At 44.5% G+C, this 125,250-nt stretch overlaps 1 protein-coding gene and 1 pseudogene across 1 annotated transcript; both read left to right on the top strand.

Annotated features, from left to right (window-relative positions):
• Positions 1–6,146: 6,146 nt before the first annotated feature.
• On the top strand, positions 6,147–81,102 carry Kif14 (kinesin family member 14). Its single transcript, XM_037211370.1, has 30 exons — positions 6,147–6,191; positions 7,701–8,887; positions 10,967–11,221; positions 13,241–13,328; positions 20,201–20,299; positions 22,276–22,328; positions 23,569–23,599; positions 24,033–24,140; positions 27,799–27,915; positions 28,367–28,482; positions 33,283–33,455; positions 34,113–34,260; positions 34,662–34,725; positions 36,170–36,354; positions 41,992–42,094; positions 43,618–43,778; positions 44,620–44,767; positions 45,401–45,553; positions 48,420–48,546; positions 50,519–50,612; positions 51,370–51,499; positions 58,661–58,761; positions 65,004–65,098; positions 68,116–68,340; positions 68,499–68,683; positions 72,870–73,025; positions 74,345–74,464; positions 77,375–77,449; positions 78,463–78,595; positions 79,062–81,102. The coding sequence occupies exons 2-30, from the start codon at positions 7,935–7,937 to the stop codon at positions 79,427–79,429; spliced, it is 4,764 nt and encodes a 1,587-aa protein (XP_037067265.1). The 5' UTR covers positions 6,147–6,191; positions 7,701–7,934; the 3' UTR covers positions 79,430–81,102.
• Positions 34,884–35,317, top strand: LOC114683305 (annotated as a pseudogene).
• Positions 81,103–125,250: the final 44,148 nt, after the last annotated feature.

Below are 125,250 nucleotides of genomic sequence, written 5' to 3'. Positions count from 1 at the left end.
GCCTCGGACTTTAAAGCAACCTCCTCCATCTGTTTCTGGAGTGCTAGGGTTACAGGCGTGCTCAACCATGCCTGCCTTTGGATAGGTTTGGCTCAAGTGAAGAGCTCATCTGTAGTCAGCCCAGCTCCTGCAGCAGAATTTCTAAAACCTGTTTGTGAAATTGCTTGAGTGGGAGTCTCGGCAGGGAGGGCGGAAGTGGGGCAAGTATATCTGCTTCCTGACAGCTACCTGGGCGCCAAGAAGCACATGCAGATGGCGCACTCAGAACAAACAGCTGAAAACAGAGCTGAGTGGTGGGGGCAGCTGCAGGGGAGTGAGTGGAGGGGGAAATCGCGGACCTGTCAAGTTATGTTTATTTTACAAATAATGGAATTTGCATTAGTTAGACTGGGAAGCACACAGACATGTGTGCATGTAAAGAAGATGTACATAAAAGGCTTCTAAAATCAGACGCTTGCTTTATGTCTTTAAAAGGTCAGGGAATAGTTTGTGGAGGAATTGATAGATTTTCCTGTCATGAAAGATCCAGGTTCCTTCACTGCCCTTTCATCCGTAGGGTGTGGCCTTTCTCCAGCCATTGCGTTCCCTATCCAAATGGACAGCTACACAGCTTCAGCTTAATTCTTCATGAAAATAAAGGAACCCACTTCAGAGCTGTCTTCCTCGTTGGTCTCTGAGACCTCCACTTCATTTGAGGAGAGCAATGCCATGAGCGTACTTCAGAGAGCAACAGACGAAAGCGTTAGGGGTCACAGAGGTCAAGTCACAGACTTGTGACTTGGGGACACTGAAGAAGGTGCATCTTCGGTTTTGTAGAGCAGACCCCTGATAATGTAGAATTCTTCTTTCCTCTCATGACAGGATCATGGCAGGGTAGACCGGGCAGAAATTAGCTGGCACTGAACAGATGGGATGTGGATAGAGAGAGAGCTTTCCAGAAACTTGAAGAGAGAAGTGTCTTGTGCTTGTTCCTATCATGTCCTTGACCCAAATACATAACTCAAGGTCAGCATCCAGGATGACAGCCGTGGACAGCATCTCGGTGGTCCTGGAAAATGTCCCAGATGTGTACCCATTTGCACCTCAGATCTTCTCTGTTAGCTCTGTGCTTTTGTTTGCTGGGGTCCTAATTGCCTGGGGCCCAGGGTCCTCTGCTTGCTTCTTGGTCCTAACGACAGGCTTCACTTCTCAGTGTTCTCTTTAGAACCTTGGCTTGTGTTCTCTCGTCTGGATTGAACCCCTTTCACTTGCCTAGTTTAAGAGCCCTGGCCAAGCCTCTCCCACATGCACCCAAAGTGCCCCCAAACCTCTAGACCTGGGTACCCCTCCCTGAGGAAGGCCTGGTCATGAGGTGATAAAGTAAGACACAGCTGGAGCAGCTGGAAAGCGTCTTAGATTTTTCAGATGAGAAAGATGTCAGAGATGGAGGAAAGATGGGGAGAACTGATGTGGGAGGTCCCTGGGGAGGTGGAGAAGACACGGTACAGGTGCAGGGTGGCCCTAAGTAGCAGGGTACCTGTTGCTCTGAGGGGAGAACCGGATAAGGACTTAAATGAAGACTGCTTTGCCGCTGGGATAGGAAGCTAAGGAAAACACATTAGTAGAGTTGTCTTGGTTCCTGGAGATGTGAGTGGTGTATTCGGTTGTCGTGGATACGGTTCTGAGTGCTCCGTGCACTCAGAGTGTTAGAGTGTACGTACATCACCCACTCTCATATATTCTGATTGAATTCTCAGGAGTATCTGAGAATTAACTGCATACAGCCAAAACATGTCACTGCTCATGTTTATATTCACGAAAGCGTCATATTTAAAAAAATATTTCATGCATGTTTTGTAATTTGATTTTTTCTAGCAATAATTGACTTCCACTGATGTATTAGCTACACATTTGAGATATGATGATGCATACTTAGAAGCCAGAACTCAAGAGGCTGAGGCAGAAGTATGAGTTCGAAGGACTGTCATATATATTATTTCATACATCTACTATTTGAGATACACACATATGTCCATATATATAAAGACTACGAACATAGAAAGAATTGGCTTTCTCTGTGCCACTGCTGCCTGAAGGTGCCTGCTGCCTACTGTTTGCACACCAGCCCACGTAGATCTTAGACACTGACTGTTGACAGCAACTCTTGAGCCGTGTGCTGACAAAGGACCAAAAAGAACAGACACTCCCCTGATGAGTGCTGTTGAGAAAGAACTAGATTATAAATATTCCATTTTCACAGGATCATTCCAGGCTTTATGTGCGAGGGTGGGGGCTCTGTGAGCCGCAGTAGCTCTGCATCCACAGAGAGAGATCCCGGAGCAGACGGATCCTTGCATCTTGTCCAGCACAAATGCTCAGTTCCCAGCTTTTGGATGGCAAGCATGCATGTGGTCAAGCGGAAGGGGAAAACGGCGAGAACATGTGGCCATGTGGCAATTTAGGGCCGAGAAGAAGACCACCGCTGGCAGTGGTGGACAGCTCTAACACACCTACTTTGTGTTCTCCTCGGCTACCAGACCATTCCTTGCAGAAGTACCTCAGGGCAACACCCTCAGCACCTGCTCACCGTACCCTAACCTTTGTGTTCTTCCCGCGGCCCTTGGGGTTCCCTACTTTCCTTATTCCCCTCCCAGTCTAGCTGGACTTCTGAATTATGAAATAAGCACTGAGCAGCAACAGAGGCAGCAGCTGGTGCCGCCCCTGCCACCACCAAGATTTCAAGAAGCGAAATAATGGCAGCGGGCCATCGCTCTTCTGTCCCTAACCTCCCAAAGCTGAATGAGTCCAACTTGAAAACAGAGCTGTGTAAACAGCTGCCCTGCTGGTAACAACAAAGTCTTCGCTCTAACCTGCCAGGGGCTTTCAAATGTTGGAGAAGGCGCCATATCCCCAAGCAGGAGGAGGCTGACCACTGCTCCGAGAACTGAGGCTTGAAATGAGTTGGGCGGTTTCAACTGGTTTACCCTCCTTCTTGTCCCTCTTCAAAGAAAAGTGCACACGGCCTGTGCTTCTTAACAATTTAATTACATATGAGCAAAATAGATGGAGTGCCTGGTCCCAACAGTATTTTCTTGTTCTCTTTTAACAGACTACAATGAGTCCATTATAAAAGCACTGACATTTTCTCATTGTTTATTTCTAAGGCTTAAATATCATAATCCTCATCTTCCATTTAATGTGTCATTATTGTTAGAAAGCCCCAAAATGCACCACTGGCCTTGAATGTGGCTGTTCAGCACTTTAGAGAGTTACTTTAAGGCCACAGAGTTTAAGAGCTGACATTGGGTGAGCATTAATCCTGCACTGGGCTCTATGCTAAGCAGACATTAACTTAATCCTCATTCTGACTCTTCAGGGTGGGTAGCTTTCTCATCTGCAATTTTCAGATGAAGAGCCTGAGTCACTCAGAGGCTGAGTGGCTTCCCCGGCTAGTCCGCTTTGGACAGGATTTGCACCGAAAAGTGCTGTCTCTGTAAAATGACCGAGAGATCCGAATCTGTCCTGTCTGACCTAGAGGTGACACCAATTGGCCCTGGATTCTGTGGGATACCGTCCCGTGGAATTAAATCATGAATTTCGAAAAGAAAGAGAGTACAGTGGAACTGTGATCTGTGTTCTGTGACAGTCTCCCCCCTCCCCTTTGGTTTTTCAAGACAGGGTTTCTCTATGTAGTTTTGGAGCCTGTCCTGGATCTCGCTCTGTAGACCAGGCTGGCCTCGAACTCACAGAGATCTGCCTGGCTCTGCCTCCGGAGTGCTGGGATTAAAGGCGTGCGCCGCCGCCCAGACTGTGACAGCCAGAAGGCCCTTCTTCAAGCTTGCAGTCTGGCTGCATTCACATTATGGCTCCGTCTAATTATTGCCCACCCCCATTTAATTTTTAATTACTGTGTACCTTTTTAGTATTTTTTTTTTCTTTTTTGAGACAATGTCTTATTCTAGCCCAGACGGCCCTGGAATTCGCTATGTAGCCCATGCTAGCCTCAAAATTTCACCTGCCTCAGTCTCCCAGATCCTGGGATTATAGGTGGGGGCCACCACACCCAGCTCAGTTACTAACTGGTATCTTTTTTTTTTTTTTTTTTTTTTTTTTTTTCGAGACAGGTTTCTCTGTGTAGCTTTGCGCCTTTCCTGGAGCTCACTTGTAGCCCAGCTGGCCTCGAACTCACAGAGATCCGCCTGGCTCTGCCTCCCGAGTGCTGGGATTAAAGGCGTGCGCCACCAACGCCCGGCACTAACTGGTATCTTAAATGGACACAATAACTATAATTCAGTTTATTATTTTTTCCCTCATTTTTCAAGTGTTCGAAGTGTTCTACTGTGATTGGCATTTAGACTTGCTCAAGTTGGGACCTAATAAAAATAGGAAATATTCTTGCGAACTTTTGTTCAGAATAAATTTCTTTCATACCATTACTAGGTCTGGATGGTGGATATCTTTGCTGTTTTTATAGGTTTAGAAGTATTTGCTATTTGACAAATATGTACTGAGCACTTATGATATATCAGGCCCCGGAGAAACACTGAATAGACATGGCCTATGACCTCAAGAAACACGCCAATGTATATGACTAGAAATTTAGACTTTGAATTTTTGTGCAAAGCTACGAGCCCCAAAATTTAAGAAGAGTTTTTTTTTTAATATATACCTATTTTTTTAATGTCTGGAATGCTTGCATTTTGTTTGTATATGAATTATTTTTGTATATATGTTAATTCTTTTTTGAATGAAGCATCTTTACCCAGGTTATAGTCTATTATAAAGTTATTATCATCATAAGTTGAAAGAGATTTTTACTTATCTGTCATCTTTCCCTAGTTATCTTTCAGTCACTTTTATGTTTTGAGTTACACTTGATTATTAAATTCTTGCGTATTGACTTTATTAGTCTTCTCCCTTGTCACATCCTCTTGTTACTAGTTAAATGAACATTTTCTCAGTAGATCTGATAAACACTCTACTTTGTTTGGCAAGTTTCCCCGATAAGTAGATTTTAAGATTTTTAGGAATTTAAGGATGAGGGCTGGAGAGATGACTCGGCGGGGAAGAGCTCTTGTTACTCGTTCTTCTAAAGGACTTGGGTTGATTCCCAGCACCCACATGGCAGCTCCCAACCATCTGTAACTCCAGTTCCAGGGGATCCAAAGCCCTCTTCTGGTTTCTGTGGGCACCAGGAACACATAAGGTGCACAGTCGTACATACAGGCAGAACAACTATATACTTAAATCAGAAAGAAATTGTCAAGGAACAAATAAAAAAATTAGAAAAAAAATTATTACTTTATAGTGTAACTTCTCATACAGTTGAAGCTACTCCTGGCTTCCTTTTCTGTCTTGTAAATAAACACATTTTCATTATCTCCATGCTGCTAATTTGAAATACATATTTAGCTAGAATCATTCTATTGAGCTGGCTATTTTAGGAATCACCTTTTTTTCAGGTTTAAAAATGTTACCTTTATACGATCTGAAGAGAAACCAGAGCCCAGCCCTCGGGAGGTAGAGGCAGGCGGATCTCTGTGAGTTCGAGGCCAGCCTGGTCTACAAAGCGAGTTCCAGGAAGGCGCAAAGCTACACAGAGAAACCCTGTCTCGAAAAACAACAACAACAAAAAAAACAAAACAAAACAAAAAATGTTACCTTTACTGTATGTAACAGCTTTGGACTTTCAGCCACACCACTAGCTAGTGGTCAGATCATTCACAAGTTTATAAACACCAAACCTCGTTTCTGTGTCTACAGATGAGGATAACTTTAATACTGCATGATTTTAGGGTTTTCAGGATTCAATATTTTTAACTCATCTAAGACACTTAGTCCATGTCATCGCACAACGACTTGCGTATGAAATACCAGAAGTGTTATTATAATTAACGTGGGGGCACATGGTTCATTCATGGTAAGTCTTTGAGGTAGGACTGTGGCTTCTTTAAACGCTTCAGGTGAGTGCTGGTCCCTCCGGTGGTACCTCCCTGCTCCAAGCTTCAAGCTCCACTGTCAGGTTGAGCCTAGAGGAGGCAGGGGTCCGTCGCCTAGGAGACGAGGGCGGGGCGAGTCGTGCGGTGGAAGCTGCGCTTCCGGGCAGGAGGAGGAGGAGCGAAGGCGCGGCGCTTGACGCGCGTCCAGCAACCAATCAGGAGGCGAGGCGCGCATTCAAATTGCTGCAGCCGCGGGAGCCTGCTGCGGGAATTGTGAGTGCGGAGGGTCTAGGGAGAGGAAGGAGGCTCCGGCTGGGCTGAGAGCGCTGCGGTTGCTCGCCCAGCAGGCGAGGGGTACGCGGGTGGGCGCGGCTCGGTCCCCTTCTGTCCGAGGGTCCCGGGCGCGGGGCGCGGGGCACTCCTCTGTCCATCCGGAAGCCGAGGGCAGCGCCGCGGAACGTGCAGCGGCGGGCTCGGTGGGGTCCAGGTACACTGTCACAGCCCGGCGTGACTGCCACAGTCGCCGGGAGCCTCGGCCCGGGGTCGTGACTGACTTTCCTTGTCTTCCTTCCAATCCTCTTGGAAATCTGATGGCGAAACTCTGCAAACAAAAACCGTGTTGATTTGTGCAAGGAGCAAATGGCTTTTACTTGGAATGGGATTTTTTTAAGACCCGGGGATCTATTGTCCTTAATTTCTCCTCTTAATGGGCGGGTTCTCTATTTTCCGTTGAAAGTTTAGCAGTAGATGCTTATAACTGGACGCTTTCTTTTTGTTGTTGTTGTTGTTGTTGTTGTTGTTGTAATGATGCCTCTTACATTATGTCAAACCTTAAAAGGCTCTTTTAAAATGAGCTTCTGGTAGTTTGTTCCTTGACTTGTAATAATGCCTGAAATAGTTTGAAACAAAGTCATTTTGTAAACTAGACTCAGGAAGTCAATTTTAAAGACTTGCTTACATCCATTTAAGGAGAAGGATGAAGAGCCAGCTACCGGCCAGGAATGTGCTTTCCCACTGTTCTCTTTTAAATAATGCCTGATAGATATTGTTGGCCTATACTTACTATATTTACCAACATACCTGTCTAGTTGGTTGTATAATGAATAAAAGACAGTAATTTGAGGGGGGAGTGGGCATCTATAACAGAGTCTTGCTTACATACACATGGTCAGGCTGGCCTTGAAAGTTCTGTTCTCTCAACTCAGCCTCCCTGATGTTGGAATTACAGGTCCAGACCATCACACCTGGCTACACACGCAATTTATAGTGTATAATGTCTGTGGTACTTATTTGAGAAGCCTGCCTTGTGACGTCATGTGATTCTCCTTTGTGGGCATTCCTGTATTTAACATACATTAACACGTATCCAGAACCTTTTTTTGCTGCAGACTCTGATGAGATGCTATGAGTCCAAGCTGGGGCTACTTAAAGCTTGTTGACATACACATCCGATGTTTCTTAAATCACTTGGCTCATTTGTCTTGAGATAAGTCACCTGTGAGCTCCTTCTAGTTGTTGGAAATACGGATGGAAGGTCTTGTCTTTGAAGCCTGCAGCGTCTGTGGATGCCTGGCACATAATGGAACCGTCAGTAAATATTTGTTGAGTGATGAGTGACAGTCCTGTGAGGGCAGAGATAGTCTGAAGCTGTGTGGAGGTGAAATGGGAGCTAGAGGTTGTAATTTAGCCTAATGCATGCCTCTGAGGATTTACTTCTATTGTGGGAGAACCTCTCATTTGTAAAGTTTGTAGTAACCGTTTTTCTTTTTTCTTTTTATGTAGTTGATCAGATATCTTTGGAAACTAAAAAGTACAAAATGCCCAGCCATCAAACAAGTGTCTAAAGTGCTTAGACTCTTCACATCCTTTTTGAAATAACTTGCTGCCAAGATATCAGTACCCACTCCGAACAATAGACACAGCAGTGACAGCCTGGAAGTTTCTTCCTCCCCGACGACCTCATCATCCAGTGGCCTCCCCCACAGCAGCCAACTTCAGCCACACTTGAAGTCAAATATGTCAGCGTGTGAAAATCATGATCCATTAGTGAGTGCTGGAAGTAAAACCAGAGACATAAATAGCACTTACGTTATCTCTGCCTGTAAAAAAACAAGGGAGACTCCTGTTACCCCCGACCCCAGTAGACTGACCCTTCAGAGAAGGGCTACTTGGAACAAAGAGTCATCTTTACTTGGTAGTGAACTGGGAGACACGACTAGAAAAACAGCAGATACTAGTCTTAGGTTACAACGTCGTCATGCCAAAACAGATTCCGTGGGGAAGTTGGAAACAACATACACCGTGGGAGGGAACACAGAAAATAAGTGTGCTTCACAGGACGCGAGGACAAAAGCAAAGCTTGTAAAGAATGACCCTTGTGTCGGGTCGCCTGTAGTTTCCAAGGAGGACTCAAATGACGTTGGAGTGATGGTTGGTGAGAAACACAGAGAGGCATTTCCTGCCCCCCGTATAGCAGATGAAAGGGGAACGGTTAAGAACTCATACCGTAGAGCGCCCATCGGTTCCCAGTGTCAAACGGGCATCGTGAGATCCGGTCACCTCGCGGTGAAAACGACTGAGAGCAAGCTGGATACCCCAGTGTCAGGAGCAGGAAACCCACACCATGGAAACACCGGGAAGGACATTGCAAAAAATGTCAGTAAATCTGGAAGCTTAGAAACAAGGACCCCTGTGCAGGGTGTTCCAGAACACAGATTGGCACCAAGGCGCGACCTGCCTCCACCTAAAAGCCCGGCACTAACAACCTTGAAGAACAGGATGGTAAGCCCTCAAGTGAAACACAGGCCGAAAAGTTCTCTGCTTGCAAATAAAAGGGAACGATCACAAGAAAGGACACTCCCTCCAGAAGAGAGAACTGCAGTTCAGAACACCTTTACAGAAGCAGACTCTTTAAAAGTAGAAAATAGTCAGGTGACGGTGGCTGTGCGCGTAAGACCTTTCAGCAAACGGTACGTATGTATGTTATGTATGGATGTATGGTCAGTTTCTGGCTCTCAGGCCAAGTGGGTTCTGTGTCATGATGTGGCTTTAGTTCCTCTCCGCTTTTAGAAAGCCAGTGTAGTAGTCCTGTGTCTTTAAAGTGGTTGGCATTTTCCCATGGTGCTGGGAGGTGCGCCCAAGGCCTCGTGCACACGAGGTAGGTACTCTACCATTGAGTCACATCTCCAGCCCGCCAGTGTTTAGGCTTAATTGTAGTATATTGATGATGTTTATGACAGACTACAAAAATTAAAATCTCTATTTGGTATCTGTGCTCCTAGATATATTGGTTTTAGAAACTGAGCTGGGCATAATTGTACACACCTTAAATCCCAGCATTTGGAAGGTGGAGGCAGGTGGATCTCTGAGTTCAAAGCCAGCCTGGTTTACGTGGCAAGTTCCAGGCTAGCCAAGGCTACAGAGTGAGGCCTGATCCTTAAGGGTTGTTGCTGAGTGAGTCATTGAATTCTCTAATGCAATCTCTTTTCAAATTCATGACTTGTGGTGGTTGGGAATGCCTGCCTTTCCTTTAAAAAGGGCCACAGCAGCTCATAGCTTCCCAAAGAAGGTTCCAGAATGGTGATTGTCAACAGCCTCACCTGCCTTTGATACGTAGTGGTGATAAACGCAGAGGCTTTTGGCACTTGGGTTTGATGGCATGGCATATATCTCTAAAGGTGACTGTGGTGGGAACAGTCACAGGTTAACAAGATTTTAAAAAAGTCAGCTAGGTCTGGTGGCCATGCCTTTAATCCCAGCACTCAGAGGTGGATCCCTAGATTCATGACCAGCCTGGTCTACAGAGTGAGTTCCAGGACAGCCAGGGCTACACAGAGAAATCTTGTCTCAGAAAAAGAAAGAAAGAGAGAGAGAGAGAGAGAGAGAGAGAGAGAGAGAGAAAGAGAGAAAGAGAGAAAGAAAAGAAAGAAAGAGAAAGAAAGAAAGAAAGAAAGAAAGAAAGAAAGAAAAAGTAGATCTGAAATGGGACTGTGGAATAGAATTCCTTTTAAATATTTTAAGGGAAGACAATAAACTTGTCACTGGATCAGTATTCAGTATGACATGTATCTAAGTGATTTAGAAGTAGACATGGTGACCGCTGTTTGGACTCAGCAGTTATCGGTAAGGTGATCTGTTCTATAGAGGTCTTTTTAGCAAAAATGGGGTGACGATAAGGGGAGAGGAATGCTGGTGAGCTGGTCTGAGAAAGGCAAGAGGCCAACAAGATCATCAAAGCCATGAAAGGAAGGGAGGCAGAGAGAGAGAGAGGCGGAGAGAGAGAGCTTGCGAGCTGGGGTGGGGGCAGGGGACGAACCCACCACCGAAAGAATCTGGGAAGTCTTGGGCCAAGAGCTCCTCAGAGAAGCTCTGAGAACTGGGGGTGGGACCGGGCGGGGCTTGTCAGATTGATGGGACAGATGGTTTGGGGGAGAAGTCCGATTTGAAAGCAGATTCTTGGGGAAGGAGTGGGAAGGGAAACGAGGCTGACATTTGGGCCAGCGATAGTGTTTTCCTACTGAGTAAGTGAAGATTTTGTGAGTCTGGGAGAGGAGGGTGGACATGAAGACTGGAGATTTTAATGAGGGGATCTCATGCAGGAGGGACCGTTGTATCAACAGTGACACGTAGGAACCAGAAGACACTCCAGATTTAAAATTTCTGTCACTCCGGGTTCATTAAAATGGTATTCATGTTTTATGCCAGCTCTATATAGCTTTCTATCCCCATCCTTTATTGTAATATAAAAAGACATTTCATGATTTGAATTGAAACATATATACGGAATGGGGACTTTTTAAAATGTTCCATTCAAAACTTTAAAACTTGATTTTCTGAACAAGGCGTTTGAAATTCCGTTTCCCCTTAGTAGCTGCTCTGGAGAGAAAGGGCAGACATTTTGGAGACCCACCGACCTCGAATTCCTAATTTTCTGCATCAAGCTAAACCCAAAGGGATGATGGCCTTAAGCTTCGAGGGGCCTTTCTTGCGTTCTGCGGAGATGGTGCTCACAATCATGAGAGGTGTGCTCTGTGTGCTTCTTTTCAAAGAGAGAAGATGGAGAAAGCGTCCCAGGTTGTCTTCAGGAGCGGGGAAGAAATAACGGTGGAGCATCCCGAGATGAAACAAACTTACACTTTTGTCTACGACGTCTCGTTTTGGTCCTTCGACGATTCTCACCCTGGCTATGCCAGCCAGACAACCGTGTATGAGACGCTGGCAGCGCCACTCCTACAGAGAGCCTTCGAGGGCTACAACACCTGCCTCTTCGCTTACGGCCAGACCGGCTCTGGAAAGTCCTATACGTAAGTCATAGCCACCATGCAACCATCCAGAAAGGTTCACAGTTCCTTTTGTCAGAAGCATCGTGGTTGTAGAAAGAATAGTTTTTTTAATTAATTTTTTTTAATTTATTGTGTGTGTGGATATCATGTTTGTACATGGGTGCATGTGTCCTGGCATTATCTGTGGAGGTCAGAGGAAGCTTTGTGCAGTTGACTCTTTCCTTCTGCCTTTAGGGAATTGGCCTCAGGTCCCCCGGCTTGCCCGCCAAGTGCCTTTTTACCTGCGGAGCCACGTTGCCTGCCGAAGATTATAGTTTTGAAATCATATAGATTTGGGCTCAGGTCTCATCCGTTATTGTAGACAAGATCTGTATACTTAGGCAGACGCTTGAATCTCTAGGCTTTACTTTATATATGAGGTAATTTACTTTATAAATATAGTTGTCTCTGTTTTACTATAACTTATATAATCTATTTTATTTTTTTATGTGTATGGGTATTTTGCCCACATGGATGTCTGCATACCACATGACTACTGGGTGCCTGAGGAGGCCAGAAGAGGGTGTTGGATCCCCTGGAACTGGAGTTACAGACAGTTGTGAGCCACCATATGAGTCCTGGGAATTGGACTCAGGTCCTCTGGAAGAGCAGCCAGTGCTCTTAACCACTGCGCTGTCTCTCCAGCCCTAACTTATATTTCTCTTATAAACAGAAGTTCAAAGAGGATAGAGTGTGTGTGTGTGTGTGTGTGTGTGTGTGTGTGTTTACTATGAGAACTGATAGTAAGGCACCTTAGTCTCTCGTGTTTGGTAGATCAAAAAACTTTAATCTTTCTTGTATTAACTTGTATGAGCAACTGTGAAGTTACTAGATTAAAACCTGACTAGCGGGCTGGAGAGATGGCTTAGCGGTTAAGAGCACTGGCTGTTCTTCCAGAGGTTCTGAGTTCAAGTCCCAGCAACCACATGGTGGCTCACAACCATCCATATGAGATCTGGTGCCCTCTTCTGGCCTGCAGGCATACATGTAGGCAGAACACTGTAGACATAATAAGTAAATCTTTTAAAAAAAAAAACCTGACTAGTAATTTTGGCCATACACAAGTACCTGGTTTTATTAAAGATATTTTAATATCAACTTTAAGTGGGAGGCTTACAGGAAAGACGCTCAGAAGACACCCCAGGTACATAGGTATGGACATAAGACATAATGCAGTAGGGTTAACTATGGTAATTGTGGTTGATGACAATAAATTGTATATTTCAAAATAGCTCAGAATTTTGAATATTTTCAGTATAATAAAATGATAAATACTGAAGTTGTATGTATGTCTACCAACTACTCTGCCCTGCCATTCTACATTGTATTTAGGTATTAAAACATACCACTGTATCCCATTAATGTGTACAATTACTCTGTGAACTCCAAATCTTAAGACAGTATTAAAAGTGCAGCATCCTGTGAATGGTAGCTATGGGAGTATTTCCTGTCCTGAAGGGGACAGTCAGGATTTTACTCGATGTCAATGACAGTCTTTGCTTGTACTTTCTTTCTCACAGTAACCCTTTCCACTCTGACATTCCCATTTTAAAGCCTGAATTGAGGTTTGATGGGGTTAAGTATCTTAGGTGAGGTCACAGGGCTAACTCAGCGGGATATAACCTGGTGTCTCACACATGTAACCTCAGAACGTGGGGGCGGAGGCAGGACAGTCAGAAGTTCAAGACCTGCCTGGAGCTGGATCTTAGGTAGAGCCTTTGCCTGGAATATGTGAGAGTAGTCTAGGTTCAATTCCAGGTCTGCCCCCACCCCCAACAAAAGAAATTCAAGGTTACATATAGTGAGTTTGAGGCCAGTTGGGGTACAGGAGACCCCAACTTGAGAAGAATAAGATTTAGATGGGCACATTTAGCTCCAGAGCCTAGGTTCTTAGGTATTAGCATGTTCTCTGTTCCCTTCTCAGACCATTTCTTCTAAAAGAATTTAAGATTTCCAAAACTAATCAATGTCGCTTCCTTCTTGTTCATTATATATTTCTAGGATGATGGGACTTAATGAAGAACCAGGAATAATTCCGAGATTTTGTGAAGATCTTTTTGCTCAAGTCGCCAAAAGACAAACCTCAGAGGTATGTTTAAATCCAAATCACGATCGTGCCCGCCCACCGAGATCCGTGACCAGGTCTGAAAGATGGCGTTCTCTCCAGATCATTCTCCTTTGGTGTAGTATGGGGGGGAGGGGGAGGAGGTTCCAAATGCAGAAGCAGCTCTTGCCGGTGGGCGTGGTGGAGGTGTGACCTCTGACCCCTCTCCTCTCTGCCTTTTGCTGTTGTGCTTTGTACTGTAGCTCTTGCTGCCCTTGAACTCTGAGTTCTTCTGCCCCCGCCTCCTGAGTGCCGGGACTCCAGGTGTGCGCCCCATGCCTGGCTCCTTTCCTTGCGTCTCTCCTACAGGGTGGCGGTCATGTGTCCATCTGTGTATCTCTGTGGTCAGGTAAGGTGCACAGACTTAGCTGAACACAGCAGGCAACTCTTGAACAGAAAGCGTAGTGAAGCCAGAGTAGGAACCCAGACTCAGCTTTAAAAGCCAGGCCTTTCTAGCCACACAGCAGCTGAACGGGTCTGCTGGCTTCCTGTTTCCACGGCCATTGCTTGCCAATCTAGCGGACCAGCTTTTTGTCAAAGTCAATTGACTGTGAGCGTCATCAGGGATCTGATGGCAGCAGGCCTATGTGCCTTACTAAACCTCTCCTGGAGATCCCATGTCAGTTGCTCTGGAGTTTATAGTTTCTACACTTGCACAAGGGAAACTGTTATGCTAGATTCGGGGGCAAGAGAGAGAAACAGAAGAGATGGACCAGTGAACAGCCAAGTATAATCAATTACATGCTAAATATAGTCAAGCAAATACTGTGTTGTTTGTTACATTGTATTAGTCCTTTTTCTGTTGTAACACCATAGCAAAGGTAAATTTGTAAAAATAAAGTTTCTCCCAGTACTGGAATCTGGAGCCCAGTATCAAGACGCTGTCATGGTGTAGACCTTCTTACATCATAACGTGACAGAGGGTGGCTCAAAGCCATCAGTCCTGTCCTAGGGTCTTACCCTGAGGAACTCACCCCTCTCACTGCCTCCTAACGGTCTCGCCTCCAGATAGCATGCACATGAGAATCCGGGTTGTTTGGTTACCCCACAGAGTGGGAACTTCTGGGGGACACGGCCAAAGCCCAGCAAACAGGACAGTGAGTGAATTGGAGACAAGTTTTCCTAGGAGGAGGACAACTGTACTTGCTTTTGAAGGACAGACATTGGTTGTTGGCTGGGGAAAGAAAAGCAGGGAAGCCATTCCTAGCAGAGGAAGAGCTGGCACAAGATGAGAATAGGAAAGTGGGGGGTCTGGGGTTTGTAAGTTGTTAACGGTGGTTGAGGAAGTTGGGGGTAGAGGGTGGCTGTAGTTGAAACTAGAGGGGCAGGCAGAAGTTGGTTCTTGAAGACTTTGTTTTTGTTTTTGTTTTTTGTTTTTTTTAAGATTTATTTATTTAGTATACAGTCTTCTGCCTGCATGTATGTTGCAGCAGAAGAGGCAAGATCAACAGATGGTGTGAGACACATTGGTTGCTAGGACTCTGGAAGAGCCAGGGCTCTTAACCTCTGAACACTCTCAGCTTGGAGCTTTGTTTTCTTTGTGTAGTTTTGGTGTCTGTCCTGGATCTTCCTCTGTAGACCAGGCTGGCGTTGAACTCACAGAGATCCACCTGGCTCTGTCTCCTGAGTGCTGGGATTAAAGGAAAAAGTAACAGATTTCTTTATGGCATTTCATATATATTTAGTTTGATTGATCCTCATATATATATATGTGTGTGTGTGTGTGTGTGTGTGTGTGTGTGTGTATATATACACACACACACACACACACGCACACATATACATATAAATATATATATATTCCTGTCTGCAACATGGAGAATAGATTGAAGTGAAATAAATCTAGATATAAAAGACTGGCTAGGGACTTGGCACTTGTGCTGGACAAAGCATGACAAGGAGCTAAAGTGAGGTAGTGACAGTAGCTATTGGCAACAAAGCACACATCCGAGAGACACCATAATAGACCGGCAAGCTCGGCGAACATAGGGAATGGAGGGTGCGGAGAGAGCAATCAGTTTCTGGCTGGATAGCCCGATAGATGTTGATGGCATTTGTTGAGAACAGCAAAAGGAAAGAATTAAGTAGGTGATGAGTTCTTTCTTCCCGCTGAATGCATGGCTCTCCTGCTTCCTCTCTCCTTCATGCCATCCTTCATAAGTGGAAAGTATGACGAAGGGCTACACAGGAACTTAGACTTGAATATTTCATCTTTCAGATTCAAGTCCAAGTTGAGCAGGCTTCAGAGAATGTGGAAGCTGTGAGCTCGTGGGCAGAGTTCTCTATTGGCTGCTTAGGATTTAGGGGGCATCATTTGAAAGTCATAGAAGCCAGGGAAAGAAGGATGGAGTGAAGGAGGTTTTGTTTTCTCTTTTATGAGGCAGGGTTTCTCTGTGAAGCCCTGACTGTCCTGGAACTAGCTCTGTAGACCTGGAGGGCCTCAAACTCGCAGAGATCCACCTGCTTCTGCCTCTGCCTCTGCCTGCTGGGGTTAAAAGTGCGCAGCACCAGTGCTGGGCAGTGCAAGAGTTTTCATCCAGAATCCCTCACTTGAACACTTCACCTGATCCTTTCCTTAGAAGTTTGCCATGAGATTAAAGGAGTTGGTCCATAGTGTGCCTGGCACACAGTGAGCCCCACTGAGTGACTGTGGATGTGTCAGCATGGAATGAACAGTTCATGATGGCCGAGGGGAAAGTGTATGGCTCTTAGGAATAGAAGATGGTCCAGCCTGCATGATGACAGACTGCAGGAGCCTGAAAGGAAAAGGAGGGTGGGGTGAGCGTCTTCATAATGTGCCCCAGCTCCTTCCCACCGCATCCTCATCTCTGAGTCCTCTGGGACTACCCTAAGAATACTCTGTTTCATATAGAATTGACATTAGTGTGTGTTTTCTGGATCCCCATGCCTGTGCTACAGCATTTGTAAATGACCTTTGACCCTGTGGTATTTCCCACATACCTGTTCTGTGTCTGAACATGCTTGGCTCTTCTCCTATGACACCGCGTGCATGCGCGCGCTCTGCTTTGGGTCACTCAGGTGCTGTATTCCATCTTTACCCTGAAAAAAACTCACGTCTAATTAGAGATGCAGTCCAGCACACGGGCCTCGTCTTGTGTAGGTCCCACGCAGGTAACCGCAGCTGCAGTGAATTCATATTCACTACACTGACGTAGCAATAGCTTTATCAAGTTGGGCAGACCACCTTTTCTTCCCGCGTGTTTTCCATCCTCTGGCTCTCACATTCTTTCCGTGCACCCTTACACTGTGTTCCGTATATTCCCCGAGCCTTGGAAGGGATGGTGATGGACCTGTCACATTCAGGACCAAGCCCTCCACCGCGGCGTATTCTCAGTGCTTTGGTTAGTTATGCATTTCTGTGTTGATTGCTGTCCACTGCGGTAAGAAGTTTCTTTGGTGAAGTGTGGGCACAGCACTAACCCATGGGTGTAACCATGAGTATTTAGGAGGCAGTTTGACAGCATGACTGTTTAGGAAAGCAAGCAACAGTAGTTGGTTCACCTCTAGACCTATGACCTCCCCAGGCATAGGCCCCTTGACTAAGTCTGTAGAACCAGGCATGAGTTCCCTGCTGTGGAGCAGGCCTGACTCAAGTCCAACCGTGAAGCGGTTGATTACCGCCATACCGGTCATGCCAGTGTTGTCCTAGAGGGTGCGGCTTGTCTGGCCCGTCTTTACCGTAGCTCACCAGATTCACACTGAGAACGACTTGATGAGTTTTCTTCGCCCGCAGCCTACCTAGCACCTTCTGATAGAGTGCTTGCTCGGAGGGGGAAGCTTCCAACTAGTTCTTGTTGGATTTCTCTAGAGCCGTGTGGTAGTATCCTCAACAACGAGGCGTTCCCGTCTAGTTCTGGTGGGCAGCTAAGAGCAATGGCAAGAGCCTGTACGGCGTGGGGGCCTTTAATGCTTCCCCATCCAGTAACTTGTAGGGAGGGCTCTCACACCTGGCACCAAGACTTTTGTTTAATAACCCAAGGCTTCTGGGAGGAACATTATTCATCCAGGGAATATACTTCCATTCACTTTTTTTCATTATAATTTTAATAAGCTCATAAAACAGTGAATTTCCGTATGGCCTTCTCATATCTCCTTCGTTTAATTACTCCTCCTCCTTCTCCTCCTCCTTCCTTTCCTCTTATGCCCCTTGCTGCTTAGACCCGTTCATGTTCATAACTGTTTTCTCTACTCCCCATTTTTCACGTCCAGTGTCCTACCACTCCCCCCTCTTTTCATGGGTCATCTCATTCATTATAATCTTTTTCAGATCACCCATTGTCCTGCAAGTTCCTATTTCGTGTTTATGGCTGAATTAAAGTCTACCGTGCATATGCACCACGTTTCCATTGTCCATTCACGCACGGATGGACGCAGGTTCTATTTCCTTGTATTGTAAGTAGGACCACAGCGAACACAGAAGCGCAACTCTGTACAGTCTCTAGGACATGCGCCCAAGAGTGCTCCAGCTGGGGCACGTGGCATTTCCGTTTTCAGCTTCTTTTTTGAGGCAGGTTCTCACTATGCAGCCTTTTGTTATCCTGAGCTTTCTCTGTAGTCCGGCTGCCTCAGAGTCATTGAGACCCGCCTGCCTCTGCTCCTGGGTGTTGTCTTTAAAGACACGTTGCACCACACCCAGATGCATGTTTAGCTTTTTATTTTGGTTTGGTTTTTTTGAAACAGGGTTTCTCTGTGTTGGCCTGGCAGTCCTGGAACTCACTCTGTAGACCAGGCTGACCTCAAACTCAGAGATCCACCTGCCTCTGCCTCCCGAGTGCTGGGATTAAAGGTGTGCGCCACCACCGCCCGCCTGGCCGAATTTTCAGCTTTTTGAGAAACCTCCACCCTGATTTCTATAGTGACTCTAATCCCTCTAATCCCTCACCAACAGTAACGGGTCCTGTTTCTCCACATCCTTGCCAGCATTTGCTGTTTTTGTTTTTTGAGAAATAGCCTTTCTGACTAGAGTAAGATGGAATCCCAGGTTAGTTTTTTCAATTTCCTTGAAAGTTAATGATATGGAACACCTAAGAGAAAGAGCATTTGTGTTCTTTCCCTTGAGAACTGTCTGTTCAGTTCCATAGACTTTTTTTTTTTTTTTTAAATCAGGTTGTTTACTTTCTTGGTTTAGTTTTTAAAGCTCCACATATATTTTATACATGAATCTTCTGACAGATGTATGGCTGGCCAAGATCTTCTCCTATTACTTTGAATACTCATTTTCTATTGAAGAATATCTTGATTGCTCTGCAGTGAGACCCTTATGGGGAAGGCCTTGTATTTCATTTCTTTATATCCTCAGCAACAAGCTAAAAGCATACACATGATAGGTGGGTGCTTAAATGCTTATAGGCTTGAATTGAACTTTAACTAGACATTAACCGGAAGAAATGCAGAAACTTGTTTTCGAGAGATAAAATTCACAGAACAGTAACCATTTTGTGTACAGTTTAGTGGTGTTTTTTTTTTTTTTTGGTTTTTCGAGACAGGGTTTCTCTGTGTAGCTTTGCGCCTTTCCTGGAATTCACTTGGTAGCCCAGGCTGGCCTCGAACTCACAGAGATCCGCCTGCCTCTGCCTCCCGAGTGCTGGGATTAAAGGCGTGTGCCACCACCGCCGCAGCCGCCACCGCCACCGCCACCACCACCACCCGGCTAGTGGTGTGTTTTTTAAAGAAAACTTTATTGTGAGAACAGACGTGTCACAGTGTGCTTGTGGAAATCAGAAGACAGCTTGTGGGAATCGGTTCTCTCTTCCACCATGTGGGTCCCAAATTTCAAACTGGGGTCATCAGGCTAGGCAGCAAGTATCCCTTCCCGATGACCCAACTCACAGGTCCCAGCAGCAAATTCTTAACGCAGTCTGTCTGTAGTTTCAAAAAATTTCCATTGCTCCCAAGGAAGACTTTGAACATATTAAATTGTCATGTCTCTTTATTACTTCTTCCAAACTCTGGCAGTTACTAATCTGTTATGTCTCTCTGAATTTGCCTGCTTTGAAAATTTCATAACGTGCAACTTTTCCGTCTGGTTTCTTCCACTTAGCAGTATTTGTTGGAGATACATCCATGTTATCGCAAGTAGTAGCCAGTGCTTCACTGAATAATACAAAAGCCTGTTTATATCTGCTGGAGTGTTGCTATAAACACTGGATTACAAGTTTTTATTTCAGTACTCTATTCTTTCGAATGTGTAAGAGTAGAAATGTGAGCCGTGTGCTCAATTTGTGCTCAACCTTTGAGGAACTGTTTTTCCACAGTAGCTGGGCCATTTTATAGTCCGCTCAGCAATGGAAGAGATTCAGTCTCTCTGCATCGTCATCAATACTGATTGTTTTCCTTTATTTACATTTTGTGTCTATAAGTGTTTGCCTACATGTACTGGTACCCTTAGAGGCATTGGGTCCACCATACCTGGAGTGCTGGATGGTTGTAAGATCCCGAGTTGGCACTGGGAACAGAATCCAGGTTCTCTGCAAGAGCAGCAAGTGCTTTTCCCTGCTGAGCCAATTTATTGTTTACTTATTTATTGTTCACTCCAGCCCAATTTATTGTTGTTTTTCATGCCATTCCTTATGGGTAGGAAGTGCTTTCTCGATGTGGTTTTGGTTGGCTTTTCCATGCTGATGTGATGATGATCATCTTGTGTACTCGTTCGCCATTTGTGGATGGTTTTTAGAGCAATGTTTGTTCAAGGTCTTTGCCTGATTTTTAATTATATTTTTTATGTTGGTGGTATAAGTCCTTCACATATTCTGGATCTATATCCATATTAGGCATATGATTTGCAACAATGCAGGAAATTTTCAAGTAAATCGGATGCTTTGTCCCTGCCCGTCTAGGTCAGCTTCCATCTTGAAATGAGCTTCTTTGAAGTTTATAACGAGAAGATTCACGACCTTCTGGTTTGCAAAGGAGAAAACGGGCAGAGAAAACAACCAGTAAGAGTCCAGTAATTCTCACTGCATTTACGTGCTTGTTTGTGGGGCAGAGTGGCACACGTGCATGCCACCGCATGCAGGAGGATCTGCATGCCACCGCATGCAGGAGGATCTGCATGCCACCGCATGCAGGAGGAAGTCTGGATAACCTGCTGGAATCCATCCTCCCCTCCTGGCGTGTGGACCCCAGGGATTGAACTCAGGTCATCGGGCTTGGTGGCAGCTGCCCTTACCTGCTGAGCCGCCTCGCCTGACCTAACTAACTTATTTATCATTTGTTTTTATTTCTGTCTGTATAACTACATATATTTGTGAGTTTATTACTTTCATGTGATAATGAATGCTTGGGATCTCCAGTTTAACTGCATCTAGAAGTATCTGAACATTAGCACAAATAGAAATTAAATTAGTTGAGATTTAACTTATTTTAAAATTTTAATCAAGTAGCCAGGCATGATGGAGCACGACAGATCTCTGAATTCAAGGCTAGCCTGGTCTACAGAGTTGAGTTCTAGGACAGCCAGGGCTACACAGAGAAACCCTGTCTCAAAAAAACAAGTAAATTAATTAATTAAATTTAATAAATTATTATCTAAAAATTAAAAATAAAATATTTGTCCCAGGATTTCATAAGACTTGTGTGAGTCAAAATATGAAATTTCTAATAGTTTGTAAGCCAAAAAAAAAATCTAAAAGTTTTAAAAATTGTATTCTAGAACAGTGGTTCTCAACTCATAGGTCACAACCCCTTTGGGGGGGCAAATAAATCCTTTCCCAGGGTCACATATCAGATATCCTGCATATCAGATATTTATTTATTTTAAAGATTTATGTATTTATTATGTATACATTGTTCTGTCTATACATATCCCCACAGGCCAGAAGAGGTCACCAGATCTCATTACAGATGGTTGTGAGCCACCATGTGGTTGCTGGGAATTGAACTCAGGACCTTTGGAAGAGCAAGCAGTGCTCTTAACCTCTGAGCCATCTCTCCAGCCCCTATCAGATATTTATATTATGATTTATAACAGTAGCAAAATTACAGTTATGAAGTACCAGTGAAAATAATTTTATGGTTTGGGGGTTCTTCACCAACATGAAGAACTGTATTAAAGGTCACAGCATTAGTAAGGTTGAGAATCAGTGTTTTAGAATATTCATTTAAATGGATTATTTGGCTTTTTAAAGTGTGTGTGTGTGTGTGTGTGTGTGTGTACACGTGTACATGTATGTGTGTACACATGCATATGTGTCTGCCTTCATGTGGAGGCCAGAGAACAGCCTCAAATATCCTCAGAATATTGTCTACTACTTTGAGACAGGCCACTCATTGGCCTAGAGCTCACCAGTTAGACCAGATTGGCTGCCCAGTGAGCCTCCTGCCTCTAATTCCCCAGTATTGGGATTACAAGCATGTGTAGACTGTAGACTGTGCCAGACATTTTCATCTGGGGCCCAGGGATTGAATCTGGTCTTCTTGATTGTGAGGCAAACACTTCACTGAGTTAGTGCCCTAGCCTCTATTTATTTGATCTTTTTGTTTTTTGAGACACGGTTTCTCTTTGTAGCTTTGGAGTCTGTCCTGGAACTCTCTATAGACCAGGCTAGCCTCGAACTCACAGAGATCTGCTTGCCTCTGCCTCCTGAGTGCCTGTATTAAAGGGCCTGTGCCACCACCGCCCAACTTATTTGATGTTTTGTAGATTATCTGTGATTTATAATAGCTACTGCAGGATTTAACTTAGGAACTAAAAGTAAGACTTGTACAGACTATATATTATTGTGACTATAAGTATTTCTGGTGATGATGTTTCTTAGTGTCTTACAGATTTTGTGAGACCCTTTGTATTTCTTTCTGGATAGAGTAAAGATAAATCTCTACCGCAAACTTAAATATTAAAAAAAAGATTTAGAATTGTATTTTCTACTAAATATTTGTCCCATTCTTAAAGATGTAACGTTTCTTTCTCCAGCTGAGAGTGAGGGAGCATCCTGTTTCTGGACCGTACGTTGAGGCACTGTCAATGTAAGTGTCTGCTCAGTCAGCGTGAGGGGAAGAGAGCGGATGGATAGAGAGAGCATGCTCACCTATGGTCCTTACCAGAGTGAGGGGGAGAGAGCAGACGGCTAGAGAGAGCATGCTCGCCCACGGTCCTTACCAGAGTGAGGGGGAGAGAGCAGATGGATAGAGAGAGCATGCTCGCCCATGGTCCTTACCAGAGTGAGGGGGAGAGAGCGGACGGCTAGAGAGAGCATGCTCGCCCATGGTCCTTAACAGAGAGAGCATGCTCGCCCACGGTCCTTACCAGAGTGAGGGGGAGAGAGCAGACGGCTAGAGAGAGCATGCTCGCCCACGGTCCTTACCAGAGTGAGGGGGAGAGAGCGGACAGCTAGAGAGAGCATGCTTGCCCATGGTCCTTACCAGAGTGAGGGGGAGAGAGCAGACGGCTAGAGAGAGCATGCTCGCCCATGGTCCTTAACAGAGAGAGCATGCTCGCTCGCCCATGGTCCTTACCAGAGTGAGGGGGAGAGAGCGAATCGATAGAGAGAGCTCGCTCGTTCATGGTCCTTACCAGAGTGAGGGGGAGAGAGCGGACGGCTAGAGAGAGCATGCTCGCCCATGGTCCTTACCGCACCGCGTTTACCATCCCAGCTTTGAAAGCTGTTTCCCGGTTGCTTTCCCCTGTCTGTCAAGCAGGCCATCAGCTCTTTGTCAGTGTCTTTCGAAATAGCCGTGTGGTGCCCGATACCAGGTATTGATATAATCTGAGTATTAAATGTAGATTCCCTCCTTGTTCTCATCTGTCTACTTAGATCTTTGCATTTACTTTTTTCTCCAATTGCTTTAAGGCTGCGTGAAGGGTTTTACACCTGCCCACTTCCAGCGTGCTAGTTCTTTTCATTAAGGAACAGTGGTTCAGTACACATTCAGCTCTGTTCCGTAACCAGGTTCTGCTGGACGTGTGTGTGCCCACACCCACATATGTGTATTGTGTGTGTGCATATGAGTTAAAGTATATATTATGGTGTTATGCAGTGGGATATTATAATGTTAAGATTTCAGGGTGCTTTAGTAGGGAAAAAATCATAATTCTTGGTAAAATTTAAGGTATTATCATATTTCCTGTCTTTTAAGAAATGACTTAGAGAAAAATCAGTGTATAATGTTTGTAAATTAGTTCATTATGATTGTTAGAGAGTAATTATTGAAAGATTATTAATTTATCAGTAAAATTGTTTTTGTCTTCTTATTTTTTAAAAAATAGGAATGTTGTCAGTTCTTACTCCGATATTCAGGTAAGATTGGTTCTGTTTTATCTTATTTTAACTAGACAGAGCACAATGACAAACATTTATGAGACTGTTCTCCTAAACTGTCATGAGTAAAGGAAAATTCTGTGAACTGAATCTGCATGTTAAGCTTTAGCCAAACTAGTTGATTTTTCTCAATTAAAATACTGAACATTGTGTTACTTTAGAAGATTAGAAAAAGCTTCTTAAGGGCGTTATTTCCTGGTGCAGGTTTCTGTGAAAGAAATAAGAAAAAAAACAAAGAGGCAATGGTCTTATAAATTGTTAAGAGATGAACAGTCATTTCTATTTATAAATTAATGAAGCATGTGTGGGAGTTACAAATGTATGTAAGAATCGATTGTACTTTCTTTTCTTGTTACTTAATTTTTTCGAATAAATCACAGTAGGCTCGCCTGGCCTACGTCTCTCTTACCAGAGCTGGCTGGCACTGGGCAATAAGCAGAGAGCGACTGCGGCTACCGGCATGAACGATAAAAGCTCCCGATCCCACTCAGTTTTCACCCTGGTGATGACCCAGACCAAGGTACTTTTGTCCTAATTTAATTTAATTTTTTAATTAAAAGATAATTACATTATTTATTCCCTTCCCTTTCCTTCTTTCAGTCTCTCCCATGTCATCCCCACCTTGCTCTTTCTCAAATTCATGGCCTTTGTCTTTAATTGTGATTACACATGCACACACACACACAATACTCTGTAAGTGTATGATCTCAGGGCTGACCACTTGGTATTGGAGAACCATTTACAGTCTCATCCCTGAAGAAGACTAATTCTAATTCTCCGCTTCCCGGCATTCCTTGGTTGCCCTGAAGTTCTTTGTCTAGGGATGGAGTCTCAGGAGGTTTTTCCTTTGCACATTAGCATGTCTCTGATATTGTCCCTGCTCGGGTCTTGTTTAGGCAGCTGTATTATTGAGATATCGTGGGTGAAGAGTTCCTGTCATTGTTAGGAGACAAAAATCTCACAACAGGTTCCCTGGTCCTCCGACTTAGTCTTCCTGTGCCTCTTCCCCAGTGTCCCCGCAGCCTGGAGTGCAGGAGTGTGTTGTACCTGTACCTGTTGTGGTAGGCACCCTGTGATCGGTGGTTCTCTGCATTTCTGTAAGCATCTCTCAGCAGAGAGAAGCTTCTTTGATGAAGAGTGAAAGCTACACTTACATATAAGGATAAATATTTAGAATGCAATTAAGAATTACACTGGTTTAGTAAGTGGAAGTAGTGTATTCTGCTCTAAGATCCATGACCTCATGAGCCCTGGGTAATTGCCTGGGTTTCCAGGCATGATTTCTCTCCTGTTGAGTGGCCTCATTAGACAGCTATTGCTTACCAACAAAACATGAGTGCCACCATTGCACCTTCAGGGACGTCTTGCATGCTGGTCGTGGTCCTGGTTTTTAGGTGTCATAGCTGGGAAGGACTGTTTGTCGCTTCCCTCCCTTGGCAGCCTGCTTAGCACCTTTCAAGACTATGAAAATTAGTTAGTCCTCTGGGAGGAGGCCTTCAGGTCATTTCTGGTTGAGATCCTGATTCCGGTGTCTGAAGTGCATAGTCAGAGCAAAGTATTTTGCTGGTAGTGGTGATTTTTTTTTTTTCCTTTCGAGACAGGGTTTCTCTGTGTAGTTTTGTGCCTTTCCTGGAACTCGCTTTGGAGACCAGGCTGGCCTTGAACTCACAGAGATCCGCCTGCCTCTGCCTCCTGAGTGCTGCCTCCTGAGTGTGCGCAGCCGCCGTCACCACCCGGCTTGTTTTTTTGTTTATTGTTTTTAATTTTCCGGAGCTGAGGACCAAACCCAGGGCCTTGTGCTTGCTAGGCAAGTGCTCTACCACTGAGCTAAATCCCCAACCCGGTAGTGGTGATTTTTATAGATAAGATAGTGAATGCATTTGTTTTGTGTTTTTCTTATTTATTTCTGTAAATCTAAAAGTAGGTATAGTCATATCACTATAAGTGTAAATAGATCTTAGGAAATTTCACAAAAACTTTTAATAACTTGTTATATATAGCAATATAGTATTGACCATTTTTAATCAAAAGCACATGATTAGTAATTTATGATTATCAGTAATCTATATCAATACTAGATGACTAACAATTTATGATATCATTGATAAAAGCTTAGCAATGTGTGACAATATATAGTAATTTTAGAATAGTTGGGAGAACATGAGAAAATAAAAGGCTGTAAGACTAGGGAGATAAGTCAGTGAGTAATGAGCACAAGCGTGAGGGTCTGAGTTCCTGCTCCAGAGCCATGTTAAAACGCTGGCACAATAGCACGGACTACAGCCCCAGCCCTGCGAGCACAGACAGGCAGACCCCTAGCTCGTGGCCCAGCCAGCCTGGACTGTGTGGTAGGCTTCAGGGCGAGGAGAGACGGACAGTTCTGAGGAGAAACAGCTGAGGTTAATCTCCAGCTCCATATGCATGTGTACATACATACATGAACATACACACACACACACACACACACACACACACACACACACACACGCGCGCGCGCACATATACATGTATATGCACAAACACAGAGTAACAGATTAAAAAAAATAACCCATAGGTTCCACTCCTCAGGTCTCTGTAAACATCTTGTTATGTAATCTTTCAGTTAGTTATAATCAAATTTCAGAAAACTTAACAATCACATGCCATAGAAATTCTTTGTAGAGGTAATTTTTAAAGTTTTTTAATATTTTGCTAGCTATTATGATTGTTTATTTTCTCTGCTGTTAGATATTTATATTGATTTAAAATGTTTTGTTATTATACTGCTGAGATAAGCAACATTTTTATTTTTATATTTATTTGTTTTTTCTTTTTTCTTTTTTTTTTTTAAGATTTATTTATTTATTATGTATACAGTGTTCTGTCTACATGCCAGAAGAAGGCGCCAGATCTCATTACAGATGGTGTGAGCCACTATGTAGTTGCTGGGAATTGAACTCAAGACCTCTGGAAGAACAGCTAGTGCCCTTAACCGCTAAGCCATCTCTCCAGCCTTATTTTTGGTTTTTCAAGACAGGGTTTCTCTGTGTAGTTTTGGATCCTGTCCTGGATCTCTCTGTAGACCAGACTGGCCTCAAACTCACAGAGATCCACCTGTCTCTGCCTCCTGAGTGCTGGGATTAAAGGCACATGCCACCACTGCCTGGCTAAGTAGCATTTTTCAATCCTTAGTCGTTTGCATAAGATAACTAAGTAATGGGCTGGAGAGATGGCTCAGAGGTTAAGAGCACTGACTGTTCTTCCAGAGGTCCTGAGTTGTGGGAGCCCGTTCTGGGGTTCCTCGTGACTTTACCCAGCAGGTCCGAATAGAGGATGATCAGGACCACGGGCCTGAGTGCAGGTGTCTGAGATGGTCTGCACTTGGCTGTGCTGGGGGAGGAGGTCTTTTGCTCCACCCCTTGGCGTCTCTATAAAAACCCTGGACCAGAGACAGTCGGGGCCCGTTGGAATAGGTTCCAGGCCCTCTCGAGGCTATCCTTTATTTTCTATCTGCTTATCTCCGTGATATTCTCTGCAATAAATCCTTCTATCTAATATTTCCTGCTGATCGCACTCAAGAAAACTCTGGGAAGCTGTGGGGGTGGTGGGTAAACGCCCCACACTGAGTTCAATTCCCAGCAACCACATGGTGGCTCACAACCATGAGACCTGGTGCCCTCTTCTGGTTTGCAGGAACACATGCAGGCAAAACACTGTAGACATAATAAATAAATAGATAAATAAAAAAAAAAAATAACTAAGTAAAGACTTTTGCTCTCTTTTAATTAAGTTCTTTTATATATTTGTCACAATCTAAGCCATACTTAATGTGCTCTTTTTAGTAGACTTCATGGATATATATGCATTATTACATAGTAAGAGATAAGTTTGCTTTTTAATTCTGCTTATTTATATTTTATATATGAGTGCTCTACATGTATACCTGCATGCCAGCAGAGGGCATCAAATCCTGTAATAGATGATTGTGAGCCACCATATGGTTGCTGGGAATTAAACTCTGGACCTCTGGAAGAACAGCCAGTGTTCTTAATCGCTGAGCCATCTCTCCAGCCCAGAGATGGCTTTAAAAATGAAAAAAAAATATATATATATAACTTGAATAACTTTGCCTTTTAAAGGCTTATGTTGATGACAAGTCATTTAAAAACTCCATTATTTTTCCTGTGATGATGTTGTAGACAGAATTGGTGGAAGGAGAAGAGCATGACCACCGAATCACAAGCCGCATCAACCTCATCGATCTGGCTGGCAGTGAGCGCTGCTCTACAGCCCACACGAGTGGGGAGCAACTGAAGGTAAGAAGAAGGGCGCTGGTCACTCGTTCTTTCTGCCTCTCTCGGTTGTGAGGTGGGTCTGTGTTGCCGAGGCTTGCCCATGCAAGTGCCCCTCGTGCCTCAGGCTCCAGAGTCGCTGGACCCCAGGTGGGCCCCAGCGTGTCCCTCACTCTTGATGATCATGATGGGGAGACTTATTTTGAGGACATTATTTTTGGGAGAGTGCAATTTGAATATACTTAACAACAAAAAGCGAAGTGTCTTCGTCTCTAGTTTATAGATTGCTGTGGTTTGCATCCTTCATTGTGATTACTTTTCAAAGAAAATTAATAAATTTTGGGTCATAAAAATGTTGATAGTTTATGGAAGAAAGTATTGGCTCAGTCATTATATGAGGAGAGAGGTATATTTTATGGAGTAAATTTGTTGCTGAGACATTAAGAAAAATGACCGTCTTTCACCTTACATACAGGAAGGTGTGAGCATTAACAAGTCCTTGCTTACCCTGGGGAAGGTCATATCTGCGCTCTCCGAGCAAGCAGGAGGAAGGAGGGTTTTTATTCCATACCGGGAATCCGTTCTTACGTGGTAAGTACCTTTCAAAGCATAAGTAATGGGATTTGTTTTGTTTTGGGTGTATGTCTATGGTGTGTGCATGTTTGTGCACATATATGCACAGGTGTGCTTGCCCGTGTGTGCGCATATGAAGGCCCGAGGTTGAAATCGGGAGTCTTCCTCTGTCCTCTCTCCACCTGATTTCTTGAGACAAGATCTCTCACTGAATCTGGAACTCGATGTTCTGGTTTGAATGGCTGGCTAGCCTCTGGGGTCTACTGCTTCCCTAGCACTGGGGGTCTAGGTCTTAGTCACTGTTCTGTTGCTGTGACAAAACACTCTGACCAAGGCAACTTCTAAAAAGGCGTTTAATTGCAGGCTTGCTTATAGTTTCAGAGAGTGAGTCCGTGGCCATCATGGTGGGCAGAAAGGAGGCAGGCATGGAGCTGCAGTGGTAGCTGAGAGCTTGCATCTGATCCACAACCATGAGGCAGAAGGAGAGGGAGAAGGATGGAGAGGAGAGGGGAGGGGCAGAGAGAGCGAGAGCTAACTGGAATGGCTCAAACCACCATGCCCAACATTTTCTTTTCTTTTTGGATTTTTTGAAGATAGGGTTTGTCTGTGTAACAGCCTTGGCTGTCCTAGAACTTGCTCTGTTGACCAGGCTGACCTTAAACAGAGATCCCCCTGCCTTTGTCTCCCAGGTGCTGGGATTAAAGGATGTGCCACCACACCCAGCCATACCCAACTTTTATGTGGGTTCTGGGGACCTGAATTCGGGTCCTTATGCTTACACAGCAAGTATTTACCTACTGACCCATCTCTTCAGCCCCTGAAAAAGAAATAATTGTATAAGATAGAGTGGGCCGGGATGGTAGAATGCTTGCCTGGTATGTGCGCGCGCGCGCGCGCACGAACACACACACACACACACACACACACACACACACACACACACAAACACACACAGAGTGTAAATAGACTTTTCTTTTGGGCTGCCAGCTCACAAAAAAACGACACCCAAACTTATTAATTATGAAAGCTCGGCCTTAGCTTAGGCTTGTTTCTAATCAGCTCTTATAACTTAAATTAACCTGTATTTTTAAATCTACATTCTTCCACACACTCGTTACCTCATCTCCATTTTGCCTATCCTGCTTCTTTGGTGTCTGGCTGGCGACTCTGTCTTTCTTCTTCCCTGACCCCTCTGCCAGAAGTCCCTGCTGTACCTCCTGCCGAGCTATTGGCCATTTCACGTTTTGTTAAACCAATTACACTGACATCTTCACACAGTGTAAAGGAATATTCCACAACATTTCCCCCTTTTTGTCTAAATAGTAAGGAAAGCTTTTAACTCTAACAATGCAAAAGAGAGAGGGAGAGAAAAGGATGGTGGACTGATTTCATGTCATTTTGGAACAGAGGAGAATTATGAATTCTGGAAACAATCTACCTGGAATGTCTTAAGAGATGAATGTAAAGCACTCTGCTTATGCTTGTTAGTACTTTACATGTATTACAAAACATTCACTCTGTATGTAAGTGAAATTGAATAATTTTGTCTGCCTAGCACTTAACAGCCAACACATAGCTCTTCCATGATTTTATAATGAGTGTACATTTTATATCATTGTCCCATATGCACTTTATGTTCAACTTCTAATAAACATTAAATAGATAGGTAGCCTGCAGCTTATAATGGTTTTCCTTAAAATTTTTCTACTTTATGGTGGTGTGAAAAATGATAAATAGTCAGAAGAAATGAATTCTTGTTTGGGGAGGATTCTTTTTTTTTTTTTTTTTTTTTTGGTTTTTCGATACAGGGTTTCTCTGTGTAGCTTTGCACCTTTCCTGGATCTCGCTCTGTAGACCAGGCCAGCCTTGAACTCACAGAGATCCACTTGCCTCTGCCTCCCTAGTACTGGGATTAAAGGCGTGCACCACCACCGCCTGGCCTTTTTTTTTTTAAATATTGGTTTGTGTGTGTGCATGTTACAGTATACATGCAGAGGTCTTACATAGAAGGTTACCTCACTCAGAATGATTGATTTCCTCTAGCTCCATCCATTTACAGGCCTATTTCATAATTTCATTTTTCTCATCAGCTGACTAATACTCCATTGTGTAAATGCACCACATTTTCATTATCCATTCATCTGTTGATGGACATCTAGGTTGTTTCCAATTTCTGACTACTGCGAATAAATTAGCAATGATAACGGGTGTGCAAGCACTTCTGTGGTGGGATGTAGAGTCCTTTGGGTGTATGTCCTAGAATGATGTATATAGCTGGATCTTGAGGTCAATCTGTTCCAGCTGCCTGAGGAACCACCACACTGGTTCCCACAGTGACTGTACAAGTTTGCCCTCCCACCAGCAGTGAATAAATGTTTCCCTTTCCTTGCCTCCTCGACAGCTTTGCTTTCATCTGTTTTATTGATCCTGGCCACTCTGACTGAAGTAATATGAAATCTCAAAGTAGCTTCCATTTGCCTCGCCCTGATGGCTAAGGGTGTTGAGCATTTCTTAGTGTTTCTCAGTCTCAGTGCTTCATCTTGTGAGGACTCTGCTTCGTTCTGTACCCCTTTTCTAAATTGGTTATTTGTCGTCTTGAGTTTTTTGAGTTCTTTATATATTTTGGATATTAGCCCTCTATAGGGTATAGGCTGCCACTTTGTCCGGATGAGTGTCCTTGGCAGAACAGAAGCTTCTCACCTTTGTGAGGTCCCATTTACATGTTGTTCTTAATGCCTGTGCTAATGGTGTCCTGTCCAGAAAGTCCTTTCCTGTGCTGACGAGTCTGAGCCTGTTTATCTTCTCACATTCAGGGTGTCTGGTTTTGTATTGAGGTCCTTGAACCCTTTGGAGTTGAGTTTTGTGCAGAGTGATAAATAAGGATCTGTTTGCATTCTCCTACACACGCACATCCATTTGACCGGCATCATCTGTTGGAGATGCTGTCTTTTCTCCAGTGTGAATATTTGTATTCTTTGTCTGCAATGTATAGAATTATGTCTGGATCTTCATTCTTCTCTGGTGATCAGTGTGTTTCTTTTTATGCTAATACCATGTTGTTTTTATTACTATGGCTCTGTAGTACAACTTGAGATCTGGGATGGTAATACCTCCAGAAAATCTTCTATTATTCAGGGTTGTTGTAGCTATTCTGGATTTTTGTATTTGTTTTTGTATTTTTTGTTGTTGTTGTTTTGGAGCTCTGTGTGTGTGTGTGTTTCCATATGAAGTAGAAGATTGTTTTCTTAATTTCTGTGAAAAAGTGTGTTGGAATTTTGATGGGGATTACATTGGATTTATAGGTTGCTCTTGGTAGGATGGCCATTTTCACAATTTATCCTACCAGTCCATGTACATTAGAGATATTTCTGTCTTTTGTCTTCTTCTATTTATTTATTTATTTAATGTCTTAAAGTTTTTATTATACAAGTCTTTTACTTGCTTTGTTAAATATGCAATATTTTCAATTTACTAATGATTTTATTGGCATGTAATCTTAAGTGAAGGAGCATTGGTGTACAACTGGGTAAAAACCACATCTACAGCAGTAGTATATATTTATAATTGGTGTATTGTTGTTTGTTTATATAGGTTTTTCTTTTTATTAGACAGGCTCTCACTTGGTTCTAGAATATACTGTGTAGCCCAGGATGGCCTTGAACCCACTCAGTCTTCTGCTTCAGCCTTCCAAGTGGCTAACACTATGCCCAGCTTTTAACTGCTTAATTATAATGTTGTTTCTATCTTCAAACTTAAAATGGAGAATATGATTTTTTAAAAGATTTATTTATTTATTATGTATACAATGTTCTGCCTGCATATATGCATGCAGGCCAGAAGAGGGCACCAGATCTCATTAGAGATGGTTGTGAGCCACCATGTGGTTGCTGGGAACTGAACTCAGGACCTCTGGAAGAGCAGCACGAGCTCTTACCCTCTGGGCCATCTGTCCAGCCCGAGAATATGATTGTTTTAATGACTTGAGAAGCTAGGAATAGTGAAATTCATTCTGTGCTAATAAAGATATATTTGAGTATTATATTCTCTTTTGTACACAGTACAGTACAGAATGTTTATATGTTAATTCATCATTTCAACATGTATTGGGAACTAACTCCTGCAGGTTATGGTAGCACTGGGAATACAAAGATGATCAAGACATACAGTTTCTTTGCTGTAGTAGCTCACACTCTAAAGGGAAACATCTTACTAAATATTTGATGGTTAATCATGTTTAAAAGCCTATAAACAGTTTATTGCTTTATAAAGCAGTATAGAAAAAATAAGAGAAGCCAGGAGCATGGGCCAGGTGTAGTAGGGTCCATGCCTTTAATCCCAGCATTTATGAGGCAGAGGCAGGCAGATCTGTGTGTTTGAGGCCAGTCTGGTCCATGTAGTAAGTTCCAGGCCGGCCAAGGCTATATAGTGAGACCCTGTCTCAAAAAAAAAAAAAAAAAAAAATTAATTAAAAAAAGAAATGAAAAGAAAAAAGAAGAAAAAACAAATAAAACTTTCTTTAATCCCAGCACTTGGAGGCAGAGCTAGGCGTATCTCTGTGAGTTCGAGGCCAGCCTGGGCTACCAAGTGAGTTCTAGGAAAGGCACAAAGCTACACAGAGAAACACTGTCTCAAAAAAAAAAATATATAAGAGAAAACAAAGTATTTATGAGATGTAAATGGCTTTAATAGTGTCTGGGCGGAGAGTCAGTATTATGTTGCATGCTCTTATTCATTGGTTTGGATTTTCTAGACAATTACTGCTACTAGGTGGTTATAGAAGAAAAGTCTAATTGTGACTGTCTTCCCTTCTCCTTAAAGGCTATTGAAAGAAAGCCTGGGTGGAAATTCAAAAACAGCAATGATTGCTACCGTCAGTCCTGCGGCCAGCAACATAGAGGAGACGCTGAGCACACTTAGATACGCCACCCAAGCCCGTTTGATAGTCAATATCGCCAAAGTCAATGAAGATATGAATGCAAAGTTAATTAGAGGTGAATATTGTCTCAACTATTACTAGTCATGTTTTGCAAGTATATGTTTGTGCACACTCTACATGAGTTTGTGTGTATGCACATGTGTTTGCATGCTGTGTTGTGGAAGCCCCAGGCTAATATTGGGAGTCTCCCTAGATTGCTCTCCATCTTTTTCATTGAGATAATATCTTCCAATTGATCCCAAGCTCCCCACTATGTCTAGGCTAGCTAGGCCACTTGCTTTGGGGAGTTTCCTGTCTCTGCCTTGCAAGTAATAGAACTACAGGCAGGCCGCTACGCCCACCCAGCATGTACATGAATGCTACTCCCGTTCTTAAGAATGCACAACAAGCATTTTACTAAATGAGTCATCTCCTCAGCCCCTTTTTTATCTCAATTACAAAAAATATCGTTCTACAGTTTAGACTTATTAATTTATTAATTCCAATCTTAACATATATGATTCTAAGAAAACTGTTGCTTCCATTGCCTATTGCTAACACATCCTAGCTATAAACCTGACAGTGATGGAGAGGGCGGGTGTTCAGTGAGAAAGAGAGGTAGTGAGAGGGGAATCCGAAAACGGTTAGAGAAGAGTGTGGGTAGAGGGGCAGCGAGTGGAAACGTCTTTCTCCAGACTTAGCCACTAGTCATGTGTCTTTTATAAATCTTTAGAACTGAAAGCAGAAATTGAAAAGCTAAAAGCTGCTCAGAGAAACAACCGGAATATTGATCCTGAACGGTACAGACTCTGTCGACAAGAGATAACATCCCTAAGGATGAAGCTGCACCAGCAGGAGAGAGACATGGCCGAAATGCAAAGGTGACCACACGCAGGACCGTAACCCTGACATGTGTCCCCGCAGAACTGTGGGGCTGGGAGGGTGGGGGAGAACGCTGACCCTTCCTCGCTCCTCCAGAACAGAACAGCTTGCTTTCATTTCAGTTGTCCCTTTTGTGTTCTGTTTTGTTTATCAAGACAGGGTTTCTCTGTGTAGTTTTGGAGCCTGTCCTGGAACTCACTCTGTAGACCAGGCTGGCCTCGAACTCACAGAGATCCACCTGCCTCTGCCTCCCCAGTGCTGGGATTAAAGGCTGCACCACCACTGCCCGGCTAGTTGTCCTGTTTTAAATGGTAGTATTCTACAAACTTCACAGATGGTCTCTTGATTTCGGTCTTATATAAATGGATGTTTTAACTTCAATATTTTCTTTTTTGGAAAGGGTGTGGAAAGAGAAGTTTGAACAAGCTGAGAAAAGAAAACTTCAAGAGACAAAGGAGTTACAGGTATCATTTCAATTTCCTAAACTAATATGAAGTAGAAAAAGCACAGTGTAAATTTCATTTTTCATCGTTATTGTATAATCACTGTACAAAGAATTACGTAAAGACAGTTAACATAAAGAATTGATAGAGACCAAGGGCTAAAGCTGGGAGATTTGAAAATGCTGACCACAAAGGCATTGTTGGTTCTCCAGTTCTGGTCGGCCCCTGTGCCCCGGGAATCAGGCCTGTGTCCGCCCACCTTCGCGGCTCTCCTGCAGAGGCTGTCCTGTTCGGGTGGCCAGGCCAGTGCTATCTCGGGACATTGACACAGAAGCCAGGGTCACAGGGGCTGGGGCCACCTCAGTTGGAGTGGCTGGTTCAGCATCCGGCATAGGAGCGGTGTTTGGCGGCTCGATGACCGGCTGTATCAGGATCCATCCCTCCGGCAGCAGCTCTTCTCCTATTCCATCCTGGGATTTGCCCTGTGTGAGGCCCGGGGCTCTGCTCTCTGATGGTTACCTTCCTTATCCTCTCCACCGAGGAGGCTCTCTGGGATCACCAGCTGTCGTCCCTGCTGCTCCTGGTGCTGCTGTGCGCCGAGCTTTACCACTAAAAACAGAGGGAGAAGAGTCAGGATGGGAGCGGAAGGGGATTCGGATTTAGATTGTGATTGCCTGGAGCCTCGAGGTGTGCGGGGATTGTAGTCATGTGCACCCCACCCGATTCAGCTTTCCTTTTCCATGGGTTCTTCCAGTAACAACATGAGCGGTGGATTAGAAGGAAAAGAGGTATTAGGAACTGCTGGCGTGGTTAAGGCATGAGACAGAACTTGGAGTGAGGGCAGTGGTGGTAGTGGAGGAGGTGGGGAAAGGGATACCCGTCTTCATTATTTTCAATTTTTTAATTATGTGTATATATTATATATGATATATATATATATATATATATATATATATATATATATATATATATATATATATATATATGGCACTCGGGTCGTCCGGTTTGCGCAGCAGCACCTCACTGAGCCGTTTCACCAGCCCCGGGAAAACTGATTTTAGATGCTGATAGCAACAGAAGTGGAAGCCAACAACGAGTCCCACGTTTTGGAAATGTGGGTGTTACGCTGTGGGGAGGGGAGAGGACAGTTGACTGGACAATAGCGAGATGAGGAACAGAGCCACACATAGGACTCTTAACAGTGTGATGGTGACAGTCATAGAGAAACCAACAGTGAGCAGTGTGTGCACACGCGCGTGCACACGCTCACGTGTACAACTATTGCATGCCTGGGATTAAAACCAGGGCACTCCACATGCACGTACTCTACCGCTGAACTTTAATCTCAGTGAACCTGTCATGCACTAAGACTATAAAGGAACCCCAGTATTTAACACAGACCATTCTCTTAGGTGAATTTAGTAATTTCGTGCTGTGGTCAAGACTGTCTTTTTACTTCTGCCAGAAAGCAGGAGTTACGTTTCAAATGGACAACCATTTGCCGAACCTCGTTAACCTCAACGAGGATCCACAGTTGTCAGAGATGCTGCTCTACATGGTAAAAGAAGGAGTAACCACCGTCGGGAAGTACAAGCCAAGCTCGAGCCACGACATCCAGTTATCCGGAGTGCTGATTGCGGACGACCACTGGTACGTTAGTCTCCCGGGCTCTCCTGCAAGGCTCTGCCATTTGTGGTCGGGAGCCTTCTAGGTCTCGTTGATGGGGTATTTGTCTAGATAAGGCGTTCATTCAGGCTCATTCTTCTCAGTTCTTCTCCAACCCTGTCTCTCTTTGCTTTTGCATTTTCTTGGGTTTTTTTTTTTTGAGACAGGGTTTCTCTGTGTAGCCTGGCTGTCATGGAACTCACTCTGTAGACCAGGCTGGTCGTGAGCTCAGAGATTCTCTTGGATCTGTCTCCTGAGTGCTGGGATTAAAGGCGTGCGCCACCATGCCCATCTCAACCCTCTCTTTAAGAGAAGAAAAATGTTGTGAATGTGTTTAACGACAACAAATGAGTTACTCTCAATGTAAGGTTCAGCACAGTGCTCTGTGGTGGAGTTGGTCTGCTGAGTAAAGGGTAATCTCTCTTCTTAGAATTATAGTGGGAGGCACGAAAGTAAACTACCCATCTTATATGGAAGACTTTGGTTGGACTGATAAATTTTTTTGTTTTATGTGAATTTGTTCACATGAATGGAATGATCTTATTTATATTGTTGGGATAATAGTGTTTTTTTGTTGTTGTTGTTGTTTTTGGGTTTTTTTTTTTTTTTTTTTTTTTTTTTTTTTTTTTTTTTGGTTTTTCGAGACAGGGTTTCTCTTGTGTAGCTTTGCGCCTTTCCTGGAACTCACTCTGTAGCCCAGGCTGGCCTCAAACTCACAGAGATCCGCCTGGCTCTGCCTCCTGAGTGCTGGGATTAAAGGCGTGCGCCACCCCCCCCCCCCCCCCCGCCGATAATAGTGTTTATAAACATTTTCGACTTTATGTTGTATCTTTAAGTTTTAGCCATTTCAATTTTAATTCTTAATTTTCACTGCTGTGAAGTATTCCATTATCTGGATTTATCTCAGATCGTGTCAGTTTCTTTTGATAGACGTCTGAGTAGTTTTGACTTTTTTGCCATCACAATATTCCCATAAGTATTACCAGTTAAATGGTTGGGTCCTTTTGTGCTGCTGGGAGAGAACTCAGAGGCAAGGAACAGCTTTTCTAGTGCAGGCCTTGGCAGCAGTGAGTGCAACATCAGGCCGTGGGGTGGTGGTGGGGTGGCAGCGGGTGGAATCCCATAGTCTCTGGCTCCCAGTTAGGATTCAGATAGCGGGACCCTTAACTCTGTAAGAGTTACAAGTCTTGTGTAGTCCTAGCCCTTGGCCACAGCTGGCATTGCAGCTCCTGGGCAGGCCTAGGTATTGGGATTCCCTAGCCCTTGACAGTGGCCACTGTTCATGGCTCCCTGCCTCGGGCGTCTGAACCTCCTGACTCCATGGCTCTCTCAAACTCTCCCAGCCACCAGGGTCTACAGCATCTCTGACTCTTTAGAGTCTCTTACCCTTCTTCAGCCTTAGAGCTCTGTCCTCTGTATCTCTATCCCCTCCCCCCTTTTCCTGTGAAGACAGGTGTTTGCACCAATCACAATAGACCTTCAAATGAGTATTTGTGCTTGCACCAATCACAGCTGTTTTTCTGCAGCACCACTCAGCTCTGCTAGGTCAGCGGGAGAAGGGCTCCCCCGCTAAAAATGTTTGCTAGATAGAGTTCACCAAGGTTTTCCATAACAAAAATCTTATCAGATCGTCGGAACAGTTCTGGCTGAGGCTGCATCTTCAGGAGTGTCTTAGTTACTGTTCTACTGCTGTGATGAGACACGGTGGCCAAGGCAACTTCTAAAAGGAAGCACCTGAGGCCTTTCTTCCAGTTTCGGAGAGTTAGCCCATGACTACCGTGGCCGGGGCATGGTGGCAGGCAGGCAGGCCTGGTGCTAGAGCAACCGCTAAGAGCTTACATCCTGATTCACAGGCAGCAGGCAGAGAGATGGGGGGGGGGGGGGGGGGGATCCAGACTGAGCCTTATGTGGTCTTTTGAAACCTCAAAGCCCACTCCCAGTGACACGCCTCCTCCAACAAAGTCACGCCACCTCCTAATTCTTCCTACACAAGTCACACCTCCCCCTAATTCCTCCTAAACAGTCCACCACCTGGGAACCAAACTTTGTTCACATACATGAGCCTAAAAGGGATCATTCTCATGCAGACACCACAAGGAGCTGTAGCAGTCAGCGGCAACCATCATGCAGTTTTATCAAAGTGTCTAGGGAGTGTCCAAAACGGCCAGTGCTAGCATAAGGACAGAGTCTGGCTGACTTAGACTGACCGTCCTTTTGCTCAAGGCAGCCAGGGCAGCAGAGGGGAGTCCAGCCGCTGCTAATTAAAGTCAAACTGCCCTGTCTCCTAGCATCTCCGCTTGTTACAGGAGGGTGAACATCAGGGAAGAAAGGATAAGGAGTTAAAGAACTCATCATTAGCACCAACAGTGATTCTGTCAGTGCCTTGATGCACTTAACACCTTCCCGGCCCCCAGGGAATGGGGGTTGCCCTTGTTGCCCTCCCTGATGTTTGCATGTGTCTCCTGATGCAATGGTAGTTCTTCAGGGCAGGTCCCCGGAAAACCGACATACTGACCCGAAGGGTCCCCAGGGAGACTGGTAGGAACTCGGGAGTTCTGAGCTGTGGGAACTACGTGCTGTCTAAGTGGGGTGACATTTTAATTATGCTATCGTAATTTTAAAGTGTAGAAAGCATGTGTAGAGATATTAGGCTCTGGGAAATGTGCACGTTCAATCTTACCAAGTGCTTTCAGATTGTTTTCCAAAATGATTATCCATTTGTATTGCCATTATCACTGAACATACCTGTTACTCCACATCATTGTCAGCACTTAGGACTGTCAGATTTTTGCTTGTGTAAATTTAGCTAACATAATGTAGTGTCTCAAGGATTCATTTTGCATGTCCTTGGTTAATGGGGTTGTGCCTCTTTTACTTGTCTGCCTAAGTATGTCCTTTCCCATTTTTTCTTAATGATTTTCAAGAGTTCTTTACATATTCTGGGTTCTAGTATTTTGTGAGTTTTATGTGTTGCAAGCATCTTTTTTTCCCCTAGTGTTTGAGTCATCTTTATTGTCTTATAGTATAGTGATTAAAGTTCTTTATTTTAGTGCCTGATATTAATTTTTTTCCTTTATATGATTATTAATTTTGTGTTTTGTTTATGAAAGAATGTTTTTTTTTTTTTGGTTTTTTTTTTTTTTTTTTTTTTTTCGAGACAGGGTTTCTCTGTGCAGCTTTGCGCCTTTCCTGGAGCTCACTTGGTAGCCCAGGCTGGCCTCGAACTCACAGAGATCCGCCTGGCTCTGCCTCCCGAGTGCTGGGATTAAAGGCGTGCGCCACCAACGCCCGGCCCGAAAGAATGTTTCATGTAGACCTAGTGGCACAGACCTATACTTTCTCTGAAGACTGAGGCAGGAGAATTGCAAGTTCAAGGAAAGGCCAACCTGAGCACTTAGTGAGACCCTGTCTCAAAATAAAAAATAAAAAAGAGGGCTGAGGGTATAACTCCATGGTAAAATTCTTGCACAAGATCTGGGTTCAGGGCTGGAGAGATGGCTCAGAGGTTATGAGCACTAGCTGCTCTTCCAGAGGTCCTGAGTTCGATTCCCAGCACCCACATGGTGGCTCACAACCATCTGTAATGAGATCTGGTGCCCTCCTTTGGCCTATAAAGATACATGCAGGCAGAACATTGTATACATAACAAATAAATAAGTCTTTAAAAAAATAAAAATAAAAAAAGATCTAGGTTCCATCCCAAATATCTCTCTCTCTCTCTCTCTCTCTCTCTCTCTCTCTCTCTCTCTCTCTCTCACACACACACACACACACACACACACACACACAGAGTGACATCATACAGATGTTTTCCTTTATTTTCCTCTAGATTTTTGAAGTTTTGTATGAACTAGAGATCAAAATTAATTTCCATATGAGTAATCAATTCTCCCTGGACCTTATGCTAAGTATTTTATTGTTTCTTTTGTGACTATTTATAAAAATATGGGAATCTGTTCTGACACTGTATAGCTCTGATTACTTGGGTTTCATAATGAGTCTTTTAACTTGGTAGGACACATAAATTTTTCAGGCCCTTTTGCTATTCCGTTAATTATGTTATACAACAAGTACCAGCATCATTTACATCAGTGGCAAAGATACAGACCTAACCCATGAATGCCGAGCCTCGTGGGGGGCTAGGACGTCTGTCTGTTGCTTGCCGTGAGCTCTCCTGTCCATTTAGTAGACTCGTCAGCGTTTGTCTTACTCACTGGACCGTGATGCTCGTGAGAGCTGCCTTTACATCTCTCTCCACCACATCTGTCTTCACCGCTGACACGTATCAGGCTCCCGGAGGTTCAGTGAGTGAAGACGTCAGGGCCCCTTAATCCCTATGTCAAGGGCCAGATGAGCACTGCATGCCCTATGGGCGGGATTCAGACTTCTCAGAGAAAGTCCCCCTAGAGGGCTGGCCAGCAGTTGAGGTTTGTAGGATGGTGTTGATAAGGAAGAGGAGGTCCGTCCCCGAAGAAGGACTCAGTGAAAGGAAACCAATGATCCGGTTGCCTACGTGAAACGGGCTCACATGGAGGACAATGACTTGTAAAGGAGACTGGTGGTTGAGCTGGGTTGTCCGGGACTCAGAATGCTGCCTGTGGACCTCTGCTGACGGAGGAGATGGAATAGGAGAGGAGAGAGATTGCTTAAAACTAGCTGCTTCAAACACCCCCTGATGCGAGAGGCATGCCATCAGCAGTGAGATGTTTTGCTCAGATCCATTTTGGGGTGTTTTAATTCAACTATTATTCTCTAATTTCAAATGCTGGAGCCTAATCAATGCCAAAGGTCTCGAGTGAGGACTTGGCTTTGCTGTAGTTCCCTGTTTCTGTCTAGAGAGCCTGTGAAATTTCCTATTTTCTGAATAAGAAAGACTCCCGAATGTGCATGTGGCGTTTGTAACCGATTCGTCACATCTCCCCATCAAGGTCTGTTTGGTTAGACGGCCATGAACTTGCTTTTGTCTCCCTGCTTTTCCTTCTGCGTAATACCTCACTCTTCCATTAGTAAAGCTGTTTATAGGATAAGTGATGCAATCAGGTACAAAACCAGAAACCTCGAAAAATAAGAACACAGAAACACTCTTGGAGTAACCCATTACCTATATTCGGCTGTTTTTGTCCTTGAACTTTTTTGTGTACTTTTTTCATTATTTTCAGGGAAGGTTTGTTTTAGTTTTTCTCCCCACTAGAAGTAATCAAAATATAATGAAACTTCCTTCTACATTGGCTGATACAATTGCTGGGGCTGCTGGTGTTTTGATTTCGTTTTTCTTTTGATTTTTTTTGTTTTTGTTTTTCGAGACAGGGTTTCTCTGTGTTGTTTTGGTGCCTATCCTGGATCTCGCTCTCTAGACCAGGCTGGCCTCGAACTCACAGAGATCCACCTGCTCTCCCTCCCAAGTGCTGGGATTAAAGGTGTGCCCCACCACCGCCCAGCTTGATTTTGTTTTTCACCAAACTTCAAAGTATATCTGGAGGAAAAATAAAATAAGTTAAAATTATTTTTGCTATAAATTGGTTGAACTTATTACTCAAGAAATAATCTAAGCAGATTTATTCCCTCTTATCTTCTCTTTTTAAAATGTCCTGTAATTATAACAATGCACTTTCTTTTTAACAGTACTATCAGAAATTTTGGAGGAACAGTGAGTATTATCCCAGCTGGAGAAGCAAAGACATATGTAAATGGGATGCACATTTCGGAGCCCACAGTACTACATCATGTAAGTCAACGGGGGCTACAGTGGGAGTCACTGTTAGACGTTGGCATTCATGTTTTCTCTTCTAAGTCATGGCATTCATCTTCGTTCATGTTTTCTCTTCTAAGTCATGACATTCATCTACGTTCATGTTTTCTCCTCTAAGTCATGGCATTCATCTACGTTCATGTTTTCTCTTCTAAGTCATGGCATTCATCTACATTCATGTTTTCTCCTCTAAGTCATGGCATTCATCTACATTCATGTTTTCTCTTCTAAGTCATGGCATTCATCTACGTTCATGTTTTCTCCTCTAAGTCATGACATTCATCTACGTTCATGTTTTCTCCTCTAAGTCATGGCATTCATCTACGTTCATGTTCTCTCCTCTAAGTCATGACATTTATCTACATTCATGTTTTCTCTTCTAAGTCATGACATTCATCTATGTTCATGTTTTCTCCTCTAAGTCATGATATTCATCTACATTCATGTTTTCTCCTCTAAGTCATGGCATTCATCTACATTCATGTTTTCTCCTCTAAGTCATGGCATTCATCTACATTCATGTTTTCTCCTCTAAGTCATGGCATTCATCTACATTCATGTTTTCTCCTCTAAGTCATGACATTCATCTACATTCATGTTTTCTCCTCTAAGTCATGACATTCATCTACGTTCATGTTTTCTCCCCTGAGTCACTATTCTGAATTGAGAACTTTTCCACTTCAAAAGTTCTGTTGATTAATACATTAGTAGCCTTCCTTTGTAGAAGGAGAAGTTACAATGATGTGAAGCAGGATTCACCACTGACAGCATCATCGTGTGCCCTGTAAAGACCTGGGCGTAGGAATCAAGCCACGAGGGGCTGAAATCCTCACCCTGCCCTTCCCTATGCTGTGACCTTTGTCAAGTTACTGAACTAGATGATTGAACGACACCGCCTCGTTGGGACACCTGTAGAGTGCTGCTGACGGCTCTCTCAGGAGAACTGGCCTAAACTGCTGCAGCAGACCCAGATAGTGGTCTTTTTCCTTGACTCCTACTTTTCAGGGGTATTGGAGAATTCAATTAGAGATAAATAGTATATAGTTCACACCGTTGCTCACAAAGAGAAGGCGCCCAGTGAGTGTCAGCTGATATTAGTAAAGTCCATGTGTTTAGTTTCCTCTCTCTCAACATTGACTATGTGGCTCACGAGTTGTTGAGAGGTAAATGAGACTTTTATTATATATACACAAACGCAGATGCAAATGTAAATTACTCAACAGTATTTGGCACATGGAAAATACCTAACAAATAAATGTGATGGCTGCTGTGATTTTAATACCTATCCTCAATACTGTGTCATCTTGAATTGTGGAGTTACAGGAATAATGAAAAAAATAAACACTAAAACTATACTCACGAAGGAAACCATTGTCAATATTTTATTGTTTTCTTCTCAAATGTTTTCTTTTTTTTCTTTTTCATTTTTAGGAAAAATTTTAGGAATTTTTTCATTTAGACTCACCTTAAATTGTACATTTTTTTTTTCTGTGTTTCAGGGTGATCGGGTGATTCTTGGTGGAGATCATTATTTTAGATTTAATCATCCAGTTGAAGTCAAGAACGGAATAAGACCATCCAGTAGACAGACTCTCACAAGCGAAGGTCCAAAAGACTTTGAGTTTGCCAAAAATGAGTTACTTACGGCCCAGAGATCACAGTAAGTGTCATCGCTGATGGGAAGCATATGTGTGTGATGAAAGTGTGAATCGAGTTAAATGCTCACAGGATACAGCCTAGTTCAGAGACCCTGTATAGACTGAGATACTGTATAGACTGAAGCGAAGGGGCGCTTCATAAGTCACTGGATCTTCAACATGGCATGTTGAAGGCAGCCTGGGATGCTGTCTCAGAGTCTGTTGTGTCTTCAAATGGAATCGGAGCATTGCTAGCTTAACCTGAAATACCTTACTTTGGTTCATTGTGTTAACTATAATATTTACTAAAATGTTCACTGTAACATTTTATATGATATTTTCTTTACTCACTGGAAAATATATTAATTTAAATATCAGGCATCAGGGGCTAGAGAGATGGCTCAGTGGTTAAGATCACTGGTTGCTCTGCCAGAGGACCCAGGTTCAATCCCCAGCACTCATATCCAGACAGCTTACAACTGTCTGTAACTTCAGTTCCAGAGGATCTGACACCTTCACCCAGACACACATGCAAGCAAAACACCAGTGCTCATGAAATAAAAATAAATAAAATTAAAAAAAAAAAAGGTGCACCACCAGACCAGGTGGAGCTAATAAAAAAAAAAATCAGGCATCTGTAATAATAACTAAGATGGAAATAATTATATTTTCATCCTGTTCTGGTTTTTCTTGTAGGGACACAATTCAAAACCAGTGAAAACTCTGAAAACACTGTAGATAGAATACCAAAAGTTGAATTTTCTGATTTAAATGTTATTTTAATGTAAAATATCTTAATGGAACTGAAGACTGCTTACGTACATAAGATATTTACTGTTCTAAAAATATCTTGCTCCTCTGTAGGCTTGAAGCAGAAATAAAAGACGCCCAGTTGAAGGCGAAGGAAGAGATGATGCAAGGAATTCAGATCGCCAAGGAGATGGCTCAGCAAGAGCTTGCTTCCCAGAGAGCCGCGTATGAGAGCAGGATCCGAGCCCTGGAGGCAGAGCTGGTAACGAGCAGAGCTTGCCTTCTCTGATGGTTTCCTAGAGTGGCCTGGGGCTTAAAGTCCAGTGCCCCGGATGGAGCTCAGTGGTGGAGTTCTCGTCCAGCTAGCCTTCAGCCCTGTGTTGATCCACACACTGGGTGTGGTGGTGTGCATCCTGGCCCTTGAGTGGTGGAGGCAGGAGGGTCAGGAGGTCAAGGGCATCTTCAGTACATGGCAAGTCCAAGGCTAGCCTGGGAGACATGAAGTGAGACACTCTCCAAAGAGAAAAAGTCCTTAAAATGGAGCTAGAGGGGAGTCGGATACTAGGGTTAGAGCTACATGTTTCCCAGTAACAAGTTAATGGTAGATCGTGGTACTGGGAGAGGAAAACAGACCCCGCCCACCAACACGGGAGTTGTGGCTCCTCACGCTGATTTAGTGGTAACCTTTCAGCCCCAGAAACCCATTTTAGAGGACATACCCCAAAAGTTGGACTAGTGACCTTCATGTTTGGCTAGATGACTTAACCTGAGTAATGCAGAGTGCTCCAGGACAAATTTGCTGTGAGTGAACTCTTGTTCATTGATGACAAGGGGAACTTCTATACCCTCGGACCACTGTCTTTGAAAAATTAATTCTTATTAATGTTGTTTAAAGAGGGAAGAGTCTCAGAGGAAGAAAATGGAGGAAATAAATAAGCAAAAAGCTAATGACAAAATTGAGGAGTTGGAAAAGGCAAAGCAGCATCTGGAACAGGAAGTGTACGTGAACAAAAGGCGCCTGGAGATGGAGACCTTGGCTACAAAGCAGGTGACTTCATGTCTTAGCTGACACTGCTCTTCTGAGGGGAGCTGCCTTTGATGAAAGAGCCACGAGGTCCTGGATGGGAATGGGCTGCTGACTGCAAGCCTCTGCCCTGGTTCTGCCCCTACCCCATCCCCAAACACTCTGGAGGGCACACAGCCCTCTTTTTTAAAGTTCCGTTCTAGTTTTCTCCTTTCGTGTGCCTATAGCTGCCTGTCGTCAGTCATGCTAAATCGTGTACACGAGGAGATGGTACTGGGGCCCAAAATGGAGGAGGAGGAAAAGGAAAGCCTTTATATGGATCACATCCTGATAGAGCGGTGGTTTCTTAGGAGAACTCAGGGTGGAGCATTTGATACCTACTTCTGTCTCGATGAGGACAGAGGCAGTTTTCTGGGGCCAGTGTGAAACAGCCAAGTTCACAAAAAAAAAAAAGATAAAACTGGAGCATTACTGTATGTTAACGTCGTCAGCCACTTTGCTAACATTTTTGGCATTTCCTTCTCTATTGGTGGGTTTTGTGGTTTTTTTTTAAAGATTTATTTTATGTTTATGAATGTTTTGCCTGCATTTGTGTGTGTGTGTGTGTGTGTGTGTGTGTGTGTGTGTGTGTGTGTGTGTATGATGTGAATGCTTGGTGCCCAAAGAGGACATAGAAGGTGTCAGATCCCCTAGAACTGGAGTTACAGATGGATGTGAGCTGCCGTGTGGGTGCAGGGAACCAAACCCAAGTCCTCTGGAAGAGCAGCCAGTGCTCTTAACTACTGAGATGTCTCTCCAGCCCCACGTTGATGGTTCTTGAGTGTGTTTGCTGGATGAGAAACATCAGTTTCTTCTGGGACCTGTTAGAAATGTAAATTGTGGGGCTGGAGAGAGAGCCTGGAATTCACATGTAGACCAGGCTAATCTCAAACATGTGGAGAGTTGTCTGCCTCTGCCTCCCAAGTGCTGGGTGTAAAGGTGTGTACCACAATGCCTGTCAGTTCCTTGTTTCCTGATCTTAAGGTTTGTCTCAAGTAGTAGCCTCGTTTCCTCTTTTCTCCAAGTCTGTGGGATGAGGAAGAGCAGAGCTGAGGTGAGGGTGGAAGAAACTGCTCCCAGTCACTCAAGCACTGACAGTATCATGTGCTGAGAGCACACTGCCAGTTAATGTGGGTGGAGACATCAGGGGCCACACAGCCACTTACATCCTGGGAAATTTATTTAGTTCATGTCTGTTAACTTCAGTCAACAAATGTTCTTAGTTATTGTCACTTTTGAGCAGTTACCCCCCATCCCCCACAATCCCTTTTTACCCCTGAAGAGTCTTTACTTACTAGCAATGGGAAGAAAAATATTAATTTATGCCATCAAAAAAGCCTTATGATGGGCCAGTGAAATGGCTCAGCAGGCGAAGAGCTTGCCACACAAGCCTGGTGACCTGAGTTTGATCCCTGGAACCCACATAAGGTAGAAGGAGAGAACTGTATGTACACAGTAATCCCCAGCCTCCACATTTGCACTTGGCATGTGCCCCCCCCCACAATCATACAGACGTGATAATAAATTCTTAGAATCCTAATAAAGTTTATAAATAAGTTTTTATTTATTTATTTATTTATTTTTGGTTTTTCGAGACAGGGTTTCTCTGTGTAGCTTGTGCTTTCTGAACTCATGTAGCCAGGCTGGCTGAACTCACAGAGATCGTGGTCTGCTCCGAGTGCTGGGACTAAAGGCGTGAGCCACAACCGCCCGGCTATAAATAAGTTTTTAAAAAACTTTTCTGCTTAATAAAATATGTTAACCACGTATTCTTAATGAAATGAGAACAGTAAGACGAACTTCATTATGGCGTTGCCGTGATCGATTTTTTTTTTTTTTTTAAAGATTTATTTATTTATTATGTAACAGAAGAGGCGCAGATCTCATTACAGATGGTTGTGAGCACATGTGGTGCTGGAATTGAACTCAGGACCTTGGAAGAGCAGCCGGTGCTCTTAACTCTGAGCCATCTCTCCAGCCGTGATCGATCTTTTTTTTTTTTTTTTTTTTTTTTGGTTTTTCGAGACAGGTTTCTCTGCGTAGCTTTGTGCTTTCTGGAGCTCACTTGTAGCCAGGCTAGCTCGAACTCACAGAGATCGCCTGGCTCTGCTCCGAGTGCTGGATTAAGCGTGCGCCACACGCCCAGCTTCCGTGATCGATCTTTTTAGGGGGTGGTATGCATCTGTATATGCTCATGTGCACTATGGTATGCCTGCCTGTATGGGCACATGTAGAGACCGGAGGCTGACATCAGATGTCGTCTCAGTCTCTTCTCTGCCTTGCTCATTGAGACAGGGTCAATCACTGAACCCGGAACCTGCTATTTTGGGCAGGACTGGCTAGCTGGTGAGCTCCAGTGATCAGTTGTCTCCTCCCACAGTGCCAGGGCTACACCTGCTGTGACCCCGGATCCCCATTTTATGTGGATGTTAGGGGTTCAAACGGAACCCTCATACTGTGCCACGGATGCTTCGCCTGCCGAGCCGCTTCCCCAGCCCCCGTGAATCTGCTTTTTAAAACACTTTATTTCTGTGTGTATGTCATGGTGCATGTGTGGAGGTCGGTCAGAGAACAACTCTTGGGTCTGATTCTTTCTTTCCACCATGTGAGTCCCAGGGATGGACTCAGGTCATCAAGTGTTGATAACAAATACCGTTTTACTGGCCTGATTTATCTGCTTTTTAAAAATGTTTTCTTGTGTATATGTGAGATGAATAACATGACGTTATATGATGTATATAAACAGCAAAATGGATGGTATGGTGAAGCAAATGAACATGTCCAACTTCTCTGATTTTATAAATTCTCTCTTTGCATATCCTCATTTGCCGGTCTATATGATTGCATATAGGCTTTAGAAGACCATAGCATCCGCCATGCAAAAATCCTAGAAGCTTTAGAAATTGAAAAGCAAAAAATCGCTAAAGAAGTACAAATTCTTCAGGAGAACCGGGGAAATAGGGATAGAACTTTTACGGGTGAGTATATACTGACGTTAACATATGCTTCCCTAAAGTTCTGTATCTTCTTATGATTGCTAAAATGTTAGCTGCCTTTACATATTTAAAATGCTTGGCTGAGGTGGCAATTTAGTGCTATGATGTTTTTCCACCAGGCAGAAAGCCCTAGGTTTAATCCCTAGTACCAAATAAATAAGTACGTAAATAAATAAGTAAATACATACATAAGTAAGTAAGTAAGTAAGTAAGTAAATAAATAAATAAGTCTTTGTTCTAGATGCTAGGTTTTTTGTATGTAAATATATTTGTATGAATGGTTTTTAAATGCTGTTTTTAGATGTTGTATTGGCCCTATAGACTGAATGTTTGTGTTTCTCCACCCCAGATTAATTTATTGAAATTGTAGCCCCAAATGAGGCGTTTTTCTATTTCTGTGAAAGATGCATTGGAATTTTGATAAGGGTCTAACTGAATCTGTAGATTGTTTTAGGCAGTGTAGTTTTTTTTTTTTTTTTTTTTTTCTTTTTGGTTTTTCAAGACAGTGTTTCTCTGTGTAGCTTTGGAGCCTGTCCTGGAACTCACTCTGTAGCCCAGACTGGCCTTGAACTCACAGAGATCCGCGTGGCTCTGCCTCCCAAGTGCTGGGATTAAAGGCATGCGCCACCACCGCCTGGCAACAGTTTAGTTCTTTTAACAATTCTTCTTTAATTTATTCTTCTAATGCATGAACACTGTCTTTCTATTTATAGTTCTTTATAAATTATCCTATGGTGGGCTGGAGAGATGGCTCAGAGGTTAAGAACACTGACTGATCTTCCAGAGGTCCTGAGTTCAATTCCCAGCAACCACATGGTGGCTCACAACCATCTGTAATGAGATCTGGTGCCCTCTTCTGGCCTGCAGTGATACATGCAGACACCGTATACATAATAAATAAATTAAAAAGACTTAAAAAAATTAACCTATAGTATCTCTTACTTGATGATTTAGAAAAATTAGATATTAAAGAAATAAGGAGGGTTGGGGATTTAGATCAGTGGTAGCTCAGCGCAAGGCCCTGGGTTCGATCCTCATCTCCAAAAAAAAGAAAGAAGGGAAGGAAATGTTAGAAAAAAATAATTTTGGGCTGATGAGATCATTCAGCAGGTAAGAGCGCTTGCTGCCATGTTTGATGACCTAAACTGGATCCCAGGACCCGCATGGTGATCAGTGAGAACTGACTCCCACAGATTGTCCTCAGACCCGCACATGCACATCATGGGATTTTAAGCCCCCAATTAATAAAACATAAAAAAGTATGTTAAAAAAGAAGAAAAACCTCATTAAACGTAGGAGGGAAGGACAACAGGGTGTTCTCTCTTCCAACATCCCTTTTCTCTGCTTTATACATTCCTCCACATACAAGACAGCTCAGTTTACGTAAAGACTATCTTGACTTTTAACTGAAGAAAAGCTAAGTGGTGGTGGCGCACACCTTTAATCCCAGCACTTGGGAGGCAGAGGCAAGGAGGATCTCTGAGTTTGAGGCCAGCCTGGGCTACAGATGAGTTCCAGAAAGGCGCAAAACAGCCAGAGGCTGTCTGCAACAAAAAGAAACCTTGTCTCAAAAAAACAAAAAGCAAGCAAGCAAGCAAACAAAAACCTTGTGATACAGGGTTAAAACCATTCATTTAATGTCATTTTTAATATTATTTTACCTTTTATATATGTGGGGGTTTGGCTCTCGTGTATTTCTGTACACCGTATTTGTGTGTGTTGCTCACAAAGGCCAGAAGAGAGTGTCAGATCCCTTAGAACCAGAGTTACAGATGACTGTGAACAGCCATGTGGGGATTGAACCTGGGTCCTCTGCAAGAGCAGCCAGTGTTCTTGACCACTGAGCCGTCTCTCCAGCCCCTAATGTCAGTATTTTTATGACATTATTCTAACTAGTGGTATATGCTAATGATCAGACATGCATTTTGGTTCTAATTTGTATACTTTGTGTTAGTTCAGCCAAATTGGAGCTCCATGAAACTCTCCATGATGATCCAGGAAGCCAATGCCATCAGTGACAAATTTAAAAAATATTATGTTTTTGGCAGGTGAGTAGCTTTCATACTCATTGACCTGTTTCTACTTGATTTTTTTAAATTTAAATTTCTCTGAAGTCTATATAGTAGTCTCTCTAGGAAAGAGCAGATGTCAGAATCCCTGACACAGAGGCTTTAATAATTCATTTTCAAGAATTTACTGATTTTTCTTTTAGGTTGAAATTGTGTTTATCTGCATACCAATTTTATTTTATTTTTGTCATACTAGAGATTGAGTCCATGTCCTCATGTCTGTTATGCATGTGCTTTATCACTAAGCCACACACACAGTCTTACATTCCAGTTCTTTTTTAAGATGTATTTATTAGCTTGGTGGTGGTGGTGCACGCCCCTAATCCCAGCACTCGGGAGGCAGGCGGATCTCTGTGAGTTTGAGGCCAGCCTGGGCTATGGAGTGAGTTCCAGGAAAGGCGCAAAGCTACACAGAGAAACCCTGTCTCAAAAACAACAACAACAAAACAACAAACAACACATGCCTTTAATTAAGTTTTACCAAATGTTACTTGTAATGTATATGTGTGTGTACCTGTATGAGTTTATGTGCACCATGTGCACACAGTAGCTATTGGAGACCAAAAAGAGGGTGTTTTTTGGCCCCTGGAACTGGAGTCACAGGTGGTTGTGAACCAGTCAGTGTGGACACTTGAGAACGATCTCGAGCCCTCTGGAAGAGCATTGTGTGTTCTTTGCCACTCAGCCGTGTCTGTGTGTTTTAGGTTAAGCATTTTCCTTTGGCTTTGTTTTTCAGACATGATACATCCGACAGAGGCCGCTCTGATACCTCGGTTCGAGTTCGCAACCTGCAGCTTGGGATCTCAACTTTCTGGAGTCTGGAAAAGTTTGAATCTAAACTTGCAGCAATGAAAGAGCTTTATGAGGTCTGTGATAGTAAAGTCTCTGTACACTTAAAAAAAAGGTGTGTGTGTGTGTGTGTGTGTGTGTGTGTGTGTGTGTTGTCTGCATGAATGTCTGTGTATGTAACATGTGTGCTAGTGCCCTCAGAGGCCAGAAGAGGGTGTTGGATCCCCTGGGATTGGAGTTACAAAGGCTTGTGAGCCACCATGTGGGTCCTCGAAATCAAATCCATATCCTCTAGAAGGGACTAGATAATAAATTTATTTTAAAATTGTAACAAATGCACCTCTTAATAGCTTTTTAAAATATTTTCTTAATTTGTGGGTCATGTTGGGAACAGTTTTCTAAGTACTTTTTGAAATTATTTTTGGGGATTTTTCCTTTACAGAATTTCTGTGCTCTACCTTAAGACTCCAGAAACACAAGGCCCTAGAAGTGAGCCCTGGCTCATCACTGGGTAGTGAAAACAGCCACCAACACTCACATCCCCTCCCCAGGTGCTCAACTTTTACAAGTCCTAAGACTTCCATGATCATAAATATTATATATAAAACTTAAAAAAATCAGAACTTTAGAGAAAATACCAAAAACTCTTAATGACAGTAACTTCAATGTTGTTAATAGCACAATCCCTTTTGCTTACCTAACTGCAAATAACCCAAACAGTAAAATATAAAGAAAAATATTTAAGATTTTTGTTAACAAGGTTCCATTGTACCGTATGAATAACTTACTAACTGCCCTCTTCGACTAAAATTTCCTAGTGCTTATGTTATGGTGAGAACAAATCTTTCTCTAAAAAGCAGCCAGTGTTCTTAACTGTGGAGCCATTTCTTCAGGTCTCCTATAAACTTGAAAAATGCAGCTGGGTATGCTCACGCATGCCTGTGATCACGACACTTGAGATGCAGAGGCAGAAAAAGCAGGAGTTCGAGGCCCACCTCAATTACCCAGGGAGTTTGAGGCCAGACTGGTTTATAAGAGACCCTACCAAACTCTCCGCTCCCCCCCAGATAAAACAAAATACAGAAGTGACACATTCTTGTTAACTAAGGAAATCCACTGGTTACTGAAATCCCCAGGGCTAACAGCTATGGGGCCTGCTTTCCTTGTGTGTGCCCGTGGAGTTTCACTGGCTTGCTTCAGCATAGTTGGAGTGTGACCGCAATCCAGTGCTGGATCTGTCCTTAGGACCGTGTGTGCTTTACAGGCTCCGCATTTCAGCTTCAGCAGGTCACGTGGTCTGACATCCTCTCCCTGTGCCTGAGAACATGTGCTTGTATGTTTTCTCATTGTTGTCTTCTGGGTGTTTCCAATTGTCGCTTTCATTGATCACAATTAAAAGCATCTTTTTGTTATTTTTAACATCTGTTTTCTTGTCTTATGTTTTCCAAAGTGGTAACAAAATTATATTTTTTCTGTTTGCTGTACTTTGATGCTGTACATTATTGCTTGCTACAAGTATTGCCACAAACTAATGTTAGGAATTTGCTTCGCTTTGTATTTTAGTGAAGTTGAGGTTTAACTTTGTTTCTTTATGGTAAAGTATCCTTTGACTTCTTTCAGTTTTCCCAGACAGGGCCTCATTTGGCCCCTCCAGTTAGCCTAGAATTCACAGTGTAGACCAGGCTAACCTCAGACTCAAAAACTCACCTGCTTCTGCTTCTGGAGAGCTGGGGTTGAAGGCATATGCCACCAGGCCTGGCTGAATTTTTTTTTTAAGTGCTTATGTATTTTGTTAATAAGTGGTTTTTTTGTTTGTTTTTTTATTCTAATCGTTCATTTTTTTTGTCCTGATTATGTGATTTTTTTTTTTTTTTGTGGTGTGGAGTGTGTGTGTGTGTGTGTGTGTGTGTGTGTGTGTGTGTGTGTGTCTGTAACTGCACGAACCTGAAGGTATGTGAGTGGACACCAGACTTTGGTGTTGGATGTCTTCCTTGATCTCTCTCCACCTTATTTTTGGGGGTAGGGTCTGTCACTGAAGCTCATCAATTCAGCTAAGGTGGCTTACTGTTGAGCTCCAGGAATCTGCCTGTCTGCTTCTCCAAACCTGAGGTTAGAGACATACACCGAGGCACCCAGTATTGAGTGTGCACATTCAGGTCCTAATGCCTGGTTAACCGAGCCATTTCCTCAGCTCTGTGTGACCTTTTTATTGGTTTTATTTTGTTATTTAGGCTTTTTCTTTTCTGCTTGTTTTGTTTTGTTTTGAGATAGGATCTCATATAGCACAGTTGGGCTTGAATTTGCTGTGTGGCTAAAATGACCTTAAACTTCTGATCTTCCTGCCTGTTGGGATTAGGAGGGTCCACCACCACTTCTGACTATATAAACCATTTTTAATTTGTGTATGAATGTATGTTTTAATTCGGAGAGTTTACTGAGCCATTGTTCAGTCTTCTACAGTTTTATTTAAAAGTCTCTATCTTGGAATCAGATAAAATTTGGGGCTGGAGAAATAGCTTAGTGGTTAAGAGCTCATACTGTTCTTGCAGAGGACCCAAGTTCTCTTCCCACCCACATCGGGTAACTAACAGCCACCTGGAGCTCCAGCTCCAGAGGATCAAAAACTCTGGCCTCCACGGGTGGCTGCACTGTTTGCCCACACACATATGCAGATAAAGATTGTTTTGGTTTTTTTGGACAAAGTCTCTCTAGGTAGTCCTGGCTGTCCTAAAATGCACAGAGGTCCCCTGCTAGGAGTACAGGTGTGAACCACTACGCAGGACTTTTTTTTTTTTTTTTAAGAAAAAATTATTATGTTTTTGAGGTATGAACTTGAAGTTATTTTCATATATATATATATATATATATATATATAGTGCTTAGATAATGCTCAAAATATTAATGAAAATGTTATATGTTAAAGCCTAGAGGGTATTGTAATAGCTTTAATTTGTGAATTACTTAATCAGAAGTGGAGCTAATTAACTCAATCTAGAAGATAATAAGACAAAGGAAAGCAAGTAAAGGAGTCCTTGTGAGAATAAAAAGGCAGAAACTAATGAATTAGATCTTTGGAGACTTGGAGAGACATGATTTTAAGAAAAATGGCATTTATTGTCATCTTAGCACTCAGGAATCCAAGGGGTTTAAGGTTATTCTTGGCCACATAGAAAGTACAAGGCTAACTTTTCATGTATGAGACCCTTACCTCAAAAATTAAAAGCAAAATCATATTTAAATTAAGATAACAAAATCAGTTAAAAATTATGTCACCAATAAAATTTTATGCTGTTTTTATTTAGATTTATTTACTTTTATTATATTTGTGTGTGTGTGTGTGTGTGTGTGTGTGTGTGTGTGTGTGTGTGTAGAGAGACATAGACAGACGGTGGGTATAAAGGTCAGAGGACAACTTGAGAGAGCTGATTCTCACTTTCCTCCATTTGGGTCCTGGGGCTTAAACTCACATCAGTAGACTTTGCAGCAAATGTCCTAACCTCTGAGCCACCTCGCTGTCCCTATTGATTTATTTATTTCTCTATTTATATTTTTTAGGTTAGCTCATGAAATCATGTGTTTCCTCACAGTGTTTTCACACGTGTATGTTACTATACTTTGTTCCCATTCGTGTCTCTGCCCGTCTCTTTGCAGGCTCCCTGTGGCGGGCCCCCTTCCCCCACATGTTTTCCGTCGCCTTCTCTTCTTCTCCCCTCGGCTAGATCTCTTCCTCCCTTCTCACGATCCCCTATTAGATACATGTAAACACACACACACACACACACACACACACACACACACCATTTTAAATCTAAGTTCCACATATAAGAGAAAACAACTAAATACCATTGTCTTTCTGAATCTGGTTTATTTTGCTTAACATAATGATTTCCAGTTCCGTTCGTTTTTCTGCAAATGTTATGATTTCAGTGTTCTTGGCAGTTGTATAAAATTCCATTGTGTGTGTATACTGCATTTTCTTTATTCTTTCATCTTTTGATGGGCATCTAGGCTGGTTTCCATTTCCTGGTTATTGTAATATTGTAAATATCCTAGCAATATGAATGGATGTTAAAGTATCTTTATGGTATGTTGCCTTAGAATCTTCCTATGTAGTAAACTTGAGTCTCCTCCTCCTCCTCCTCCTCCTTCTTCCTCTTTTTAAGATTTATTTATTGTAAATAAACAAATTTATTATTTATGCCTGTGTGTATGCCTGCATGCCAGAAGAGGGCACCAGATCTCATTATAGATGGTTGTGAGCCACTGTGTGGTTGCTAGGAAATTGAACTCAGGTCCTCTCGAAGAACAACCAGTACTCTTAACCTCTGAGCCATCTCTCCAGCCCCCTAAATTTGAGTCTTCTAGAAAGGAAAAACACTCTAGGAAAAGATAAATTATGAAAGCTGGCTTAATGGAGGGACAGCCAAATAATAATTTTAAAAGTTTGTCAATGAAGTAGATTCAAAAAACAATGATTAAAAAAAATAGTAAGTGGGAACCAGGTGTGGTAGCTCATACCTGTAATCCAGCACTTAGAAAGCTGAGGGCATCAGATCAGTGGTTCGGGGCTAGCCTGTGCTAAGTAGAGAACTGTCTGAAACCCATGAGAGTGTGGCTCAAAAAAAGCTAAAACAAAACTAGAAAGAATGAACTCAGGTTGGGAGGAGGGACCACTAGCGAGGGATGGAAAGGTGCTGGTTCCAGTCAGCTGCAGGAGTGCACACTCGGAGAGTGCCAGGGAAAGATGAGCCCTGTGCAGCGCTGTAGAACCTGCCAGCATTCATCTGCTGATGCTTAGAGTAACTACAAACAAAACCTAAGAGCTGGGTGTGGTCACGTACATCCCAGCACTCGGAAGACTAATATGAACACAACTAGAAAAATCCTGAAGGAAACCTACCAAACCAAACCTGAATGACCTTTTAAAAAAAAAAAAAAAAAAAAAGAAAGAAAGAAAAAAGAAAAAAACAAGCCAGCCTGGTCTACAGAGCGAGTTCCAGGAAAGGCGCAGCTACACAGAGAAACCCTGTCTCGAAAAACAGAAACAAACAAACAAAAAACAAAAACAAAAACAAAATAACCCCCCCCCCCAAAAAAAAAACAAAAACAAAAACAAACCTCTCCTCAGTAAGGAGTGTTTATTTCAGGAAAGCAAAGTATATTCTTCCTTTTATTTTTTTTAGAATATGTGTTTTGCCTGTATGTGTATGTGTTACATGCATGCCTGGAGTCCTCCAGATCCAGAAGTGGGTATCAGATCTCCTGGAATCGGAGCCGTAGATGGTTGTGAGCTACCATGTAGGTGCTGGGATCCAATCCCAGGTCCTCTGCAAGAGGACCAAGTCCCTTAACCACTGAGCCAAGCTTCCAGCCCCAGCAAAGCCTGAAAGGGGCTGTCAGAACAGTGAGGGTGTTCCTCTCTGCGTGGTGGGGCTGTGGGTGGCTTGACTCCCTGTTTGTGTTTCTATGTGTTAATAATTTCTGATTTTACAACAATGAACGTATTTAAAACATCATTGAAGCATTTGATCACTCTTGCTGGGATGCACACACTAAACCCTCGTATGCAGCTCACTGTTGGACTGACTTCCTGCTTTCACATATTCTCCCAAGTTCTTTACTTAGTTTTCACATGTGCTGCACTCTGAATCAAGCTCTGTAGTATGTATCTAGTAGAATTTTAATTGAGACTGCTTAAATATCTAATGTATAGATCATTATTAGTATATTCAACCAAGAAGGGATTTTTGTGTGCGTGTATGTGTGTATGTGTGTGCATGCATGTGCACGTAGTGTGTGTGTTTGTATGTGTGTGCATGCATGCATGTGCACGTAGTGTGTGTGTGTGTATGTGTGTGCATGCATGCATGTGCATGTAGTGTGTGTGTGTGTGTGTATGTGTTTAGGGGATGGACTACAGGACTTCACACAAATTAAGCAAACAATTCATCACTAAGACATCTCCTCAGTTCAAGATTGCACCTTAACATTGCCAGATTATTTTATCTCTCCCTCAGGGTTTTACTGTTAACTGTCTCTTCTAAACTCAAGTGGTTTTTAAAAAATTGTTGTTGTGGGGTTGGGGATTTAGCTTAGTGGTAGAGCGCTTGCCTAGCAAGCACAAGGCCCTGGGTTCAATTCTCAGCTCCCCCCAAAAAAAATGTTGTTGTTTATGACTTATTTTATTTTTATTTATATATCTATGTGCCTTTATGTTATATGTGTACATATGTGTGGCCTGGAGCTGGAGTTAAGGGCACCATCATGGGTGCTGGAAATGGAACCCAGGTCCTCTGATCCATCTCTCTAGGTCCCTAAGTTTATTATTATTTCTGTGTGTGTGTGTGTGTGTGTGTGTGTGTGTGTGTGTGTGTGTGTGTGTGTAAGCACACCAGAGGACGGCCTCAGGCACCATCCACTTTCCCCTTATAGAAATGATCTCTCAGTGTCCTAGCGCTCACTATATAGACTAGGCTGGCCAGCAGTGGACCCTAAGATCCACCCATCTACCTCCCAGCACTGGGGTCACAAGTATGTGCTGTCACACCCTGAGTTTTCACTGGGGTCACAAGTGTGTGCCGTCACACCCTGAGTTTTCACTGGGGTCACACCTTGAGTTTTCACTGGGGTCACACCCTGAGTTTTCACTGGGGTCACACCCTGAGTTTTCACTGGGGTCACACCCTGAGTTTTCACTGGGATCACAAGTGTGTGCCATCACACCCTGAGTTTTTCACCAGGATCATAAGTGTGTGTTTTCACTGGGATCACAGATGTGTGTCAGCACACCCTGAGTTTTTGACATGGGTTCTAGGAATCAAATTTGAGTCCTATATGTACAGGACAACGATTTCACTGTCTGAGCCATCTCCCAGTCCAGGTTACTGTTTTTGAAGTATTTAATAATTTTGGTTGTTTCTGTAAGACTTATTTTAATTCTCAACATCATGTGATAGGGGTTTTTGTTGTTATGGTTAGTTTTTTTAGGTTAACCTTTCAAAATAATGGCTTTTAGGTTAACCTACAAAATAATAGATTTCATAATGGCATCTGCATACATGTTTCTACTATAATTTATGTTATTAGTTCTTAATTTGATCATTAATATGCTATTTTTAAGACTAAGCAGTCTTAAAAATTTGCTAGTTTTATGTTTTAAAATAATAAAATGATTTAAGCCTTTTTGCTGAATTATAAATATCACAATTAATGGAAAGGTTGCATTTTATTTTTCTTAGATTGACAGTGGTAACAGGACTGAGGATGTCTTTTGTGATCCTGAAGATGAGTGGGAGCCAGACATTACAAGCACACCAGTTTCCTCCCTTTCTAGAAGGAGGTAAAGTTGTTTTGTTATTGTTTTTCTTGTTCTGTGTATATGTACATGTGCAAGTATATAAGTTACAGAGTTGTATATACAGACATGTATAAAATTATCTTAAGAGACATACCGTCATGATATATCTGTAATGGGGACCCAGAAATATAAATGTCATTAATGTTAGTGATCAAATTACAGTGCTTATAGCATTACATTGTTTATTAGTTTGCTGTATGAGCAAAAATGTTCAGTATTTTATCATGCTAGTTTTAAGAGCAGCCTAGGATGGGCATAGATCTAATTTTCTGTATAAAAAAGGAATAGCATTATGGGGCTGCAGAGACAGCTTAGTGGTTAAGAGCACTGGGTGCTCTTCCAGAAGACTTGAGCTCAACTCCCAGCGCCCACATGGCAGCTCACAACTGTCTAGAACTCCAGCTCCAAGAGACTCAACATCCTCACACGGACATACATGCAGGAAAAACACCAGTTCACATAAAAATGAAAATAAAGAAATCACTTGAAAAAGAAAAAGGAATAGCATCACTTTTAACATCTCAAGAATTTGACGTGTTCTGATATTTTATTGTAAGTTACACGTGTAAACACAATCAAGTTAGTATGAGCGCCACAAAAGAATAAACCAGGGTGATACAGAACATCTGTACACAAAACATAAAAACATCCATAGTGGGTAGAGGCTTTTCATGGAAAACCTAGCTCTGCTTAGAACTTAAATGCTCAGAGTGCAGAAGCAAATAGGATAGAAAGCCTTGGCCTGGACCATTTGCCCTTTAATTTTGTTGTTTATTGAAAACAAATATTCCTATGATGGCTGCCATGTCCTGAGGAATCCCAGGTAAGTAAAATCCTCCCTGTCCTCACGAACCCGGCCTTGGAGAGCGGAGAGGCACTAGATGGACAGAACTGGAGAGAAGAACCCCATTTTACACATGTTTGAAATGCCGAAGCAATGGGCATCTCAGGCAGTGAAAAGCCCAGGGTTGCTCCTGGTTTTAAGCTAGGGAAAGCAGCGTTTGAGACGGATGGTGACTTTCCAGTTGGCTGTGACGACTGAGGTTCCCACAGGACGTTAAGTGTATGTTTAGTCTGGAGTGTTGGACGAGGGAGTTTTCAGAGTGAACATCTGTAGCATCGCCCCAACCACAGGAGCACTGCCGTCAAGAATACTGGGAGTCTAGTGATGTGGGCGAGCCTGGGGTCTCAATATGGGACAACTGAACCAAGAGGAGCATGAGTTTGAGGCTACCCTGGGCAACATAGTAAGATCCTGTCTTTCTCTTTTGGAGGGTGGGGGAGTGGTTATCAAGACAGAGTTTCTCTGTGTAGACCAGGCTGGCCTCAAACTCAGGGATTCCCCTGCCTCTGCCTCCCAATTACTGGGACTAAAGGTGTGTGCCACCACCACCCGGCAAGGTCCTGTCTTAAACACCAACAAACAAGCTCAGCATGGTGGCAGCACTCATGAGGCAGAGACAGGAGGATCTCTGTGAGTTCAAGGCCAGTCTGGTCTACATAGAAAGTTCCAAGATAGCCAGGGCTATATAAAGAGACCCTGTCTCAAAACAAACAAACACAACACTAACAAACAGAACATTTCTTAAATACCTGATAAGATGATTGTAACTCGAGTTTTCCTGTCTTGCCCACAGTCAGGACAAATCCCTGTCACCCGCCAGTCCCACAGCAGCTCAGACCCAACCAAGTAAACACAGAGACTTATATTGCTTACAAACTGTATGGCCGTGGCAGGCTTCTTGCTAACTGTTCTTATAGCTTAAATTAATCCATTTCTGTAAATCTATACCTTGCCACATGGCTTGTGGCTTACCAGCATCTTCACATGGCAGTGGCTGGCAGTGACTCCTTCTGCCTTCCTGTTTTTTCTTTTCTCCTCTCTGTTAGTCCCGCCTATACTTCCTGTCTAGCCACTGGCCAATCAGTGTTTTATTTATTGACCAATCAGAGCAACACTTTTGCCATACAGACCATCCCACAGCGATGATCTCATTTGGTACTTGCCACAGACCTCTAAGTAAGTGTTGTTGTGTCCATCTGTCTTACAAATGAGGAAATGGAGCCGTCACCAGAATTGCTGTGAGGGAAGTATGCGGCACAGATTCTCCACACAGACCCCGAGCTCCTTTAATGCAGAGAACGTCTCTGAACCCTCAGCGGTAATGTAGTGAAAAGGTCTCGAACCCTAATATCATATCAGAGTGCCGGGCAACATCTCCAGGCATCGGTTCCTCATAGAGCAGCTGCCGTCCTGGCTGCCTCGGGGACCTCTATGATTTCAGCTTGGGAATGATGCTGTAGAGCGCTACAAGGGCAGGAGACGATGTGTGCAAACCCCTTACGTGGTGTTCAGTGATGGTGGCTTAGACTGTTGCGTCTTAGGTCTGTGGTGTATCTCAGAGGTAAAGCCCTCACCTAGCATCATGAGAGGTCCTTCATTCAATCTTCAGCACTGAGAAAAGACTTTTTCTTTTTCTTTCTTTTCTTTCTTTTTGGTTTTTCGAGACAGGGTTTCCCTGTGTAGCTTTGCACCTTTCCTGGAACTCACTCTGTAGCCCAGGCTAGCCTCGAACTCACAGAGATCCACCTGCTTCTGCCTCCCTAGTGCTGAGATTAAAGGCGTGCGCCACCACCACCTGGCCGAAAAGACTTTTTCTTAATGTTACAATACAGAGAAGGTAGAATTTCAGATCTAGTACTGGTAAGCAGACAATGATGTCTACAGGTGATTTGACCTAAGGATGAAAGATACTGCTGGGCTGGGCCACTAAAGTGACCCACGGATGGTCCTTGATAGAACTGGATGTATGGGGCTTGAGATAAGTAGTCAACCTAGAGTAGTAATGACCACCTCCAAATTTTAACCAGACCAACACATTGGAGAATTATCATGAAACCCTTTGGGTTTTAGGATTGCCAGCTTCTTAACGGTAAGAAAAGAGTTCAATATAAACAAGTATAAGCTTTACGGAAAGAGCATTGTGGATCACAATATGGTCATTAGTCGGAGAACACTAATGTTTAGCTCACTGAATGTTGGTGATTCTATCTTACATCTGCTGAAGTTGGGGTTAACGAGAAACAAGCACGTTTTAAAATGTGACCCCGCCAGGCGGTGGTGACGCACTCCTTTAATCCCAGCACTCGGGAGGCAGAAACAGGTGGATCTCTGTGAGTTCGAGGCCAGCCTGGTCTACAGAGCGAGTTCCAGGAAAGGTGTCAAAGCTACACAGAGAAACCCTGTCTCGAAAAACCAAAAAAAAAAAAAAAAAAAAAGTGACATCCAAAACCAAAATTCGTTTTCATATTTCTCGAGATTTTGAAATTAGGTATTTTCATTTGGCAAAGATACTTTTGAGAACTTCTGTAATTTAGTGGTATCATATTTTTGAAAATGAGTTGCTCTTAGTCTGAGACCTTGCGCATGAAGTTTCAGCCTTGTAAGAATGTTTATGACGAAATCCGAACTCTGAGAACGGCTGCAGGTAATGGAAACGCTGACAGATGGCTCTGGGGCTGCCGGTGGCGCTGCTGTGCGCAGCCGCTCTGCCATCAAGCCGCCTGGTCCGGCCACCCGTAAATCACTCGCGTGGCTGACAGTTCAAAGTAAATTCTCCTATCAGGTTGAATGAAAACTCTTAGAAAGGAATGTGACAAGCATTTTCTTAGTTTAAACATTGTTTAACGTGCAATGTCGCAAGAGTAATACTTCACCTAGTTTAACTTGCTTTTTCTTTTTCCCCTAGAAAAACAAATACTTGGAAATTGATAGTTCCCTTTTGTCTTCTGTCATATTTCTGTAGTTTCACTTATTTTTGTAAGAATTCACGGGGTGGGGGGGTATGTTTGAAACATTTAAGCTTTTGTGGACGGAATACTTCCATTTAACAATCCTTTCAACAAATAGTATTTCCTTCTGGTGGGTCAGTAGAAGTTTGGTTAGGAAGACGCCGAAGGGTCACCTGTATTTAGATGCAGGTCACTGCTCAGGGAGTTTCGTTCTCATAATGAGCTGGACGTGGAGTTTAGAAAGGTAAAGGAGCGCCTGTGATTTCTAGGCTGAGGGAACGGGCTGTGCGGGAGCAGTGGAGGGGTCACTTCCTCCTGGTGGGTACTGCTCTCACGGGCATGCTTGCGCAGGGTCTGCCTAGATGCCCTTTTTACCTGTGCTTCATTTCCTTACTTCAATTCCTCCCCTAGGTAATTCCAGCCAATCCCGCACACCTCCCGATCCCACACACCTCCCGGCCGGATTCCCGGCTCTCTCCCCACACTTCATAGGCAGCGTCTTTCCACACTGTGCTTGGTTCTTGCGTGCTTTCCCAGGTCTTCCCGGGTCACATGCCTGTGGCTCAGATAGTGTCCCTGCTTCCCAAGTCTGCCCTCTGCTTGGCTAGCCCATGCTTATCCCTCAGGGTCACTGTTCCAAGACGCCCTGCCGACTCCACAGCCAGACTACTGAAGCACGCTCTGCCCTTGTGGCACTCACTGAACTGTGTGCCAGGCTTCTCCCTTTGGCCAGATGCCAGGTTTCATGGCCATGTTCAGCGCCCAAGTAATAGTGCACAAGAAATGCTTATCCCATTTCGTGAACGATGTTAGGGCGAAGCCTGCACATAGGAAAATTCTTGCTCAGAAATGGAAATGAGTTAGTCCTTGTTGGAAAGAACACATATACATGTCTATGTTAGAATATTCCCCTGAGACAGGGTCTCATGTAGTCATGGGGTCAGCATGGCCTCAAACTCTCCATCTTTTAATGAGGTCACCAAAGTCATTTAATCTGTCAGTTTCTCATTCATTTTTATGTCTTAATAATATTCTATTGTATGAATAAGCCACATTTTATTTCTCTCCAGTATTTGATAGCTATTTGAGTTATTTTAACTTTTTTACTATTAGCAACACACTGCTGTAAACCTTCATGTACATGTTTCATAGGTGCACATTTTCAGTAGTTTGAGGTTATATTCCTAAGGGTAGAAATGTTGAATAACAGAGTAACAATGTTTTGCATCTTGACCAACCACCAAACTGTTTTTCAAAGTGGCACACCATTTTACAATCTCACCAAATCCTTGTTTTTAAGGCTCTGATTTTTGTACAAAAGCATTCAATCATTCTGTCAGACCAAACCAGGAAAAGTAAGCTATAGTTCAGAGCTGTTCTATTCCATTTACTATGCAAAGCCAATCTTGGCGTTTGCAACTCTCAGCCCTTTTGAGTATTCTTGCAGTGTTCACCTTTTCCTCCACCACTTTTTTTTTCTTCTTTTTTTCTGGTTTATTTCTATCTATTACAAATGTATAAAAAATCCTCCATCAACACTGCTGATAGCAGCAGAACCTTGAGAAATATACCTTTGGTTTGCCTCAGAAAAGGAACACATATTGTACTGTAAAGTTTATAAAATTGGCGCAAAACATTGTAATAATGTTACAATACCAGTTTTAAGAGTTCAGTGACTAATGGGGAGCCGATGGGATACATGCAGAACTGTGAAAGTGATATCACTTAGCCAGCTGTACACGTAGACTATAAATCTACATTCAGATCATTTCTGAACTAAGACTATCATCTCAGTTTATCTGTTGAGGTCAACCAGGAAACCCTAGAATATACCTTGATTTTTGCAAAAGAACAAAATAGGGGGAGGGGTTTCTTCAGCATTTCAGTCCACGAGTAACAGTATCCTAACAGGCAAAGTGTTCTCTCACTGTCAACATAGAATGAATTGCTGCTGGAGGTCAACTTGGGCTTTAATTTGCATTAGCACTTACATGCATAGTAGTCCAAGTTGTTGACCTCATGACTTTAAAAAGTAACTCTAAAAAAGTAAAATGGCCCTTCTTGGAAGACTAAAGAAAGACATCCAGCCACAGTTGTAAAAAGTCTCATCAAAACAATATACCCTTTTATGAATTACGCCTCAATTAAAAAAAAAAAGTAGCCCAAATAAGAAGCAGCTCTGAAAAAGAAAATATAACTTAAGATATTTGAAAAAAACAAGGTGAATACAGGTTCAAAAGTAATTAAGATACATTTTCTTAAGGCTATCTAGAATTAGGATTTAAAGAATTCTACCATTTCAAGTTTACCACTACAAACTCTCCATCTTATGTCAACCTGAGTGTGGGATTACGTATTTCCACAAGGCTGACAGAATTCTTAATATTCTGTGCTGTGTAGCAGCTAATCTTATGCTTATCTTTTTGGTGTAGGAGCAGAAGTTTGATGAAGAATGGGAGAATTTCTGGTTGTTTGCATGACATACAGGTCCATCCGATTCAGAATCTGCATTCTTCACACTCATCAGGTATCACTGTCATCAAATTGTTGCTATAGTAACAAAGTTCCACTCTCCCTTGTTCTGTGTCTCGTGAAAATCATTTCATTTCATAGCAGCTGTTTCCTTTATAAAATGAAGATGTGAATTGGATGGCTATTCTGTTTTGCAAATTCTATTCTCTGATTTGTTTTAAAGACTTTTAGTTGAGTGGCTAATTCAGATATGGGAAAATATGTTTAGAATGTTATTTTTTTTTATGAGAAAAATACCAGAGTATGTATCATACACTGTGATCTGTGTGAAGAGGAAATAAAAGAAGGCATGTATATAGATAATTAAATGAATAAGACCCTCTAAAAAGCTAGCTAATAAATAGCCCGGGTGCTGCTTGTCTGTGAGCATGTGTTGGACAAGGGTAGAATTCGTTTGGTTTGTGTGTGTGGGGGGGGGGGGGCGGGGAGTTGGGGTTTGAACTCAGGGCCTCAAGCATGCTAGACAAACACTGTACCACTGAACACCTTATTATATATAGAACCTTATAAAAAGTTCTAAGTTGATGAGCAGGCTCACTCAGCAGTTAAGATCACTTGCTGCTCTTACAAAGAACTCAGGTTCAATTCCCAGCACCCACATGGTAGTTCACAACCATACTCCAGTCCCGGGGTATCTAATGTCATCTTCCAGGTATATACATGGTATACATACATATATACATACGCACATACATACATACATACATACACACATAGCACTTATACATATAAAATAATTAAATAATCTAAATTTTTTAAGTTTGTTACTATTTAATGTGTTAGTCTATTTGGTAAAGGTTCTAATAGAATACAAGTAAGAATAAAAAGAACTATAGCTCATCTTCTTCAAAGAAACTGGGTTTGGTTTTGTTATTTTCTCAAAATTAGCTTGGAGGAAGATAATTGTTACCCTTAGGACTTGTTGATGTTGTTATCCACTGGCTACATGTGTGTTGGTGTGAGCACACACACACACACACACACACACACACAGAGAGAGCAATGTGTCTTTTCAGTATTTTTTTTTTTAAATTTATTATGTATACAGTGTTCTGCCTGCAGTCCAGAAGAGGGCACCAGATCTCATTACAGATGGTTGTGAGCCACCATGTGGGTGCTGGGAATTGAACTCAGGACCTCTGGAAGAGCAGTAAGTGCTCTTTTCCTCTGAGCCATCTCTCCAGCCCTTGTAAAGTGTTTTTAAGGGAAAGTCGGATATGAGATCCTTGCTTATTTCAAGTTTTCCCAAGAGATGGAGCTGGGTGTGACGGTAGACAGTGTAATCCTGGTAAGCACTCAGAAGGCTGCCACAGAAAGGTGGAGTTCAAGGCCAGCCTGGGGCTATTTAGTGAGCAGTGGGGAGAAGGAGAGAGGCAATGCTCCTTGTACTTTCAGTAGGGGCCTAATGGTGACTGTACGTGAGTTATTCTATCTAGAGACTATTCTTTGGTGTACCTAGGGCCTGGCATCTTCTAGCTTCGGGAATCTGAGGAGTGTCTGACTTCTCACTCAGGGACCATAATGTTTTCTAACTAGGTTTCTACAGGTCTCAAACATTCGCGTTGACGTTTGGAAGCATCAGCCCTAGAGAACACACATGGTTGGCTGTCTTGGGTGGCTAACTCTAGGTCACGTCGCAGTGCCACACATTCGCTGGAGCTGGGGCTTCAGGTCGGGCTGCCGTGCCTTTCTCTCCAAGCCAAGCTCTCGGCTTTGTTCGGGCGTTTACTGTTCCCCATCCTCTGACCTTCTTCTTAGTGTTTGCTTCCAGTCCCCCGTGGACTAGACCAGAAACATCGCATCTAAGTGAGAATCAGGATGTACAAATGGTATGTACTCCAGGCTAAGGTTACTTGCTGAAGACCTGAAGGAGCTCTTTAGCCTTTCCATTGACTTCTGCTTCGTCAGTACTTAGAATGTGGTGTTTTCTGCAAGCCCATCTCCCAGAAGTGTGCTCGGTTAGCTGCAGAGGATCAGTTAGCTTTAGCCTGTCCTGACTGTAGTGCACTCTGGGAAGAGCTCTTCTCTCTTCTTCTCTTTCTTTCTCTCTTCCTCTCTTCCTCTCTCTCTTCCTTCCTTCCTTCCTTCCTTCCTCCCTTCCTCCCTTCCTCCCTTCCTCCTTCCTTCCTCCCTCCTCTCCTCCCTTCCTTCCTCCCTTCCTCCCTCCTCCCTTCCCTCCTCCTTCCTTCCTTCCTCCTTCCTTCCTTCCTTCCTTTCTTTCTTTTTCCCAGATAGGGTTTCTCTGTGTAGCCCTGGCTCTCCTGGAACTCACTTCGTAGACCAGGCTGGCCTCGAACTCACAGAGATTCGCCTGGCTCTTCCTCCCAAGTACTAGGATTAAAGATGTGCACCAGCACCGCCTGGCTGGGAAGAGCTCTTCTAACCTGAAGGTTCTGAGGCATTTCTTTTTATCCAGTTCATTGTTGCCTGGTTTTCTAGTTTATGAGTTAATTTCCCTAGATGTTAGGAAAACTTAATTGCTATCAAGTATAGAAAGATTAAATGAAGGGCTGGAGAGATGGCTCAGCCAATTAAGGGCACTGGCTGCTCATCCAGAGGACCAGGGTTCAATTCCCAGCACCCACATGGCAGCTCACAACTGTCTGGAACATCAGTTCCAGGGGATCTGGTGACTCTTCTGTCTTCCATAAATACTAGGTATGCACATGGTACACAGATATACGTGCAGGCAAAGCACCCAGACACATTTTTTTTTTTAAAAAAAAAAGGGAAGGTTTAAGTGAGTAGGTACATGAGACATTTTGATTCTCTAGTTACTTGTATGAAGAGTGAAGAGCTACAAAGCCTGTGGACTCAACTAGTGAGAGGTTAGTTGGTCCCTACATGGGACTGTGTTTTCACCTTAGTGTACAGAAATGAGAATGCACTGCAATAAGAACAGCCTACTTTAAACTACTGACCACCGGTTCTTCAGTATACTTGCATTTTTGTGCGTTTGAAAATACTGTGCTGGAAAACGAGGCTCACACTGGCTGTTTTCTGTCTGTGTAGGTTTAATGGAAAAATCAAGCACCATTTACTCGAATTCTTCAGAATCATTTCTTCCTGGAATTTGCAAAGAATTGATTGGTTCGTCAATAGACTTTCTTGGACAGAGTTATGATGAAGAAAAGACGATAGCAGATAGCCTGATCAATAACCTTGTTAAACTTTACAATGGGCTGTTTGCCATTTCCAAAGCCCACGAAGAGCAGGATGAAGAAAGCCAAAATAACCGTAAGTGATTCCACTGATTCCCTGCCCTTCCCTCTCATTTGGGGATGATGATCTGGCCGACATCTCTCGACCATGTTTAGATGCTTTAATGGTGACCATACGTGAGTTATTCTATCTGGAGACTATTCCTTGCAGTAATTTTCCTTTTTCTTTCCAAGTGTTCTCTTCTGACCGGGCAGCACAGGCGTTCACCATCCAGATTGCTTGTGCCTTTGAGCAGCTTGTGGTTTTGTTCAAACACTGGCTGGATGATTTTCCTCCTGGTACCAGCTCAGCGAGGCTTGAAGATGAATTGAGACAAGATATTAAAAAACTGGGAGGCTATTTACAATTGTTTTTGCAGGTGCGTTGATTTCTTATTTTTGAAGAATTCATTTGTTATAAAAGTATTTATTGGCTTCCTACCACCTGTATCTTCCCTAGAATTACATCTGAGTATTTCTGGGTGCTTCCTGTTTTGGGGTCCTAAGACTGGATTCAATTGGTTTATCGAGCAAAGATTTGGTGTCCTCTGTGTGCTAAGTGGTTTGAAGCTATTGCTTCATTTCATCCTCACGACAAGCCCCAGGTGGGTGCTGCTGTCAGCGTTTATAGATGAGGAAGCCGAGGCGTGGGAAGTGACTGGCTCGGCCAGTGGATTGTGACTACTGGGTAATAGGGATGGATCTGAATCATGCGGTCTTGGCCAGTTTATGCTCTGCTAGCCTCCAGTTAAGGTCACAGGGCAGAGAGGCAGAGTCTTGCTCTGGCTGTGGGCTGGCTTTCAGCTCATGGCTGAATTAGTAACAAACCTGTTGAAATCATGGTGAGAAAAGTAATTTCGTTTCCTGCTCACTTTGTATCAAGTATCATTGGGTTTGGCCACCAGGAAGAAGCAAGTTAGAAGTTTGCTTTGTGTCTGCTAGGAGGCAGAGGTAGGCATGGAGGGTCTTCTGCACAAAGAGGCGGGGTCCCGATGCCTTGCACTGCTCCCCTTTGCTGTGCCTGAAGGGTGGGCTTGACCTGGTCAAGCTCCGTCATGATAGAGCACCATCCGAGTTGTATGTGCGCAGCCGGGTGGTGGGTGGGGACAAGGAAAGGGCCTTCCTTCACAGGGACTGATATGCTTGGCCAGAACTTCACCCGACCACAGCTCGCTCCAGCTCTAATCAAGAAGTGGGCTTTTTATTCCAGGCACCCGTGGACCAAGTTAAACATCAGGGTTCCATTACCGTAGAAGAAGTAGGGAATTAATATTGAAAGTATCTCATGGTTACCATGCCAGAGATCTCTATGAGAATTTCTCCAATAGATGGGGGCGGGGGTGGGGAGAAAATACCAAGAGAGGCAAATTTCACTTTTTAAAATGGATATTTAAACTTTCTAGAATATTTGGTTAAGTTTTATGTGATGATACCTACTATATTTTACGTAGTAATTCCCACATTAAATTTTTTTACATCTGAGGGGCCCGTGGGGGCTTATGTACATCCTGGTGCATGTGTGGAGGTCCAGGGCAACTTGCAGGAGTCTGCCGGGTGGTTCCAGAGACACAAACTCAGGTCCTAGGGCCTGGTGGCAACCTCCCTACACCACTGAGCCGGCCCTTCCCACCAGCCCCAACGAGCCACATCTTTGAAGTGGAATTCTTACTGTGACGAGTACTTCCTGCGTGGGCTGAGTTCGGGAAATATTTACTGTCCATTGTTTTTCCCCAGGAGAACTTTCTTGGTCTCCCCAGCTTGGTTGCGTACCTCTATTGTCTGTCTGTCTGTCTGTCTGTTTGTTTCTTTGTTTGTTTTGTTAACCCTGAGTAGCTATTTATTATGCCTTTTTTTTTTTTTTTTTTTTTTTTTTTTTTTTTTTTTTTCTGTTTTTTGAGACAGGGTTTCTCTGTGTAGTTTTGGTGCCTGTCCTGGATCTCACTCTGTAGCTCAGGCTGACCTCGAACTCACAGAGATCCTCCTGGCTCTGCTTCCTGAGTGCTGGGATTAAAGGCGTGCGCCGCCGCCGCCGCCGCCGCCGCCGCCCTGCCATTATGCCTTTTAACATGCCATCCTGTTAATAAGCATGTGGACTTCAGTGACTGTAGGCTCTCTGTGGGTGTACGACTCGGAGCGTCTTTTCACAAGGACTCATGATGTGATAACTAGCTAGTTGAGTATTTGTTGTTAATCTTAAATTCACACCAGATGAAGGGTTGGATACAGATAACAGGGAAAGAGAAGAATGTACCACAGAGATGGACTAAAGACAGAGGTGGGCAAACTTCCGGTGAAGAAGGTTTGACAGCATAGAGCCATGAACATGGAAGCATGGGGTTGGCCAGAGAGCAGAGCTCTCGGTCAGGAGTAAGGGTGTGACTTAGGTTCACCCCTAATGAAGGAATATAGCTCAGGGTGGCTGTAGTAGAAATGAAAGAGGCAGTGTAAGAGGGTGTGTGTGTGGGGGGGTGCGCGTGTGTGCGCACATGTATGTGGTGTGTGTATGTGTATGCGCATGCATGCATGTGTAGGTTCAACCCTAATGAAGGAATATAGCTCAGGACAGTCTATGTTAGAAATGAAAGAGGCGGGCTGGAGAGATGGCTCAGAGGTTAAGAGCACTGACTGCTCTTCCAAAGGACCTGAGTTCAATTCCCAGCAACCACATGGTGACTCAACAACCATCTGTAATGAGACCTGGTGCCCTCTTCTGGCCTGCAGGGATACATACAGACAGAACACTATATACATAATAAATAAATAAATAAAAAGAAAAAAAAGAAATGAAAGAGGCAGCTTTAGAGTAGCATGTGGGGGAGGGGAGGGGACTATACCCACAAGTCAGAGACTCACTGTTGTATTTGAAATCCTGTGTTTTCTTCTATGCGATGTTAATTTGTGTCTTTAGACAATCTACTTAGCTTCATGAGTCTCTCCATTTTGTTACCTGGAAAATAAAAACAGTAATGTCTACCTGGCAGGGTTACTGTGATTATCAGATGATATCATGGTATAAGAAAGTACCTGAGAGGCAGGTGGATCTCTGAGTTCGAGGCCAGCTTGCTTTACAGAGTAAGTTCCAGGACAGCCAGGGCTACACAGAGAAACCTTGTCTCAGAAAAACAAACAAACAAAAAAAGACAAAGAAAAGAAAAATTGGCATTAAAGAGAGAGAATCCCGGGTAGAGTCTCTGCTGTGAAATCTCTTTCCTTCTCTTCATTTTCCGGGAAGAATGCTTTCAACTTGACTTAAGAGTTTCAACATCTAGGCCTGTGGGATGTGTTCTATCCAAGGACTGAAGGATGGAGACCCGGGTGACTGGGAAGACTCACGTGAGGCTAGTGCTAGCCAGAAGGCTGTTCTAGTGGAGCGTGGATTGTCAGCCCTTACTGTGTAGTGGTGTTGTGACATCTTCCAGACAGCAGGCAGGACAACACTCTCAGGGTCACAGTGGGGAGGACCAGAGAGAAGCATTCACGAGGAGCTTCCTGTGCCTTTAAGAGCCGGGCTGTGGTGGCGCACGCCTTTGATCCCAGCACTCAGGAGGCAGAGGCAGGCGATCTCTGTGAGTTCGAGGCCAGCCTGGTCTGCAGAGTGAGATCCAGGACAGGCACCAAAAGCTACACAGAGAAAACCTGTCTCGAAAAACCAAAACAATGAAATTCAAAAAGAAAGAAGACTTGCTGCAACATGGTGGTCACAAATCTGTAATGAGATCTGTGTCTTTGTATACATAAAAAAAAAAAAAAAAAAAAAACAAAAAGAAAAAAAAAAAAAGACTTGTGCACTGAGTGCATGTGGGAATGCTGTTGTTTAAAGTAGCTGAGTTTTGTTTTTGTTGTTTTGTTTTGTTTTTTGTTTTTCTGTTAGTTTTTTTCCTTTTTCTTCCTCTCCTTTGCCTTCTTCCCTGGGAAAAGAGAATAGTTTTAGTAACTGTCTGTTGGGGTGTTGACAGGACAGTTCAAGTTAAAAGCGGCTGGGGCAGACACACCAGCCACTGTGGTAGCTACCAGTGTTGCTTGTGATCAGTTGTACTTACTTACCCGCCCTGTCTTAGTTGAACTTCATGCTGGCTTTCCGTCTCTCTTCACTGGGTCAAGTCTTTGAGGGAGGCGGAAGCTGGATGTGCTCATGTTACGGCTGCATGGCTTCAGGGCTGCCTGCTTTCCGTTTCCCACAAGCGGTTCAGTGGTCATCATGCTGTGAATTTCAGTTTCACGTGTATGGTCTTAGTTGCCGGCATGTATGACCGTGCTCCACACATGTGCCTGATGCCCTCAGCGATCAGAAGTGGGCGTCAGATCCTGTGGAGCTGAAAGTTCCAGATGACTGTGAGTTACCTAATGTGGGTGCTGGGGATCAAACTTTGGTCCTCTGGAAGAGCAGCCAGTGCCCGTAATCTACTGAGCCATCTCTTCAGCTCTGTTGTTGTTTTTAGTGCTGAGACTGGGGGCTGAAGTCCAACCCCTCATGCCTGCTAACTTCACCCACATCCCTTTTTTCTTTACCACCTCTTCAAAATCTCACAGATGTGATACGCTGACTGATGCATTTTCATTTCACAGGGGTGCTGTTCGGATATTTCATCAATGGTACGAGAGGCTCAAAACAAAGTCGTCCAGATAATGGAGCAGGCTGTTCAGTGTGTGGGTCAGCTAGCTGTTCTAAAAGGGAGCAAGCTCTGTTTTCTGGAAAACGGCGACAAGATTCCCAGTACCCAGGTAATGTGTAATGTTAGCTCTGGAAGACTTGCGAAGGAACATTAGAGACTTCTGATAGTCGTATCACTGCACAGGATAAGTTCATTTCTCATTTCAAAATAACTTGTACTTTTAATGGTTTGGCAATGACTTAAAATTCTTTTGGTCAGAACTGGATAAAAGAAGGCTACCTCCATTGGTAGTTTGCATAGCACACAGGAGTTTGAGCCATAGCACTGTATAAAAGATGTTCTAGTACACATTTGTAGTCCATCTTTAGGAGGCAGACAGGAAGATCAGAAGGGCCAGATCATTCTTGGCTGTAAAGCAAATTTGAGGCCAGCCTGGGCTACATGAGTACTTTTCTCAAACAAACAAAAATGATTAAAATATGATTGGATGATTATAAGTCTTTACAGTCCTTTTGGAGCTAGGCATGGTGGTGTACACCTTTAGTCCCAGCTTTCAGGAGACAGAGGCAGGTGGATCTTTGTGAGTTCAAGGCCATCCTGAACTACACAGTGAGTTCCAGGACAGCGAGACCTTGTCTCAGAAAACAAACAAAAATCCTTTGGGGGCTAGGGTGGTCACCTAGCACTTAGGCTTTGAAGATCATAAGAACAGGGACAACTTGGGCTACATAGTGAGACCAACGTCACAAACCAAAGGAAGGAAAGATGTTCCTTTTGTTCTTTGCTTTGATGACTGCTATCAGCTGTGGGACATGGTCTCATACAGTTTACACATAAAAAAAAAAAAACAGTAATTATAGATATTTGTATTGCCCAATTTGTTTATGCTATGAACAATACTATATTAAAATGTCCTATAGTTTAGCAAATAAGGTCCTACCTCAAATGAACACACTTTTTAGCATAGCACATGGAATACTAATTATAAGTTGGCTAATTTTATTTCCCAATAGATTGTTCTCATACTAACTTTAGCTGAATTAATAAACTGGGAGTGAATTATAGCTTCATTACCTTATAATTTTGAAAAGTATGTAAAACCAGGCACATGGGATGGCCCAATGGTGGAGATGCTTTCCACCAAGCCTGATTTTCCTTAGTTCCATCCCTTAGAGCCACAGGGTGGGAGGAGAGAACCAGCTCCTCCAAGTGGTCCTGTGACCCTCATGTGCTCGCTCTCTGTCTCTCTCTCTGTCTCTGTCTCTCTGTCTCTGTCTCTGTCTCTGTCTCTCTCTCTCTCTCTCTCTCTCTCTCTCTCACACACACACACACACACACACACACACACACACACACAGAAAATGTAATAAAATTTTAACGTGTAAAACCTGAGCTTACCAGCTAAATGTGTAGAACGTTTCCTCACAGGCCTTCACAGCTGCCCTCCAGGATGGTATAACCTCAGGGATGAGGAGTCTCTTAGACTCTGGGCTGGAGAAAGCACGGGACCTCAAGCGAGACCTCTCCAGGCAGAGTGCACATGAGGAGGTAAGGTGGATCTTAAAAACGGTTTTATTTCAGCATGTGTATTGCCCAAAATACCTTTAAAATGTACAAATAATAGTGTAGTGCAGGGAGTTCCGTTTTTCCATATTATGTATTTTAGTTTGTACTGAATTATTTTTAGTGAAGAGGCAGAGATCACGTCTGTGACTCTCCTGAGCCATGTGGAAGGTGTTAGCAGTGCCTACTGTTGGCTCCCTGGATGGCTTTCTCATCTTTCTGTTGGTCTTTGCTCCTCGACCTGCAAACAGAAGCCGGCACTGGCTGATGCAGTCAGCTTGAACTAAGTATTTTTCCAGCGACATTCACATCAGTGATCTCATGCCAAGATGCAGACCTAGTGAAGGTGTCAGTGACTTCCTGGGCCTGCTTCTGCCTCCTTCCGGAGGACGCGTGAGCAGGGCTGGGGATGGGGGCTGGAGAGACTCCCCCAGTTCTTGCAGAGGACCGGGGTTCAGATCCCAGCATCCACATGCGGGCTCACAGCAGTCTGTAACTCCAGCTTCAGGGGATCTGATGTCCTTTTCTGCCCTCTGAGCAGGTATATGTGGTACACAGATACACGTACAGGCAAAATACCCATACACATAAAATACAATTTTTAGAAATTAAAAAAGAAACACTAGAACCAGTGGCTGGCGAAGACTAACCTGCTTGCCTTGCTTGTTCGGGTGGCATCCTCTGAATATGCCCGCCCCTCTCGCTTGTGTGTCTTTTTTTTGTTCATTTGTTTTAAAAGATGAGCAAAACCAAAGGCGTTCTTCTTGGCCCAAAATCAAGGTCTGTGGACCCTGGCGGTTTCGGTAGACACGAGGCTGATGGGGTTCTGCAGTGGACTCTGAGGAGAGGGGATGGGTTGGACTGTTAGGTGGTAGTCGACCACTGCGATTGCCTTTGCCTCGGGAGCAGCCCCATCCGTCACAGATACGTTTTATCTGTCGCTGGAGTTGTCGGTAAAACTTCTCTGGCAGTGAGTGGGGAGTGGAGTATGAGTGACCGGTGGAGACGGAACGATACGAGAGCCGTGCTTCTCCTGCTGATAAAACAGGCGGGCGTTCGCTTTAAGGTTGTTCTGAGGAAATGAAAGAGGATGCTTCACGCAGAACTCTGTTCTCCTTCCTCTTGTCCTTCTACAGTCTGCCGCTGTAGTTTGTTACATGGTGCGATTTTAATTCATTGTATTCTCCCCCCCCTCTCTCTGTGCAGATACCCGTGTGTGTGTGTGTGTGTGTGTGTGTGTGTGTGTGTGTGTGTGTGTAGGTCAGAGGTCAACCTCAGATGTTGTTCCTCGGGAACTGTTCACCATGGTTTTTGAGGCAGAGCTAGACTGGCTGGAGCTGGTCAGTAAGCCCTAGAGATCCTCTGTCTTCCTTCCCCGGCACTGGCATTACCAGCCCGTGCCACCCATGCCAAGCTCTTGATGTGGTTGCTGGGGATTGAACTCAGGACCTCATGATTTCATGGCTTTACCAATGGAGCCATCTCCCCGCTCCTGACTGTGTTCTTCCAACTTAAGAGTCCTAAGAGCCTCTGGCAGGGCCTGCAGCGGAGGCTGGGCAGGAGAGCGCACTTACTGCTCTCCCAGAGGACTGAGGCTTGAGTCTCTGGTCGGGCGGCTCACAACCACCTGTAACTCCAGCTCCAGGGGATCTCACACCTCTTCTGGCCTGTGGGCACTGAACTCGTGTGTTTACACACACACACATGCATGCACGCACGCAACGTGCGCACAAGAAAATAATAATCAGGATTGCATTATATTTTTTTTAAAAGGAGCTGTAGCAGAAAAATAGAATACCCAAGAAGTAGAAAAAGAATAACTAGAGAAATAGAAAGTAGGCTCATAGAGAGCACTGGAATTATGGTTTCAAAGCGAGGTTCATGAAGTAAAGGATTTATGTGTGCCTAAATTCTTTCTTCTTTTGGGGGACAGTCTTATCGTGTAATTCTGGTTGGCCTGGAACTTGCTTTGTTGTCCAGGCTGGCTTGATCCTCCTGTCCAGGCAGTAATCCTCCTGCCTCTCACTCCTGGGTGCTGGGATTATAGGTGTGCCACCATGGCCTATTTCTCTTCTTACTGTAACTCAAGTTTGCGCTGACCTGGACAAGAGCTTAGTGGAAGCCAATTAAACACAAGCAGAATCCCCTTGCAGAGACTCGGCTCCACCTGCGGAGGGCAGCAGTGAGCAGCGGACAGCAACTCTTTGATTTAGTCTAAGACACCCTGCTTCTGAGAGCTAGGAGATACCATCTGAGATCTGAGTCTCAGTCTGCAAGATGGAAATGCATATGCAGCATAAGATTATCATTGAGAATCAGATAAAATTTATAACATTCTTAGGGCAGCTCATATTTGCTTGACAGCTCAAACCATCTCTTCTGAGGGAAATTTTGGAAATTTCATCCCTACAAATATTTAAATAAAATGCAAGTATCATTTTGATAGCAGACATCAGAGTATATTCTTTTTTATACTTATATTTTATTATTAGTGTGTGTGTGTGTGTGTGTGCACGCGTGTGTGTATCTGCATATCTGCGTGTCACGTCACACGTGGAAGTCAGCAGACAACTTTATGAAGTTTGTTCACTTTTCCCACCTTTACATGAGTTCTAGGATCATCCATAATAGGTCCACAGGCCAGAGCAGCAAGTGATTTCGCCTGCTGAGCCCAAGTGTGGCTTTTTTGATATGGAAATCAATGTGTTATTTACTTTGAAGAAATTCCATTTGTGTGATTTAAGTACTCTCTAAATGTTTTCTGCTTAACTCAGAGATGGGACTTGCATCTCTTCTGGATTTTAGACTAGAGCTTCTCCATCTGGTCTCACATAGGTCTGAAAACAATGTTTCTTGATGACTATTTGTATAACAGAGTATTTTCATTTCCTATAGGTCACCAAGAGGATGAAGGCTAATGCTGTGGAACTGGTCAGCTCTCTTGAAAACATCTTTGCTGAATGGAGACTAGTAAGAGCGGCTTTCAGTAGTTTTTGCTTTTATCTTTTTTTCTTATTTCACCTTTTATTTCTCTTTTGTTTTTAGATCTTTTTGTTTCTTTGCATCTTTAGCTGGAGACAGCTAAGTCGTGCGTGTTAATGAAGCACACTGTTTTCTGGTTTTCCTTTTGCAGTCTTAATGCACTAGTGTTAGTAACGGATTCCTGACGGCACAGGAACTTCCTAACGCATCATCTGTTTCGAAGTTACTGGCGTGGGGCTGCCAGCTTTTGCTTGAGTACAGTCATTATAGGCTAAAAACCACATTTAATGATTAACGTGCTCACATAGTGTCGAATGGAGTTGAATTAAAGTGGTCTCATGTCACAGACCTCACTTTATAGAAAAAGGCGGATGGAGTGTATGGTCAGCATACTGACAAGGACCACAGTGCCCATGACTGGACTAGTTCAGTAAATGTTTAAAGGAAACACTGTGAATCGGAACTCTTTGAAATGAAAAGTTAGCCTCTGTGGTGCTGGACACCATGGCACTGACGCTTCATCCTGTTCCTCTGCGCTGGGATGCTAGGGCTGTAATTTAAATAAGTTAAAATTAAATTCTTATTGCTTTTTTTTTTTTAAGATTTATTTATTTATTATATATACAGCATGTATGACTGCAGGCCAGAAGAGGGCATCAGATCTTGTTACAGATGGTTGTGAGCCACCATGTGGTTGCTGGGAATTGAACTCAGGACCTCTGGAAGAGCAGTCAGTGCTCTTAACCTCTGAGCCATCTCTCCAGCCCCTCTTATTGCTTTGAAAAGTAATCATTGTTCATTTGTATTTTGATCTTGCTTAAAGAAATGAAGTGTTTGCACTGGTGAGGAATTAAGCATTTTTAGTGTAATTTGTTATTGATGTAGTTTCATTGTACGTATCATAAACTAATGATAAATTTCTGGGCAACTAAAATCATTCTGACTAAACTGACTGTTATATAGTCTATTATGTCTATATTTTAAATATTTTGTTTATACAGAAAGGCTTCAGAACTCAAGTACAAGAAGATTCTCGACAACAAGGTTCCCAGATGCTACCTCTTGCATCAGAATTCTTGAAGTTACAAGACTGCTTGGAGAAAACCATTGAGATTATTACATCCGCACTGAGAGGTACGCACCCTGAGTGGGTCTGGAACTGGAACTGTGTACTCCAAGGATGCAGACATTCTCTCTCTCTCTCTCTCTCTCTCTCTCTCTCTCTCTCTCTCTCTCTCTCTCTCTCTCCCTCTCTCTCCCTCTCCTCTCCCTCTCCCTCTGCCCCTCCCTCCCTCTCTTCCTCCCCCTCCCTCCCTGTCTTGCAGCCTGAGCTATGACTAACTCACTGATCCTACGCCAGTGAGATTAGTTACCAGTGTAGGAGCGTGGGCTGTTGAGTTCCACGGAACCCAAGTCCACACTTCTGCCTGCACAGTCAGGGAAGCCAAGTGTTTGTCCACGAGGCACTTCAGCAGAAAAACCTTCAGTGGTTTGGGGTTGTCATGTAGGGTCCTTCTACTTAAAACATCCCTAGAGTCGTGTGATAATACCAGCTGGCGCCTGGAAAGGGTAACCCGCTCTTTCCTTCCCTCTTCCGTAGGGTGCCCCGGCGACCTGCACTGTCTCAGAAGCTGCACCGAAACCATCTGCAGCCTGGCACGCCAGCTTCACAGTGCCTTCCTTGGGCCTGCTGCTTCTGCTGGCCGCGGTGGGAATGAACTCCCCGATCACGGGCAGCTAGAGTCTCTAGCTCGGTCGCTCCTCGTCTGTTTTGAACGCGGAGAAAGACCTGGTTTGTTGAAACCCCAGGGATCTTGTCATCCGAACAGCAAGGAAGAGCCGCGTGAGTTCACCAGCGGGGCTGACTGCAGTGGGGGCGTGCCGACACGTGCTTGTGAACTACATGGAGACACAGCCCCAGAAGTGCCCTCACAGGCCTGCACCCCCAGTAGGATCCAGTGGGTGTGAAACCGTTGCACGGGCACTTGGTGACCGTCCATGACCAGAAAGAACACTTGGTGACGCTCTTCCTCACACAGGAGGACATAAAAGGAAACGTGTGCAAATGTTTAGAGTCCGGGTCTACGCAGAGCCTCCTGTCGGGGTGGATATTACAAACACGCGGAGTCCTGGTTTCAGAACGCCTCAGTGTACGATCAGAATCTTCTAAGCAGATGACTTTTAAACAAGGAGTTTACCATGTTGGAGCACTAGCATCAGAATGAAATTAGGAGGGTCTCAGGACCACGTGAGGGACCGTGTCTCCAGTTTCTCGTGGCCTTGAATTTTAAGTGCTTACCTTGAACACTGTCTCTACCTGGTTCATTAGTCTGTTTGTAGATAGGGATTTTCTCGAGAATGGAAATCTGAACAGTTGGTTACTTTGGGCCTGTGCGTTCTCTCCCCCAAATATAGCATATGGGGTTAGGTTTATGGTGAAATTCCCAGCACAAGTTTAACTAAGGCAGCTTACTACAACTCTGTCGAATGGTTAACTGTTCGCCATCTTCACTAATGTGTGACTTGTTTCTTTTCAATCTAAATTACCTAAAGATAATCTAATTACATATTTATGACTACATGGCATCAGCATTTACTCTGTTATCTGTGTTCTATAATGGATGCTATAGTCATAAACTTTAAAAGTAGTATGAAATGTGACCAGCATCACTTGAGGGATCAGACTGGCCTCTTTGATAGTGCTTGTTCTGCTAAAGGGTAGTTAGTTTACATCTTGTTTGATGGAGATTAAAGATCCTTATTATATTTCATAGCTTTAAAAAAAAAAAACCCTTCATCTACAATCAAGTAACAAAGATAATATCCTGCTTTAGGGTTTAACTTAAGGAAATAGTTCAACATTTTTGACCACAAGGATATGTATAATTTAAGAAGATACATAGTATCTTTGCCTGGGTGACCTAAGCAGGCTTAGAGGGAAATTCTTTGGCTGGTTGATTCAGTGTAGCTGGGTGAGGTTGGCTTGAGGACGCCTGTCATCTTCTCTAGGGGAGGGACTATAGAGTGGCCTGGGGAGGTTGGCGGAGCAGTGACCCCCGTACTTCTGGGGCTTTGAGGCGGACGGTGCAGTCACCAGGTCACCCTGCGCGCTCCGCTGCGGTCTCAAGTGTGGCAACGCAGAGGATTTGTCTCCATTTTCCTTTTGCCCTTTGTGTTTTCTTCCTGAGGTTCACTGTGGCTCAGCCAGTGTGCCGGCAGGTAGCACTGGTGTGACCAAGTTGGTAAACTGAAGTACAGAGAAGGCTCTTTCCTGAAGGTCGGACTCACCCTGCTCACAGCCGTTAGTCTGTAGTTTCTCCGGCCCTCTCCCTCGGTTTTCTGTCTTTGAGACATGGTCGTGTCGGGTAGCCCAGTGTGGCCTACCCCTGTTAGCTGCCTTCACCTCCTGACTGCTGGGGTCATAGTGCACACCCCTGACCCGGCCAGTGTCTGTTTTCTAAACTCATGCCTGTCCTCAGAAATGTTTCGGGTACGCTTGTAAGCTTATTTATATTTATGCTAAATAATTTGTTATACTGTATATGAGTGGATGCTGTAAAATATGTTGCTGTTAGAATCATGTGCACTGAAAAGTGTTATAAAGAGGGTGCCTTTAATAAATCTTGTGAGCTTCAGAATTGCCTCCTAGTCCAAGACTTTTTTATTGAATCGTTTTCATTCACTTTACTCCTCACTCAAAAATGTCACAGTAGCTCTGCCTGGCTAATACCTATCCCTTTTGCAGATCAGATCAACAGGAAACAGTAGACAAAGGCTAAAATTATGTGGTTACTGTGCGCTCTTCTTGCTTCACTCCTGGAGCTGGGGACTGAATCCAGGTGCTCGGTCACTGAGCCGCAGTCCAGCCCCTCCTTCCTCCTCCTCCTCCTCCTCCTCCTCCTCCTCCTCCTCCTCCTCCTCGCCCTCTCATTGGCTGAGCCTCGAACAGCTTTACTTCCCCTGCTGAGCAGGTGCTCTGAAGCTGTGCGTGCTTTTTCGCGCGTTTGGAAGCTGTAGTGTGCAGGCTGCTAATTAATTACACAACCTCCAGGAGCCAGCTGCCTCGGTTCTGGTTCCGCGTCTGCAGAAGGACAAATCCCTCTGCTTTTCGTGGACTATGTCTGTGGTCACTCAGTGAGGGAAAGGGAGAATGGCTGCTGGCCGGCCGTAGATGATGAGCACATGTTAGTCTGCCCTCCCGTGACTAGCTGCCAAAGCTTGTTCTATAAACAAGGTCACGGCAGGTGTGGCGGCTTGCACACCTTCAGTCCAGCCAGCGTTTGGGAGGCAGAGGCAGGGGCATCTCTGAGTTCAAGGCCAGCCTGGTCTACAGAGTGAGTTCCAGGACAGCCTGGGCTACACAGAGAAACCCTATCTCAAGAAACAAATAAGCAAGCTCACACTTGGTACAAACATCTGCCAGTGTACAAGAATCACAGTCCTTGAAGCGTGGCGTGTTTAAAGTAGATCTACCAACACTGGGTTCCAACAACCGATAGAGACAGTGAATTCCACAGTGTTTACAATATCTGCACACATCTTTGAGTGTGCATACTACAGCTGTTCAGTCTGCTCAGTATTGTGATGGTTAGTTCTAATTATCAAGATGACACATTGAGAATCACCTGGGAAGGGAGTCTCACTAAGGGATTGTCTGGGTCAGGTTGGCCTGTGCACATGTCTGTGTAGGGTTGTCTTGACTACATTTAATTGAGGTGGCACTCTTCCCTGGGCAGAGGATTCTGAACTGTTTAAGATGGAGAAAGTTTACTGAGGACTAACGTGTGTGCATTAATTCATTGTTCTCTGCTCTGGACTGGGAATTAACAGCTGCTTCCGGTTCCTACAGCCTTGACGTATCCACAGTGACGGACTGTAGCCGAAAGTTAGCCAAATAAGCTGTCTCCTTTAAGTTGCTTTCGTTAGGGTGTTTCATCACAGAAGAGAAACTTAGGGGCAGTTAACGTTTTCCAAAATGACATCCTTGTGCATTTCCCTTTAGTAATTTTATTATAAAATGTATCACATGTCCACAGAGTAAAAGCATCCCTGTGCCTGCTTCGATTCAAGCTCCAGGACATTTCATGTAGTTCATGCAGTAGTCATGAACGTGCATGCCTTGGACAGAGGTGTCCGAGTGCAGGCCTTTGTGTGAACAGCCACCTTCTTGGTGGGTCCTGGTGGGACCCAGGTTGCTTCTCCTCGTCTCTACAAGCTAAACTGAACCCACTTTGAACTTGTTCTCTCCCAGTTGGTGCTCTTATGGGCCGTACATCACCAGCATGCTTTCCCGGGAGGACCAGTGCCACGATCCATCATCCAGGTGAGTGGGGGCTTTCCTAACATATTGCTCTTATACATCACGGTGGTGGGCAGCAGCTCCAGTCATCTATTAGCGTGGTATCCCGTTGGGTGAGGCATATTGATAGAGCAAAGCTGGTCGATCTGTGAATTGTGGATATCTAGGAGTCCGGGTCGAGGGGGCAGTGCAGATCTCGGGCTGGATTGATGTGGCTATGGATGGTGTTTTATGATGTAAAGTTTACCTCTGATTTAGAAAGTAATTTAACGTTGGTGACAGCGGGGGTTCAGGCTAGGAAAGGTCACCGTGGCCGCTCTCTGGAGCTCTTGGAAGATGTATTCCAGGAATAAAGTACCGTTGTTGATACTTCTTTTTCATTTTGTAATATGTCATTGGGGGCACCAGGAAATTGGCCCGAGAGTAAAGTTTTGCACATAAAGCAAAACAGACTGATCCTGCTGCCTGCCAGGTCAATAAATATGCAGGAGTATGGCCTCTGGAAGCCGGCGGCCATCGGCTTTCGCTGCTCAGAGCTGCGTTCTCAGGGTCTCATTCTTGACCCTGATGTTTATGAAACAAAGCAATGGTCAGTGTATCACCTGTTCATGGCTCATGCAAGGCTCTGGGGAGCAACCAGAGCAGTGTCTGGGCAGAAAAAAAGGGAGTTCAGAAGGGGGAACCTAATAGGGACACATGGTGGCTTTCTTTATATGTATGGATAATTGGCTTGCATATCTATGTACCACATGCATGCCTGGTGCCTTTGAAGACCCGAAGAGGGCATCAGATCCCCTAACGCTGAAGTCATAGATAGTTGTGAGCCTCCATGTGGGTGCTAGGAATCAAACCCAGGGTCTCTGGAAGAGCAGCCAGTGTTTTTAACCACTGAGCCAGCTCTCCGACATTTTGACTTTTTTTTTTTTCTTTTCCCTTCAGGGAAAAAGAGCCTCTGTTCCACACGGCAAGATTACGTGGCAGCTTCTGACTAGGCAGAGAGAGAATGTTCTAGTAACTCTTGAGTGGCCCACAGCTTTATTACATATTAATCCCCTTCCTCAGTCCCAGCTGCAGGTAGCCAACCTCCCTCTGACAGGGTTAGCATTGATCTTGACTCTTGTAGGGTATATTGTTAACATTGTCACATTTTGTTATTAGTTTCTGCTATTCATTTCTTAATGTACCTAGTTTATAAGTTACTTTAGCACAGATATGTGTGCTTATGAAAATACATTTATTATACATGTAATTCTTTTTATGTATACATATGAATATGAATATATGTTCATCCAGCAGATGAATGAATAAATATGTATAGGGTTTGATATTATCCATGGTTTCGGGCTTCCATGAGGGATCTTGGGAAAACAAACCTCCATGGACTACAGTATAAAGCAATGACATCAATCCCTCATTAAACATCACTTACTCGTTCCTGTCACTAATAGTGACAGCCCACGTTAACTCCGTCAGTCCTTACAACAGCCATGCCAGTCAGGTGCTGTCTTAGTGCTCTGTTGCTGAGAAGGGACACCATGACCAAGGCAGACTTACAGAAGAAAGCATTTAACTGGGGTTTGCTTACAGTTACAGAACATTAGTCTGTTGTCATCATGGCAGGGGCAGACAGGCATGGAGCTGGAGCAGTAGCTGAGAGCTTTACATCCTGATCTGCAGGCAGAGAGGGAGAGATACTTGTTTGTTTGTTTGTTTAAGATTTATTTATTTATTATGTATACAGTGTTCTGTCTGCTTGTATGCCTGCAGGCCAGAAGAGGGCGCCAGATCTCATTACAGATGGTTGTGAGCCACCATGTGGATATTGGGAATTGGACTCAGAACCTCTGGAAGAGCAGCCAATGCTCTTAATCACTGAACCATCACTCCAGCCCCTAGGACACCTGTTTTAATATATGTTCTGCTCTCATCAAATAGAAAACCTTTGTGTGTTACTTTCCTGTTGCTGTGATGAAAGACCACAGTCAAAGACAACTTAAAAAATAGTTTATTTGGACTTAATGATTTCAGAGGGAGAGTTGATAATGGGAGAGGTGTGGCAGGCAGCCAGGGCAGGAGGCTGAGAGATCACATCTTCAAACACAAACACAAAGCAGAGATGGCAAACTGCAATTGAGGCAAGGCTATCCTCTCAAAGTCAGCCCCAGGGATATACTTCCTCCAGCAAGGAAGGCCCCACCTCCCCAAATAGTGCCACCCACTGGGGACTGGGTGTTCAAATGCCTGAGCTTAAGGGGACAGTTCTCATTTACAGCACAAGTTTTTGAAAGAATGACCATGTTTCCTAATGCCTGCCGCACATGCCGAATGTGCCGTTTGCGAATGAGTTGGTTGGGGGCTGTTTTCCATTCATCCTTCTGTCTAGATTTACGTGCTAAATGGCGAGAACTAGAACAAGGTAGCATTAAGGCTCTCTTTGTAGGGCAGCTTGTGAAGGAGGCATTCACATAGACACACAGCTCTGGTTCTGTTCAGCTGCAGAGGATACATCACAGCCCTATGTGTCCCTACATCTTGGACAACAAAAGGCATGTCTGTTGGGACAAAATACTACCTTAGTGATCAGTAACATTTAAAAAACCCTTTCGGGGCTGGAGAGATGGCTCAGAGGTTAAGAGCACTGACTGCTCTTCCAGAGGTCCTGAGTTCAATTCCCAGCAACCACATGGTGGCTCACAACCATCTGTAATGAGATCTGGTGCCCTCTTCTGGCCTGCAGGCATACAAGCAGACAGAACACTGTATACATAATAAATAAATAAATCTTTAAAAAAAAAAAACCCTTTCATAAGGGCTAGAGAGTTGGCTCAGTAGTTAAGAGCACATACTGCTCTTCCAGAGGACCTGAAGTCAATTCTCAGCTCCTCATAACCACATGTAACTTCAACTCCATATCGATCTGATACCTCTGGCATCTGTGAGTACCTGCACTCATGTGTACACACACAATTAAAAATTATATATATATATACACATATGTACACACACAACACACACACACACACACATCACTTTTGCCAGACATGGTCATGGCACGTGCCTGCAATTTCAGCACTTGGGAGCAGAGGCAGGAGCATCATGATTCAAGACCATCTTGGGCTAGTGAAACCCTATGTCAAAGCCTTCTGCAACACTATTATGATGGCTAATCTTGGTTGTCAACTTGACTACATCTAGAATCAACTAAAACTCAAGCAGCTGAATGTTGGGATTCTGCCTCGCTCCAGCTACATGACCACACATGTGCAGTTCAGGACCTAGACAAGGGGTCTGTGTCTTACGTCATCAGTGTGCGCTGGTGATTATGCAATCTGCACATGCGTGACGTAGCTCAATAAGCCCACCTGCACTTTAAAGAGCCGTGACTCAGACCCCACCTCCTCTCTTTATTCTGTTCTCTCCTCCCGCCCCCCACCATCTTTCTCTCCCTCTCTGCACCTGATCCTTCCCCAGGCCTGGTTCTCTTGTCCCCCCCCCACCTCCAGCCCTTTTCCTCCTAATAAAGCTCTGATACTGATACTGGGTTTTGTCATGGCCGTGACCTTTCCGAGTGGCAACCAGCGCCGCTTATCATTCTTACACTGGGCTCACATGTGAGGGATTTTTTTTTCTTCATTGAATCATCTGAGTCGGGAAGTCCCACCCTAAATCTGGATCATCTGAGGTCAGAAGACCCACCATAAACCTTCTGGTGGCAGCCTACCTACATAGCATCTGAAAGAAGGAAGCCTTTGCCTTTTGCCTTCTTGTCCTGCTCTTGCTGATACGTTCATCTACCCTGCTGCTGAAGCATCCTCTTCCCTGGTGTTAGAGCTTACATCAGGATTCCTACGTAGACCGAAGACCAGCTGAGACACCCAGCGTGGTAGACTGGCTGTCTACTGTCAGGAAACAGACATTGTTGACCTAGACCGACTCCGGCCTGTAAGCCACTCTGCAAAACCCCCTTTATAATACATATATAATGCAGCTATCTGCTTGATTGGACTGGGTGTGGCAGCTGGCCCAAGGGGAGTTCGATGGCATGTCTGGGTGCCAGGAGCTTTCACAAGAGCTTCTGTAGTTTGTCCTTATGCCTGCAGGGGTCGCCGCTGGAACCATGAGTGACCGACCCCTGCTGGGCTGGTGTCACTATTGCCTAGGGCTTTCTCAGTTCCCTGCTTCTGTTTTTGTGTGTTCATGTTTTTGGTTTTGTTTTAGTTTAGCTTGGTTTGGTTTTTCAAGACAGGGTTTCTCTGTGTAACAGCTCTGACGGTCCTGAAACTCATCTGTAGACCAGGCTGGCCTTGAACTCACAGAGATCCACCTGCTTCTGCGTCCTGAGTGCTGGGATTAAAGGTGTGCGCCACCACTGCCCCTCTGCACTGGCTCCTGTTTTTTTTTTTTTTTTTTTTAACTTAAAAGTGACTTCTGCTCATTTTAGGTGAAATTGTATTGACTATTAAGTAAGTGCTGTTTAGTTTTGTTGTTGTTTTGCTTGCTTGTTTGTTTTTTGAGACAGGATTTCTGTGTAACAGCCCTGGCTATCCTGGAACTGCTCTGTAAACCAGGCTGGCTTTGAACTCACAGAGATCTGCCAGCCTCTGCCTCCCGAGTGCTGGGATTAAAGGCGTGCGCCACCACCGCCCAGCTAGTGTTATTTATTTTTAAACATTTATATATAATTATTATATGCCAATTAAAAGTACAAAAATATTAAGGAGTAAAAATAAGAGGTATGATGATGCAGGGGAATACATTAGCCTTGACTGGATCCTTCACCAAAAATAAAAAATGAAGACAAGGGTCATTATTGAGATAAATGTTGGTCAGTGTCTGAGTTAGGGTTTCTATTGCTGGGATGAAACATCATGACCAAAGCAAGTTGGGGAGGAAAGGGTTACTTGGCTTGTATTTCTGCCTTGTAGTCCATCCATTATTGAGGAAAGTCAGGACAGGAACTCAAACAGAGCAGGATCTTGTAGGCAGGAGCTGATGAAGAGGCCGTGGAGGGGTGCTGCCTACTGGCTTGCTCCCCTGGGCTTACTCAGCCAGCATTCTTACAGAACCCAGGACCACCAGCCCAGAGATAGCACCACCCACCATGGGCTGGGCCCTCCCCCATCAATCACTAATTAAGAAAAAGCCAAACAGCCAGGTCTTCTGGAGGCCTTTTCTCAGTTGAGGCTTCCTCCTCTCAGATGACTTTAGCTTGTGTCAAGCTGACATAAAGCTGTGCAGCGCAGTCACTTCTGGAGTTAAAAATCAGGAAGTTTTGCTTCGTATTACCTGCAGGTACATTCATACACTGCATGTGTGCATTGCCCATGGAGGCCAGAAGAGAGCGTTGGGTCTCCTGGGACGGGAGTTGCCGACAACTGAGAGGCAGCATGTGGGTGCTGGGAACTGAACCTAGGTCCTCTGCAAGAGTAGCCAGGCCTCCTAACCACTGAGCCATCTCTGTCTCCTCCTGGCTTGACTGTGAGCGGTACTCCCCAGCCGTCATGGACAAACGATGGGACAGGAACACTCCTGAGCCAGGACGACCATTCGTAGCCACGTGACGCATGTGTTTACCCCCACTTCACGCAGTCCACGGCTGCCTTCTTCATCTGAGCCGACCCGGCGAAGGGCGGGGGTTTCTTAGAGGGTTCTTCTAGCCCCAGTCCTTATTGGAGAGCTAAAAGCCAAGTCACCTGATCCCATGCGGCAGAAGTACTGTAAAACATAGCACACTGGCCAATGCATTTCAATGACATCACCTTCCTAGGTCCTGTGGCAAAGACTTCTGCCAGGCTGGTCTGGCTAAGCCAATCACAGAGCTGTAAAGGCTAGAGTGGCATGCAGACCATGGAGCTGTAAGGGCTAGAGTGGCATGCAGACCATGGAGCTGTAGGGAGGGGCTGAGTGGAGGGGGAGGGGCTGTAAGGGCTAGAGTGGCATGCAGACCATGGAGCTGTAAGGGCTAGAGTGGCATGCAGACCATGGAGCTGTAAGGGCTAGAGTGGCATGCAGACCATGGAGTTGTAAGGCTAGAGTGGCATGCAGACCATGGAGCTGTAAAGGTTGAATGACATGCACTTCACATCTCTTAACTTACCTTGATGGTCCAACCCAACATGGTAGAATTCTTATGTGATGGGCAACCACTGTATCTCCAAAAGCCAGCATAAAAAACAACAAAAAAAACCCCAAACAAACAAAAAACAAAAACCACAAGAATGCCTTAGAGGCATGAACATCATACAAAACCATTGATCCAGAGGAGGGTGGGGTCATAAATGATGGTCAGCAGCCTGCCATGTCTTTGGGGCTCTAATGAAGTAAATGGTGAATGTCTATTCCAATGAGCCCAATTCTGCGTAGTACTACATTTTCCCCTTGAGATTGGGAATGTGTGGACAGGGTGGCTGAGAGAGGAGAATCCCCCACCTCAAACATTTTCTAACTCTTTTATTTTCCTTCTAAGATTTATTTATCTATGTATATGAGTGCTGTCTGCATGTATGCCTTTATGCCACAAGAAGGCATCAGATCCTAGATGGTTGTGAGCCGCCAGGTGGTTGCTGGGAATTGAACCTGGGTCCTCTGGAAGAGCAGCCAGTGCTCTTAACGGCTGAGCCATCTCTCCAGCCCCTGTAGCTCTTCTTTTAAAGCTCAGTTTCTATAGTTAATATCTTTTCCTTTCCTGCCCATTTCCCCTTTTATCTGCCTGTCCACTCTCTTCCTTCTTTTCAGTGATGTGAGTCTGCTGGTTGCCCATTCCAGATCTGCATCCTTAACTCCAAGATGGTCACATGACCAAGAAGAGAGGGGAAGGCCCTGGGGCCAGTGACTTCAGTTACGTTTCTGGGCCCAGCTGAGTCTGCAGTGAGGGTTTGCTGATCTGGGCCTTTTCAGTTATGTGAAGCAATTAAACATCTATGACTAATAACCAAAATCACTACCAAGCATTTGGGCAGGGGTGGGCAGGATGCCAACGGCAGTTGCCCAAGTGATGTGTGTGATCAGCAGATTGGGCAAAAGATAAGCAGTTATGAAAGAGAACAGAGTCCACCCAGCCCCAGTCCTGGGTAGCAGGACATGGCTACCCACAGCAGGGCCCGGAATCCCCCATGGCAGGGAGCTGGCAAGCAGGCAAGCTGTTCTCTGACCTCTGCCACCTACCGCTTCAGCCAGACACCTGAGGAAGGAGAAGGAATCGGACGGGAGGGGGGCTGAGGGGAAAGCCTGGTGGTCAGAGATCTGGCCAGAAGGCGTCTAATTCTGCCGGCCGCTTGTCCAAGAAAAGGAGTGAGGCGAAGAGAATACAGAATTTCTCTGTGCGGAAATAAATACAGGCTGCTTATTATCTCTATAGGTTTCCGAATTCTTTAGGGAGCCCAGGAGAACGTATAGCCTCCTTTTCTCTAGCTTTGCTTTTCAGATTAGAGTCGCGGTGCCAGTCAGGTGTCAGGATCTAAGGCCCAGGTAGACCGCCAGGCCAATTCTCACCTGCATCTCTACCCGTTTCCAGTGGATAGCCAACTGATGGTACAAACCCAGCCAGCCTTTGCCAGGCTCTTGGATAGGAAAGAGAAATGTTCCCGTTGTCCTGTTCATTGTAAAATTCACAGCCTGCCAGCTGTTCCCTCTGTGTCTTCTGCGGGTGCGAGCATGCTCACCACCCTCCCTGCTGTCTGTCCTGCAGTGGGGCTGGGTACTCTGGGGCCCACTGTCAGGAGGAGCGGCTTCTTCACTTGTTTGCTTGAGGTCATTGTAAGGAGGATCTGACCTTTATAAAAGGGAAATCCATCCAAGTCTCACACTTTGATTAGATGACTTTTGACAATCCGTTGCTGCGGTGGTATTGAAAAATTATTGAGGTTCCAAAGGCTTCATGCCCATGGCCCAGGACTCAGAAACCACTACTGGAAAATTCATATAAAGTGTTACATTCAAGTGAAGTTCACGCTGATGCTTCCAGGAAGCCCCCCTAGCAAGTGAAGCTGCTAGGTTTCTGGCCATTCCTAGGTAAACATAGCCCTTGCTGGTCACCTGATCAGTCTGCAGGGACAGACGTAAGTCTGTAAACTTTCCCAAAGGTTCATGGCCTGTTACACATGTTTAGGATCTTGCAGTTTTCCCTCATTGCCTCTGAAGTAGACGTGCAATTACCAGAAAGTTCACCGGCTCCCTGCACCATGCCCCGGAGGGCCTTTTATTTTATTTGGAGCTTTGCACCAAGCCTCAGGAGGACTTGAACACGTGCAGGGATGTGGACACAGTTGACTCAGCAGTTGGGAAGCTGACTCCTCCATGACGGGTCTCCTAGCTTTATTCTGCTGAGGCTGAAATATTGAGGGAGACACTCTGTAATCTAGCCGTTCCCCAACCCTAATCCTGCCTGTAACTGTTGGGAAATGCACAGATGTGACATCATAGGCTCCTTACTCCCCGGGCATTTTCTAAATCCTCAGCACGGGACGGCCCGCTTTAAAGTGCACAGTGATTTATGCAAAGAGACTTGGTTCCTGGAAGTCCCTAGCGTGCTTATCACAAAGCATTAAACAGGCATTCGGGGAGAAGCCTGGGGAAGTCATCATTGCAGAGGTTTTTGGCAAGGCAGAGGAGGGCTTTTCTTAAAAGAGCACATGGGGACTGGAATGCTCCCAAGGCTTTCCTTTCCTTTTTTGTCCATGAAGTTAACCGCAGAGCAGATTTGTGAAGAGAAAAGGCAGGGCCCTGGTTGGAGGCGTCCATCAGAGGTACGGCGGCGGCATCTGTTCTCGGCCAGGCCTGGGGCGTTCACTGTGTCTTCTCTGCTGTCCTTTCCTGCTCCTGAAGATGCTCTTCAAACATCGCCACCTTCGCCTTGAGAACTGATGGCTGCTTGGCTGGGATAGCCTGTGACCCCTGCACGCTTAGAGAGGGAGGTTTCCCATGGGGACAACCCTCCTCCCCAACTCTCTCTCCAAGTGACCTCCCTAGTATTAGGATTTGTACTGTTGATCATGATTTGGGGGTCAATGTTTGGGGCCCTAGCAAAGGTTGTGGCCAGGTGAAGTTTTATAGTATTTTAATTTTATTTGAGGAGACCAAAGATTTTTCTAAATTGTGGGGTTTTGCACAAGATTAAAAGGTGTACAGCAGATGCCAAGGTCTAGAGAAAAGCCTTCCTATTCTTTCCCCATGCCCCACCTTTCCAAGGGTTGGTTTTTTTTTTTTTTTTTTTTTTGCTTCTTCCCCCAGCACCCAGAGGTTCCAGCCTGACCAACACAAGCAACTCCCAGAAGTCCTTGAGCTCCGATGTCTGCTGTCCTTCCTAGGCAGGGGTGGGGGGGGGTGTCTGTGGGCTGCATAGAATGATCTCGGGGCAGATAGGAGGCTGCCCAGCACTGCTGTTTACTCAGTGGCAGGGCTGTGATCTGAGTTGAGGAAAGAGCAGCAGCCCGGGAAACAGTGACTCCGGCTTCTTCCAGACCCTTCATGCAGACAAGGGAGCTCGCTGCTGGGCATACTGGGTTACCTGAGGTCTCCATCTTACTCCTATTTTCCTTCTTCACGTGTGCTTCCCCGGCAGGGGCAAAGGAAATCCAAGCCAGGAAAACCTAAGTCTGAACTTGCATAAGAACAGGAGTCCATGACCTGAGCTTTCCTCCTGCCCCTGATCTTGCTGTGTGACCTTAGGCAAACAGTCCTGCTTGGTTGCTCACAACCCCAGAGCGTGGAGTCACCGAAGGGCCCCCAGAGTGTGGAGTCACCGGAGGGCCCCCAGAGAGGAGACGGCGGGAGTGCTTTGGGAGTACTATCTCAGATCCTGTCCTGTGCTGAGCCTGACTGCGAGGTGGGTTCATGGCTCACTCGAGAAGCCAGGAATCGCATCAAGGTTTACCGAAGCCTAGGAACAAGGTCTGTGCTCCAGGGATGGCAGGCAGCTGCCATCAGTGAAAGTCCCAGTGGTTCTGCCGGGACTGCGTCCACATGGACTTCCGCTGCCACCGCAGATCTTGGTTTCTGTACGTTTTACAGTCCTGATGAAAGCTGACAGCATGCCTTTCCCCCTGAAGCGAACTCCCTCTGGACATCCCTTGAAAGCGAGAACTTCCATGTTTACATTTCCGCAAAGGTTTTCTGTATCCCTCGCAGTAACTTCAGCTCTTTGACTAAGTTAAGTCCTGCACTGTCTAGTTTTAAGTTCTCAGAGCTTGGGACAAAGCTTATATATCCCTCATCTGAGGAGGCAAGAGTTTACAGTATTACAGCAGTGTGTGTGCACTGCCAGTGTGTGTGTGTGTGTGTGTGTGTGTGTGTGTATGCATGGACATGTGCGTGTGCGTGTGTGTGTGTGTGTGTGTGTGTGTATGTGTGGGCATGTGCGTGTGTGTATGCATGGGCGTGTGTGTGTGCGTGTGCGTGTGCGTGTGTGTGTGTGTGTGTGTGTGTGTACTAGAAGTGAGTCCGGGGCCCTGTGCATGCCGTGCTGGTCAAGAGCTCCGCCCGCGAGCGCCCATCTCTGCAGACCCCTGCTTGAGCACAGGTGTCTCAGAAGTGGCCGAGGAGTGGAGTGGGAACCCTGGTCTTTTTCTAGAGGCTTCCTTCCATCCACTCTTCTTAGACGAGTTCCTCTTCATCTGCATTCCTCTGGTGAGTTTGGTTTAAAAGGCAGCTCGGGGTGCCCTGGCCATTTGGCCACTGGCCATGTCACAGCTGTCCCTTTCCCCTCAGAGGAGGCTGCATTTCTGTGGTGGAGGATGTGTCCCCAGCATGTAATTTATCTGTTTGTTTATAAAGCACTTACAGGTCTTTGGGGACAGCAGGGCCTGTGTAAATGTGCTATTTATTATTCATCAGCTTTATCCTCTTAATGGTCCCTCCAACAGGTCTGAATCAATTGAGGGCCATCAGGTCACAAGAAGTAGTACTGACTTCCTGCCCAGTGAGAGAGTCGCCCCCCCCAACATTCCCCTTCCCCTCCCTAATACCACCCACCCCACCCCAATACCCCCACCCCCCAATACCCCCACCCCACATATCCCCCACCCCAACATCTCTCCACTCCACCTCAACATCTCTCTACCCCACCCCAACACCCCCTATACCCCAATATCCCCCCATACCCCATCCCTCACCAGGCCCCTTGCTTGCACTGGCAGATTGTGTTCGGGTGAAGGTCACCCTAAGGTGCTGAGGGATCCCTGCAGCTGGCCCTGCACAGTACAGAAAAAACTCCCACAGCCCAGGGTCCCTGGAGTGTCGGAGCAAGCAGGGCAGAGCAGCCAAGTGTAGCAAATGGAGTGCTTTGTTCCAATCCCGTCCAGCTTATGCAGATCTTGCTAAAATTTATCGATCCTACTGCTTGCTTTACTGGGTGCACATTAATCTTCCAAAAATGGGAATTTGCGTCTGAGTATACAATCACTAGAAAGTGATCCTGGGGTGGCTGTTGAGTTGGTGGCCTGCTGGCCGAGCAGGCACACTACCCAGTGTTCAATTTCCAATACAGCACAAACTGATGTGTGGCGCTACACTAGTCCCAACACCTGGGAGGTGGAGGCATAAAGCCCTTAGCCACATAGCGAGTTCAAAGGCAGCCTGGCCTACATGGGCCCTTGTCTTCAGAAGAAGAAAAAAAAATGAAAGTTCCTTTCATTTTATTTTTACATTTCAAAAAAAAAATGTAAGACCAAAACAACAACAAAAACAGAAAATGTACATCGTTTTCCCTCTTGAGAATGGCTTTACAGGTGGTTTCTGTCTCGGCTTTTGCACACTCACCCACACAAATAGCTACATTTGGCATCTGCCTGTAGTTGGCTTTGCTCATCCCACATTATTTTAGCACAGTTCCTCAGTGTTTCCTTTAGGACTGAAACGCTTCTGTGTAGACGAACGCCACGGTCTGTCTTGGGAAGTCTGGGTCTTGCGATGTCCTGGAGTCAGCATTCCGAATATTAATTTTCCCTGGTCGTGTCAAAGGGGTAGGTGACCTGCCGAAAATGAAGCCTCAGCAGAACTCAGGCTTGGGGATGACTGTATTTTAATATACTGGTTAGAAAGCCATTCCTCACACTAATGGGGCCCTTTGTCCCCTGTCACTGGAAGAGAGAGAGGAAAAAAAAAATCTTACTAATTCACATTTTCCTCCCCTTCCTTTCCACAAGGTCTCCCTGGCCTTAGGTAGCTCAGGTTGGCCTGAAACTCACAATCCTCCTACTTCTGCCTGTCAAGGCCTGGGATTACAGATGTGTGCTTCCATGACCAGTTCAGAGTCTTCTTCAGGTTGGAAAATAGTTAAGAGCAAATTGGATAACAGGCACCCCACAGAACCTTCTAGCTGATTGCTTGGCTGGTAGCCTCTCTATTCTAATGGCAAGTTATGACGTCACAAGCCAGGGTTGGGCTAGCCACGGTCCTGTTCTCACTTCTGCTGAGACATGGTAGGTCTCTTCTCACAGACCTAGGCACTAAAGATAGACCAGTGTGTGATGAAAAAAAGTATTTCGCAACACACAAACACCCAAGAAACCAGGGGGAAAAGCAAACCGGAGTCCAGCTTACTAGGTAGCAAAGATCAAATGTTTGAAGCCGACCCTTGCCTTGGGGTAGACCTCCACAGACTTTTCCTAATGGGATTTAGGTCTGGTCTCTCCTCTTGCTAGCATCCAGAGGAGGATTTGTATAAATGTCTTCATACAGTGTCCAGGCAAAACCCACTAACAAATGTTACTTAATAAGAGGTTTCATGTTGCCAGGCGGTAGTGGTGCATGCCTATATCCAGCACTTGGGAGGCAGAGGCAGGGGGATTTCAGTGAGTTTGAGGCCAGCCTGGTCTACGAAGTGAGTTCCAGGACAGTCAGGGCTACACAGAAAAACCCTGTCTTGAAAACCGCCTCCCAAAAAAAATCCAGAAATGTTAACACCGTTTCCCTGGAAAACAGGATTGTGAATGATTATTCTGTTTTTACTTTTCTACATTTTCAACTTTTTCTTCTTTTTAAAAATAATTTGAGTGTTAAATATCTGTCCTCCTTTGCTTCAGATGTTAACTTGACACAGTCCAGAATCTTCTGAGGGAATCTCAATTGGAGGATTGCCCAGATCAGAACAGCCTGTGGCCATGTCTGTGAGACATTGTCTTGATGGTTGTGGAGGGCCCAACCCACTGTGGGCAGCTCATCCCTTAGTAGGTGGGTCTGAGCTGTGTAAGAAAGCTAGCTGAACAATCCAGCAAGCAAATGTTCAATATGCATGCACTCACACTTCCAGTTTCTCTGTAATCCCAATTTTTTCATTTTTTTAGTTTCCTTCCTTCCTTCCTTCTTTCCTTCCTTCCTTCCTTCTTCCTTCCTTCCTTCCTTCCTCTTTTCCTTGTCCCTCCTTCCCTCCTCCCTCCCTCCCTTCTTTTCTTCCTGTATATTTTAGGTGTGGAGGGAGACAGAGCTTTTTTTGAGATAGGCTCTTACGTAGCCCAGATTGTCCTTCAAGTCCTAAAGAAGCCTAGGATGACCTTGTCCTGGTTCTCCTGCTTCCACCTCCCAAGAACTGGGATCACAGGCATGGGCCACTATGCCCAGTGGCTTTTACCAAACACTGCTTTAAAACTTTTCCTAAATATTATTTCCATTGATGACATAAATCACACACACACACACACACACACACACACACACCCCGGGAACACGCCATCACTTACCTAACGGCTCTTCCAGGGTCAGAAATTCTCACAACCACGAACAATGCAGCGTCAATCATTTTGTTCTAAAGCTCACATCTCTGATTAGCCCCTCATTGCACACTCATGAAAGTGACAATGCAATGTCCACAAGTGAGCAATTTGTAAAGTGCTTGAGCCACACTGACTGCTCTTCCAGCGCTCACCTGTGAAAAGGAACACGGTCCTAACAGCTTCACCAGTCTAGAACTAGTGCTTTTTTAACATTCTGTGTCACGTGATGGATTGGAAATGGCATCTTGCTTTTAGTTTAATTCTGTCTTTCAATGACTACTGGAGTCTTATTGTTCCATGGGTCAACTGTTTGTAATTTATTCGTTTGTTTGTTTACCTTTTGACACAGTTTCAACACTATGTTTCTGAGGCTGGTCTAAAACTCATTATTCAGCCCAGGCTAGCCTTGTACTTTCTGTAATCCTCCTGCCTCAGTTTCCTTCCTGCTGAGAGTAGAAGCATGTACCAACATGCTCTGCTTTATTTACTTTTTTTCTTTAGTAAAGATACTGTGTTTTTTGCACATTTTTCTATTAAGGTGTTAGTGAGAGTCTGTTTGGCTATTTAGTTTGGCTTTTATTTTAGTTCATTGTGTGGATTTTAATTTTTTTTATGCATTTTAATTTTTGTAATCTCCGTGTGTGCGCGCGCGCATGCGTATGTGTGTGTGTGTGTGTGTGTGTGTGTGTGTATACACTCATGCGCTGCACAAACCATGTTGTCTATAAAGTCAAAGGACAATTGGAGAAGTAGATTCTCTTCTACCTCATGGGTCTCAGAGATCAAGCTCAGGTCTCCAGGCTTGTATACTAAGCTTCTTTACCCATGGAACCATCTTACCAGTCTATGTTTTATAGATTTGTGAGGATATTAAATGTCTGTTATTTGTATCCCAAATACGCTTCTCATTTTCTGGCTCATGTTTTGATTTTGTCTGCTCATTTTTGAAACACAGGAATTTAAATTTTTATGGAGTCAAAATTAATTGATTTCTTATTCTGTTGTTTTCTGGCATTTTTTTTTTCAGGGACTAGGGGTAGGGCAGCCTGGAACTTGATCTGTGCACTAGGCTGGCCTTGAACTCACTGAGATCTGCCAGCCTCTACCTCCTGAGTGCTGAGGTTAAGGGCGTGTACCACCACGGCCCAGCTCTTGCCTCAATTTTATGGCTAGAAAAACCTTTCCCCTCACTCAGAACATGTAACCAACATTGTATATTATTTTCCTTCCTTTTCTTTCTTTCTGTTTCTTTTTTCCCTAGACAGGGTCTCATGGATCTCAGGCTGGTTTGAATGTACTATGGAGCCAAATGTCTTTCAACTCCTGACTCTCCTGCCTCTACCTCCCAAGCGCTGGGATCACAGGTGTGTATCACCACTCGTGATATGGATTTTTCTACTCTTTTTCATTTTTTAAACCCAGGGATTCCCACACGCTAGGCCAGTGCCCTACTTCTGAGCTATATTTAGCCCGTTTTCTACTCTCTAGAGCTAGCCTTCCTCGGTAGGATCTGGGGACTAGACTCAGGTGGTCCAGCCTGTATGTACAGGCAAGCACCTTTACCTACTGAATCATCCTGCCTGGCCCAATGCTTCTCCTTCTACCTCTACATGGCTGGGGAATTATCTTGTTAAATGACAGAAACAAGGAAGCATTTCCCCAATGCAGTGAACCATCTTTAAAAGTAACATTGGTCTCACACTCCATCCCTCCACTGGTTCTTGTTTCCTTATGTTTTTTCTTTGTTTTGGGGACATAGAGCCCAGACTAGCCTTGCTTACTGTGCAGCCACAGCTAGCCTCAAAATCCTGATCCTCCTGCCTCAGCCTCCAAAGTAGCTGGTATTACACACCTCTACCACTACACCTGGCTTTTATAGCAGGTCTCACATAGCCCAGGACGGCCTTGAACTCTGTATAGCTAAGGATGACCTTGAACTCATGATCTTCCTGCCTCTACTCTGAGATACTGGTATTATAGGCATGTACCACCATCCTCAGCTTTATGAGGTGAAGGGGTAACACCTAGGGCTTTGTGAAGCCTTGGGCAAGCAATCCACCAACTGAACTACATCGCCAGCCCCTGATTTGAGTTTTGGTTTTTGTTTGTTTGTGTTTAATAAATATATGTTCCAGGCTAGACAAATGGCTGAGCCATTAAAGGCTAAGGATCACAACCAAAAGAATAAATATATGTCCCCAGTGTTTTAAGTATTTTAGAAATGTATTTTATATTCCATTGGTATACTTACTTACTTTCAGATATCACCACATTATTTTAATCGATGTGCCTTTAAATACGTTTTATTAATGTATGTAGTAAGGAAAAGCCTTTTTCACTGTTCTTTCCTCTCAAAATTCCTTAACTATTCTCCACTATTATTTCAGATAAATGTGAAGATAATGTTGCTGAATATATATATGCATCTATGTTATACGTGTGTGTGTGTGTGCGCGCGCGCGCGCATATTTGAGACATGATCTCATGTAACCCAGGCTAGCCACAAACTTACTATGTAGCTGGGGATGACCTTGAACTTCTGATCCTTCTGCCTCCAAGAGCACCAATACCCAGTTTTTGCTGAATTTTTAAAAATGTTATTGCATTTGAATTTCATTGACCAGTATACTAACGGGAATGAGGCAACTTTTTGTGAGTTCTTCTGGCTTTCTCGAGTGTGTTGGTAATTCTAAGCCAACATGAGAATCCTAAAAGTGCCTACCAGAGGACAGAGGGAAGTTGGAAGCAGACACTCAGTCTCTTGGGTGATTGGTCCTGGGTATTATGTATCTTGCTGTCAGAACAACTAGAAAATGAGAAAACAATAAAGGCTTTAAAACTGGAGAGTTAGGCAGGCGGTTTAAAAAAATAGGAGTTGTGTGGGAGCTCGTATGTGTGGACAGGGTGGAAGGAAATGCGTGACACACACCCAGGAGAATGACCAGGAGGCGTTTCCTTAGTAACCTGGCCTGCTCTCTGTGTGTCAGGGAGTGGAAAGCTCAGTCTAGGCCCAGCTGCCCTTGCTCTGCGCCCCAACCCCTCGGTGCGTGGGTGTGTCCCCATCAGCAGCGGAGTCAGCCATCACTTGCTTAGCTGAGTCAGGATCAGATGCTAGGGATCTTAAAAATAGATTTTGGAGACTAGATCCAGCGTTATTTCACGGAACACGCTCTTCCAGGCTTCTGTGGGGACCTAACAAAGAACCTCCTGCTTTGTCTCTGATTTTTATAAAGATTGTCCAGTAGAGACGGCGAGGTGACTCAGCTGATACAGGTGTGTGTGATCAAGCCTGATGGACGGCCTGAGTTCAATCCCCGAGACCCACGCGGTGGAAGGAGAGAACCGACTTCCGAAAGTTGTCTCCTGACCTTCACAAGAGCACTCTGGCGTGTGCACCCCTCACTAAATAAATAAATGTAAATAAAATACTGTCCAGCCCAGCATGAACCAATTGTAAAAGTGAGTCTGGCATTCTTCATGCCGCTGTCATTTCTCTTTACAGAGAAAGTAATATTTATTATCTCAAAAAGACTATTCCAGAAGGTTATTAGATGGAGGGGCTGACTACCGCCACAAACGACCTTTGCGTCGAGCAGTTCAATACAATAAAACCTCATTTCTCACGTCTGTCACGGCCAAATGTGGGTCAATGATGCAGGGCGACTCGGCTCCGCGTGGTCACGTGGGGACACAAACTCTGCCCCCCTGTGACTCCACGTTCCTTTAGGTCCTCGTGGTTCTCAGGACAGACGAGAGAAGGAAACCTTCTTCACAACAGAAACGTTTTTGTGCAACCCTCACAATATATATAGTATATAAAATAGACAAGTCAAACATTTGTTGATAATAAATCATAAATTTATTTAAAGCAATTCTTTGGTATATATATTTTTCCACTTATTTAAGAAGAGTGTATTTGCGTATTAATGAGATGGATGTGCTTGCTTGTTCTTATGTAAGACTTGAGTATGGCTGGGAATTTGATGCTGCGGGACTCAGAGCATCTTTGATGTTTTCAGGGTTGAGGGCTACTTTCATTTTATAACTGTAGTGCTGAGAACATTGTTTTGCATAAACAAAGCACAAAAATGGCAGAAATATGTTCTGGAACATTTCAAAAACTGTTGGAAATTCTGTCCTGAAACCAAGTCACTAACATTTCATGAAACCCAAATGAAAACTTCTAACAACCAAGTGTGGTGTCACAGACCTTTACTCTGCCCTCAGGAGACACGGGCAAGGGGATCTCTGAGTTCCAAGCCAGCCAAGGCTACATAGTCTCAAAACACACACACACATAAAAAAACAAAACCTAACAAAATTAAAAAAAAATTAACCTAAAGCTTTGTCACTTACCTGATAAAGAATAAATATTAATATAAATATAAATAGAAAATATTAAGTGTTTATTTTTATCATTGAGCCATCATGTTACTATAAGAGCACAAAATTATATATATATATATTATATATAATATATATATATTTTTTTTTTCCCCTGAGACAGGGGTTTCTCTGTGTAGCTTTGCTCTTTCCTGGATCTCACTCTGTAGACCAGGCTGGCCTCGAACTCACAGAGATCTGCCTGGCTCTGCCTCCCGAGTGCTGGGATTAAAGGCATGTGCCACCACCTCTCGGCCTATATATTTATTTATTATTAAGAAATTTTCTATTCATTTTACATAACAACCAAAGATCCTCTCCCCCCTCTCCTCCCACTCCCCAGCCTCCCCCCTCATCCTACCCCCCATTCCTACCTCTTCCAGGGCAAGGCCTCCTTCCTGTGGAGAGTCAGCAGAGCCTGATACACTCAGTTGAGGCATGTCCAAGCCCCTTCCCCTGCACCAAGGCTGTGCGAGGTGTCCCACCATAGGCAGTGGGCTCCAAAAAGCCCGCTCATACCCTAGGGGTGGGTCCTGATCCCACTGCCAGGGGGCTCCTTAAGCAGATCAAGCTACACAACTGTCTCGCCTATGCAGAAGGCCTAGTCCAGACCCGTGCAGGCTCCACAGCTGTTGGTCTAAAATTCACGAGTTCCCACTAGTTTCGTTTGGTTGTCTCTGTAGGTTTCCCCATCATGGTCTTGATGCCCTTTGCTCATAGAAGCCTTCTTCTCTCTCTTCGATTGGACTCCTGGAACTTGGCCTGGTAAGAGCACAAAGCTTTTATGTAGAGGAAAAACACTGTAGAGTTCATAACATTTAACAGTCTGGAGTCTGAGCCAATGGTGTTTGAAGCCGTGTGAGCGGTCGCTGTGACACGAGGCACGCACTTGTGCACACACACACACACACACACACACACACACACACACACGCTCAGAGGTACAGCTGCGTGAAGTTGTTGAGTGAGCACCCCAAAACCCTCAGGCTCATTACGCGTTTGGCTTTGGGTTCAGTTTTGGTTATTGGCACCAGCAGAAGAAGAAGTCTTTTGCTGCTGCCAATTGCCCCCTCCCCCACTCAGAGTTAAGAAAACCTCAGTTTCAGGAGCCCAGTGGTATGTGGCCTGTTGGGTGGGTAACACATAGCATGTCTGCAGTATTGCTGGTTGTTACTGTGGAACAGTGTGTGCTTTCCTCTCAAATCTCAGCATCATCTTCTGTTGTTAATCAATTAAATGGCTGGGGTTCTCTCTACCTATCATTCATCCTAATAGTAAAATACTTCATCGGTCCAAATATTTTACGGCTTTGTGACGATCCGCTTGTATTTTCCATCCCTAAGGAAGAGCAACTCTCACTTGTGGGTCTGGAAGAGACTGTTGGTTTGTTTAATCAACACCGGTGAAAGGTTTGCTAAATGAAACCTGCGTGTGAGAAGGGAAAAATCTGTGTATCCACTGTAATGTTCACATGGGACACTAGATGGCACTGTCTCACAGGCAGATGGCGGCCCACTCGGCCTCCCTAAAGACGTCAGTACTAAGTGCAGATCCAAAAGAAGATGGAAGAACCAGCATAAAAAAAAAATTCTTTTCTGTTCTGAATATTGTGGAAAGAAAATAACTCTAAACATTCTTTTTTTGTTTTTGTTTTTGAGACAGAGTTTCTCTGCATAGATTTGGTGCCTGTCCTGGAGCTCATTCTGTAGACCAGGCTGGCCTCGAACTCACAAAGATCCACCTGCCTCAGCCTCCTGAGTACTGGGATTAAAGGCGTGCGCCGCCGCCGCCGCCGCCGCCGCCGCCGCCGCCGCCGCCGCCGCCGCCGCCACCTGGCTCTAAACATTCTTAAAATGTTCTTCATTAAAAAACAAAAACCGGTGGCCAACAGACTAGTTAGGTTTTCTAAGACAGGCGTCTCTTCCCTGCATGCATGTACAGTTTCGGTGCAGGTGAGAGCTGTGATAGAAGTTCTCATTTTCCCTGTGTGTGCTCTGGGGAGATTGAACGGACATCCATTCAGAGACACTGAAAGCTAACGTTCGTCTCTGGCAGCTGTCCACAGGGAGAGGAAGTCAGACAAGACTTTGTTGATTGCTTAGATTTAGCTCACGTCGGTATGGGTTTTTGTTGTTGTTGTTGTTGATGATGATGATGATGTTGTTTTCCAGAGATCTAAGTGCTGAGTGTCAATTCAGCGCATGTGGGTGATAACAGTCTTCAGAGGAAAACTCACCAGTAAGAAGACGTCACCGCGGCTGCCCCGCCCTGAGACGCGGGTGTGGGGCCAGGTGCGGATGGAGGGCTCCTTGGTGTCACTTCACGGGTCCTCAGCCGGCCAGGCTCAGGGTCCTGCTGCTATTTACTGTTAGTTTGTAGGTGAGGAGGTAGAGGTGAAGAGAGTTTCAGTACTTTGTACAAAGTCTTGGCGTAAATAGTAGATTTGGGATTCTATGGCAGGCTCATTTAGTGTTTCCCATGACTCTTCAAGTGTCAAAAGCTCTTAGGGTCTCAAAAGGCCTTTAACTTGCTAGGTCTCATCTGGCCTTATAGTCTTAAAAAAACCTCACAGTTTTTAAACGTCCAGCCTCCTTCGTACTGGCATTACGAAGGTATATCCCCATACCGCGTGTAAGTTGACCTTGAAGTCACGTTTTAAAAATGGCTTTGCAAACATATCCTAAGCCAACTGTAGGGACAGTCCAACTGCACGGTGTCTTCTGGACTTCAGGAATGTAGCTGAGCTTGGAACGGCAGGCTTGCATCATTAGCTGATTGCCACACTGCCTGGTGGCCGTGTGGACTCCATTAGATCAGTGATGATGACGCAGCCACAGCTCATCACTTCCCACAGTATCTGAATGTGCTCAAGACCATTTGTCAGATAAAGAATCCGAGTGATCCCGCTTTTCAGAACAAAAATAAAGATAACAATATACATGCTCTATTTCCCTCTGATTTGTCCTTGTATTTGTATGAAGTCGAGACGGGAAAGTATTTTATTTGCATTTTTATTATGTTAGCAATTAAAACAATTCAGAAGAGGTACATTTGAAATCAGGACTGCTGGGGGGGGGGGGCCCAAGGGCTGAAAGAGCTGTTGTCCCCTAGAGATGGCCACCCCAGGCCCCGAAGAAGGTGAAATAAAACCCTGCTTCAAGTAGAGAGGGAATCGTGGCCTTGAGGGGTAAAGCAGGTGCCTGGGAGACGGGGGTGTTGGAGGAGGACAGGCAGGTGTGGGTGGTGATGGATGGTGCTTCTGCTCTCTGCCACCCCCGAGGCCCGGTCCCCGCCTTTGCCTCTGTGGAGGGAAGCGTGATGCTTCCAGCACCTAGCCTCTCCACCAAGTCCCCAGTTCTAACTTTTGCACTAAATCTCCCCTTTAATGAGAAGCAGCTCTTGGTATCGGCAATAGTTCTGGAGCCTCCTCTGCCCGCTGTCAGGTCTGTGGGTTTTATTTTTATGTGTGTAATTGGAAAATTCCCTGGTGGGACTAGGGAGAAACATTAATGTCACTCCAGAGATGGGCTCTTGGTCCAACCTATGGGATCGGGCAAGCTTCCGAAAGTGAATCCCATCAAAGAGGTGAGGGTCAGCTGGGCAATTTCGAGCATCATTCTGGTGGGACTTTGGTCTTTGTTCTGTGCTATTAGGGGAGGGGAACGGCCTGGGCAGGAGGAGGCCTCAGCCGGCAGCAGCAAGCATAAAACACGTTTACGACCCCTGCAGTGGCAGAGCCGGTGGCTGCTTGTGAGACCCAGGATCAGGACCTGCTTCGACTTCACCTGAGCACCCACCCCGGCCACTTCCTGAAGTCCTGACAGGGATGTCCTCCTCCTCCACCTTACCTTCCTCTCTCCCTCCCATTACCTTCATCAGAATTGGAGGGTGGGAGGAACATATTCAGATTATACTAAAAAATGTACACACACACACACACACACACACACACACACACACGAGTCTTGTCTGTGTGAGCCTCAATCATTATTTTGATGGAAAAAACGTAAGGGAAGGTCTTCATTTCTCACTTAACTAATCCTGTAATCGAATGTTGATGTGGTGGACGAGCAGGGTCACGTGTGTGGACACAAGGGCAAAGGTAGGAAAGATTTGCCCCTGAGGCAAGGAGGCATTTCAGTTCATCCCACGGCACTCCCCTCCTCCACACCCTGATGTTTTAGGGAGCGTGGCCCTCAAAGGTGGTGAAGCCTTGCAGTCTCACCTGTGGAGAGAACACCCCTGGCCTCTCAGCGGGAAGTCGCTCCACATCCCTCCCCGCTTTCCTGGCTAAATTTCCCAAATGTTTGGGCTCATATTTAATAGAGCTGTGTTTGTGTAAATCAACGCCTATAAACCGTTCACTTGAGACCGGGGAGCTGCTCGGTTTTATGACTCAAAGGGCAGTAAAAGCAGCTCGGTGTAGGGCAGCCTCCAGTTCTGTGACGGGGCTGTTAAGTTCTTGTTAGCCCGGTCCTGTGCTGACCCTACCCCACATCTCTTGGAGCTTGTAATTGCTCTAGTAAGAACTGAGCTAAAAGACGAGGCAGCTCCATCTCACACAAGAAAACAACGACAAATAAAAACAAAACCCTCAGTATGCTGTGGCTTGAGAAATCACTCCACTGTGACTTCCTGTAAGGGCAAGAGTGGGATATGCAATATCAACTAGATTAAATCTGTTGTACCCCAAATTGCCTTTTGCTACCTCAATTTATCTATAAACAGATCTATTGACTTGGTTGTTGTTTGTTTTTTTGAGACAGGGTTTCTCTGTGTAGCCTGCCTCTGCCTCCCAAGTGCTGGGATCAAAGGCGTGCACCACCCACCACTGCCTGGCTAGTGGCCATGCCTTTTACCCCAGCACAGGGAGTTTAAAAGTAGGCAGATCTCTGTGAACTCAAGGCCAGGCTAGTCTGCATAACGAGTTCCAAGCCAGCCACGGCTACATCAATGAGACTGTCCCAAGAAAGAAAGAAAAAAGATTAATAAGAGAGTATTGCATGATATGAGATTCAAGACTGAACATCCATGAATAAAGTTTTATCGGAACACAGCTGTGCTCATTCACTTTTGTCTTAACATGACTGCAGATAGCATAGAGCTTTGCCCAGCCTGAAATCATCACTTCCTGGCCCTTTAAGAACAAGCTGGTAGATCTTGCTTCAGAAAAGCAAAACTGACTCTTTATTTACAGATGAATTCTCAGAAGCAAGTCCCCAAATGGCTTGGCAATCCTTTCATCTTCTGCAAGGGGTCCTTCCAGTTGTATTCCCAGGGCTTCTTCAAAAGTGTTGGCCCTTGGAAGAATGCTATTCAGGGAACATTTTTTTTTTTTAAACTAAGTGTTACTTTTTAATAGAGGCATAAACTATTCACTTAAAAAAAAAAGCTGGGAGGTGGTGTCACAAACCTTTAATCCCAGCACTCGGGAGGCAGAGGAAAGCAGATCTCTGTAAGTTCAAGGCCGGCCTGATCTACACAGTGAGTTCCGGGACAGCCAGGGCTGCTACACAGAGAAACCCTGTCTTGGAAAAAAATAATAATAACAATAAAATAAATTAAGAAATCAAAAAAACAAAAACAAAAACAAAAACCTGTACATTATATCTGATTGTATTCTGTAATTACAGGTGGAGTTTTTAAAACTCTCAGTGGTTAAGTCTCACCCCAGATCTACTCCATCAGGGTTTCTGGGTGTGAGGTCCAGACATGGCTACTTCTTGACATTCCCAGGAGGCTGCGATGTGCCGTCAGGGTTGACTACCACTGTGAAACATTCGCTTATGCAGGGGTGTGCTCCCTCTGCTGTTCAGAATCACTGTTTTAATCACAGTAGCCATTTCAGCGGCAATTCCGTTCCCTTCCCCAGTGTTTTTGGATGCCTATAAAATACTAATTGTTCTGGAAGCTATGTGTCAAGAGAAAGGAATGTGTTCTAGCCTGAGTTCAACAAGGCAGCTCACCAACCATGGACTGGGTGCCTGCCTTCTCCCAGGCAGCTTCATTTTGGGGAGACTGTGCAAGAGGCAGGATTTGTGTGCAGATACATGGAACACAAAAGGTATTAATGAAACAGTCCTAGCCTTTGAGCTGTCTCATAGGTGTTTAGGAAACGGCTGCATTTCTGCATGCTGAAAATTGGAGGGAATCTGTAAGCTTATTATTAGAAGCAGCACTGTGGAAGGACAGAGTCTCAGACCCTCAGCTAAGCATCCTTGAGCTTGTCCCTTCAGTACTTTTGGATTCTGTCCTGCTTCCACAGAATGAAGTCACTATAATACCATGCACCATAAGGATTTTAGAAAGACAATAAAAGATTCTCTCTCCCTCTCCCTCTCTGCCATGCCGGGCCAGATGAAGTGCCTGTTTGTCTAAATAAAAAGGGAAGGTTTTAACTCTAACATGCTAAAACCATACAGTAAGAACAACTATCAGGTAAGAATTATATTCACAATGTCCAGTCCATTTGCATTTGGCAAATTCAGAGAAGATACTCCATTATCTATCCCATCTTGGTGAGTCCAAAGTTTTGTATCTAATTCACTTTCTATCCTAATTTGTATTACCAACCCAAAACTATCTCTTTAGTTCTCAAAACATTTTCTTAAACAATTTAAGCTTTTATGTCTCTCAACCTTATATACTTTATATCTCTTTTGTGAGTTTCTTTTCTGAATTTAGTAACAAGGAAAACTGTAACTATAACTATCTCATCTTCAACTCCATCAGAGATCCGAGGATATCATATTACTTGAGTAAACAGGAAGTGTAGAGCAAAGAACTTCCAAAATTATAGAAACAACAGAAACAGTTGGCTGCCTAGACAGTCAGCCAAGGTTCATTTGCAATGTTGGGACATCCCTCTTTGGCCTACAGGCTTAGAATATCTTACAGACTTTTTGTGAAGCAGGACTGTCCTACCTTGTCTCGGCAAAGTTCAGCAGTCACCTTCTTTTGTGTCCTGCTCATCCAATTTGGACAGCATACTGTCGTCAGCAGTTGAGGCAAGGGCAGTGTCTTGCCTAAATGGCTAGTTTTGCCACATAGGAAGAAAACTCCGTATGGAGGTTCTTTGATGCCCATCATCCTTTTTTTATTTTTTTTATTTTTTTTGAAGTAAGTTGGTGCTGCCTAGAGCAGATGTGTCTCACTGTCATGAAAAGCCTTATTAAAACATCTTAATTGCTTAGCTGGCCGGTGGTGGCGCACGCCTTTAATCCCAGCACTCAGAGCAGAGCCAGTGATCTCTGTAGTTCGAGCCAGCTGGACTACCAAGTGAGTCCAGGAAAGCGCAAAGCTACACAGAGAAACCCTGTCTCGAAAAAAAAAAAAAAAAAAAAAAAAAAAATCTTAATTGCCATATTCTGTAGGTCTCTGAAGTGTTTGTAGATCATCTGTGTATCTAAAATATATGTTTGACCTTGAAAATATATCTAACATGTCTACAAATTTGATTGTTATAGATGACTAACTACTAACCTACATTTCTTAATTATCTTAAACAGTTTGTAATGTTGCAGGAATCCTAAATGGTCTTATAATAAAAACCTGGAGCCAGATATGAGGGTGAAAGCTGAAAGATCAGAGAAGCAGAGCAAGCCTCAGCTACCGCCTCTTACCTCACTAACTCCTCAGCCTGACAGAGCCTCTGCAAGAGAGCGAATTCCTGTCTCCTCCCACCTTATATTTCTTTCTCTGCCCAGCCACATCACTTCCTGTCTCAACCTTCCTAGTGTTGGGATTAAAGGTGTGTGATCCCAAGTGCTGGAATTGAAGGCGTGTGCCACCACTGCCTGGCTGTTCCTCTTTTAGACTGGATTAATCCCATGTGGCCTTGAACTCACAGAAATCCAGACGAGCTCTGCCTCTGCCTCCCAAGCGCTAGGATTAAAGGTGTGTGCCACCACTGCCTGACCTCCATGGCTAACTCTGTGGCTGGCTCTGTCTCTGATATTCAGGCAAGCTTTATTTCTTAGATTACAAATATATCACCATATTTTAATAATAGCCTTTAAGGACTAGTACTTTACATTACATTTTAAAATGAGCTGCATAGGTACAATACTTTAAACAAGAGTAAGAACATATACAGTATGTTAAAACAAAAATAACCTTAAATTTGTATCAATAAACAAAAATATCTTAAACAAGAGTAGAAACATATATACAGAATAACAAAAATAACCTTAAGTTTGTATCAATATACAAACCATACCAATGTAAACTATTTAAGACTAGTAGTTACTTTTTTAGTTTAAAAGTAGATTCAATAATCTACCCTTTTATTCTATCATTCCTATATCCCCCTTTTTCTCTTTTCATAATGAGATCCCTGAATCTAATCTCCTTTACTTAAGTTTCCTCCCTGACTATGACCAATAACAACTTGTAACCAACCCCCTAAATGATGATAAACAGCCAGAATCCACAAAATGACCAAAAATCTCCCACCCCACCTCTTAGGAATGTGGACACCGTGTTCTTAAAATTACTTCCCACTGTCTGGGGGTGATGACATCTTTAAGGGACCCTGAGAAAATTGAGATCATAGTCAAGTCCTGGGCAAGCTAGCTGTTGTCCAGTCTGGGTGTGATGGGAAAGTGCAGGGCTTATCTGAAGTCCTGGCTGGAGTAGTCTATGAGGCTGGGCCATTTTAGCTAACTGCCTTGAAATTGCCCTGAACAGCTTATAGTCCAAAACTGATCTTTGGGTAGTTTTTGTCAGCTTAATGGCATTACCACAGTTCAGATGGAATCAGCATTATGGGGCCCCATCATCTTTTCAGAGACTTAATAACTCTTAGATCTGTTACCATTCTCCATTTTCCAGATTTCTTTTTAATAACAAATATAGAAGAATTCCAAAGACTGGTCGATTCTTCAACATGTTGAACTTTTAGCTGCTCCTATACCATCTGTTCTAGTGCCTGTAATTTTTCTGATGTCACAGGCCATTGTTCCACCCACACAGGTTTATCAGTTGACCATTTTAAAGGTAGGGCTGTTGGTACCTTTGAGAGATCAGCAGCTGTTGTGCCCTGCTTATGTACAACCTGAACAGTTGGTGACTGTTTTTGCAAATATCTTTTAATATTATTCTCAGAAGCATACATTAGTTTATGGTTTATTTCTGAGATTAGAGGAATGTTAATCTCGGTTTTCCACTGTTGTAATAAATCACATCCCCATAAATTCATTGCTGTATTAGCCACATATGACTTTAATTTTTCTGTCTGCCCTTCTGGCCCTATACACTTGACCCATCTTACACTTTGTTTTACGAGCAAGCCAATCCCTTGAAGCTGAATATTTACCTCCTGAAGAGGCCAATCTGGATGCCAAGATTTTGGTGAAATTATTGTTACTTCTGTACCTGTGTCCAGTAAACCTTCAATCTCGGTGCCACTTATTTGTGTTTTTTAGCTTTGGTCTTTGATCACTCATAGAAGTTTGCCAAAGTATTTGTCTTATGGTCTCTCCTGAAAATGTTATTTTACCTACTGAAGCTGTTCTGTTATTGAGTGCAGTATGGTTTATTCATAGCAGGCATTAGGTCTTTTAATTGCTCTGTGGAGTAGTTTTCCCAATGCTGACAGGGAATGATTGAATCAATTTTGACATGGGGGCCTGGAAGCAGGTCCCTAAGGTGTTTCCTGATGGTAAAGTGTTACCTTGCCTGTCCTATGTTAATCTTCATTCATTAATCCAGTGCTGGACTTTGCTACACCTTCTGCATATTCCAGACGGCTGGGGCCTTCTGTTGGGTTATCGCTAGAAAAAACATTGTTTCTAGAAATGCCTTGCCTACAATCCATTTTCAGATGACCTGGTTTACCACAATTAAAATATCTAACCTTGCCAGGCAGCAGTGGCACACTCCTTTAATCCCAGCACTGGGAGGCAAAGGCAGGCAGATCTCTGAGGTCGAGGCCAGCCTGGTCTACAGAGTGAGATCCAGGACAGCAAGGACTAAACAGAGAAACCCTGCCTTGAAAAACAAAAACAAATCAAAACAAAATAAAAATCTAACCTTTTAATTTTTCTTAAAATTTTTAGAAATCCCTTCTCCTATTCAAGTGTCATCCTAAGTATGAGATCCAAAAATCAGCTGTATTTCGGCTCCATTCAACTATTGGTGCTGATATTGCCTTTAAAGTCCTAATCACCTTTTTGCATTCTATATTAGCATTTTCAAAGCCAAAGATTCAATTAATATTTTTCTAACTTCTGGATCTGCTGTCATTCTATTTACAGCTAAGGTCAATCTTTGTAAAAAAAAAAAAAAAATCAGTGAAGTCTTCTTTGGGGCCTTGTATAATTTTAATAAATGACTCAGTCCTCTTTTGTGATTCTTCAACCTTGTCCCAAACATTTAAAGCTGCTATATGGCACAGAGCCAAGTTATGATCACCAAATGTAATCTTTCTTTGTAAATCAGCATATTGGCCTTCACCAAAAAGCTGTTCCTGGGAAATTTCAATACCTTTAGTGTAGATGAACAGTCTTATTAAGTAAAAAACACAGAGCCAATTGCAGAGTTAAAAGCCCAAGAGGTCAGAGAAGTAGCTGAGAGCTGAGCTTACCCTTCACTGCCGCTGCTGTCCTTCCTCTCAGCAGGAGTGCTACTTCCTGTGTATCTGTCTTTATACAGACTTTCTGTTCTGCCTTCTCATTGGTTGTAAACCCAACCACATGACCTCCTCGTCACTGCCCATCCATCAGACCTCCAGGTCTTCTATAGTTGGTACTGAGATTAAAGGCATATGTCACCATGCTGGTAGTATCCTTGAACACACAGAGATCTGCCTGTCATGGGTTCGGGATTAGGGGCGTGTGCGACCACTGCCAGACTTCTGCTATGGCTTGTTATCAGCTCTGACCCCCAGGCAACTTTATTAATCTACAAATAAAATCACATTTCAGTACAAATAAAATATCACCATACCTCTAGCCCTACTTCATTGTTCTATGACCCTCTAGCTTCCTCTCTCCACCATGTTTTCCATTGCAACTGAGGACCAGCTTCCAATATTGCTGTAGCTAAATCTTTCCAGTCTTGTGGAATAATTCTGTTCTGACTGGCTCATGAATTTAACATCTGCTTTACAAAAGGTGAATGCATATCACATGAAACCATTGCTTCCTTAAATCTCTTCAAACCTAACATTTCTCTAGGATACCAGTTAACTTCTGAATAGCCTTGGGTATGCCTATCATCTGGTGGTCATTCTTTTATGGTAACTGGATACATTTAGGTTGGTTTTCTAATAATCTTGGGCTCCTCCTCTTCAGTTTCATAATGCAATGGTGAGGTAGGTTCTGCTCTAAACTCCTTTGTCTGTGTATGAATATTTTTCTTAGTTTCATTAGTAGGTCTTTCTAAGAACTGAATCTTATCAATTTTTCATACTTGGCACTGATATCAAACCACTTCTTTAAGGATAAAACATGAATTACCAAACTGGTAATGATTATAATCAACATTATGTCAATCCCAGCTAAACTGATTATCCCTTCATTTAATTTTTCCATTTTCAAAACATCCGCTGTGGAATCATACAGCCACCTAACTCCCTGTATTGTACTATTGTTCCCTGTTCTTAACATGAGGGAAAACTCTTTTGTTGTTGTTTTGTTTTTTGAGACAAGGTTTCTCTGTGTAGCTTTGGAGCCTGCCCTGGAACTCGCTCTGTAGATCAGGCTGGCCTCAAACTCACAGACATCTGCCGACTTCTGCCTCCTGAGTGCTGGGATTAAAGGCTGTGCCACCACGCCCGGTGAAAAACTCTTAAAAAACAAAACAAAACAAAACAAAACAAAACAAAAAACCCCAAAACCTAATTCCCCCTTTAAGAATTCCCAGGTGTTGGGATGGGAGAGATAGCTCAGAGGTTAAGAACCCTGAGTTCAATTCCCAGCAACCACACGGTGGCTCACAACCAACCATCCGTAATTTGATCTCGTGCCCTATTCTGGCATGTAGGCAAAATGCTGAATGCATAATAAATAAATAAATAAATCTTTGAGGAAAAAAAAAAAAGAACTCCCAGGTGTCTCCCCAAGAACTCCCAGGTGTCTCCCCAGATCTGCTGCTGAAGACAGCGACGTGTGAGGCTGGCTGCCGCTGTGCCACACGGCTGGACAGAGAACACAAGCGGTGCACAGCCTGGCCAAGGGCAGCTGAAGGGCTGAAGGAGGGTGGTGGCGGCGGCGGCAGCAGCAAAAGCCCAGGCAGGTGTCAAGGCAGCAGCAAGGCAGCGGCCCATGGAGGGAGTCCAGAGGAAGCCCACAACGTACGCACTTACGGAGAGAGGAAGCCAGCTGCCTGAAAAGCCAACCGAGGGGGACGTGCAGAAGAAGTGACTGACTCTGGGGGCATTTGGGGCCCAGCAGCATGTGGCATTTGGGCTGGAGACAGAGGGCAGCTGGAGGCTGCTGTAGAGAGGCTGCAATGGGCAAACCCCAGACTCCCATGGAGGGCCTGGGGGACGGAGGGAGAGCCAGCTACAGTGGTAACTCTGGAGGCCACAAAGCTGGCGGCCAGAGGCTGCCTCGTGATCTTGTGGCCCATGTTGGAAGCCAGATGAAGCATTTATCTAATTACCCTTCATCAATAAAAACTTGGGAGTCAGATATTGGGGTAAGAACCTGAATAATCAGAGAAGTGGCAGGGTAGTAACCGGTGACCTCCTCTTTCTTTCTCCATCCTTACTCCAAAAGGATCGAGAATCTTTCTAAACCCCTCCCTACTACTTCCTGTGTCTCTCTATATGCCCTCGGTCCTCCAAAACCTCTATGGTTAATTTTGGTCAGCTAGTAGCTAGCTCTACCCTCTGGTTCAAAGTAAACTTTATTTCCAGTCTTGGGAGTGTCAGAGTGTGATCAAAATTTCTCATGACAGTAAATCAACTTTTTACAAACTTTTTTTTTTTTTTTTTTTTTTTTTTTTAAGAAGAATAGGAGCTGGAGAGAGGGCTCAGCAGTTAAGAGTGCTCACTTTCTTACAGAGGACCCAAGTTTGGTTCCCAGCACCCAGGTCAGGTGGCTCACAACTACCTATAACTCCAGTTCCTAGGGATCTGATGCCCTCTTCTGGCCTCCAGGAGCACCTCTATGCATGTGGTGCGCATTAACTCTGCAGGTACCCGTAAACAAACAAACATTTTTTTTAAAAGAATGTAGAGACGAAAATGTGGCTTTTCAGCTCACAGATGAATCCTGAAGCCAGAGCAGATATTGTTCCAATCACACAGAGCAGGGAAGCAAAAGCCCTGGAATGATTCCTTTTGGCTGGTTTGTTTTGTTTTTCATGGAGCTGGAAATTAAACCCAGCTCACACATAGTAGGGCATCACGCATAGTAGGCAAAGCACTCAGCCACTAAGTTCACTCCTACCCCTTGGCTGTTCAAAACAAGACCTTATTTCATGGCCCACACTGGCACAGAACGTCTGCTTTGGCCTCCTGAGTGCCACCATGCCCAGATAAACAATGAGATTTCTTTGAACTGTTTTAGCATAAAAATGAACTCAACTGATCATCCTCCTCCATACTGGGTATTGAATAAAAACCACACACATCATAAATTGCTTAGATTGCACAAAATTAACTCTTTGGGGTACTGTGCTCTATTCATCCCATGGTTTTGAAGACCCCCCCTCTTCCACTTCAGGGGACTTCTTACCTTAGCTGGAGAGGGATGACTGTCGTTGAGGAAAAGGATTCAGACTAAAAGGCGAAAGCTCTTTGTAAATCACTCAGGTGACTGGGTGATACTCAGAGGAACTTGAAGTGGGAACCTGGAGCCGATAGGAACGCTGCCTTCCTAGACAGGTGAGAAATCAGGAGAATCTGCCTTTGCAGAACTGAAAAGTCTAACAGATGCATGCATTCAAAGGCGCTGGCGTTGATGGGAAAGAGTTGGGTACATAGATCCCATCTTCACATTTCAGTGTAGATGGAAAGTTGATCATTCTCAGTCTCCTGAGTTCACAGATGTGTCTTCCTGTGGAGCCCAGGCTCTTGAATGATAGGCTTGTGCCACACCCAACCCAAGTCTTTCTTGGTGACACACAAATTCTGAGGTTTCTGACCATGGCATCTTAGATTTAATGAGGTACAGCATGTTGTAAGGTTTTAAGTTACTAGTTTAAAATTCCTCTCCAGGAGCCAGATGTGATGTTGCATGCATTTAGTCAGGAGGCAGAGGCAGAGAGATCTCTGAGTTTGAGGCCAGTCAGGTCTACGCAACTAGTTCCAGGACAGCCAGGGCTACACAGAGAAGCCCTGTCTTAAAAAAACAAGATAAAGAAACAAACAAAAAATCCACCTCAGGACCACTGACATGGCTAAAAGTGAAGGTGCAAGATGAGGTCAGAAGGTGTCTGAGCCCATCGTGGGGGTTTTTATTCCTATGGTTGCTTAAAAATGAAGGGATGGTTTCCCCTGCCATCAAAATGCAGGAGGGAAAAGCGAGGCCCTTGGCGAATCTTTCTTTTCTTCCTGTAACTGCTCAGAACAATGCGGGTGTGTGATGACTTGATTTTTTTTTCACTTCCTACCCAGCAGGCTGCACTTGTACAAAATGTGCATAAACCAAGTACAACTCTTCCAGCACCTGGAAGATGGGGATTGTCTTCAGGCTGTGCCTCTCTGTGTTTATGGTGTGGGTGCCTCAGTGTCACCATTTCCCGGACAGGGCTGCAGGGATGATGCAGCGGCCGAGATGAAGGCCTGAGTGTGGATTCCTAGCACCCATGGGAATGCTGTGTAAATGTGGCAGCTTGTGCCAAGGGGAGATCGGGAGATGTTGGGTGGGGCTCACTGGCCGGATAGTCTAGCCAATCAGTGGTTCCAGGTTTAGCAAGAAACCCTGTCTCAAAAACAAGGTGGGGCTGCACAGACGGCTCACTGGTGAAGAGCACATGCTTTCTGCTCATCTAGAGGACCGAGTTCAGCTCTCAGCAACTCCAGCTCCAGGGGGATCTGATGCCTCTGGACTTCCTGAGCACCCACATTTCCCGCGTGCACACACCCACACAGTTAAAATGTTAAAAAAAAAAAAGGAGTATGATAGATGAAGACATTCTGTATTGACCTCTGACCTCTGTGTGTACATGCATGTATGAGCCTACACTATTACACACACACATAAACACACATACATGAGCCTACACTATTACACACATACACACATGCATGAGCCTACACTATTACACACACACACACACACACACACACACACACACCCCTTTACAGCAACATAGTCCTCATCTCAGTTTCCTGAGCAGAATGTTAAATGGTTGGCAATATCCTACAGGTTTGGAAAGTGTCCGTCCACAGGGAGATGAGTCTGTAAGTAGAGCTGCTGCTGTCATTGGCCTCGGTGGCACAAGTGGACTCAAGTGCTAGGCTAGAAGGGGGCACAGGACAAGAGGCTCGGAGCTGCTGGCTGCATCCCTTCTCAGTGGGGTCCAGGAGCCCAGCAAACATTCCCCCGTTCTTCCTGGGCAGCTGGGCCTTCAGTGCCTATTTTTTAGCTTGCTAAAGAGCAGAGCGTGGGTAGCTCGTTTACATGTGAATTAGTCAGGTAAGATTACTCACCAGAGACTTCCACATTTTCAAGCAAACGAGCTCAGGCCTTTAGTCAAAGTGTGTAAGTGTAGGCACTTGAACTTACATTCTAAAATATACTACAAAATGTCATCTATACATAGAAATAATCACGGTAATAAAAAACAACTTTGAAATGACAGTGTTCCGTCGGGTGGCGGTAAGGGTGGACTAGCGGATTCCTCTTCTCCGTGGTTTTCAGTGTGGCGCACAGCACACACACACCACACACACACCACGGACTTGGTGGCTATCATCTTGCTGGTATCGCCCAGTGAGTCTTGTACCAGATGCTGTCTCTATGGCAGCCTCAGAGTCGGCTGGTTCCTTTGCCAGCTGTATGGTGTAAGTGTGGTCTGATGCTGCCGGCAAGGAGCTTCATAGCACAGAGCTTAAAATGTTTTTCTGATGAGCCATTAAAAAAAAAAACATGGTGGCGCACGCCTTTAATCCCAGCACTCAGGAGACAGACCCAGGCGGATCTCTGTGAGTTCGAGGCCAGCCTGTGCTACCAAGTGAGTCCCAGGAAAGGCACAAAGCTACACAGAGAAACCCTGTCTCAAAAACCAAAAAAAAAAAAAAAAAAAATGGAAAATACACGAATTCCCCCACTTTGGTCAAGTTCGGCTCCCCCAAAAGTAAAGAACAAACAGTATCATCAGCCCTCACCCAGATGCCTAGTGAAACAGCAGAGGATTTGTATGTGATGAGGGTTTAGGGAAGGTTTGCTAGCACGGTCTCCTTTCCTTAAATTTCCCCTCCCCTCACTTAAATATATTGAGTAAAGTGAGTTCTGCAAGCAGTGAGATGCCCTTCTCAGGACACCGTTTCAAGGAAGAGTCCAAACTGGCCGTTGAGGGAGGCTGGCTGGATCCTGCTGGGATGCTGGGGGAGCAGATCAGTGGCAACCTCGCCTCCCAGCTGTCACAGCTGTGCCTTTTCACTCTCAGCCCATCGGGCTCCCGGGCCGCCTTCAAAGCACCTCCTGGCCTGTGGAATTTCAGCAAAGTCTTCGCTAAAAGCTGAGATGCCACAGGAGTAACTGGCTCCGCTGCACCCATTTGTTGTGATTCGGCGTATTACCTTAGCAATCCCGTTCTTCGGGGGCGGAGGGGACCGGCGCATTACCTTAGCAATCCCGTTCTTCGGGGGCGGAGGGGACGGCGTATTACTTAGCAATCCGTTCTTCGGGGGTGGAGGGGACCGGCGTATTACCTTAGCAATCCCGTTCTTCGGGGGTGGAGGGGACCGGCGTATTACCTTAGCAATCCCGTTCTTCGGGGGTGGAGGGGACCGGCGTACTCTTCAGCGAAGAGCCAGCAAGCTGGCTGAGGTGCAAAGCCTGTGTTTTCTTTGTATGGGAATGTCGCTCATGCTTTCTAGTTAAAAAGCAGGTGCCCAGCGGGCAAGCTGTCCTGTGAACTGCTAAACGTGACTCTGTATCTACATCCACTGCCGCCACGCGTCGCCGTTCCCACGAGAAGTCAGTCAGTCGCTCCAATCTCCTTCCACGCCGCAAGCATGGGGCTTCAGCGGCATTAACTCTCCTTCGAGACAATTTCAGATCCTCCTTGTTCCCTCCTAAGTAGAAATGTTGATTGACTCAGGGAGAAGCTGAGGCAAGGCACTGAACAGAGCTTCAAGCTTTCCTCCTCGTAAAGCATGTGGTGGGTTCAAGGGCACGAAAAATGCCAGCAGTTCACGGCTTGTTTGTCCCACTAGCTGAGTGCCATGACTAACCCGTTTCGTAGGTAGCAAACTGAGGTTCGTAGATGCAGAAACAATTCTTCCTAGTCCCCACGATGTTTCTCCTGCATCAGTTCAACATGCTTTTAAGATATATTTGTTTGTATTTTATGTGTACTGGTGTGGTCTGCGGTCATGTCCCTGCACCACGTTCATGCGGTGCCCATGAAGGCCAGAAGAGGGCATCAGATTCCCCGGAACTGGAGATACAGATGGCTGTGAGCCACCAGGTGGGTGCTGGGGATGGAACCCAGGTCCTCTGAAAGGGCAGCCAGTGCTCTTAACCACTGAGCCAGCTCTCCAGCCCTTTAATACAATACTTTAAAATTTCTTTGCATGCCTGTGTATGGAGGGAGGGAGGGAGGGAGGGGGGGGGGGGAGGGGGGGGGAGGGAGGGGGGAGGGAGGAGGAGGAGGGAGGGAGGGAGGGAGAAGGGTACTGTTTGTGTGTTTGAGTGCAGGACACACAAATGCCAGAGTGTAAATGTGGAGGTCAAAGCATAACTTTGAGTGTCGGTCTTCACCTTCCGTCTTGTCTCTCTGCTGCTGTTTGCCACTGAGTACCTCAGTCTAGCCAACCTAAGAGCTTGCAAGGATTATTCTGTCTCTGCCTCTCACTACAAAAGGATTGCAGATGCCATGCCTGGCTTTATGTGGGCACTGGGGATTTGAACCCTGGTCCTTCCACTTAGACAACCAGTGCTTTACCTATGGGGCCATCTTCCCAGACCTACAGTACACTTTATGTTAAAAAGGGACATGTGTGACTATAACTTCTAAGGTCTCTTCTGGCTCTTGCACTCTGAATCTGTGATTCCAAACATAACAACTGATTTTTTTTTCATTTGTAAAGGGTGTCTCAGAGAGTTTCCAAGGCTGTGTCCTGAGCAGAGTCATCCTGAAAAAACAAAACAAAACAAAAAAGCTATGAAATAAAAGAGAAACTGAAAGAATTTTTAAAGAAACTTGTCAGTTCCGTGGCCTGATGCAGAAATAGCTCGACAGTCCCTCAGAGCTCCAAACCTCCCTGAGCCTGTTCTACACAAAGCTAGCAGTTTTATTCATTTATTTATTTATTTTCTGAGTGGCATTAGGAGACCCACAAACCTACTCCCTCATGAAAACAAGATTTCAGAAACATAGTTTGTATGGGAGAAAGTTAACTTTTAAATATACCCCCTCGCCCCCCGCCCCGCCCCAACTTCTAAACATGGCATGGAAGCATTTCTCTTTGTTTTTATAAACGTGGAGTGCATATTTCTGAAAGCCACAGAAGAGCTTTGGTCTTCAGCTGCCACTATTTATTTATTTTGCCGTTATCCGACATGTCAGCGGTGTCTCCTAATGCCTCGTGTCACACGAAAGCAAGGGTGGTCACATTACATTAATGGCTGGGCTGGGATCTGTAACCGGCGGACTAGAATCCTAGGCCCCTGTTGCTACAGAAAACATGACCCTAAATCCAGCCGGCTTTGGAAGAAAAGGCCCACAATTACAACACAGCAACAAAGCTCATGTTATACACAATTTGATTGTTTCAACGCTCTCTGCCCATCCAGTCTCATTTTCCCTACTGTTTATACGTGGTGGGAAGAAGTCCAGTGGGAAATCTACCTCTCGGTATTTTAGACAAAAATGCTCATTTGCCAAGCATGTTCCACGGGGTAAACTAAATATAGTGGGATCCTCTTATAATCCAGCCATTTGAAGCGGGGACTAAGCCCACCTGTAACTGTAATCACAAACCTTTCCCATATGTCTCTGTGGTCCCCCAATGAGGTGAGTGTCAATGTCATTTAAACAAGTGCCCAGTCACTCCAATGCCACATGTTTTTTTTTTATACCTATGCAACAAGCACTAACTGTGGACATGAAGCCACCCAGCCTCGCTTGGGTCCGTCACTCAGAGGACTGGACAGAGGTTTTCGGTGGAAGCAGCGACGCCTGCCCGTCACATTAGACAGCAGCATAGTCTGTCTGCTGGCCTCCTCACAGGGGCAGCCGCTGAGGTGTACCCTTGTCCTTCCTGCAAGGCTGTCCGGGTTGTGTTTGGGGGCTGGAGAAAGTTCCCACTGTTGCCCCATTTCCCGAGGTGCCAGCAGCCTTGATTCTTTTCAGCAAGTGTTTGGAGGCAAGTGTTGACGCTTATTAATCTGTTTCTCGTCTTGCAAATGAACTTCTGCGGGGATGGGATTCGTGGTGAAACCGTGCTCCGAGAGAGAGCTCTCCAGGAAGGCTCCTCTGAGGCAGGAGGAGATCGTAACACTGAGCAGGGCTGTTTGGACTTGTTATTCTTTGTAATTACCTTCATTAAGTGAAAGCATGTGCCAATCAACTTGGAACTTTAAATGTACGGGCAATTTGCAAGAAAAATGTGTTTCTATTTCCTACGGGCCCATGTGTGCCTGCAGATGAATGTATATGAAGTATATGTGTATACGCTGTGTTAGAAATATGCTACTGCGTTTTACTTTCTCTCTATAGAAGTGTTCCCTTGGTACCTCTTTTTCTTCGGTGTTGGCTGTCAAAACCATGACCTCTCACACACTAAACTACAGCCCAGTCTACATCTCATAACCTTAGGAATAGAGAACACAACTCTGGGGAATGATACTGGCGGAGGATGGTTAATAAATAGACAATTCATGCACGAGAATGAGCTGATTTACTTTTTAAAGTCTACTTATTTTTTAATTTTGTGTGTATTGGTGTTCTGCCTGCAAGTATTTAAGTACACCCTATGCTTGCCTGATGCCCACAGAGGCCAGAAGAGGGCATCAGATCCCTTGGAACTGGAGTTAGAGACAGTGGTGAGCTGCTGTGTGGGAGCTGCGATTGGAATCTGGTTCTTCTAGTAGAAGAGCGGCCAGTGCTCTGAGCCATCTCTCCGACTCCTGAGCGCATGGTTTTAAAATAAGAGCACTCTTGAGGCTGGCAAGCCTGGGGAACAGATTAGCAACATGGTTCCCCATTTGGTTTGGGTCATGCAATCCTCACCCCAATCCTAATAATGTACTTAGCAGACGCTTCCTTTTCCTACCTGTAGTATACACACATACCTCTTGGGATAATTCACCTAGCAGCCTTGGGCACCCTCCGCTACACACACACAGACACACACATACACACACACACACCTGCAATGGCCTATATTATACACCTCTTTCTGGACAATGGCATCAGTTTCTCCTCCCCTACAAGAATCAAGTTTATACAGTTCCTATTCAAATATATTCCCAATGCGCCCAGGCGTGAAACATAGAAAGACTGATTTGGCCTGAACAGGTTTGGGGTGCTTGAGAAATAATGTAAAGCTGTGTCTTCAAGTGAACTTTGAGGGAGAATCCCTGTTTACCATCTTATGCCTATGCATAATTGGGTAGGCATATGATTGAAACAAGAGGCATTATGGGAGCCAGGCTGCAGTGGCGCACGCCTTTAATCCCAGCACTTGGGAGGCAGAGGCAGGTGGATCTCTGTGAGTTCAAGGCCAGCCTGGTCTACAGAGTGAGTTCCAGGACAGGCACCCCTGTCTTGAAAAAAACTAAAAACTAAAAACTAAAAATAAAATACAATAAAAAGAGGCATTATGGGAAGTGATATGCTCAATTAAAAAAAATTACTTGATCTAGTCTGTCAATCAAACAGAAAACTACCCTCACTAGGGCCCTTCTCCGAACCCTATGAAAGAAAGCCTCAAGCAATAATTGAGGCCTGTGAGCGTCTTCACTCAGGGCCTGCTGCTCACTCTCAGGGTGTTCTCATCTTCCTGTGGGGCTGCTTTAAACAGGTAGATTCCTTGCTACTTTTCTACATTGCTGGGGCTTTGATGTCAACTTCTTGAGTAAGAGGTTAAGAACCTGGAAACCCCGACCGGACCCCAGCCAAGGGTGGTACTCCTTGATCTGTCATAGAAACACATTCACGAAAGCCACGCATGGTCCCAGCACTGGGGAGGCAGAGGCGGGTGGATCTCTGAGTTTGAGGCTAGCCTGGTCTACAGAGTGAGTTCTAGGACAGCCTGGACTACACAGAGAAAACCCTATCTCTAACCACCATCATCCACTCCCCCCAAAAAAAGAAAGAAAGAAAAGAAAAGAAATACATTCGTGCTAATTTCAGCTGCACCTGCTTAGCAGGGATCGAGATCAGGAACCACATTCCTTGTGGAGCTCTGTACATACTACGTACCAACAGCAGCCTTACAGCTCTACAGACTGGACTGGGCTTTACCTGGGCCAGGAATCCGCCATTGACATATTCCATGGAAGCATCCTGAACTTCAAAGACGTGTTGCACGAGGTAGATTTCAGTGAGCAGTGTAAACCGATGCCCTAGTCAGGGGTGATGGTGCATGCCTGTCTGCCCAGCCGTTGGGAGGCTAAGGCAGGAGGATTACAAATTTAAAGCCAGTCTGGGTTACATAATGAATGAGATCCTATCAAAGAAGAAGGAAAGAAAGAAAGAAAGAAAGAAAGAAAGAAAGAAAGAAAGAAAGAAAGGAAGGAAGGAAGGAAGGAAGGAAGGAAGAGAAAGGAAGGAAGGAAGGAAAGGAAGGAAGGAAGGAAGGAAGGAAGGAAGGAGAGAGAAAGGAAGGAAGGGGAGGGAAAGGGGGAAGAGAGGGAGAAAGAAAGAAGAAAGAGGTGGGAGGAGATAGGAGAAAAACACATTTTAGAAAATTATTGGTAAGATGGCTTTAATTTAAAAATTTAAGTTAAGGGGCTAGAGAGATAGCCCAGGGGTTAAAAGCACTGGTTGTTCTTCCGAGACTGGGTTCGATTCCTAGCACCGACATGGCAGCTCACAACTGTCTGTGACTCCTGTTCCAGGGGATCTGACACCCTCACACAGACATACATGCAGGCAAAACACCAATGTACATAAAATGCAAGTAAATAAATTATTTTTTAATGTAAGGAAAATAAATTTACATAAAAGAAAATAAAAATAATAACCCAGTGGTGCCTTCTCTCCCCTGGTGTTAGTGGACACCCCACGTGTGTTTCACGCATTCAACCAGCCCACCTGTAAGACAAACTGCAGTGTTCTCAGTACTACAGGAGATCACAAACAGAAACCCCAACCTGATGCTCAAATGATGTGGGGAGGAAAGCGGAAAGCCGCAGGATTAGATCGACTTCTGCGTCCTGGCCCGTGTAGACAGACTCCTTTTCTGCCGTTCATGGCCGGTTACCTCCACCAGGGGGTGTTCAGGGACAGGGCTAGACAAATGGATGAAGTTCTGGAGGGACCACTGTGACCTCCCAGACCTGCCAGTCTTCCCAGGGCTTCTGCAGGACGCTTTCTCATCCCCCTCCAAGGCTCCTTCACTCCACAGCTCACACTTCCTGTTTTGGCCCTGGCCACCCTCTACCACCCCCTTCCCCTGACACACACACACTCACACACACACACACACACACACACACACACACATACACACACACATACACACACATACACACACACACATACACACACACATACACACACACACACACACACACACACACCCTCAGCTCTTTCCTCAGCCGGTCTCCCATGGGTCCTCCTGGGAGTCTTTGTCAAATGACACCAGCCCCAGCTTGGACCGACTCTTCTCCCTTGTAAACAGCCCTTAAGATGTTCTAACATTGCGAGGGGCTGGAGAGATAGCCCGCAGATGTCTCGACTCCGGATCCAGGGTATCAGACACCCTCTTCTGGCCTTTGCAGGCACTCACATACACCCACACAGCACATAAACAAAAACAAAATAATGCTCTGTCTAACTTAATTTCTGTACGGTTTGTCTCAGATCATAAGTGGTGTTTCTGTGAGCGTTGGATTTTTGTCTTCTTGGCTGATCTATTCCCTGGTTCTAAAGCAAGAGCTGTGTGTAGAAACCCAATAAACATCTATTAGTTTGGTTTTTTGCTTTGTTTTACTTGGTTGTTGTTTTAACACACAGGTTTTTCTTGAAAATACTTATGAGTCCCTGTGACCATACATAATGGGACTGCTTTTGTGGGAACGTCCATTGTTTGAACTTGGCAGTCTGTAATAGGTGCATACAGCTGGGGTGAGTGCTGGGCAGGAATGACTAGAAAGAACTCCGGGCACGCAGCAAGCGCAGAAGGGCAGCGCCGGTGGCGGTGGGCGGTGGCGGTGGGAGGTGGCGGTGGGAGGCCGGCACTAGCAGGTAAGGCCACCCCTTGCCTGACTGTGTGGCCTGGGGAAAGTCCCTGGATCCAGGTGTTCTCACTCCGTATAAAGGAACCTTGTGCCTGGAAGGCTGTGGTGAAGCTTCGGCCGCCGCATCTTTCCTAGATGCTCGGAAAAGGAACTAGTGGTTTTCAGTCTGTAAGAGGTTGGGGAGGGCCATGGAGGGTGGGACAATAAAAAGTCTGAAACAGCGGCAACGAAAGCCACGCGCGCCTTCCGAGGGCTCGGTGTCAGGAAAACGCAGAAGTCACTGACACAGACACGGAGCTTCTGAACAGTTTGAGAAAACTCGGGAGATCCCCGGAAAAGAGGTGAATCTGGGGCAGCGGTAGGGGCCCGGTGTGAGTTGAAGGTGGGTCATTTAGAAGGAAAGTCCTACAAAGCTGTGGGTTTCATCTGGAATAGAGGGGGACCCCCACAATGTCCCCTGTGGTCCTGGAGTAGGGTTGAAGTCGGGGTCTTGTGTATTGGAGGGGATTGGGATTGACTCTATGCCTCAGAGGAGCATCTTTAATATACAAAGCCCTGGGCTGGGGACGCAGCTCGGTTGGAAGACTGCTTGTCTGCACCGAGCCCTATTCCACCCCTGGCAGTACATAAACAGAGCCCTCTGCACGGCTGTGCAGGTTAGTTCTCCCAAACACACACCCTTGACACCATGCTAGGGGCATCTGGGAAGAGGGAACTTCAGTTGACAAAAAGCCTCCATCAGCTGGCCCCTAGGCAAGCCTGTGGGGCGTTTGATTGATGGAGGGGGGTCCAGCCTACTGTGGGCGGTAGCATCCCAGGTCTGAGGCTGGCTGAGCACACCCCGGAGAGTAAGCCAGTAAGCAGCACACG

The sequence above is a fragment of the Peromyscus leucopus genome, chromosome 15, assembly GCF_004664715.2.
Source record: "Peromyscus leucopus breed LL Stock chromosome 15, UCI_PerLeu_2.1, whole genome shotgun sequence".
Lineage (NCBI taxonomy): Eukaryota > Metazoa > Chordata > Mammalia > Rodentia > Cricetidae > Peromyscus > Peromyscus leucopus.
This window is presented reverse-complemented; position numbering and strand designations above follow the sequence as displayed.

Excerpts from the sequence above, each read along its gene's own strand:
- Kif14 (XM_037211370.1), top strand. The coding sequence starts at position 7,935 with ATGTCAGCGTGTGAAAATCATGATCCATTAGTGAGTGCTGGAAGTAAA. Across the intron at positions 50,613-51,369 it reads AAATATTATGTTTTTGGCAG|ACATGATACATCCGACAGAG; the intron begins GTGAGTAGCTTT and ends TTTGTTTTTCAG. Across the intron at positions 73,026-74,344 it reads ACAAGATTCCCAGTACCCAG|GCCTTCACAGCTGCCCTCCA; the intron begins GTAATGTGTAAT and ends GTTTCCTCACAG.